At 50.2% G+C, this 125751-nt stretch overlaps 2 protein-coding genes across 4 annotated transcripts; both read right to left on the bottom strand.

Annotated features, from left to right (window-relative positions):
- Positions 1–4956: 4956 nt before the first annotated feature.
- LOC144481809 (uncharacterized) lies at positions 4957–9728 on the bottom strand. Its single transcript, XM_078200962.1, has 3 exons — positions 9674–9728; positions 7108–9592; positions 4957–5528 (listed from the first exon to the last, which is right to left on the bottom strand). Exons 1-2 carry the CDS (start codon positions 9726–9728, stop codon positions 7656–7658), a joined length of 1992 nt encoding a protein of 663 aa, XP_078057088.1. The 3' UTR covers positions 4957–5528; positions 7108–7655.
- LOC144481800 (integral membrane protein GPR137-like) lies at positions 9453–77839 on the bottom strand. Of its 3 annotated transcripts, none has more exons than XM_078200941.1 (9): positions 77795–77839; positions 61587–62245; positions 54603–55037; positions 45706–45755; positions 30703–30928; positions 22083–22229; positions 14551–14679; positions 11344–11465; positions 9453–9934 (listed from the first exon to the last, which is right to left on the bottom strand). In XM_078200941.1, the coding sequence occupies exons 3-9, from the start codon at positions 54975–54977 to the stop codon at positions 9763–9765; spliced, it is 1221 nt and encodes a 406-aa protein (XP_078057067.1). In that variant the 5' UTR covers positions 54978–55037; positions 61587–62245; positions 77795–77839; the 3' UTR covers positions 9453–9762. The 3 variants fall into 3 exon arrangements, with proteins under 3 accessions (XP_078057067.1, XP_078057065.1, XP_078057066.1); XM_078200939.1 differs by having other exon boundaries at positions 54603–55029; XM_078200940.1 differs by lacking the exon at positions 77795–77839 and adding an exon at positions 64841–64921 and having other exon boundaries at positions 54603–55029; positions 61587–62248.
- Positions 77840–125751: the final 47912 nt, after the last annotated feature.

Genomic DNA, 125751 nt, shown 5'->3' with positions numbered 1-125751 from the left:
CCTATCCCCGCAGCCCCACAAATTTACCCCACCAATCCACCTAACCTGCACATCTTTGGACACTAAGGGGCAGTTTAGCATGGCCAATCCACCTAACAAATGTTGAGGGAGCGAGGGCTGTTCTCTCTGGAGCGGAGGAGGCTGAGGGGAGACTTAATAGAGGTTTATAAAATGATGAAGTAAAATGGGAGTAGGGCCTGGGTGGGATTGTGGTCGGTGCGGACTCGATGGGCTGAATGGCCTCCTTCTGCACTGTAGGGTTTCTATGATTCTATGAGGGTTTCTATGAAGGGGATAGATAGAGTGAACGTTCAAAGACTATTTCCTCGGGTGGATGGAGCTATTACAAGGGGGCATAACTATAGGGTTCGTGGTGGGAGATATAGGAAGGATATCAGAGGTAGGTTCTTTACGCAGAGAGTGGTTGGGGTGTGGAATGGACTGCCTGCAGTGATAGTGGAGTCAGACACTTTGGGAACATTTAAGCGGTTATTGGATAGGCACATTGAGCACACCAGGATGATAGGGAGTGGGATAGCTTGATCTTGGTTTCAGATAAAGCTCGGCACAACATCGTGGGCCGAAGGGCCTGTTCTGTGCTGTACTGTTCTATGTTCTTAACCTGCACATCTTTGGACACAAAGGGGCAATTTAGCATGGCCAATCCATCTAGCCTGCACATCTTGCGAATTTGGTTAGAGTAGCCATTGTTTGTGACAATGCAGGGACTTGGAATCATAGAATCCCTACAGTGCACAAGGAGGCCATTCAGCCCATCGAGTCTGCACCGACAACAATCCCACCCAGGCCCTATCCCCGCAACCCCACATATTCACCCTGCTGATCCCTCTACCCTATGCATCCTGGGACACTAAGGGGCAATTTAGCATGGCCAATCCACCTAACCTGCACATCTTTGGACTGCGGGAGGAAACCGGAGCAAACTCACGCAGACACGTGGAGGAGAACATGCAGACTCCGCACAGAGAGTGACCCAAGCCGGGAATCGAACCCGGGTTCCTGGCGCTGGGAGGCAGTAGTGCTAACCACTGTGCCCAGATGGATTCATTTGACGGAGGAGAGGGTCGATTATTTACCAGTAATTGGCAATAGAGAGGGCACATAAGTGCCTTGACATCTAAATAAGGTGATATATTGCGGCCAAACCAAAAGGGTACGAGGTGAGTTACAGTAACCCAAATGGAAAATTTACAGAGATTTGAACCTATCATAGAATCATAGAGGTTTACAGCATGGAAACAGGCCCTTCGGCCCAACTTGTCCATACCGCCCTTTTTTTTAAAACACCGAAGCTAGTCCCAATTGCCCGCGTTTGGCCCATATCCCTCTGTACCCATCTTACCCATGTAACTGTCTAAATGCTTCTTAAAAGACAAAATTGTACCCGCCTCTACTACTACCTCTGGCAGCTTGTTCCAAACCTCACCACCGTGTGAGAAAAAATTGCCCCTCTGGACACCTTTGTATCTCTCCCCTCTCACCTTAAACCTATGCCCTCTCCTACCTTTGGGAAAAGATGTTGACTATCTAGCTGATGTATGCCCCTCATTATTTTATAGACCTGTATAAGATCACCCCTCAGCCTCCTACGCGCCAGAGAAAAAAGTCCCAGTCGGGGAGGAGTTTGTTAGGTGTGTTCAGGAGGGTTTCCTGACACAGCATGTGGATAAGCCGACAAGTGGAGAGGCTGTACTCGATCTGGTACTGGCTAATGAGCCTGGACAGGTGTCGGATCTCTCAGTGGGGGAGCATCTTGGGGATAGTGATCATAACTCTATCTCCTTTATGCTAGCATTGGAAAGAGATAGGATCAGGCAAGCTAGGAAAGTGTTTATCTGGAGTAAGGGGAAATATGAAGCCATCAGGCAGGAGATTAGAGGCGTAAATTGGAAGGAGGCATTCTCGAGGAAAAGTACTGAAGTAAGGTGGCAGATTTTCAAGGAATGTTTGTCTGGAGTTCTGCATGACAACGTTCCGATGAGACAGGGAGGTTTTGGTAGGTTACGGGAACCGTGGTGCACGAAAGCTGTGCTGAACCTAGTCAAAAAGGAAAGCGTACAAAAGGTTCAGAGAGCTAGGCGATGATAGGGATCTAGATGAGTATACGGCTTGGAGGAAGGGACTTGAGAAAGAAATTAGGAGAGCCAGAAGGGGTCACGAGAAGGCCTTGGCAGGTAAGATTAAGGAGAACCCTAAGGCGTTCTATAAATATGAGAAGAGTAAAAGGATGAGATGTGAAGGAACAGGACCTATAAAATGTGAAGGTGAGAAAGTCTATACAGAACCGGAAGAAATAGCAGAGGTGCTTAATGAATATTTTACCTCGGTATTCACGGTGGAAAAAGACCTGGGTGGTTGTACTACAGGATTGCGGCGGACTGAGAAGATTGAGTTTGTCGACATTAAGAAAGAGGATGTGTTGGAAATTTTGAATAGCATCAAGATAGATAAGTCGCCGGGTCCGGATGGGATGTACCCCAGGTTACTGTGGGAGGCGAGAAAGGAGATTGCAGAGCCTCTGGTGATGATCTTTGCGTCGTCGATGGAGACAGGAGAGGTTCCGGAGGATTGCGGATGTGGTTCCTACATTCAAGAAAGGGAATAGGGATAGCCCAGGAAATTACCGACTGGTGAGTCTAACCTCAGTGGCTGGTAAGCTGATGGAGAAGATCCTGAGGGACAAGATTTATGAACATTTAGAGAAGTTTAGTGTGCTCAAAAGTAGTCAGCACGGCTTTGTCAAAGGCAAATCGTGCCTTACGAGCCTGGTGGAGTTCTTTGAAAATGTGACTAAACACATTGACGAAGGAAAAGCGGTAGATATGGTTTACATGGACTTCAGCAAGGCGTTCGATAAGGTCCCCCATGCAAGACTTCTCGAGAAAGTGAGAGGGCATGGGATCCAAGGGGCTGCTGCCTTGTGGATCCAGAACTGGCTTGCCTGCAGAAGGCAGAGAGTGGTTGTAGACAGGTCTTTTTCTGAATGGAGGTCGGTCACCAGTGGAGTGCCCCAGGGATCTGTTCTGGGACTCTTGCTGTTTGTCATTTTCATAAATGACCTGGATGAGGAAGTGGAGGGATGGGTTGGTAAGTTTGCCGACGACACGAAGGTTGGTGGTGTTGTGGATAGTTTGGAGGGATGTCAGAAGCTGCAGTGTGACATAGATAGGATGCAAGACTGGGCGGAGAAGTGGCAGATGGACTTCAACCCGGATAAAGGTGTAGTGGTCCATTTTGGCAGGTCAAATGGGATGAAGGAGTATAATGTCAAGGGAAAGACTCTTAGCAGTGTAGAGGATCAGAAGGACCTTGGGGTCCGGGTCCATAGGACTCTTAAATCGGCCTCGCAGGTAGAGGAGGTGGTTAAGGAGGCGTATGGTGTGCTGGCCTTCATCAATCGAGGGATTGAGTTTAGGAGTCGGGAGATAATGATGCAGCTTTATAAGACCCTCGTCAGACCCCACTTGGAGTACTGTGCTCAGTTCTGGTCGCCTCATTACAGGAAGGATGTGGAAATGATTGAAAGGGTGCAGAGAAGATTTACAAGGATGTTGCCTGGATTGGTTGGCATTATGAGGATAGGTTGAGGGAGCTCGATCTTTTCTCCTTGGTGAGACGAAGGATGAGAGGTGACCTGATAGAGGTGTACAAGATGTTGAGAGGCATAGATTGGGTGGACTCTCAGAGGCTTTTTCCCAGGGCTGAAATGGCCGCTATGAGAGGACACAGGTTTAAGGTGCTGAGGAGTAGGTACAGAGGAGATGTCAGGGGTAAGTTTTTCACTCAGAGGGTGGTGGGTGAGTGGAATCGGCTGTTGTGTGGTGGTGGAGGCAAACTCGCTAGGGTCTTTGAAGAGACTTCTGGATGAGTACATGGGACTTAATAGGATTGAGGGTTATAGGTAAGCCTATATATAAGCCTAGGTAGGTAGGGACATGACCGGCGCAACTTGTGGGCCGAAGGGCCTGTTTGTGCTGTATTTTTTCTATGTTCTATCCAGCCTCTCCTTATAACTCAAACCATCAAGTCCCGGTAGCATCCTAGTAAGTCTCTTCTGCACTTTTTCTAGTTTAATAATATCCTTTCTATAATAGGGTGACCAGAACTGAACACAGTATTCCAAGTATGGCCTTACCAATGTCTTGTACAACTTCAACAAGATGTTCCAACTCCTGTATTCAATGTTCTGACCGATGAAACCAAGCATGCCGAATGCCTTCTTCACCACTCTGTCCACCTGTGACTCCACTTTCAAGGAGCTATGAACCTGTACCCCCAGATCTCTTTGTTCTATAACTCTCCCCAACGCCCTACCATTAACTGAGTAAGTCCTGCCCTGGTTCGATCTCCCAAAATGCATCACCTCGCATTTAGAACCATCGAAAATTACAGCTCAGAAACAGGCCTTTTGGCCCTTCTTGTCTGTGCCGAACCATTTTTTGCCTAGTCCCACTGACCTGCACTTGGACCATATCCCTCCACACCCCTCTCATCCATGAATCCGTCCAAGTTTTTCTTAAATGTTAAAAGTGACCCCGCATTTACCACTTCATCCGGCAGCTCATTCCACACTCCCACCACTCTCTGCGTGAAGAAGCCCCCCCTAATATTCCCTTTAAACTTTTCCCCTTTCACCCTTAACCCATGCCCTCTGGTTTTTTTCTCCCCTAGCCTCAGCGGAAAAAGCCTCGCTTTATCTATACCCATCAAAATCTTATACACCTCTATCAAATCTCCCCTCAATCTTCTACGCTCCAGGGAATAAAGTCCCAACCTATTCAAGCTCTCTCTGTCACTCAGCTTCTCAAGTCCCGGCAACATCCTTGTGGACCTTCTCTGCACTCCTTCATATCTAAATTTTATCTAAATTAAACTCCATCTGCCACTTGTCGGCCCAATTGATCAAGATCAGTGCAATGATCTGTCCTTGCAGGAAGCTTATAGAAGAAATCTTTATTAAAATACGTTCCAGGAGTTATAGTACAGTAACCATTACAAATTCCAAAAAAATGTGCTCCGAGTTAAGACGCTCTTCAATAAAAGGTTGTGTTACGCGTAGTCAGATATATTAAACATCGGAACGCAGAGCTATCAGTGCTTTACTCCAACTCACTGCGCCCGAGGGGAGTGCTAGGTCTTTACATCATCCACCGTCTCCAGCAAGACAGAGCTCCTTATCTCAGCATTGCCAATATCGGACTAGAGGTATAAAAACTACTGGGGGGGCGGGCGGTGGGGGGAGAAACGAGTAATATCTTAAAAATATAAAAGTTAGTAAATTAATCTATATTCATTCCTCTGGAGTGCCAGGGTACAAGATGGGCTGCAGATGGGCCACGAGGAGCTTTCAGAGCAGGCAAAAGGCACAGGTCGTGGGCAGAACGGAGATGCACTCCACGGAGAGTGCTGCAGCCGTACCAAGTTGTCGGATCTCAGTATGAGGGGGTAGGGAACATCGAGCAGCCGGCGCCCAACTCCTGATGGTTGGGTGGCACAGTGGGTTAGCGCTGCTGTTTGCACGTTCTCCCCCCGTGCCTGCGTGGGTTTCCTCCGGGTGCTCCGGTTTCCTCCCACAGTCCGAAAGATGTGCAGGTTAGGCGGATTGGCCGTGCTAAATTGCCCCTTGGTGTCGAAAGACGTGCTGGTTTAGGGTGCATTGGGCCGTGCTAAATTCTCCCTCAGTGTTACCCGAACGGGCGCCGGGGTGTGGCGACGAGGGGATTTTTACAGTAACTTCATTGCAGTGTTAAGGTCAGCCTACTTGTGACACTCATAAATAAACTTTACTTTACTTCAAATCAAGCCCCTCTTGCCCGGGTTTAGTTTTTTAACCTTTATTAGTGTCACAAGTAGGCTTACATTAACACCTCAATGAAGTTACTGTGAATATCCCCTAGTCGCCACACTCCGGCGCCTGTTCGGGTTACACTGAGGGAGAATTTAGCACCCTAACCAGCACGTCTTTCGGACTGTCGGAGGAAACTAGAGCACCCGGAGAAAACCCACGCAGACACGGGGAGAACGTGCAGACTTCACACAGACAGTGACCCAAGGCCCGAATTGAACCCGGGTCCCTGGCGCTGTGAGGCAGCAGTGCTAACCACTGTGCCGTCCGCGGCTACTGAGGGGGAAACAAAACAGTGCAAACTTCATACAGATTTGATCAAACATCAACACAAGCCGCCATTGTGGCGCCGTAATCAATGAGAGAAGGGTTGACTTAGAAATATATCTATGCAGTATTTAGGGGGCTCATAAACAATGTCATCACTTCTCCAGCTACCCGGTTATCTCCATAAATTGTGTGGCTGTATTTCACACACAAGGGCATTTGTTGGATCATAGAATCCTACAGTGCAGGAGGCAGCCATTTGGCCCATTGAGTCTGCACCAACCACAATCCCACCCAGGCACTATTCCCCCATAGCCCCATGCATCTACCCTAGCTAGTCCCCCTGACACTAAGGGGCAATTTGGCCTGGCCAATCCACCTAACCCACACATCTTTGAATACTAAGGGACAATTTAGCATGGCCAATCCATGCAACCTGCACATCTTTGGACACTAAGGAGTAATTTAGCCTGGCCAATCCACCTAACCCACACATCTTTGGACACGAAGGGGTAATTTAGCATGGCTAATCCACCTAACAGCATGTCTTTCGGGCTGTGGGAGGAAACCGGAGCACCCGGAGGAAACCCACGCAAACATGGGGAGAACGTGCAAGAATCCATAGAATCCCTACAGCGCAGAAGGAGGCCATTCGGCCCATCGAGTCTGCACCGACCACAATCCCACCCAGACTTGATCCTTGTAACCCTATGTATTTACCCTAGCTGATCCCCCTGACACTAGGGGACAATTTAGCATGGCCAATCCACCTAACCTGCACATCTTTGGACACCAAGGGAGAATTTAGCACAGCCAATCCACCTAACCAGCATGTCTTTGGACTGTGGGAGGAAACTGGAGCACCCGGAGGAAATCCACGCAGACATGAGGAGAACGTGCAGACTCCACACAGACAGTGACCCAAGCCGGGAATCGAACCCAGGTCCCCGGCGCTGTGAGGCAGCAGTGCTAACCCACTGTGCCACCCCATATCTGCTGCACTAATCTTACAGGTAGTTAACTCCACAGACCTCAGCCGCACTCGCCTCCATCCTCCTCCCCTTAGCCTAGACTTTAATTTCCCTGTAATTTAGATGCAAGGTACGTACATTTTGGTCCCGAGTATTTTTGATCTCTTACGATCAGCTGTTCACCAAAACTCGCAGCAAAATGGTTCAAGAGATGCAAAGTTAACCACTACCCTGGTTGAACTGAGGCCTGTGGATTAAGCTGTACCCCCCCCCCTCCCCCACAGGGGCAATCTCTAACCAATGGGATGTGAAAGTGGACACACGCAGCAACACAAAACCTCTTCTGCCGACCACCCCACCCAATATTCAGTCGCACTGACTTCAGCCGAACTGTGCCGTGCCGTACGACAGGGAGGGAAGGCTGCGTCTGCTTCCGCCCTCCGTGACTTTCACCTGTTAAGCCCCCGTACGCTAAACAGCCACTTCACTACGGGTGCACGGTTCACTGGCTTGAAGATGGAGACCGAGCCGGTGGGGTGGGGGTGAACCAGCTAACCCATCGTGCCTGACAACAGAAAACAGGCATGAGAGAGAGAGAGAGAGCGAGAGAGAAACAGGGAGAGAGAGAGAGAGCGAGAGAAAAACAGAGAGAGAGAGAGTGAGAGAGAAACAGGGAGAGAGAGAGAGCGAGAGAGAAACAGGGAGAGAGAGAGAGAGAAACAGGGAGAGAGAGAGAGAGAAACAGGGAGAGAGAGCGAGAGAGAAACAGGGAGAGAGAGCGAGAGAGAAACAGGGAGAGAGAGCGAGAGAGAAACAGGGAGAGAGAGCGAGAGAGAAACAGGGAGAGAGAGCGAGAGAGAAACAGGGAGAGAGAGCGAGAGAGAAACAGGGAGAGAGAGCGAGAGAAACAGAGAGCGAGAGAAACAAAGAGAGAGCGAGAGAGAAACAGAGAGAAGCGAGAAAGAAACAGAGAGAAGCGAGAAAGAAACAGAGAGAGAGAGCGAGAGAGAAACAGAGAGAGAGCGAGTGAGAAACAGAGAGCGAGAGAAACAGAGAGAGAGAGAAACAGAGAGCGAGAGAGAAACAGAGAGCGAGAGAGAAACAGAGAGAGAGAGAAACAGAGAGAGAGAGAAACAGAGAGAGAGAGAAACAGAGAGAGAAACAGAGAGAGAGAGAAACAGAGAGAGAAACAGAGAGAGAGAGAAACAGAGAGAGAGAGAAACAGAGAGAGAGAGAAACAGAGAGAGAGAGAAACAGAGAGAGAGAGAAACAGAGAGAGAGAGAAACAGAGAGAGAGAGAAACACAGAGAGAGAGAAACACAGAGAGAGAGAAACAGAGAGAGAGAGAAACAGAGAGAGAGAGAAACAGAGAGAGAGAGAAACAGAGAGAGAGAGAAACAGAGAGAGAGAGAAACAGAGAGAGAGAGAGAAACAGAGAGAGAGAAACAGAGAGAGAGAGAGAAACAGAGAGAGAGAGAGAAACAGGGACAGAGAGGGACAGAGAGGGACAGAGAGGGACAGAGAGGGACAGAGAGGGACAGAGGGACAGAGAGGGACAGAGAGGGACAGAGAGGGACAGAGAGGGACACAGAGGGACACAGAGGGACACAGAGGGACACAGAGGGACACAGAGGGACACAGAGGGACACAGAGAAACACAGAGAAACAGAGAAACACAGAGAAACACAGAGAAACACAGAGAAACACAGAGAAACACAGAAAGAGAAAGAGAGAAACAGAGAGGAGAGAAAGAGAGAGAGAAAGAGAGAGAAGGAGAGACAGAGAAAGAAACAGAGAGCGAGAGAGAAACAAAGAGAGAGAGAAAAACAGAGCGAGAAAGAAACAGAGAGACAGAGAAAAACAGTGAGAAAGAGAGAAAGAGAGAAACAGAGAGAAAGAGAAACAGAGAGAAAGAGAAACAGAGAGAAAGAGCAACAGAGAGAAAGAGAAACAGAGAAAGAGAAACAGAGAAAGAGAAACAGAGAAAGAGAAACAGAGAAAGAGAAACAGAGAAAGAGAAACAGAGAAAGAGAAACAGAGAAAGAGAAACAGAGAAAGAGAAACAGAAACAGAGAGAGAGAGAGAGTGAGAGAGAAACAGAGACAGAGAGCGAGAGAGAAACAGAGAGACAGAAAAACAGAGAAACGGAGAGAGAGACAGAGAGCGAGAGAGAGAGACAGAGAGCGAGAGAGAGAGAAAGAAACAGAGAGAGAGAGAGGAAGGGGGAGAGAGAGAGGGAGAGAGAGAGTTGACAGAAAGAGACAGACAGAAGGAGAGCAAGAGAGAGAGAGACCGAAAGAGATGGACAGAGATAGAGAGAGAGGGGCAGAGAGAGGTTGGAACCTCTGCAGCAGCAACAACCTCCTCAGTGCTGGATGTGATGTCCTTACTTTGACAACTGGCGGCCTCCGTTCAGTAGCAACGCAAAGATATTGTCGAGAGGGGGGTATGCAGGAGTTATTGGGTGCGCTCAGTACGGTGCCTGGGCCTCAGGCAGTCAGCTAAAGACACGGTAAAACAAACAGATACGTTTGGCTAGTTAACTTAGAGTCAATCAGCAGGGCCCTGCTTCCTCCGGGAGCCGATCCGTTTACAACAGTAATAAATAAGATAAAGCTGCTCATCGAATGGAGTGTCCCAATGGAATGCCTCGAAGCTTTACGTTTGCGGGGTGGAGTAGAAAGTGTGGTAATAGTTGGTGCCTTGCATGTGGTCCCTGGCAAAGAGTAAAGGTGCGGTGACCGCTTGGGGCACTCCCTCATACCAGCTCGGCTCAGCATTGCTCCTGTCGGTGCCGTACCAGCCATTACGCTGGAGGCTGCTGGATAAGCTGGAAACACAGAGAGAGAGAGAGAGAGAGGTCAATGCTGCCTTAACTCTATTATCAAGGTTAAAGGTGCACAGGAGAAGGGCGCTGCCTCATTAGCGAACTTAAGCACAAGTAAAGAAACCTTCCCCCTTCTCCCCGTGTCTGCGTGGGTTTCTTCCGGGGGCTCCGGTTTCCTCCCACATTCCAAATGATGTGCAGGTTAGGTGGATTGGCCATGCTAAATTGCCCGAGTGTCCAAAGATGTAGATTACGTGGATTGGCCATGCGAAATTGCCCCTGAGTGTCCAAAGATGTAGATTAGGTGGATTGGCCATGCTAAATTGCCCGAGTGTCCAAAGATGTAGATTAGGTGGATTGGCCATGCTAAATTGCCCCTTAGTATCCAAAGATATGCAGATTAGGTGGATTGGCCATGCTAAATTGTCCCTTAGTATCCAAAGATATGCAGATTAGGTGGATTGGCCATGCTAAATTGTCCCTTAGTGTCCAAAGATATGCAGATTAGGTGGATTGGCCATGCTCAATTGCCCCTTAGTGTCCAAAGATGTGCAGGTTAGGTGGATTGGCCATGCTAAATTGCCCGTTAGTGTCCAAAGATGTGCAGGTTGGGTGGATTGGCCATGCTAAATTGCCCCTTAGTGTCCAAAGATGTGCAGGTTAGGTGGATTGGCCATGTTAAATTGCCCCTTAGTGTCCAAAGATGTGTAGGTTAGGTGGATTGGCCATGTTAAATTGTCCCTTAGTGTTCAAAGATGTGCGGGTTAGGTGGATTGGCCATGCTAAATTGTCCCTTAGTGTTCAAAGATGTGCGGGTTAGGTGGATTGGCCATGCTAAATTGCCCCTTAGTGTTCAAAGATGTGCGGGTTAGGTGGATTGGCCATGCTAAATTGCCCCTTAGTGTAACCCGAACAGGTGCCGGAGTGTGGCACCTAGGGGATTTTCACAGTGACTTCATTACAGTGTTAATGTAAGCCTACTTGTGACACTAATAAATAAACTTTTACACTTTAAAAGTGAGCGGCTTGGAGGGGGAACCTGCAGGTGGTGATGCTTCCATGCATCTGCTGCCCTCGTCCTTCTAGATGGAAGTGGGCACCGTAAGTAATGTCACCACCACCAGGTTAAAGTCCCAACAGGTTTATCTGGAACCACGAGCTTTCGGAGCGCTGCCCCTTCATCAGGTGAGTGGAGACTGTGTCCAACTGATGAAGGGGCAGCGCTCCGAAAGCTCGTGGTTCTAAATAAACCTGTTGTGACTTTAATCTGGTAGTTGTGAGACTTCTTACTGTGCCCACCCCAGTCCAACGCCGGCATCTCCACATCAGAGATGGCAGCGGTTGCGGGTTTGGAAGGTGCTTTCGCCAAAGCGAAAGGCAGGAGGAACGTAGACAAAGGGAGAAGTGCGTACCTGCCGTGTTCACTTTGTGATCCCACAGCCCAGGCAGACTCATCCCCTTCAAACTGCCGAGGGTTGTCGAAGAAGTATGACCGGGAAGCAAAGCTCTGGCTGTTAATTATCGCAGTTCCAGCCTGCAGGGCAAAAGAGCAAAAACATATCAGAGCGGCAGGCACGTCTCTGCACTGCTCAAGTTTCAAATCAGTTCAGTCAGTTTAATACCCAAGCATCGCCGGTGATTCTTTACGCTCGACATTACACTTACGGGAACCTCTCCTGCACCACTTCCAGGCAAACTATACTGCTCGATTGTACCCACTGCCCACCTCTCTACCACTGCTCGCACCACTGGGATAGGCAACACTCTTCAGCGCAAGCTTCAAGCATATAGCTCAACTCAGGAGACAGGGCTGACACGGTGGCACAGTGGGTTAGCACTGCTGCCTCACAGCGCCAGGGACCCGGGTTCGATTCCCGGCTTGGGTCACTGTCTGCGTGGAGTTTGCACGTTCTCCCCGTGTCTGCGTGGGTTTCCTCCGGGTGCTCCGGTTTCCTCCCACAGTCCGAAAGGCGTGCTGGTTAGGGTGCTAAATTCTCCCTCAGTGTAACCCGAACAGGCGCCGGAGTGTGATGACTAGGGGGATTGCACAGTAACTTCATTGCAGTGTGAATGTAAGCCTTACTTGTGACTAATAAATAAACTTCAAAATGTTATCCCTTCGCGTACAAAGCGGAAGACCCAGCATCAGCTGAGCATACTTGCATTTTGTGCTAAGTCTGGAGAAGGATGTGTGCCTGTGGGACGGTGCTTAACTTGGAATAACAGAGAGAGCTAGCTGCTCGGAGCTGTGGGACGGCACAGTGGGTTAGCACTGCTGCCTCACAGCACCAGGGACCTGGGTTCAATTCCAGCCTTGGGTCACTGTCTGTGCGGAGTCTGCACGTTCTTCCCATGTCTGCGTGGGTTTCCTCCCACAATCTGAAAGACGTGCTGGTTAGGGTGCTAAATTTTCCCTCAGTGTTACCCGAACAGGCGCCGGAGTGTGGGCGACTAGGGGATTTTCACAGTAACTTCATTGCAGTGTTAATGTAAACCTATCTGTGACACCTATAAATAAACTCAAAGCCAAGATGGATCAACTGCTTACACACACACACACTTACCGTTTACCAGGTGCACCCCAGCGACAAATGAGGGGGTTAATTTTCCCGTTCTGCTTGCCACGGGTTTCGGAGCGGGCAAGGGGTGGACCATGGAAAGGTCCATTGGCCTCAGGCGGGATTTTCCGGTTTTAGGGACAAGTGCGGCCGGGATATCCCGCCCATGGTGTCAGGATGGCGCTGCTGCCTCACAGCGCCAGGAACCCGGGTTCGATTCCCGGCTTGGATCACTGTCTGTGCGGAGTCTGCACGTTCTCCCCCCGTGTCTGCGTGGGTTTCCTCCCACAATCCAAAGGTGTGCGGGTTAGGCGCATTGGCCGTGCTAAATTGCCCCTTCGTGTCAGGGGGGACTAGCTAAGGGTAAATGGTTGAAGTTATGTGGATAGGGCCTGGGTGGGATTGTGGTCGGTGCAGACTCGATGGGCCGAATGGCCTCCTTCTGCACTGTCGGGATTCTATGATTCCATTAAGAGTGTCGGTTTGTTCCTGTGTGCCTGCATTCGTGGGACATGGGTGTCGCTGGCTGGGCCCAGCATTTATTGCCCATCCCTAGTTGCCCTTGGAGGGCAGTTGAGAGTCAACCACATTGCTGTGGCTCTGGAATCACATGTAGGCCAGACCGGGGTAAGGACGGCAGATTTCCTTCCCTAAAGGACATCATGGTGGAATTTGAATTCAATAAAAAATATCTGAAATTAAGAATCTACTGATGACCATGAAACCATTGTCGATTGTCGGAAAATCTGGGTCACTGATGTCCTTTAGGGAAGGAAATCTGCCGTCCTTACCCGGTCTGGCCTACATGTGACTCCAGAGCCACAGCAATGTGGTTGACTCTCAACTGCCCTCCAAAGGCAACTAGGGATGGGCAATAAATGCTGGCCCAGCCAGCGACGCCCATGTCCCATGAATGAATAAAAGTTTTAAGTTTATTTATTAGTGTCACAAGTAGCCTGACGTTAACACTGCAATGAAGTTACTGTGAAAAACCAACAGCAGCATGGATCAGTCAGGCCGAATGGCCTCGTTTCCATAAATCCTAAGTAAATGCGGTCTTTTTCTGGTTGGGTGAGTGGGGATGGGTGAATTTCCTCGTGACCAGAGGACGTCAAATGGAAGATGGTGGCTCATTCCGGGATAGAACAAAGAACAAAGAAAATTACAGCGCAGGAACAGGCCCTTCGGCCCTCCAAGCCTGCTCCGACCCTGCTGCCCATCTGAACTAAAACCCCCTACCCTTTCGGGGACCGTATCCCTCTATTCCCATCCTATTCATGTGCTTGTCAAGACGCCCCTTAAAAGTCACGACCGTATCCGCTTCCACTACCTCCCCCGGCAGCGAGTTCCAGGCACCCACCACCCTCTGTGTAAAAAAACTTGCCTCGTGCATCTCCTTTAAACCTTGCCCCTCGCACCTTAAACCTGTGCCCCCTAGTAATTGACTCTTCCATCCTGGGGGAAAAAAGCTTCTGACTATCCACTCTGTCAATGCCCCTCATAATCTTGTGGACTTCTATAAGGTCCCCCTCAACCTCCGTCGTTCCAGTGAGAACAAACCACGTTTCTCCAACTTCTCCTCATAGCTAATGCCCTCCATACCAGGCAACATCCTGGTAAATCTTTTCTGGGATGTCCAGTAGTAAACACCTCGAAACCATAGAAACCCTACAGTGCAGAAAGAGACCATTTGACCCATCGAGTCTGCACCGACCACAATCCCACCCAGGCCCTACCCCCACATATTTGCCCGCTAATCCCTCTAACCTACGCATCCTGGGACACTAAGGGGCAATCTTAGCATGGCCGATCCACCCTAACCTGCACATCTTCGGACTGTGGGAGGAAACCGGAGCACCCGGAGGGAAACCCACGCAGACACGGGGAGAACGTGCAAACTCCACACAGACAGTGACCCAAGCCGGGAATCGAACCCGGGTCCCTGGAGCTGTGAGGCAGCAGAGCTAACCCACTGTGCTACCGTGCCGCCCCTACTGAGTAGATCACCGTCGGGGGAGGGACAGAGAGAAACAAACAGTGCAACATTCGCGGTCGGCTCACCAGGTCCTGGGCTGGTCTCCGAACACGGAAAAACAGCACCAGCAACGCTGTCGGCAGCAGCTCCCAGAAGAAAAGGATGCAACCGAACACAAGGTAACCTTTGTCCCCGAGATTCGACATCAGGTCAGCCTGCCAGAAAAAAAAAAGCAGAAAATAAATAATATATTGGTTTCTTTTTCCAAAGAAAACATCCTCCCTCGCACACAGAAATATGCATCGACGTACTGGCAATGTGCCACCAAGAGTGTGTGCCTCTGTGCAGGAAGGTGGCACTCCAACATTACAAAGCAACAGAGGAATTAGGAGCAGAAATTGGCAAATTCAGACCTTCGCGCCTGCTCCGCCATTCACTTAGATCAGGACTGATCTCTCCATGGTCTCAAATCCACCGCCCCACCTCTTCCCATATCCCTTCTTTTTTAAAAATCAGAAATACATCCATCTCCCTGGTCTCAAATCCAACCTGTTCCCCTTACCTGTTTAACCCATTTTTTAAAAAAATCAGAAATATATCTACCTCTACGAAACCATTTAATGATTCAGATTCCACGGTGGCACAGTGGGGTTAGCACTGCTGCCTCCCAGCGCCAGGGACCCGGGTTCAATTCCCGGCAGGGTGGCACAGTGGGTTAGCACTGCTGCCTCCCAGCGCCAGGGACCCGGGTTCAATTCCCGGCAGGGTGGCACAGTGGGTTAGCACTGCTGCCTCTCAGCGCCAGGGACCCGGGTTCAATTCCCGGCAGGGTGGCACAGTGGGTTAGCACTGTTGCCTCTCAGCGCCAGGGACCCGGGTTCAATTCCCGGCAGGGTGGCACAGTGGGTTAGCACTGCTGCCTCTCAGCGCCAGGGACCCGGGTTCCATTCCCAGCAGGGTGGCACAGTGGGTTAGCACTGCTGCCGCACAGCGCCAGGGACCCGGGTTCCATTCCCGGCTTGGGTCACTGTCTGTGCGGAGTCTGCACGTTTTCCCCCCGTGTCTGCGTGGGTTTCCTCCGGGTGCTCCGGTTTCCTCCCACAGTCCGAAAGACGTGCTGGTTAGGTGCTAAATTCTCCCTCAGTGTAACCCGAACAGGCGCCGGAGTGTGGAGACTAGGGGGATTTTCACAGTAACTTCATTGCAGTGTTAATGTAAGCCTACTTGTGACACTAATAAATAAACTTTTTAAAAATTCCTTAAAACTATGGGGCAGCGAGTTCCACAAATTCACCACCCTCTGTGAGAAGTAGTCCCTCCTCATCTCAGTTTTAAATCTACCGCCTCTCAGCCTGTACCCTGTGACCTCTTGTTCGGGATTGCCCCACAAGAGGAAACATTCGGTCTACATTTACTTTATCAATCCCTTTTATATCCCTCGATCAGATCCCCTCTCATTCTTCTAAACTCCAGCGAGTACAAGCCCAAACTGTTTAATCTCTCCTCATACGTCAACCCTTTCGTCCGCGGAATCAGTCTGGTGAACCTCCTCTGAACTGCCTCCAACACCACCACACCCTTCCTCAAATAAGGAGACCAAAACTGGACACAATACTCCAGATGTGGTCTCACCAACACCTTATACAACTGCAACAACATTTCTCTACTTTTAAAGTTTGCTGACGACACCACTGTAGTGGGTCGGATCTCAAACAATGATGAGACAGAGTACAGGAATGAGATAGAGAATCTGGTGAACTGGTGCAGCGACAATAATCTCTCCCTCAATGTCAACAAAATGAAGGAGATCGTCATCGACTTCAGGAAGTGTAAAGGAGAACATGCCCCTGTCTACATCAACGGGGACAAAGTAGAAATGGTCGAGAGCTTCAAGTTTTTGGGTGTCCAGATCTCCAACAATCTGTCCTGGTCCCCCCCCATGCCGACACTACAGCTAAGAAAGCCCCACCAACGCCTCTACTTTCTCAGAAGACTAAGGAAATTTGGTATGTCCACTACGACTCTCACCAACTTTTACAGATGCACCATAGAAAGCATTCTTTCTGGCTGTATCACAGCTTGGTCTGGGCTCCTGCTCTGCCCAAGACCGCAAGAAACTACAAAGGGATTTTCACAGCAACTTCATTGCAGTGTTAATGTAAGCCTTACTTGTGACTAATAAATAAACTTTAACTTTAAAAGGTCGTGAACAAAGCCCAGTCTATCACTCAAACCAGCCTCCCATCCATTGACTCTGTCTACACTTCCCGCTGGCTCGGGGAAAAGCAGCCAGCATAATTAAGGGCCCCATGCACCCCGGACATTCTCTCTTCCACCTTCTTCTGCCGGGAAAAAGATACAAAAGTCTGAGGTCACGTACCAACTGACTCAAGAACAGCTTCTTCCCTGCTGCTGTCAGATTTTTGAATGGACCTACCTCGCGTTAAGTTGATCTTTCTCTACACCCTAGCTATGACTGTAACACTACATTCTGCACTCTCTCCTTTCCTTCTCTATGAATGAATGGAATGTTGGCATTTATAGCTAAAGGAATAGAATATAAAGGTAAGGAAGTATTGTCGCAACTATACAAGGCATTGGTGAGGCTGCACCTGGAGTATTGCGCACAGTTTGGGTCCCCTTATTTGTGACATTGGAGGCAGTTCAGAGGAGGTTCACTAGATTGATTCCAGAGATGAGGGGTTTGTCGTGTGAAGAGAGATTGAACAGTTTAGGCCGACACTCTCTGGAATTTAGAAGAATGAGGGGAGATCAAATTGAGGTATACAAGATGATAAAAGATCTGGATCAAGTAGACGCGGAGCGGATGCTTCCTCTTGTGGGGCATTCTGGGACGAGAGGTCATAGTCTTAGGATAAGGGGCAGCAAATTTAAAACAGAGTTGGAGGAGGAACTACTTCTCCCAAAGGGGTTGTGAATCTGTGGAATTCGCTGCCCCAAAGTGCGGTGGGTGCTGGGACAGTGAGTAAATTTGAGGAGGAGTTAGACAGATTTTTAATTGGGAATGGGGTTGAAGGGTTATGGGGAGAAGGCAGGAGAATGGGGACGAGGGGCATATCAGCCATGATCGAATGGCGGAGTGGACTCAATGGGCCGAATGGCATCATTCTGCTCCTAATCTTACGAACGGTATGCTTTGTCTGTATAGCGCGCAAGAAACAATACTTTTCACTGTATACTAATACATGTGACAATAATACATCAAATCAAATTACATTTCAGCATATAGTCTCATTTGGTTTCACGCTTTGGACTTTTCAGCCGTGCAGGAATATTAATCATTTTCTCCCCAAAACAGTAGCGTATCGGCATTCTTCCCCCAGGGTCACAGGGTTGAGGGTCCAAGCCTCTCTCAAGAGTGGAGGGTGCGACCAAGGCCGAGACTGCAACACTCAAGGAAGTGCCACCTAACCGGAACAGATTCCACCCAACATTAATCCACTCCGGGAACTCGGGAATCAAAATCGGTTTTATTTACTTCTGTCGACCTGACCCAGGGGGGAAATCGGCCAAGAAATTCCAATAATTCACATCAGGATGTCACGTTGCAGCTTTATAAAACTTGGGTTAGGCCGCACTTGTAGAGCATTGCGTCCAATTCTGGTGGCCACATTACAGGAGGGATTTGGAGAGGGTGCAGAAGAGGTTTCAGAATGGATTTTAGCAAGGCGTTCGATAAGGTTCCCCCATGCAAGGCTTCTAGAAAAAATGAGAGGGCATGGGATCCAAGGGGTTGCTGCCCTGAGGATCTAGAACTGGCTTGCCCCAAAGGAGGCAGAGAGTGGGGAGAGATGGGTCTTTTTCTAAATGGAGGTCGGTCACCAGTGGAGTGCCCCAGGGATCTGTTCTGGGACCCTTGCTGTTTGTCATTTTCATAAATTACCTGGATGAGGAAGCGGAGGGATGGGTTGGTAAGTTTGCCGACGACACGAAGGTTGGTGGGGTTGTGGATAGTCTGGAGGGGTGTCAGAAGTTACAGAGGACATAGATAGGATGCAAGACTGGGCGCAGAAGTGGCAGATAGACTTCAACCCCGATAAATGCGTAGTGGTCCATTTTGGCAGGTCAAATGGGATGAAGGAGTACAATATTAAGGGAAAGACTCTTAGTACTGTAGAGGATCAGAAGGACCTTGGGGTCCGGGTCTAAAATCTGCCCCGCAGGTGGAGGTGGTGGTTAAGAAGGCGTATGGTGTGCTGGTCTTTATCAATCGAGGGATTGAGTTTAGGAGTCCGGGGATAATGATGCAGCTATATAAGACCCTCGTCAGACCCCACTTGGAGTACTGTGCTCAGTTCTGGTCGCCTCATTACAGGAAGGATGTGGAAATGATTGAAAGGGTGCAGAGGGGATTTACAAGGATGTTGCCTGGATTGAGTGGCATGCCTTATGAGGATAGGCTGAGGGAGCTCGGTCTTTTCTCCTTGGAGAGACGTAGGATGAGAGGAGACCTAATAGAGGTATACAAGATGTTGAGAGGCATAGATCGGGTGGACTCTCAGAGGCTTTTTCCCAGGGTGGAAATGGCTGCTACGAGAGGACACATGTTTAAGGTGCTGGGGGGTCGGTACAGGGGAGATGTTAGGGGGAAGTTTTTCACACAGAGGGTGGTGGGCGAGTGGAATCGGCTGCCGTCAGTGGTGGTGGAGGCAAACTCAATAGGGTCTTTTCAGAGACTCCTGGATGAGTACATGGGACTTAATAGGATGGAGGGTTATAGGTAGGCCTAAAAGGTAGGGATATGTTCAGCACAACTTGTGGGGCCGAAGGGCCTGTTTTGTGGTGTAGTTTTTCTATGTTTACCAGGATGCTGCCTGGATTAGAGAGTATGAGCTATGAGGAGAGGCTGGACAAACTAGGGTTGTTTTCTCTGGAGCGGCGGAGGCTGAGGGGAGACCGGATAGAAGTCTAGACAATGATGAGAGGCATAGACAGGGTTGACAGTCAGAATCTTTCTCCCAGAGATGAAATGTCTAACACTAGGGGGCGTGGACTTAATGTGAGAGAGGGACAGCTCAAAGGAGATGTGAGGGGCAAGTTGTTTTTTTTTACACAGAGAGTGGTAGGTGTCTGGAATGCGCTGTCAGGGGTGGAGGCAGATACGATAGGGATGTTTAAGGGGCTTTTAGTGATTAGCACTGCTGCCTCATGGCGCTGGGGACCTGGGTTCGATTCCTGGCTTGGGCCATTGTCTGTGTGGAGTCTGCACGTTCTCCCCTGTGTCTGCGTGGGTTTCCTCCGGGTGCTCCGGTTTCCTCCCACAGGCTGAAAGACGTGCGGGTTAGGTGCGAAATCCGGTTTCATAGAATAGAATCACGACAGTGCAGAAGGAGGCCATTCGGCCCACCGAGTCTGCACCGACCACAATCCCCTGACACGAAGGGGCAATTTAGCACGGCCAATCAACCTAACGCGCACATCTTTGGACTGTGGGAGGAAACCGGAGCACCCGGAGGAAACCCATGCAGACATGGGGAGAACGTGCAAACTCCAGACAGTGACCCGAGGCCGGAATTGAACCCGGGTCCCTGTGAGGCAGCCGTGCTAACTCACTCTGCCACCGTGCCGCCCATCTTTCCTCCAAAGATGCATTGGGCAGTGCTAAATTCTCCCTCAGTGTTACCTGAACTGGTGCCGGAGTGTGGCGACTAGGGGATTTTCACAGTAACTTCATTGCAGTGTTAATGTAAGCCTTACTTGTGACACTAATAAATAAATAAACTTTAAAAATAAGTACATGAATATGGAAGCAATAGAGGGTTAGGGACCAAGGGCAGGCGGAAGGGATCAGTTTCATTTGCTATCAGGTTCGGCACAACATCGTGGGCCAAAGGGTCAGTAAGTTCATCAATGCAGAAGGAGCAGAATCAGGTCATTCAGCCCATCGTGTCCGCTCCGCCATTCGATCATGCACCTCATCCCCATTTTCCTGCCTTCTCCCCGTAACCCTTCAACCCATTCCCAATTAAAAATCTGTCCAACTCCTCCTTAAATTTACTCCCAGCACCCACCGCACTTTGGGGCAGTGAATTCCACAGATTCACAACCCCTTTGGGAGAAGTCATTTCCCCTCAACTCTGTTTTAAATTTGCTGCCCCTTATCCTAAGACTATGACCTCTTGTCCTAGAATGTCCCACAAGAGGAAGCATCCGCTCCACGTCTACTTTATCCACACCTTTTATCATCTTGTTAACTTTTATTCATTCCTGGGACATGGGCGTCGCTGGCTGGGCCAGCATTTATTGCCCATCCCTAGTTGCCCCTTGGAGGGCAGTTGAGAGTCAACCACATTGCTGTGGCTCCGGAGTCACATGTAGGCCACACCGGGGTAAGGACGGCAGATTTCCTTCCCTGAAGGGCATTCGTGAACCAGATGGGTTTTTCCGACAATCGACAATGGTTTCATGGTCATCAGTAGATTCTTAATTCCATCTCAACCAATGACGAGACAGAGTACAGGAAAGAGATAGAGTCTCTGATGAACTGGTGCGGCAACAATAATCTCTCCCTCAATGTCAACAAAACGAAGGAGATTGTCATCGACTTCAGGAAGCGTAAAGGAGAACATGCCCCTGTCTACCTCAACGGGGACGAAGTAGAAATGGTTGAGAGCTTCAAGTTTTTAGATGTCCAGATCACCAACAACCTGTCCTGGTCCCCCCCCACGCCGACACTATAGTTAAGAAAGCCGCACCAACACCTCTACTTTCTCAGAAGACTAAGGAAATTTGGCATGTCCACTACAACTCTCACCAACTTTTACAGATGCACCATAGAAAGCATTCTTTCTGGCTGTATCACAGCTTGGTATGGGCTCCTGCTCTGCCCAAGACCGCAAGGAACTACAAAGGGTCGTGAATGCAGCCCAATCCATCACGCAAACCAGCCTCCCATCCACTGACTCCGTCTACACTTCCCGCTGCCTCGGGGAAAAGCAGCCGGCATAATTAAGGACCCCACGCACCCCGGACATTCTCTCTTCCACCAAGAAAAAAAAACAAAAGTCGGAGGTCACGTACCGACCGACTCAAGAACAGCTTCTTCCCTGCTGCTGTCAGACTTTTGAATGGACCTACCTCACATTAAGTTGATCTTTCTCTACACCCTAGCTGTGACTGTAACACTATATTCTGCACTCTCTCCTTTCCTTCTCTATGAACGGTATGCTTTGTCTGTATAGCGCGCAAGAAATAATACTTTTCACTGTATCCCAATACATGTGACAATAATAAATCAAATCAAATATTTTTTTATTGAATTCAAATTCCACCATCTGCCGTGGCGGGATTCGAACCCGGGTCCCCAGAACATTAGCTGAGTTTCTGGATTAATAGTCTAGCGATAATACCACTAGGCCATCGCCTCCCCAGTTGTAGACCTCAATGTGATCTCCCCTCATTCTTCTAAATTCCAGAGAGTATCGGCCTAAACTGTTCAATCTCTCTCCACACGACAAACCCCTCACCTCTGGAATCAATCTAGTGAACCTCCTCTGAACTGCCTCCAATGTCACTACATCTTCCCTCAAATAAGGGGACCAAAACTGTGCACAAAACGCCAGGCGCTGTACTGTTCTCTGTTCTATCCCACGGTTACCTGGTCAGAGACGTTGTACCAGCCGTAACCAAAACTGTCGTGGGAGTCTGGAAAACGCATCACAGCGACCAGGTTATAACAAGCTCGGCTTGCATACAGCAGAATTACCAACGCTCCCACAGCTGTGGTCTGATACACAGACGTACCCTGAAGGAAAATAACGCAAATGTCAATGCATTGAACAAGAATTATTTCAGCTCCACGCAGGACAGGGAACATATTAAGAACAGGAACAGGCCACACTCTGGTTGACACACCAGCCTCATTTCAAGTCATAGAGGTTTAACAGCATGGAAACAGGCCCTTCGGCCCAGTTTGTCCATGCCAGCCCAGTTTTTACCGCTAAGCTAGTCCCGGCACAATGGTTAGCACTGCTGCTTCACAGCTCCAGGGTCCCGGGTTCGATTCCCGGCTCGGGTCACTGTCTGTGTGGAGTTTGCACATTCTCCCCGTGTCTGCGTGGGTTTCCTCCGGTTGCTCCGGTTTCCTCCCACAGTCCAAAGATGTGCGGGTTAGGTTGATTGGCCAGGTTAAAATTGCCCCTGAGATGCGTAGGTTAGAGGGATTAGTGGGTAAATATGTGGGGGTAGGACCGGGGTGGGATTGTGGTCGGTGCAGACTCGATGGGCCGAATGGCCTCCTTCTGCACTGTAGGGTTTCTATGATTCTATGATTCACTGCTGCCTCACAGCACCAGGGATACAGGTTCGATTCCCGGCCTTGGGTCACTGTCTGTGTGGAGTCTGCACGTTCTACCCGTGTTTGCGTAGGTTTCCTCCGGGTGCTCCGGTTTCCTCCCACAGTCCGAAAGGCGTGCGGGTTAGGGTGCATTGGGCCGTGCTAAATTCTCCCTCCCTCGAACAGGCGCCGGAGTGTGGCGACTAGGGGATTTTCACAGTAACTTCATTACAACGTGAATGTAAGCCTACTTGTGACTAATAAATAAATAACAAATAAAACCAATTGCCCACGTTTGACCCATATCCCTCGATACCCATCTTATCCACGTAACTGTCTAAATGCTTTTTAAAAGACAAAATTGTACCCGCCTCTACTACTACCTCTGGCAGCTCGTTCCAGACACTCACCACCCTCTGTGAAAAAATTGCCCCTCTGGACACTTTTGTATCTCTCCCCTCTCATCTTAAACCTATCCCCTCTAGTTTTAGACTCTCCTACCTTTGGGAAAAGCTATTGACTATCTAGCTGATCTGTGCCCCTCATTATTTTATAGACCTCTATAAGATCATCCCTCAGCCTCCTACGCTCCAGAGAAAAAGTCCCAGTCTATCCAGCCTCTCCTTATAACTCAAACCATCAAGTCCTGGTAGCATCCTAGTAAATCTTTCCTGCACACTTTCTAGTTTAATAATATCCTTTCTATAATAGGGTGACCAGAACTGTACACAGTATTCCAAGTGTGGCCTTACCAATGTCTTGTACAACTTCAACAAGATGTCCCAACTCCTGTATTCAATGTTCTGACCGATGAAACCAAGCATGCCGAATGCCTTCTTCACCACTCTGTCCACCTGTGACTCTACTTTCAAGGAGCTATGAACATGTACCCCTAGATCTCTTTGCTCTGTAACTCTCCCCAACACCCTACCATTAACTGAGTAAGTCCTGCCCTGGCGCGTGCCATAATAATACAACATGGTCAATGCATTTAACCTGCACATCTTTGGAGTGTGGGAGGAAACCCACGCAGACACGGGGAGAACGTGCGGACTCCACAGAGATAGTGACCCAAGCCGGGAATCGAACCCGGGTCCCTGGCGCTGTGAGGCAGCAGTGCTAACCACTGTGCCACCGTGTTTCCCCATAATAATATAACATGGTCAATGCACCTAACCTGCACATCTTTGGAGTGTGGGAGGAAACCCACGCAGACACGGGGAGAACGTGCAGACTCCACAGTGACCCGAGGCCGGGAATCAAACCCAGGTCCCTGGCGTTGGCCCACAGGGGTTCATGCTCTCCCACCCAACATTATCGGCTGTGGCTCAGTGTGTGACATTTTCACCTGAATGTCAGAAGGTTTTTGTCCCACTCCACAGTGTGGCGATATTGTACCTTTTAAGAAATGCATTTGAGTCATGTTTCTGCGCAGGGTGTTTTAACACAGTTACAATAAAACAGAAAGAATTAACATAACTTTTACCAATTACAAGACTTGAACATGACACGGTATAATTCCTAACAGCTAGCTATCTCTGATGTTCCAAGTTAAACACCGTCCCACAGACACACACCCTGCTTCAGACTTTAGCACAGAAGGCAAGTATAGAACATAGAACATAGAACATTACAGCGCAGAACAGGCCCTTCGGCCCACGATGTTGCACCGACCAGTTAAAAAAAAACTGTGACCCTCCAACCTAAACCAATTTCTTTTCGTCCATGAACCTATCTACGGATCTCTTAAACGCCCCCAAACTAGGCGCATTTACTACTGATGCTGGCAGGGCATTCCAATCCCTCACCACCCTCTGGGTAAAGAACCTACCCCTGACATCGGTTCTATAACTACCCCCCCTCAATTTAAAGCCATGCCCCCTCGTGCTGGATTTCTCCATCAGAGGAAAAAGGCTATCACTATCCACCCTATCTAAACCTCTAATCATCTTATATGTTTCAATAAGATCCCCTCTTAGCCGCCGCCTTTCCAGCGAAAACAATCCCAAATCCCTCAGCCTCTCCTCATAGGATCTCCCCTCCATACCAGGCAACATCCTGGTAAACCTCCTCTGCACCCTCTCCAAAGCCTCCACATCCTTCCTGTAATGTGGGGACCAGAACTGCACACAGTACTCCAAGTGCGGCCGCACCAGAGTTGTGTACAGTTGCAACATAACGCTACGACTCCTAAATTCAATCCCCCTACCAATAAACGCCAAGACACCATATGCCTTCTTAACAACCTTATCTACTTGATTCCCAACTTTCAGGGATCTATGCACACATACACCTAGATCCCTCTGCTCCTCCACACTATTCAAAGTCCTCCCGTTAGCCCTATACTCAACACATCTGTTATTCCTACCAAAGTGAATTACCTCACACTTCTCCGCATTAAACTCCATCCGCCACCTCTCGGCCCAACTTTGCAACCTGTCTAAGTCTTCCTGCAGACTACGACACCCTTCCTCACTGTCTACCACACCACCGACTTTGGTGTCATCAGCAAATTTGCTAATCCACCCAACTATACCCTCATCCAGATCATTAATAAATATTACAAACAGCAGTGGCCCCAAAACAGATCCCTGAGGTACACCACTTGTAACCGCACTCCATGATGAATATTTACTATCAACCACCACCCTCTGTTTCCTATCCGCTAGCCAATTCCTGATCCAATTTCCTAGATCACCCCCAATCCCATACATCTGCATTTTCTGCAGAAGCCTACCATGGTGAACCTTATCAAACGCCTTACTAAAATCCATATATACCACGTCCACTGCCTTGCCCCCATCCACCTCCTTGGTCACTTTCTCAAAAAACTCAATAAGGTTAGTAAGGCACGACCTACCTGCCACAAAACCATGCTGACTATCACCTATCAATTCATTACTCTCCAAATAACTATAAATCCTATCCCTTATAATTTTTTCCAACATCTTGCCGACAACAGAAGTGAGACTCACCGGTCTATAATTCCCGGGGAAGTCTCTGTTCCCCTTCTTAAACAATGGGACAACATTCGCTAACCTCCAATCTTCTGGTACTATACCAGAGGCCAACGACGACCTGAAGATCAGAGCCAGAGGCGCTGCAATCACTTCTCTTGCCTCCCAGAGAATCCTTGGATAAATCCCATCCGGACCAGGGGATTTATCTATTTTCAGACCCTCCAGAATATCCTGCACATCCTCCTTATCAACTGTAATACTGTCTATTCTACTCCCTTGCAACCCAGTGTCCTCCTCAGCTATATTCATGTCCCCTTGCGTGAACACCGAAGAGAAATATTGGTTCAATGCTTCACCAATCTCCTCCGGTTCCACACATAACTTCCCTCTGCCATCTATAACTGGCCCTAAACTTGCCCTAACCAACCTTCTGTTCTTGACATACCTATAGAACGCCTTAGGATTCTCTTTAACCCTATCCGCCAAAGTCTTCTCATGTCCCCTTTTAGCCCTTCTAAGCTCGCTCTTCAACTCCCTCTTAGCCAATCTAAAGCTTTCTAGTGCACTACCCGAGTGCTCACGTCTCATCCGAACATAAGCCTCCTTTTTCTTTTTAACCAACAAAGAAACTTTTTTGGTGCACCACGGTTCCCTAGCCCTACCAATTCCTCCTTGCCTGACAGGGACATACCTATCACAGACTCGCAGTAGCTGCTCCTTGAAAAAACTCCACATGTCGGACGTTCCCAGTCCCTGTAATCTCCTAGTCCAACCTATGTTTCCTAATTCTCTCCTAATAGCCTCATAATTACCCTTCCCCCAGCTAAAACCACTGGCCCGAGGTTCATGCCTATCCCTTTCCATCACTAAGGTGAACGTAACCGAATTGTGGTCACTATCACCAAAATGCACACCAACTTCCAAGTCTAGCACCTGGTCTGGCTCATTTCCCAGCACCAGATCCAATATAGCCTCACCTCTAGTTGGCCTGTCTACATACTGAGTCAAAAAACCTTCCTGCACGCTTTGAACAAAAACTGACCCCTCTAACGAGCTAGAGCTATAACAATTCCAGTCAATATTAGTCAAGTTAAAATCCCCCATAACAATTGCCCTATTACTTTCACTCCTACGCAGGATTGACTCCGCAATCCTTTCCTCAACCTCTCTAGAACTTTTAGGAGGTCTATAAAAGACTCCCAACAGGGTGACCTCTCCTCTCCTATTTCTAATCTCCGCCCATACTACCTCAACAGATAAGTCCTCATCAAACCTCCTCTCTGACACTGTGATACAATCTCTGACCAATAATGCTACCCCTCCCCCTCTTCTACCTCCTTCCCTACTTCGACTAAAACATTTGAACCCCGGGACCTGCAGCATCCATTCCTGCCCCTGCTCTATCCATGTCTCTGAAATAGCCACAACATCGAAGTCCCAGGTACTGATCCACGCTGCAAGTTCACCCACTTTATTGCGAATACTCCTGGCATTGAAGTATACACATTTCAAACCCTGCTCCACCCCACCTCTGCAATGCCGTGCATTGCAGTCCCCATCCATGCATCCCTCACTTTCAGCCCCACTACTCAGGATCCCTCCCCCCCCCCGAATCAGTTTAAACCTCCCTGCATGGCCTTAGCAAATTTACCCCCCAGGATATTGGTCCCCTTCTGATTAAGGTGTAGACCATCCTTCTCATAGAGGTCACACCTTCCCCAGTACGAGCCCCAATTGCTTAAGTACCTGAACCCCTCCCTCCTGCACCATCCCCTCAGCCATGAATTCAAACCTTCCCTCTCCCTATTCCTCTCTAAACTATCCCGTGGTACAGGCAAGAGTCCAGAGATAACCACTCTGTCAGTCTTGGCCTTTAGTTTCCACCCCAACTCCATAAATCCCTGCCTAATATCCCCTTCCCCTATCCTCCCTATGTCGTGTGTCCCCACATGTACAATAACTTGTGGTTTATCTCCCTCCCCCCTAAGAGTCCTGAATACCCTGTCAGACACATCCCGGACCCCAGCCCCTGGTAGGCAACACACCAACCCTGAGTCCCTACCTTTAGTTCCGACCCTCCTATCTGTCCCCTTAATTGTGGAGTCCCCAATCACAAGGCCCAGTCTTTTACAGCCCCTAACCACCTGAGCTTTCTCACTCGGCTCACCCCCAGAGATCTGCTCTCTATGCTCAGTTGATTCCTCCTCAACTGTAGCCTCCAGCACCGAAAACCTATTATGGAGGGGAACCGCCCCAGGGGATTGTCTTCCCGATTGCTTCTTACCCCTCCTCCTGGCATTGACCCAAGCCTCATTTCTAGGAGTTACTATTTCTCTATAACTCCTATCAACTTCCACCTCCGCCTCCCGAATTATGCGGAGTTCCTCTACCTCCTGAGTATACTCAGGTGATGCTGCATTGTAACACCTACGGACAGAAATCCAGGCCAGCTGTTTGGGGAGAAGGATATCCCCAAAACAGCCAAACGTCAGAGATCTTGGGGTCCATATCCACAGATCTCTAAAGGTTGCCACTCAAGTGGATAGAGCTGTGAAGAAGGCCTATAGTGTGTTAGCTTTTATTGATGTGGAGATGCCGGCGTTGGACTGGGATAAACACAGTAAGAAGTTTAACAACACCAGGTTAAAGTCCAACAGGTTTATTTGGTAGCAAAAGCCACACAAGCTTTCGGAGCTCTAAGCCCCTTCTTCAGGTGAGGGGCTTAGAGCTCCGAAAGCTTGTGTGGCTTTTGCTACCAAATAAACCTGTTGGACTTTAACCTGGTGTTGTTAAACTTCTTACTGTGTTAGCTTTTATTAACAGGGGGTTGGAGTTTAAGAGCCGCGGGGTTATGCTGCAACTGTACAGGACCTTGGTGAGACCACATTTGGAATATTGTGTGCAGTTCTGGTCACCTCACTATAAGAAGGATGTGGAAGTGCTGGAAAGAGTGCAGAGGAGATTTACCAGGATGCTGCCTGGTTTGGAGGGTAGGTCTTATGAGGAAAGGTTGAGGGAGCTCGGGCTGTTCTCTCTGGAGCCGAGGAGGCTGAGGGGAGACTTAATAGAGGTTTATAAAATGATGAAGGGGAGATAGAGTGAACGTTCAAAGACTATTTCCTCGGGTGGATGGAGCTATTACAAGGGGGCATAACTATAGGGTTCGTGGTGGGAGATATAGAAAGGATATCAGAGGTAGGTTCTTTACGCAGAGAGTGGTTGGGGTGTGGAATGGACTGCCTGCAGTGATAGTGGAGTCAGACACTTTAGGAACATTTAAGCAGTTATTGGATAGGCACATGGAGCACACCAGGATGATAGGGAGTGGGATAGCTTGATCTTGGTTTCAGATCGTGGGCCGAAGGGCCTGTTCTGTGCTGTACTGTTCTATGTTCTAGGTAAACGTAACCTCGGGGCAGCTTCCAAAAGCAACTGCACAGAGAACGGAAACTCCAACTCCGGAGGGAGGGAAAAAACAATGTTGCTTCTCTCTCAGCTAACAGAGAAGCTAAGAAAAGCCAAACTAAAAACTGGACTTTTTTTTTGTGAAGCGTAGCTGTCCCTAGACACATGACATGCCCTGTCAATCACCCCCAATCAAGCTCCACACTGCGATCCTAACACACCCTTCTCCAGACATAGCACAGAAAGCAAGTATACTCAGGTGATGCTAGGTCTTCAGCCTTGTACACCAAGTGGATCATATAAAATGGCCAATTCACCTAACCTGCATATCTTTGGGGTGCGCGAGGAAACTGGAGCACCCGGAGGAAACCCACGCAGACACAGGGAGAACTTGCAGACTCCACAGTCACCCGAGGCCGGAAATCAAACCCAGGTCCACGGCCCACGTGGGCTCATGCTCACCTACCCAACATTGTTGGCTGTGTGGCATTTTCACCTGAATGTCATAGAATCCCGACAGTGCAGAAGGAGGCCATTCGGCCCGTCGAGTCTGCACCGACCACAATCGCACCCAGGCCCTATCCCCATAACACCGTGCATTTACCCCAGTTAGTCCCCCCTGACACTGAGGGACAATTTAGCACGGCCAATTCACCTAACCTGCACATCTTTGGACTACGGGAGGAAACCCACGCAGACACGGGGAGAACGTGCAAACTCCACACAGACAGTGACCCAAGCCGGGAATCGAACCTGTGGGACGGTGTTTAACTTGGAACATCAGAGATAGCGAGCTGTTAGCAGTCATACCATGTCACGTTTAAGTCTTGTAATTCATAGAATCATAGAAACCCTACAGTGAAGAAGGAGGCCATTCGGCCCATCGAGTCTGCACCGACCACAATCCCACCCAGGCCCTACCCCCACATATTTACCCGCTAAACCCTCTAACCTGCGCATCTCAGGATTCTAAGGGGCAATTTTTAACCTGGCCAATCAACCTAACCCGCACATCTTTGGACTGTGGGAGGAAACCGGAGCACCCGGAGGAAACCCACGCAGACACGAGGAGAATGTGCAAACTCCACACAGACAGTGACCCGAGCCGGGAATCGAACCCAGGACCCTGGAGCTGTGAATTGATAGAAGTTATCCGCTGTGAGGCAGCAGTGCTAACCACTGTGCCACCGTGTTGTCAGAACGTTTAAGTCCGACTCCAAATATGTGACCATACTTAAAACCACGTTAAAAACCACGGAACGCTGCATTAGTTCAGATTAAAAATCCACCATGATATCAATTATACTGCCTTGGGAGCTGCCCCTTTTACTTAGTCCTGATTTAATCTGAGTTTGTTTATTTGGTTTGATCTAAAAAGAGGGCAATAAAGGACACCAGTTTCAGACACCACGGCGCCGACAAATTGCCAAGGACGGCGGAAAAAAAAAACCTGCAGAGAAACACGATTGAAATACATTTCTTAAGACGCACGGTACTGTCACACAAAACCCACCCGAACCAACGCTTCGGGCAGCGCGGTGTGTCTGTGCGCCGCCCGTCTGCCCAGATTGCGTTACCTTGGATTCCAAGTAGATGCTGGTGGAAGGCGAAGTCTTGGCGATGATGTAGAGGCAGGCCGCCAGCGAGGTGGCGCAGACCACAAACAGCGAGTCGTTGATGATCACTCGCGCCAGGACCACGTTTTTGGTCTCCGCGCGCTGAACCTTGACAAGCAACGCACAGGTCAGGTTCACCGTCAGGAAGAGCAAGCCGGCAGCGAGGAAGACCACTCGGATGGGAAGCCTGAAATCACAAAATGCGTTTTTGCTTCTTTGACAAACTTAAAAAGCAGTGGGGGACAGAAAATGCTCCAGGTGACAGGGGGAACATCATAGAACAGTACAGCACAGAACAGGCCCTTCGGCCCACGATGTTGTGCCGAGCTTTATCTGAAACCAAGATCAAGCTATCCCACTCCCTATCATCCTGGTGTGCTCCATGTGCCTATCCAATAACCGCTTCAATGTTCCTAAAGTGTCTGACTCCACTATCACTGCAGGCAGTCCATTCCACACCCCAACCACTCTCTGCGTGAAGAACCTACCTCTGATATCCTTCCTGTATCTCCCACCACGAACCCTATAGTTATGCCCCCTTGTAATAGCTCCATCCACCCGAGGAAATAGTCTTTGAACGTTCACTCTATCTATCCCCTTCATCATTTTATGAACCTCTATTAAGTCTCCCCTCAGCCTCCTCCGCTCCAGAGAGAACAGCCCTAGCTCCCTCAACCTTTCCTCATAAGACCTACCCTCCAAACCAGGCAGCATCCTGGTAAATCTCCTCTGCACTCTTTCCAGCGCTTCCACATCCTTCTTATATTGAGGTGACCACAACTGCACACAATATTCCAAATGTGGTCTCACCAAGGTCCTGTACAGTTGCAGCATAACCCCACGGCTCTTAAACTCCAACCCCCTGTTAATAAAAGCTAACACACTATAGGCCTTCTTCACAGCTCTATCCACTTGAGTGGCAACAAAGAACAGTACAGCACAGGAAACAGGCCCTTCGGCCCTCCAAGCCTGTACCGCTCCTTGGTCCAACTAGACCAATCGTTTGTATCCCTCCATTCTCAGGCTGCTCATGTGACTATCCAGGTAAGACCCTTTAGAGATCTGTGGATATGGACCCCAAGATCTCTCTGTTCCTCCACAGTCTTCAGAACCGTGTTAACCTTTCAGATCTGTGATGTTCTATCAGACCCAGTGGCACAGTGGGTTAGCACTGCTGCCTCACAGCGTCAGGGATCCGGGTTCGATTCCCGGCTTGGGTCACTGTCTGTGTGGAGTCTGCACGTTCTCCCCCCGTGTCTGCGTGGGTTTCCTCCGGGTGCTCCGGGTTTCCTCCCACAGTCTGAAAGACGTGCGGGTTAGGGTGCATTGACCCGAACAGGCGCCAGAGTGTGGCGACCAGGGGAATTTCACAGTAGCTTCATTGCAGTGTTAATGTAAGCCTTAATTGTGACTAATAAAGAAAACTTTATAAGGTCTGTGACGTTCTATCAGATCCAACAGCACGGTGGCACGGTGGGTTAGCACTGCTGCCTCACAGCGCCAGGGCCCCGGGTTCGATTCGCGGCTTGGGTCACTGTCTGTGTGGAGTCTGCACATTCTCCCTGTGTTTGTGTGGGTTTCCTCCGGGTGCTCCGGTTTCCTCCCAGAGTCCAAAGATGTGCAGGTTAGGTGGATTGGCCATGCTAAATTGCCCCTTAGTGTCCAAAGATGCGTAGGTTAGGTGAATTGGCCATGTTAATTTGCCCCTTAGTGTCCAAAGATGTGCAGGTTGGGTGGATTGGCCATGCTAAATTGCCCCTTAGTGTCCAAAGATGTGCGGGTTAGGTGGATTGGCCATGCTAAATTCTTCCTTAGTATACCTGAACAGGTGCCGGAGTGTGGCGACTAGGGGACTTTCACAGTAGCTTCATTGCAGTGTTAATCTAAGTCGACTTGTGACGAATAAATAAACTTTAAAACTTGTGACACTAATAAATAAAATTAAAAAAAAGAAAGCTTGGAACTGCAACATTTAAAAAGGCAGGTACATGGATCGGGAAAGGTTTAGAGGAATGTGCAGGCAAATGGGACTAGTTCAGTTTAGGAAAGCGGGTCGGCCTGGACTGGATGGGCTGAAGGGCCTGTTCCTGTGCTGTATATCTCTATTTCCGTATGCTCTATTTCTCTCTCCAAAGATGCTGCCAGAGCTGCAGAGTTTTTCCAGCATTTTCTGTTTCTATCCCATCAAACGTTAACCTTGTGTAACCTTGCCATGGTAGGCAACACGGCCTTTTGTGTTGTTTGGCCAGAGAGAGAGACTGTCTCTCATCACTATCCAGTAACTGTACAATGCAGTGCAGATGTTTCCTGAAGGATAATAAACAGCATCAGCAGCGATGGACTCCATTTAGTATCACAGAATTTCATGGAATCTCCACAGTGCAGGAGGAGGCCATTCAGCCCATCACATCTGCACCGACTCTCTGACAGAGAACCTTACCCAGGCCCTATCCACGTAACCCCACATATTTGCCCCGCCAATTCCCCTAACCTGTCCATCATGGGACAGTAAGGGATAATATAGCATGGTCAATCCACCTAACCCGCACGTCTTTCGGACTGTGGGAGGAAACCGGAGCACCCAGAGGAAACCCACGCAGACACGGGGAGAACGTGCAGACTCCACACAGACAGTGACCCGAGCCGGGAATCGAACCCGGGTCCCTGGTGCCTGTGAGGCAGCAGCGCGAACCCCACTGTGTCACCGTGTCCGCCCGCAGATCGGAACTCAGCTTACTTGGGACACTGGGCCTCTCCCAAAAGACCAAAGTTGAGGGTTGGAGCGGCACGGTGGCACAGTGGGTTAGCGCTGCTGCCTCACAGCGCCAGGGACCCGGGTTCGATTCCCGGCTCGGGTCACTGTCTGTGCACGTTCTCCCCGTGTCTGCGCGGGTTTCCTCCGGGTGCTCCGGTTTCCTCCCACAGTCCGAAAGACGTGGTTAGGGGCCACGTGGTTAACACGGCCAGTAAATTCTCCCTCAGTGTAACCCGAACAGGCGCCGGAGTGTGTGGCGACTGGGGGATTTTCGCAGTAGCTTCATTGCAGTGTTAATGTAAGCCTTACTTGTGACACTAATAAATGAGCTTATCCTGGGTGGTGGGGAAGAGAATGCGACGAGAGAGCAGGGGGAAGGTTTCCACAGATACAACTAGCGGCTTGGGCTAATATTGGCATTATTAGGAGAATGTGGGTTGTAGTGATTAAGGTCCAGGAGACAATAAATCTCTTTAATCTCTGGCAGTTAAACGGGACCCTTGTGAGCCCCTGGGTGAGATTACAGTGCAAATAATCACACCCACCCGCCCGTACTCTGAGCTTAAAGCAATCAGTTCCCATCAATTCGCTTGTATTTTATCGCGTCCACACCCCCCCCCCCTCTCTCTCCTCCACCACCCCCCCACCCCGCCGCCACCCACCCAAGGTCAACAGAGCCTGTTATCCGGATAAACCATCGACAATTGCCGCAAGAAAATCACTTCTCCTGAGCGGTAATGCTGCCAACTCGGAAAGTTCCAGAGGATGGTGAATGAGGGATGTTTACAGGGCAGCGAACATGAGTGAACAGGAAGGCCACGATGACAAAAAAAAAAACACCACGACAAAAATGTCTGAGGACTTGCAGGAAGGAGAGAGAGAGAGTAAGTATCTTTTCAGAATAAGTCGTCTCACAAGATGGTTGTGGGTGGGCACAGCGGGTTAGCACTGCTGCCTCACGGCGCCAGGGACCCGGGTTCGATTCCCGGCTCGGGTCACTGTCTGTGTGGAGTCTGCGCGTTCTCCCCGTGTCTGCGTGGGTTTCCACCGGGTGCTCCGGTTTCCTCCCACAGTCCGAAAGACGTGCTGGTTAGGGTGCTAAATTCTCCCTCAGTGTAACCCGAACAGGCGCCGGAGTGTGGGCGACCAGGGGAATTTCACAGTAACTTCATTGCAGTGTTAATGTAAGCCTTACTTGTGACTAATACATAAATTTTTACCTTTAGTGTTACAGTCATAGCTAGGGTGTAGAGAAAGATCAGTTTAATACATTTGATTTGATTTATTATTGTCACATGTATTAACAGAGTGAAAAGTATTGTTTCTTGCGCGCTATACAGACAAAGCATACCGTTCATAGAGAAGGAAAGGAGAGAGTGCAGAATGTAGTGTTACAGTCACAGCTAGGGTGTAGAGAAAGATCAGTTTAATACATTTGATTTGATTTATTATTGTCACATGTATTAACATACAGTGAAAAGTATTGTTTCTTGCGCGGCTATACAGACAAAGCATACCGTTCATAGAGAAGGAAAGGAGAGGCTGCAGAATGTAGTGTTACAGTCACAGCTAGGGATTTGATTTGATTTATTACTGTCACATGTATTGGGATACAGTGAATCTTTTCAGAATAAGAAGTCTCACAACATGGTTGTGGGTGGCGCAGTGGGGTTAGCACTGCTGCCTCACAGCGCCAGGGACCCGGGTTCGATTCCCAGCTCGGGTCACTATCTGTGCGGAGTCTGCACGTTCTCCCCCCCGTGTCTGCGTGGGTTTCCTCCGGGTGCTCCGGTTTCCTCCCACGGTCCGAAAGACGTGTGGGTTAGGTTGATTGGCCGTGCTGAATTGCCCCTTCGCGTTAGGGGGACTAGCAGGGTAAATAGATGGTGTGAAGGGGATAGGTGGGATTGTGATCGGTGCGGACTCGATGGGCTAAATGGCCTCCCTCTGCACTGTAGGGATTCTATGAACACCGGGTTAAAGTCCAACAGGTTTATTTAGCGATGGCTGCTCCTTCATCAGGTGAACGCAGTCGCCACTCCGGAAGCTCGTGATCCCAAACAAACCTTTTTTTAAATTATAGAAACCCTACAGTGCAGAAGGAGGCCATTCGGCCCATCGAGTCTGCACCGACCACAATCCCACCCAGGACCTAACCCCACATATTTACCCACTAATCCCTCTAACCTACGCATCAGGACTCTAAGGGGCAATTTTTTTTTAAACCTGGCCAATCAACCTAACCCGCACATCTTTGGACTGTGGGAGGAAACCGGAGCACCCGGAGGAAACCCACGCAGACACGAGGAGAATGTGCAAACTCCACACAGACAGTGTCCCGAGCCGGGAATCGAACCCGGGACCTTGGAGCTGTGAAGCAGCAGTGCTAACCACTGTGCTACCGTACAGCCCTGTTGGACTTTAACCTGGCGTTGAGAGACTTCTTACTGTACCCCACCCCAGTCCAACGCCGGCACCCCCACATGATGGCCTTTTCGGAATGGAAGAGTGGATTAAAGGAAAAAAAACTCCGATTATAAATGTTGCTTGGCAAAATTATCTGGACTTGCAGAATCTCACTAGCTGTTCTGTCTGGAGACAATACACATCTCTTTAACCTGTGTTTAATGCTCCCTCCACCCACATTGTCTGTACCTTTAAGACCTGGCTGGCTTTAGGGATAAATGATGTGGAGATGCCGGCGTTGGACTGGGGTAAGCACAGTAAGAAGTCTCACAACACCAGGTTAAAGTCCAACAGGTTTATTTGGTCGCAAATACCATAAGCTTTCGGAGCACAGCTCCTTTGTCAGATGGACAAAGGAGCTGTGCTCCGAAGGCTTATGGTATTTGCTACCAAATAAACCTGTTGGACTTTAACCTGGTGTTGTGAGACTTCTTTAGGGGTAAACACAGTAAGAAGTTTAACAACACCAGGTTAAAGTCCAACAGGTTTATTTGGTAGCAAAAGCCACACAAGCTTTCGGAGCTCCAAGCCCCCTCTTCAGGTGAGTGGGAATTCTGTTCACAAACAGGGCATATAAAGACACAAACTCAATTTACATGAATAATGATTGGAATGCGAATACTCTTTAGGGATTCGCATTCTAATCAGTATTCTGTAACTTGATTTCTGTGTCTCTGTGCACTGTTTGAGAGCACATTTCCACTCCATCTGACGAAGGGGCAGCGCTCCGAAAGCTAACGGTATTTGCTGCCAAATAAACCTGTTGGACTTTAACCTGGTGTTGTGAGACTTCTTACTAAAATTATTATAGGAAGGGTAGGGTTGGGGGGGGGGAGGGGAGGAGATTAAAGGGGGGAATTTTCCCGTCTAGCCTGCCACGGGACAGACCGGAGGCAGACCACGCGAAGGTTTGTTGACCCTGTGCGGGACTTTCCGGTTTTGAGGGCGAGCGGGACTGGAAAATCCCGCTCAGGAAATGGATTGGCCGGAAGAGGAAAAGGTCTCGGGAGCGGAGAGATGGAGTGAGTCTGCGTTGCACCCCCGCCTCTCCCCCCGGTCCGCCGTCCCCCCAGTCACTACGGAATTGGCGCTCTCACTCTGACAGCTCATGAGGGAATTGTCACTGTCGGGTGAAGGAGGGAACTTTTCCAGAGGTCGGAACAGGCCCGCACGATCAAGCTTGGCGCCAGATGGCACCAGAGCGAGGCAACCTCTTCCAAGCTGTGCCCAGCCTACCTTCTAATTCTTTTACTCTCGTTCTATGCTTCAAAAACTTCATTCTAACCCCTTTGAAACTCTTTACTTACCTCGCATTAAGTTGATCTTTCTCGACACCCTAGCTGTGACTGGAACACTACATTCTGCACCCTCTCCTTTCCTTCTCTATAAACGGTATGCTTTGTCTGTATAGCGCGCAAGAAACAATACTTTTCACTGTATCCCAATACATGTGACAATAATAAATCAAATCGAATCGAATCAAGGGCATGCAAACTGCTTACGCATCCAAAACAAAGCCAGACAAAGCCAGGCCTTTATAAATCGGAGTATCGAGTATAAAAGTTGGAGTGTTATGGTAAGGTTATATAAGGCATTGGTGAGGCCGAATTTGTAGTATTGTGTACAGTTTTGGTCACCTAGTTACAGGAAGGATGTAAATAAGATTGAAAGAGTGCAGAGAAGGTTCACAAGGATGTTGCCGGGACTTGAGAAGCTGAGTTACAGAGAGAGATTGAATAGGTTGGGACTTTATTCCCTGGAGCGTAGAAGATTGAGGGGAGATTTGATAGAGGTGTATAAGATTTTGATGGGTATAGATAGAGTGAATGCAAGCAGGCTTTTTCCGCTGAGGCTAGGGGAGAAAAAAACCAGAGGGCATGGGTTAAGGGTGAAAGGAGAAAAGTTTAAAGGGAATATTAGGGGGGGCTTCTTCACGCAGAGAGTGGTGGGAGTGTGGAATGAGCTGCCGGATAAAGTAGTAAATGCGGGGTCACTTTTAACATTTAAGAAAAACTTGGACGGGCTCATGGATGAGAGGGGTGTGGAGGGATATGGTCCAAGTGCAGGTCAGTGGGACTAGGCATAAAATGGTTCGGCACAGACAAGAAGGGCCAAAAGGCCTGTTTCTGAGCTGTAATTTTCTATGGTTCTAAATCAGGGCAGCAGTGGTTAGCACTGCTGCCTCACAGCGCCAGGGACCCGGTTTCGATTCCTGGCTTAGGTCACTGTCTGTGTGGAGTTTGCACGTTCTCCTATTGAGGTGTTTTGTTGAGGAAGCTAACAGAACTGAGATTTCTATCTCTTCGCAATTATCTGAGTAGCACAGTTTCCTTCTGACCCCTTAAAGTTTATTTATTAGTGTCACAAGTAAGGCTTATATCAACACTGCAATGAAGTTACTGTGGAAATTCCCCTAGTCGCCACACTCCAGTGCCTGTTCGGGTCAATGCACCAGCACGTCTTTCGGATGTGTACTGTCTGTGTGGGTTTCCTCCAGGTGCTCTGGTTTCCTCCCTCTACGGTCTGAAAGACGCGCTGGTTAGGTTGGTTGGCCGTGCTGAGTTGCCCCTAGTTTCTGGGGGTGGTGGAATGAGCAGGGTAAATATTTGTGGTCACGGGGATAGGGTGGGATTGTTGTCAGCATGGGCTCGATGGCCCCCTTCTGTACTGTCGGGATACTATGATTCTATGTTTGGCAGAGAAGGCTAGAAGGCCTGAATTTGCCTACTTCTGCTCCTAATTCCGATGTTCCCATGTCTGCCTCAATTTTCCGCCGCTCGTCCAAGTCGCAGTCCTGCACGCAAAGTCAACTGGGGGAGGTATCGCAGCCAAGCGCAATGATCTCAACTTCCAGCCGGTGGACCGCAATTCGGAGCAGGAACCCTGGCCGATTTTACCCCCACGCCCCTGCCAAACCCTCCAGCCAAATCCTAGGGGGCGGCACAGTGGGTTAGCACTGCTGCCTCACAGCGCCAGGGACCCGGGTTCGATTCCCGGCTTGGGTCACTGTCTGTGAGGAGTCTGCACGTTCTCCCCCCCGTGTCAGCGTGGGTTTCCTCCGGGTGCTCCGGTTTCCTCCCACAGTCCGAAAGACGTGCTGGGTTAGGGGCGCATTGACCCGAACAGGCGCCGGAGTGTGGCGACTAGGGGGATTTTCACAGTAACTTCATCGCAGTGAAGAGATAGAAACCTCACTTCTGTTAGCTTTCTCAACAAAACACCTCAATAGGAGATACAAAGGTAGAGAATTAGGACTGGGGGTTATTTGGAGGGGGAGGGGGATCATGCACAAACTTCAGACTCAAGAGTGCAAACAGCAGGAAGTCAATCCAGGCAAAATGAAATAGAGAAACATAGAGGATAGGAGCAGGAGGTGGCCATTCGGCCCTTCGAGCCTGCACCCCCATTCATCACCATCATGGCTGATCGTCAACTCAATAACCTCATCCTGCTTTCTCCCCATAACCTTTGATCCCGTTCGCCCCAAGTGCTATATCCAGCCGCCTCTGGAATACATTCAATGTTTTGGCATCAACTCCTTCCTGTGGTAATGAATTCCACAGGCTCACCGGGTGAAGAAATGTCTCCTCACCCCCGTCCTAAATGGTCTACCCCGAGTCCTCAGACTGTGACCCCCTGGTTCTGGACTCCCCCCACCATCGGGAACATCCTCCCTGCGTCTACCCTGTCTAGTCCTGTTAGAATTTTATAAGTCTCTATGAGATCCCCCCCGTCATTGGTCTGAACTCCAGCGAAAACAATCCTAACCGAGTCAATCTCTCCTTGTACATCATAGAAATCATAGAAACCCTACAGTGCAGAAGGAGGACATTCGGCCCATCGAGTCTGCACCGACCACAATCCCACCCAGGCCCTACCCCCACATATTTACCCGCTAATCCCACCAACCTACGCATCTCAGGACTCGAAGGGGCAATTTTTAACCTGGCCAATCAACCTAACCCACACATCTTTGGAGTGTGGGAGGAAACCGGAGCACCCGGAGGAAACCCACGCAGACACGAGGAGAATGTGCAAACTCCACACAGACAGTGACCCGAGCCGGGAATCGAACCCGGGACCCTGGAGCTGTGAAGCAGCAGTGCTAACCACTGTGCTACCGTGCCGCCCAGTCCCCCAGGAATCAGCCTGGTAAACACTCGCTGCACTCCCCCACCCCGCCCCCCCCCCCCCCCCCCCCCCGCCCGAGAGCAAGCGAGTACAGATCGGTCACCGAGCCACAGCACTCCCCGTCGTCACTAACTGGCCACACTGGGGCAGTGAAGCTTCCTACAATAACACTCGAATTGGCTGAGGTCATGGAAAGACTGCTCCACAGTGACGCACCACCACCAGCTTTCCTGTGAGCCCTTGGAGCTGACTCGCCCTTTCAGCGTCTCCCACAATAAACGGCCGCTATCTGACAAAGCTGCAGCTGCAAGCAGGCAGCACATGGCACCAGAATTCAGCTGGGGCGTGCAGGAAGTTCGCTCACAGGCTGCAGGAGGGTGGCAAGGCCACACCTTTAAATAAAAACCGCAGCTTTGCAGAAGTGGCAGGTTCGCTGTCAACCTGAACACCGCAAGGGTAAAGCGAGATCTCACTGCACCTGCACAGGGACTTGGTAGGGCCACAACACAGAATCATAGAATCACAGAATCACTACAGTGCAGGAGGAGGCCATTCGGCCCATCAAATCAAAACCGTCTCTCCGACATATAGTCCCACTCAGGCCCTATAACCCCATTTACCCCATTAATCCCCCTAACCTTCACATCTTTGGGCAATTTAGCATGGCCAATCCACCTAACCTGCACATCTTTGGACACTAAGGGGCAATTTAGCATGGCCAATCCCCCTAACCTGCACATCTTTGGACACTAAGGGGCAATTTAGCATGGCCAATCCACCTAACCTGCACATCTTTGGACACTAAGGGGCAATTTAGCATGGCCAATCCACCTAACCTTCACATCTTTAGACACTAAGGGGCAATTTAGCAAGGCCAATCCACCTAACCTTCACATCTTTAGACTTCTAAGGGGCAATTTAACATGGCCAATCCACCTAACCCGCACATCTTTGGACACCAAGGGGCAATTTAGCATGGCCAATCCACCTAACCTACACATCTTTGGACACTAAGGGGCAATTTAGCATGGCCAATCCACCTAACCTTCACATCTTTGGACACTAAGGGGCAATTTAGCATGGCCAATCCACCTAACCTTCACATCTTTAGACACTAAGGGGCAATTTAACATGGCCAATCCACCTAACCCGCACATCTTTGGACACCAAGGGGCAATTTAGCATGGCCAATCCACCTAACCTGCACATCTTTAGACAGTAAGGGGCAATTTAGCATGGCCAATCCACCTAACCTGCACGTCTTTGGACACCAAGGGGCAATTTAGCATGGCCAATCCACCTAACCTGCACATCTTTGGGCACTAAGGGGCAACTTAGCATGGCCAATCCACCTAACCTGCACATCTTTAGACACTAAGGGCCAATTTAGCATGGCCAATCCACCTAACCTGCACATCTTTGGGCACTAAGGGGCAACTTAGCATGGCCAATCCACCAAACCTGCACATCTTTAGACACTAAGGGCCAATTTAGCATGGCCAATCCACCTAACCCGCAAATCTTTGGACACTAAGGGCAATTTAGCATGGCCAATCCACCTAACCTGCACATCTTTGGACACTAAGGGGCAATTTAGCATGGCCAATCCACCTAACCCTCACATCTTTGGACACTAAGGTGCTGCTGTTCCTTTGCCCACTCCTGCCCAGCATCCTCCACATTCCTCAGATCCACTTTCCACTGACAGCAGGAGGTCACACCAAGCATATTCTATACTTCCTCACACTCTTTCTCGGGGGCCCAGCCTCTTCACGGCACTCAACCAATATTCTGTTGCCCCTCTTTCAAGTAGCCCACCACCAATGCACAGCGGCAGCAGTCTGTACCATCTACAAGATGCACTGCAGCAACTCGAGGCTCCTCTGATAGCACCTTCCCAAACCCACCACCTACAAGGACAAGGGGAGGGGGCTGCAGATGCATGGGAACCCCACCGCCTGCATGCTCCCCCTCCAAAACACACAATGTCTTTGATCAGGGGGATGAAGTGGAAATGGTTGAAAGCGTCATGGTTTTAGGTGTCCAGATCACCAACAACCTGTCCTGGTCCTCCCTTGACGATTCTATAGTTAAGAAAGCCCCATCAACGCCTCTACTTTCTTAGAAGACTAAGGAAATTCGGCATGTCAGCTACGACTCTCACCAACTTTCACAGATGCACCATAGAAAGCATTCTTTCTGGTTGTATCACAGCTTGGTATGGGCTCCTGCTCTGCCCAAGACCACAAGAAACTATAAAGGGTCATGAGTGAAGCCCAGTCCATCACGCAAACCAGCCTCCCATCCATTGACTCCGTCTACAATTCCTGCTGCCTCGGGGAAAAGCAGCCAGCACAATCAAGGACCGCTGGACATACTCTCTCCTTCTTCCCTCGGGAAAAAGATACAAAGGTCTGAGATCATGTACCAACCGGCTCAAGAACAGCTTCTTCCCTGCTGCCATCAAACTTTTGAATGGACCTAACTCGCATTCAGTTGATCTTTCTCTACACCCTAGCTGTGACTGTAACACTACATTCTGCACTCTCTCCTTTCCTTCTCTATGAACGGTATGCTTTGTCTGTATAGCATGCAAGCCACAATACTTTTCACTGTATCCCAGTACATGTGACAACAATGAATCAAATCACGTCACCAGAATTGTTCCAATAAACTTGACCGAACTTTAGAAATAGAACTACCTCTTTCGACTGATCCTACCAGTCTAACACCCATTTATTTGCAGCTTCCTTGTCCTTTCACCGTCCCTGGGATGACCAGCTGCAGTCACTTTTCTGTACAGCCGCAGGAGGGAGGCTTCATTCCCCCAGTAAAACTGGATGCTTCACCCTCCACGCGACTGGCGGGTCCCACCGTGTCACTGAGCACCCACACACTGTTAAAGAACTAGGAGCAGGAGTAGGCCATCTGGCCCCTCGAGCCTGCTCCGCCATTCAATAAGATCATGGCTGATCTTTTCGTGGACTCAGCTCCACTTACCCGCCCGCTCACCACAACCCTTAATTCCTCCACTGTTCAAAAATCTATCTATCCTTGCCTTAAAAACATTCAATGAGGTAGCCTCAACTGCTTCACTGGGCAGGGAATTCCACACATTCACAACCCTTTGTGTGAAGAAGTTCCTCCTCAACTCAGTCCTAAATCTGCTCCCCCTTATTTTGAGGCCATGCCCCCTAGTTCTAGTTTCACCCGCCAGTGGAAACAACTTCCCTGCTTCTATCTGATCTATTCCCTTCATAATCTTATATGTTTCTATAAGATCTCCCCTCATTCTTCTGAATTCCAATGAGTATAGCCCCAGTCTACTCAGTCTCTCCTCATAAGCCAACCCTCTCAACTCCGGAATCAACCTAGAGAATCTCCTCTGCACCCCCTCCAGTGCCAGTATATCCTTTCTCAAGTAAGGAGACCTAAACTGTACACAGTAACTCCAGGTGTGGCCTCACCAGCACCGTATACACGAGAAGCGGTGTTTCTCCAATGTTGCGGTTTCCGCCCTGGTGTCACACCCAGACCACAGTTCCACACTCTTGGCACAGAATTAAATGCTGCACCCACGCCAGATGTTGAGCCAGGAATGGCACCACTCTGATCACCTCCGGTCCGTGCGCAATCAGGACCCTGACCTTCTGGTTGCTTGCCATTTTAACACACGATCCTGCTCCCCGTGCCCTCCTCCTTGGCCTGCTGCAATGTTCCAGTGAAGCTCAACGCAAACTGGAGGAACAGCATCTCATCTTCCGGCTGGGCACTCTACAGCCTTCCGGTCTCAACATCGAATTCAACAACTCCAGATGATTCGCTCGACCCCACCTCCACCCCCTTTGTTTTCATTTCATTTCATTTTCAACTCTTCTCCACCTTTTATTTCTTTGCTGTCTTTCTTTATTTTTCTTCCCCCCACTCTTTCCCCCTTCTTTATCCCCCTTTCCTTACCTTTTCTCAATATTATCTCTCTCCCAACCATCTCCCCGCACATCTTCATCCGTCACAGCTCACCCTCTGATTTCAGCTTCTCTGCCGTTTGCCCATTCACACCTTCTATTCTCTCTACGGGCTGCCATTAGCAGCCTTTCCCCTGGTTTCTGTGGCTACGACTCATCTTTCATTCCCTCCCCCTGCAGTATAAATATCTCCCACTTTCCATGCCTTTGACAAAGGGTCACGCGGACTCGAAACGTCAGCTCTTTTCTCTCCTCACAGATGCTGCCAGACCTGCCGAGATTTTCCTGCATTTTCTCTTTTAGATCAGACCACAAGACACAGGAGAAGTGATGCATTTTGGTAGAACTAACGTAGGGGGGGGCTATACGATAAATGGCAGAACCATAAAGGGTGTAGATACGCAGAGGGTGTGCAAGTCCACAGATCCTTGAAGGTGACGTGACAGGTGGAGAAGGTAGTGAATAAGGCACATGGCATGCTTGCCTTTATAGGACGGGGCATAGAGTATAAAAGTTGGGGTCTGATGTTGCAGCTGTATAGAACATTGGTTCGGCTGCATTTGGAATACTGCGCCCAGTTCTGGCCGCCACACTACCGGAAGGACGTGGAGGCTTTAGAGAGAGTGCAGAGGAGGTTTACCAGGATGTTGCCTGGTATGGAAGGGCTTAGTTATCATAGAATCATAGAAACCCTACAGTGCAGAAGGAGGCCATTCGGCCCATCGAGTCTGCACCGACCACAATCCCACACAGGCCCTACCCCCACATATTTTACCCGCTAATCCCTCTAACCTACGCATCCCGGGACTCTAAGGGGCAATTTTTTAACCTGGCCAATCAACCTAACCCGCACATCTTTGGACTGTGGGAGGAAACCGGAGCACCCGGAGAAAACCCACGCAGACACGAGGAGAATGTGCAAACTCCACACAGACAGTGACCCGAGTCGGGAATCGAACCTGGGACCCTGGAGCTGTGAAGCAGCAGTGCTAACCACTGTGCTACCGTGCCGAGATTGGGTAAACTGGGGTTGTTCTCACTGGAAAGACGGAGGATGAGGGGTGACCTAATAGAGGTGTATAAAACTATGAAAGGCAGAGATAGGGTGAATGGTGGGAAGCTTTTTCCCAGATCGGTGGTGACGTTCACGAGGGGTCATAGGTTCAAGGTGACGGCGGGGAGGTTTAACACGGATATCAGAAGGACGTATTTTACACAGAGGGTGGTGGGGGCCTGGAATGCGCTGCCAGGCAAGGTGGTGGAGGCGGACACACTGGGAACGTTTAAGACTTATCTAGATAGCCACACGAACGGAGTGGGAATGGAGGGATACAAAAGAATGGTCTAGTTTGGACCAGGGAGCGGCGCGGGCTTGGAGGGCCTGTTCCTGTGCTGTATTGTTCTTTGTTTGAGCAGAATGAGGCCACTCGTCCCATCGGGTCTGCTCCGCCATTCAATCATGGCTGATATTTTTCTCATCCCCATTCTCCTGCCTTTTCCCCGTAACCCCTGATCCCATCATTAATCGAGAACCTGGTTCTGGTTTCAGATTCCAGTGTCCGCAGTAATTTGCTTTTATTAACGGTACCACTCCACTATTTTTCACTTTTATATAATTTAGCTTGCTGCAGCAGAAGTTTCACTTACAGTTTTTTGGCCATCTCAGGGAAATACTTTGCTTTCGTCTTAAAAACTACCTGCAATAATTTAAAAAAAAGCATTTGGTTACTCGTGGCGTATAAATGTGGCAGAATTCACACATGGAATATACTGCTTAATCCTCACACAGGAACCGGAACACAGCAGGAAGGTGGAATCATAGAAACCCTACAATGCAGAAGGAGACCATTCGGCCCATCGAGTCTGCACCGACCACAATCCCACCCAGGCACTATCCACATGCATTTACTCCAACTAGTCCCCCTGACACTAAGGGGCAATTTAGCATGGCCAATCCACCTAACCTACACATCTTTGGACACTAAGGGGCAATTTAGCATGGCCAATCCACCTAACCTACACATCTTTGGACACTAAGGGGCAATTTAGCATGGCCAATCCACCTAACCCGCACATCTTTGGACTGTGGGAGGAAACCGGAGTAGAATCATAGAATCCCTACAGTGCAGAAGGAGGCCATTTGGTCCATCAAACCTGCACCGACCACAATACCACCCAGATCCTATCCCCGTAACACCCCAGATATTTACCCTGCTAATCCCCCTGACACTAAAGGTTTTAAAGGTTTTTTAAAAATTCATTCATTAGTGTCACAAGTAGGCTTACATGAAAATCCCACACTCCGGCGCCTGTACGGGTGCACTGAGGGAGAATTCAGCACGGCCAATGCAGCTAACTCGTGCCTTTCGGACTGTGGGAGGAAGCCGGAGTACCCGGAGGAAACCCACGCAGACACGGGGAGAAAGTGCAGACTCCGCACAGACAGTGACCCAAGCTGGGAATCGAACTCATGTCCCTGGCGCTTGAGGCTGCAGTGCTAACCCACTGTGCCACCCACCACTAAGGGGCAATTTAGCATGGCCAATCCACCCAACCTGCACATCTTTGTACTGGGGGTGGAAACTGGAGCACCGGAGGAAACCCACGCAGACACGGGGAGAACGTGCAGACTCCACACAGGTAAAGCCCTTCCCCCACACTGGAAACCAGGGTTCCAGTAAACTACCGCCTTCGACAGAAACGCATGATGTTGGCCCTTGCATTTAAGAAACAAAAGAGGATTATTACAAGGCGATTAGAGTACAGAGGATGAAGGGGTGGGGGGCGGGAACCAGGGTACACAATCTCTGAATACAGAGATGGTGGATCTTTGCAATTTTCTTTCCCAGTGGGATCATAGAATCCCAACAGTGCAGGAGGTGGCCATTCGCTCATCGAGCCTGCACTGATTCTCCGACAGAGCATCTTACCCAGGCCCATCCCGTCCACACAATTCCCTTAACCCCACGCCTTTATCCCACCAACCACCTGAACCTCCACATCCTGGGACACCAAGGGGACAATTTAGCATGGCCAATCCCGCGAATCTGCAGATCTTTGGACACTAAGAGACAATTTAGCATGGCCAATCCACCTAACCAACACATCTGTGGACACTAAGGGACAATTTAGCATGGCCAATCCACCTAACCCGCACATCTTTGGACACTAAGGGGGCAATTTAGCATGGCCAATCCACCTAACCTGCACATCTTTGGACACTAAGGGGCAATTTAGCATGGCCAATCCCCCTAACCTGTACATCTTCGGTCACTAAGGGGCAATTTAGCATGGCCAATCCACCTAATCTATACATCTTCGGTCACTAAGGGGCAATTTAGCATGGCCAATCCACCTAACCAACACATCTTTGGACATTAAGGGTCAATTTAGCATGGTCAATCCACCTAACCCACACATCTTTGGACACTAAGGGACAATTTAGCACGGCCGATCCACCTAACCAACACATCTTTGGACACTAAGGGACAATTTAGCATGGCCAATCCACCTAACCCACACATCTTTGGACACTAAGGGACAATTTAGCATGGCCAATCCACCTAACCTACACATCTTTGGACACTAAGGGACAATTTAGCATGGCCAATCCACCTAACCTACACATCTTTGGACACTAAGGGACAATTTAGCATGGCCAATCCGCCTAACCTGTACATCTTTGGACACTGAGGGACAATTTAGCATGGCCAATCCACCTAACCAACACATCTTTGGACACTAAGGGACAATTTAGCACGGCCAATCCACCTAACCTGCACATCTTTGGATGTGGAGTCCTGGTCTTTTGAGCATGTTCAAGACAGCGATCGATAGATTTCTACACGCTAAAAGCATCAAGCGATACGGGGATAGTGCAGGAAAATGGCATCGCTCTGGGGGGACCTGGGTTCGAATCCCACCACTGCAGACGGTGAAATTTGAACTCAATAAAAATCTGGCATCGAAAGTCTAATGATGACCATGTCGATTGTCGTAAAAACCCATCTGGTTCACGAATGTCCCCTTTGGGGAAGTGAAAGCAGGGCTGTGCCCATAAACGCTGGCCCAGCCAGCGACACCCACATCCCAGGAAGGAATGCGAGAAACATTATTTTGTAGAACTACATTCTATTTACGGAATATTATTCATGGAATATTCCGGGGTGGAACTAACTGCTCTGACCTTTAACACCACTGCACAGGAACAAGAAGGTTGCATCATGAGTGGTTTCCCCTGCGGCTCCAGTTTCCAACACGATCTGAACAGCTGGAATTCATAACTATTAAATCGCGTGGAACCAGTTATATTATGGACACGGTGTATTATTACCCTGTTGCCGTGACAACAGGATAACATGACTCCGGTGTTATCATCAACGTAATGCGTTCAAGAATAAAACATGGGGGAACCAAGGGAGATCTCAGGTTGTAAAGGCAACATACTCTGGGTGCTGGAAATCGGAGATTAAAAACAAAACAAAAAATGCTGGAAGCACAACAGGCCAGGCAGCGTCTGTGGAGAGAGGAACAGAGTTAACTCTTCGAGTCGCTGATCCTTTGTCGGAACCCAGGTCGAATTCCATTCTGATGTTGACGAAGTGGATGGTGGGGCCACCACAGAAAGCCAACAAAAAAAGGGACTGACATCCCATAGAATCATATGTTTTTAGGTGTCCAGGGCACCAACAACTCCGGTGCTCCGGTTTCCTCCCACAGTCCAAAGATGTGCAGGTTAGGTGGATTGGCCATGCTAAAATTGCCCCTTAGTGTCCAAAGATGTACAGGTTAGGCGGATTGGCCATGCTAAATTGCCCCTTAGTGTCCAAAGATGTACAGGTTAGGTGCATTGGCCATGCTAAATTGCCCCTTAGTGTCCAAAGATGTGCAGGTTAGGTGCATTGGCCATGCTAAATTGCCCCTTAGTGTCCCGGGATGCATAGGTTAGAGGGATTAGTGGGGTAAATATGTGGGTTCACGGGGATGGGGGCTGGGTGGGATTGTTGTCGGTGCAGGCTCGATGGGCCAAATGGCCTCTTTCTGCACTGTAAGGATTCTATGGTTCCCTGTCCGGGTTCTTCCATGCCGACACTAGAAAGCCCACCAACTTTCTCAGAAGACTAAAGGAAATTTGGCATGTCAGCTACGACTCTCACCAACTTTTACAGATGCACCATAGAAAGCATTCTTTCTGGTTGTATCACAGCTTGGTATGGGGCTCCTGCTCTGCCCAAGACCGCAAGGAACTACAAAAGGTCGTGAATGTGGCCCAATCCCAGCACTCAAACCGGCCTCCCATCCATTGACTCTGTCTACACTTCCCGCTGCCTCAGGGAAAAGCAGCCAGCATAATTAAGGACCCCACGCACCCCCGGACATTCTCTCTTCCACCTTCTTCCGTCGGGAAAAAGATACAAAAGTCTGAGGTCACGTACCGACCGACTCAAGAACAGCTTTTTCCCTGCTGCTGTCAGACTTTTGAATGGACCTACCTGGCATTAAGTTGATCTTTCTCTACACCCTAGCTGTGACTGTAACACTACATTCTGCACCCTCTCCTTTCCTTCTCTATGAACGGTATGCTTTGTCTGTATAGCGCGCAAGAAACAATACTTTTCACTGTGACAATAATAAATCAAATCAAATGCTGCCCCATAGCACGGTGGAGTCTGAATCGTTGAATGGTTTCAAGGAGATAGATATATTTCTAATAAAAAAGGGATAAGAGGACATGGGGAACAGGTGGGGAGGTGGATTTGAGACCAGGGAGAGATCAGCCATGATATGAGTGAATGGCGGAGCAGGCTCCAAGGACTGAATTTGCCGACTTCTGCTCCTAATTTCTATGTTCCTTGAATCATCGAATCCCTACAGTGCAGGAGGCGGCCATTTGGCCCATCAAGTCTGCACTGACCACAATCCCACCCAGGTATTGACCCTACTAGCCCCCCTGACATTCGGGGCAACTTAGCATGGCCAATCCACCTAACCTGCACATCTTTGGACACTAAGGGGCAACTTAGCATGGCCAATCCACCTAACCCACACATCTTTGGACACTAAGGGACAATTTAGCATGGCCAATCCACCTAACCTACACATCTTAGGACTGTGGGAGGAAACCGGAGCACCCGGAGTTGGAATGGAGGGATACAAAAGAGTGGTCTAGTTTGGACCAGGGAGCGGCGTGGGCTAATTGTTCTTTGTTTCTCGTTTCAAGGCTTCATTCTATGATCATCTTGCTGGTGCCAGTACAGAGCGAGACTGCGGATAGTTGGGAACCTGTCTCGGGGGCAGGGAATTCAGATGGTGTTCGTAAAGCAGAAGTGGAAATGAATAGGGTTGGGAAGCATTTTCTAATCAGGGCCAGTGTGATCTCCTGGACTCGTTTCGATTGCCGCAGGGGGTCGGAGAGGAATTTCCCAGATTTTTTTTTCCCCATATTGGCCCTGGGGTTTTCACTCTGGGTTTTCGCCTCTCCCTGGAGATCACATGGTCTGGAATGGGGGGGGTGGGGGTGAGTTAATAGGTTGTGATGAACAAAGCATCGTAGCTGTGAGGGACAGCTCGGTGGATAGGATATTAGGATGTAGATAGGCTGGAAAATTGGGCGGGGATCCTGGATTCAGGATTCAATCCTGGACCGGGGAGCGGCGCGGGCTTGAAGGGCCGAAGGGCCTGTTCCTGTACTGTATTGTTCTTTGTTCTTTGTTTGTTCACCCGGAGGAAACCCACGTAGACACAGGGGGGAACGTGCAAACTCGGGACAAACTCCCCCTCCTATCCCCCTCTTCAAGAACCCATGCTAGAGTGTTCACATTGAGAAGTCACCGTGTTGGAAGCCCACCGATTTCACCACCCAGTGCTGCCGGAAGGTATCCCGCAGAAACTATGGGATGGAACGTCCAGGAATGGGCAGCATCCCTGGAACCGCACCCCAGGGCAAGGACCAAGAAAAATACATCACTTTGAACGAAAGTAGTCCATTACCCTGCCTGTTCCCCTGCAGAGAAGTCCAGAAGGAGTGAAGCCAGACAGGATCACAGCTCACAACACACAGCAGTGCATCAACCCTCTTATTAACAATGCAGACGAGAGGGCTTTCCAAACACCCACAGCCAACCACACAAGAAATAAGGAATGTCAGCTCTGATTCATCTCCAACCACAAGAACGAATGTCGCAGTAAACACTACACTGCAAGTTCCCCCTCCGAGCCAGTCACCATCCTGACTTGGAAACATCTCGGCCGTTCCTTCACAGTCACTGGGTCAAAATCCTGGAATTCCCTCCCTCACGGCATTGTGGGTCAGCGCGTGGACTGCAGCGATTCAAGATGGCGGCTCCCCACCACCTTCTCAAGGGGCAACTAGGGATGGGCAATAAATGCTGGGCCCAGCCAGCGACGCCCATGTCGCAAGAAACTACAAAAGGGTCGTGAATGTAGCCCAGTCCATCACGCAAACCAGCCTCCCATCCATTAGCTCTGTCTACACGTCCCGCTGCCTCGGGGAAAAGCAGCCAGCATAATTAAGGCCCCACGCACATTCTCTCTTCCACCTTCCTGCAGGAGTAACAGGAATACAGAGTACTGGGCTAATGGTAAGATACTTGGTAGTGTGGATGAACAGAGGGATCTGGGTGTCCATGTGCATAGATCCCTGAAAGTTGGCACCCAGGTTGATAGGGTTGTTAAGAAGGCGTACGGTGTGTTAGCTTTTATTGGTAGAGGGATTGAGTTTCGGAGCCAGGAGGTCATGCTGCAACTGTACAAAACTCTGGTGCATTTGGAGTATTGCGTACAGTTCTGGTCGCCGTATTATAGGAAAGATGTGGAAGTGTTGGAAAGGGTGCAGAGGAGATTTACCAGGATGTTGCCTGGTATGGTGGGAAAATCGTATGAGGAAAGGCTGATGGGCTTGAGGTTGTTTTCGTTAGAGAGAAGAAGGTTAAGAGGTGACTTAATAGAGGCATACAAGATGATCAGAGGATTAGATAGGGTGGATAGTGAGAGCCTTTTTCCTCGGATGGTGTTGGCTAGCACGAGGGGACATAGCTTTAAATTGAGGGGTGAGAGATATAGGACAGATGTTAGAGGTAGGTTCTTCACTCAGAGAGTAGTAAGGGCGTGGAATGCCCTGCCTGCAGCAGTAGTGGACTCGTCAACATTAAGAGCATTCAAATGGTTATTGGATAAACATATGGATGATATTGGAATAGTGTAGATTAGAGGGGCTTTAGATTGGTTCCACTGGTCGGCGCAACATTGAGGGCCGAAGGGCCTGTACTGCGCTGTAATGTTCTATGTTCTATGTTCTTCCTTCGGGAAAAAGATACAAAAGTCTGAGGTCACGTACCAACCGACTCAAGAACAGCTTCTTCCCTGCTGCTGTCAGACTTTTGAATGGACCTACCTCACATTAAGTTGATCTTTCTCTACACCCGAGCTATGACTGTAACACTACATTCTGCACTCTCTCCTTTCCTTCTCCATGAACGGTATGCTGTCTGCATAGCGCGCAAGAAACAATACTTTTCACTGTATACTAATACATGTGACAATAATAAATCAAATCAAAAATCGAATTCACACTCATCTGCAACGTGGCATCTCCAATAATGTGGGATTGCCTCAATGCGAGATGATTAGGACTTAAACTCACGAGCTTTGGATAAGACAGGAGAGATCCCAGTTACTCATAAAATAGGTGATTCGAGAATCTCCAAAATAAAACATCCCAGCTCAAAAAAACAAAAGAGTAGGTGGCACAGTGGTTAGCACTGCTGCCTCACAGCGCCAGGGACCCAGGTTCGATTCCCGGCTCGGGTCACTGTCTGTGTGGATTCGGCACGTCCTCCCCCCGTGTCTGCGTGGGTTTCCTCCGGGTGCCCCGGTTTCCCCCCACAGTCCAAAAGATGTGCTGGTTAGGTGCATTGGCCATGCTAAATTCCCCGTTCATGTCAGGGGCTTGCTCGGGTAAATGCTTGGGGTTATGGGGATAGGGCCTGGGTGGGATTGCACATTCTCCTCGTGTCTGCGTGGGTTTCCTCCGGGTGCTCCGGTTTCCTCCCACAGTCCAAAGATGTGCGGGTTAGGTTGATTGGCCAGGTTAAGAATTGCCCCTTAGAATCCTGAGAGGCGCAGGTTAGAGGGTTTAGCGGGTAAATATGTGGGGGTAGGGCCTGGGTGGGATTGTGGTCGGTGCAGACTCGATGGGCCGAATGGCCTTCTCCTTTCCTATGTACTCTATGATCGGTATGCTTTGTCGGTATAGCACGCGAGAAAGAATACTTTTCACTGTGTCCCAAAACATGTGACAATAATAAATCAAATCACAGCGCCAGGGGCCCGGGTTCAATTCCCGCTCGGGTCACTGTCTGTGCGGAGTCTGCACGTTCTCCCCGTGTCTGTGTGGGTTTCCTCCGCTCCGGTTTCCCCTCAGTCCAAAAATGTGTGGGTTAGGTGGATTGGCCGTGTTAAATTGCTCCTTAGTGTTAGGGAGGTGTAGCTTGGGTAAATGCATGGGGATTGGGCTAGGTTGGGATTGTGTTTGGTGCAGGCTTGATGGGCCGAATGGCCTCCTTCTGCACTGTCGGGATTCTACGATGATTCTATGAAAAACACACACGCAACGTCAGCCTTGTTGGTGAAAGCTGACAGTCAGACCCTGAGGCAGGTCACATCGGTAATGACTTTCTGGACTAATAGTCTAGGTATTCGGGGCGGCACGGTGGGTTAGCACAGCTGCCTCACAGCGCCAGGGACCCGGGTTCGATCCCCGGCCTTGGGTCAACCCCCACTGATTGCCCCTAGGCCCCACCCACAATAGGCCCCATTCCCTTGGCACTGCCCGATGCCCGGTGGGCACTGCCAAGGTGTCCCCGAGCATGGGCACTTTGCCCCTGGGACAGTGCCAGGGGGCACAAGCTGGCATTACCAGCCAAATTGCTCCTTAGGAAACCCATGCAGACACGGGGAGAATGTGCAGACTCCACACAGACAGTGACCCGAGCCGGGAATCGAACCCAGGTCCCTGGCGCGCTGTGAGGCAGCAATGCTAACCACTGCGCCCTTAAACAAGGATGTTTCAACTCCAGGACCTCACTGTGAGCAAACGCAGGAGAAGGGGGAGAAAAGAATAGTTTTGTTAAAACATTTTTTTGGATGCCTTGGCTAATGGATGGCACGGCGACACAAAATGGTTAGCACCTGCTGCCTCACAACGCCAGGGTCCCGGGTTCGGACTATAGTGTCTGTGCGGAGTTTGCATGTTCTCCCCGTGCCTGCGTGGGTTTCCTCCGGGTGCTCCGGTTTCCTCCCACAGTCCGAAAGACGTGCAGGTTAGGGTGCTAAATTCTCCCTCAGTGTTACCCCGAACAGGCGCTGGAGTGTGGCGACTCGGGGATTTTCACAGTAACTTCATTGCGGTGTTAATGTTGTGACACTAATAAATAACACTTTAAAAAGACAACTCAGTTATCTGCCCGGGAAGGGCAATCTTCATTTTATAACAATCAAGCTGCGAGAGAGGTTGTGACACTCACCTGAGCAAAGTACGTGTTCATGAGGCAGAGGGTGAAGAATTGCAGACAGACCGGGAAACAGTACAGCAGCCAGAAAGAGAAGGGGTCGAGCGTGTTAGCTTTGATCGTGTCTCGGAAGTAAAAGGAGAACAGTGTCGTCCTGAGGCCAGCCCACAGGAGACACAGGAGCAGGAAGACTGTCTGGTAGCTGAACTTCTTGTGGCGGTAGTGCAGGACCAGCCACAGCTGGACGTAGACCAGGAGGAAGAGGGCTCCGTAAAGTGCAGTGTAAACGATCGTCAGCCCAAGAGTCACGGAGGGGGGCACAGCGGGCTGCAGGGGCTCAGGGCTCACGGTGCTCCGCCAGACCTCCATCGCTCGGCCGCCTCCCGCCATCGGGGCTGGGGCCCAGGCGACAAACCAGTCGCTGCAACGATCTCAGTGGAGCCTGGCGCACTGAGAGAGAGAGAGAGAAATGTAATCAAGTTTAACCATTAACTGCTTTCATTAATCACTCAGCTGCCAGATAACGCTCGAATGGAAGGGAGTGTCAAACACAGGCGCGTGCAGAGTATCCCGAATCCTTGCTATGTGCCCGGGGAATTTCCAAACTGACGATGGCTGGGACAATCCCGCCCAGGCCCTATCCCCGTAACCTCATGTATTTACTCTACTAAGCACGGGGCGGCATGGTGGGTTAGCGCTGCTGCCTCACAGCGCCAGGGACCCGGGTTCGATTCCCGGCTCGAGTCACTGTCTGTGTGGAGTCTGCACGTTCTCCCCGTGTCTGCGTGGGTTTCCTCCGGGTGCTCCGGTTTCCTCCCACAGTCTGGAAGACGTGCTGGTTAGGGTGCATTGACCCGAACAGGCGCCGGAGTGTGGCGACTAGGGGAATTTCACAGTAACTTCAATGCAGTGTTAATGTAAGCCTTACTTGTGACAAATAAATAAACTTCAATTCCCCTGACAGTAAGGGGCAATTTAGCACGGCCAATCCACCTAACCTGCACATCTTTGGACACTAAGTGTCAATTAAGCATGGCCAATCCACCTAACCTGCACATCTTTGGATGCCAAGGGACAATTTAGCATGGCCAATCCACCTAACCTGCACATCTTTGGACACTAAGGGACAATTTAGCATGGCCAATCCACCTAACCTGCACATCTTTGGACACTAAGGGGCAATTTAGCACGGCCAATCCACCTAACCTGCACATCTTTGGTCACTAAGGGGCAATTTAGCATGGCCAATCCACCTAACCTGCACATCTTTGGACACTAAGGGGCAATTTAGCATGGCCAATCCACTTAACCCGCACATCTTTCAGACTGCGGGAGGAAACCGGAGCACCCGGAGGAAACCCACGCAGACACGGGGAGAACATGCAGACTCCACACAGACAGTGACCCGAGCCGGGAATCGAACCCGGGCCCCTGGCGCTGTGAGGCAGCAGTGCTAACCCACTCTGCCACCGTGCTGGTTCAGCAACAGATCCAGACAGAATCAAGGCCCCCCTCAAATCATCGTGTAGCGAGCCTTTATTTGGGAATGTTTAGCCAGGAAAGTGTCAGGCTCAGCTGTGAGGCCCCCAATGGTCGGCTTTGCAAAGGTACCAAATGACGTCAGTGGAACGATGTCCGGTCGGGAGGGATTTGACAGCATCCCGTACCCCCCCCCCCCCCACCCCTATTTCAGCCTCTAACACTTTAGTGGGGAACCTGTAACTTCAAAGTGACATTTCGGAGGACACCCGGTTCTCATGTTGAGCGATTCTAACACGCGGTAAAGAAATGTCATAGAATAGAATTCCTGCAGTGCAGAAGGAGGCCATTCTGCCCATCGAGCCTGCACTGACCACAATCCCACCCAGGCCCTATCCCCATAACCCCACACATTTACCCTGCTAATCTCCCCCGAAACTAGGGTCATTTTAGCATGGCCAATCCACCTAACCCGCACATCTTTGGAGTGTGGGAGGAAACTGGGGCACCCGGAGGAAACCCACGCAGACACGGGGAGAATGTGCAGACTCCGCACAGACAGTGGCCCAAGCCGGGAATCGAACCCGGGTGCCCTGGCGCTGTGAGGCAGCGGTGCTAACCCACTGCGCCGTCATGTGGCAACGTGCATCTCCCCGCACAAGACTGAGCCTCGAGATGGAGCTGTCGGCCACGAGGCCCCATAGGACGGTTGTGCCAGATTCACCCTGCAGAAATATCCCTGCTGTCTAGCCAGAATCCTGAAAGTTCACTCCCTCCGCCCAAACCTGCAGCACTGTCTCCCCCTCACCCACAGCCCTTCTCTATCTGGTGGCAAATCCTGCCTTTAAATAGAACTCCCTCCCCCCCCCCCCCCCACCCCGAACCAACTCCTGGACCCTCGATATTTTACTCTCAAGCACAGCGGTTTGGCACCAGGCCCTTCCAGACCAGGGACCAGCTCAATGTCAAAGCAAAAGTCGTCTTAGAAAACGTGTGGCAGTGCCGTTTACTTTCCCCAACTCCTGGAGTCTGCTGCCTCGACAGCAAGACTGCAGAGTGAAAGTTTGATTTGATTTACTTTTTTGATTTGATTTGACAAAGCATACCGTTCATAGAGAAGGAAAGGAGAGGGTGCAGAATGTAGTGTTACAGTCACAGCTAGGGTGTAGAGAAAGATCAACTTAATACAAGGTAGGTTTTGATTTGATTTATTATTGTCACATGTATTGGGATACAGTGAAAAGTATTGTTTCTTGCATGCTATAGGCAAAGCATACCGTTCATAGAGAAGGAAAGGAGAGGGTGCAGAATGTAGTGTTACAGTCACAGCTAGGGTGTAGAGAAAGATCAACTTAATGCAAGGTAGGTCTATTCAAATGGCAGCAGGGAAGAAGCTGTTCTTGAGTCGGTCGGTACGTGACCTCAGACTTTTGTATCTTTTTCCCGAAGGAAGAAGGTGGAAGAGAGAATGTCCGGGGTGCGTGGGGTCCTTAATTATGCTGGCTGCTTTTCCCGAGGCAGTGGGAAGTGGAGACAGAGTCAATGGACACATGTTTTGGGATACAGTGAAAAATATTGTTTCTTGCGCGCTATACAGACAAAGCATACTGTTCATAGAGTACATAGGGGAGAAGGAATGCAGAATGTAGTGTTGCAGTCACAGCGAGGGTGTAGTGGGGACAGTTTCGCGTGTGCAGCAGGTTAACGGTGTGTGAGAACTGGGTCAAGACTGCAGAGAACCATCGGCAAATGCCACCCAGTCACCAACTTTTACAGATGCCCCATAGAAAGCATCCTTTCTGGTTGTATCACAGCTTGGTAAGGCTCCTGCTCTGCCCAAGACCGCAAGGAACTACAAAAGGTCGTGAATGTAGCCCAATCCATCACGCAAACCAGCCTCCCATCCATTGACTCTGTCTACACTTCCCGCTGCCTCGGGGAAAAGCAGCCAGCATAATTAAGGACCCCACGAATCCCGGACATTCTCTCTTCCACCTTCTTCCATTGGGGAAAAAGATACAAAAGTCTGAGATCACGTACCAACCGACTCAAGAACAGCTTCTTCCCTGCTGCCGTCAGACGTTTGAATGGACCTACCTCGCATTAAGTTGATCTTTCTCTACACCCTAGCTATGACTGTAACAGTACATTCTGCACTCTCTCCTTTCCTTCTCTATGAACGGTATGCTTTGTCTGTAAAGCAGGAAAGAAGGGGAGGTGATGGCCTCGTGCTATTATTGCGAGACTATTAATCCAGAAACTCAGCTAATGTTCTGGGGGACCCGGGTTCAAATCCTGCCACGGCAGAATTTGAATGCAATTAAAAAATCTGGAATTAAGAATCTACTGATGACCATGAAACCATTGTCGATTGTCGGAAAAACCCATCTGGTTGATTAATGTCCTTTAGGGAAGGAAATCTGCTGTTTTTACCCGGTCTGGCCTACATGTGACTCCAGAGCCACAGCAATGTGGTTGATTCTCAACTGCCCTCCAAGGGTAACTAGGGATGGGTAATTAATGCTGGCCCCACTCTCCCGTGTACCCACCGAAGGAAGCGTGGATGGAGAAAGAATGACTACAACAATAATTTAACCGCAATAGTGGCTGTAAAATGGCTGTTCTGTCTGAGAGTGAAGCATGCTGGGAATTTTGGTCAACTTATAGATTAAAAGCCGACGCAGGGCGTAAAGAGACTCCGGCCTGGGAGCTGCGACCTGAAGCTTCCTGTGTTGGATCTGTGTTCTATCTAAGGAAGGATGTGCCGGGCTTGGAAAGGGTCCAGAGGAGGTTCACAAGAATGATCTCTGGAATGAAGAGCTTGTCGTATGAGGAACGGTGGAGGGCTCTGGATCTGTACTCGTTGGAGTTTAGAAGGATGAGGTGGGGGGGGGATCTTATTGAAACTTACAGGGTACTGCGAGGCCTGGATAGAGTGGACGTGGAGAGGATGTTTCCACTAGTAGGAAAAACTAGAAGCAGAGGGCACAACCTCAGGCTGAAGGGACGATCCTTTAAAACAGAGATGAGGAGGAATTTCTTCAGCCAGAGAGTGGTGAATCTGTGGAACTCTTTGCCGCAGAAGGCTGTGGAGGCCGGGTCATTGAGTGTCTTTAAGACAGAGATAGATACGTTCTTGATTAATAAGGGGATCAGGGGTTATGGGGAAAAGGCAGGAGAATGGGGATGAGAAAAATATCAGCCATGATTGAATGGCGGAGCAGACTCGATGGGCCGAGTGGCCTAATTCTGCTCCTATGTCTTATGGTCAGATCAGGGAAGTTGTTTACATTAGCCGAGACAGCGTGGCTTCGATTTATGGTTGCTTCGCCTGGACATGTCAGATGAGTTAAGGTGTCGTTCAAAAGTAGTTTCACTGGATGTTCGAGCCATGTGATCGGTTTCTGGTGACACAGTTGGCTGGATGACAGGGAATCTTCCGGAAGCAAGTGGAGAATTGTGGATGAAAGACATGCGAGTTCTTTGTTTGGCAGTGATAACTCCAAGAGAACAACCATTGCAACAAGACTTGTGCCCTGAAGGGTGCTTCAGAGGAGGAGATAGATTCTACACAGAGGATATTTCTTGGTCAAGGTTTTCCTAAACTCGGTAGTATCTATTTCCAGTTAAATAGTTAAAGTTGATGTTCAGTTAAAGGGTAGTTTAAGAGTTAAAGTTCAGTGAAGAGTTTATGGGTTGCAACTGTTCATGATTGAGTTGGTGTTAGAAGTATTAAATAAAGGAATTGTCGAGTTACTGCCCTTGTTCGTCTCACTAAACTGGAATGCTTGGAAGGCTTTTAAATTAAAGCTGTATAATGGAAGGAAAACAGAATTTCAAATTTCTAAAGTAAGCACCAAGACGCTCGACAGTGGATAACCAGCCTCCCATCCATTGACTCCGTCTACACTGCCCGCTGCCTCGGCAAAGCAGCCAGCATAATTAAGGACCCCACGCACCCGGGACATTCTCTCTTCCACCTTCTTCCGTCGGGAAAAAGAGACAAAAGTCCGAGGTCACGTACCAACCGACTCAAGAACAGCTTCTTCCCTGCTGCCATAGAACCATAGAAAATTACAGCTCAGAAACAGGCCTTTTGGCCCTTCTTGTCTGTGCCGAACCATTTTTTGCCCAGTCCCACTGACCTGCACTTGGACCATATCCCTCCACACCCCTCTCATCCATGAACCCGTCCAAGCTTTTCTTAAATGTTAAAAGTGACCCTGCATTTACCACTTTATCCGGCAGCTCATTCCACACTCCCACCACTCTCTGCGTGAAGCAGCCCCCCCTAATATTCCCTTTAAACTTTTCTCCTTTCACCCTTAACCCATGTCCTCTGGTCTTTTTCTCCCCTAGCCTGAGTTTAGGAGTCCGGGGATAATGATGCAGCTATATAAGACCCTTGTCAGGCCCCACTTGGAGTACTGTGCTCAGTTCTGGTCGCCTCATTTCAGGAAGATGTGGAAAAGATTGAAAGGGTGCAGAGGAGATTTACACGGATGTTGCCTGGATTGAGTGGCATGCCTTATGAAGATAGGCTGAGGGAGCTCGGTCTTTTCTCCGTGGAGAGACGTAGGATGAGAGGAGACCTAATAGAGGTATATAAGATGTTGAGAAGCATAGATCGGGTGGACTCTCAGAGGCTTTTTCCCAGGGTGGAAATGGCTGCTACGAGAGGACACAGGTTCAAGGTGCTGGGGGGTAGGTACAGGGGAAGTGTTAGGGGGAAGTTTTTCCACACAGAGGGTGGTGGGCAAGTGGAATCGGCTGCCGTCAGTGGTGGTGGAGGCAAACTCAATAGGGTCTTTTAAGAGACTCCTGGGTGAGTACATGGGACTTAATATGATGGAGGGTTATAGGTAGGCCTAGAAGGTAGGGATATGTTCGGCACAACTCGTGGGGCCGAAGGGCCTGTTTTGTGCTGTAGTTTTTCTATGTTTCTAGCCTCAGTGGAAAAAGCCTGCTTGCATTCACTCTATCTATACCCATCAAAATCTTATACACCTCTATCAAATCTCCCCTCATTCTTCTACGCTCCAGGGGATAAAGTCCCAACCTATTCAATCTCTCTCTGCCATCAGACTTTTGAATGGACTTACCTCGCATTAAGTTGATCTTTCTCTACACCCTAGCTGTGACTGTAACACTACATTCTGCACTCTCTCCTTTCCTCCTCTATGAACGGTATGCGTTGTCCGTATAGCGCGCAAGAAACAATACTTTTCACTATATTAATACACGTGACAACAATAAATCAAATCAAAACCCTAGCTGTGACTGTAACAATACATTCTGCACCCTCTCCTTTCCTTCTCTATGAACGGTATGCTTTGTCTGTATAGCGCGCAAGAAACAATACTTTTCACTGTATCCCAATACATGTGACAATAATAAATCAAATCAAAATAACACCATTTGAGAAACCAACTCTGGAAAAGGTAAAATTTTCTCTCTACATAATAATCTCAAAGCGAACACTGGGGCTGATTTTGGTCGACCGCGACCTCCATAACTTACACTGTCCACACAGGAGTCGCCTGGAATGGCTGACGATGCGCTGAAACCCTCCCGACGTCCTCATAAATAGACTGCTATTCCTTTGTCTTTAAAAGCCGGGGATTCAGTGCAGGATGTTCCTTGATTGAGAGGAACCCAAGCCTATGGTCGGAGGCTCGTCGGTGACAAAAAGTCTCGGGTTTGCGGATGAGAGAGAGCGAAGAAAAAAAAACTGAAGGCAAAGGTAAAGGTGTGTCCCCCCTCCCGGTCCGAGCTTCTTTTCCCCCAGACTCCGCCTGGAAGAAGCCGCTCAGTTAAAGCGGTCACGCGGAACTGAACCCAGTCGATAATTAATCGGGCCGTTCGTCTCCTCGACAGTTTAAATCGGTCTCCAGTTTCTGCCCCGCCCGCCCCCCCGGTATAAGAATGATGATGCTGCTCCCTGGGTGGACTGCTCCGGTCTCAACAGTGCGTGAGCTGCCCCCATCCCCGCTGCTGAGTAACAGTCATTAACCCAGGGTCGCAATCCGCCTCTTCCTCTCGAATGCACGCTGGGAGGGGCAGGGGGGAGTGAAAGGTTTCCAGGAGTCTCTCAGGGCCACCTGCGCGCCAGGTAGGTTAACACGGCTTTGGGTCAGTCTTTCGCAGTTCAGCTGTCAGACAGAACTGTCCTCTTTGACCTGCTGAGGAGAAAGAGAGGTTTATATCTCAACGCAAGCACCACAAGGCAAATACTGTGCTCTCATGTATTGGGCCCAATACACTGCAGGGAAAAGCACAATTAACCACACACATCTTCTGAGGAAACATCATTCAGGCTCGGAACATTAACTCAAGGCTGGGCTACCAGCAACACAATTCTAAGATAGAGTATTTCTGTTACTCGTTACGGCATTACTAACCCCGTGCTGTCCCTGTCCTGGGAGTGTTTGATGGGGGACAGTGTAGAGGGAGCTTTACTCTGTATCTAACCCCGTGCTGTACCTGTCCTGGGAGTGTTTGATGGGGGCAGTGTAGAGGGAGCTTTACTCTGTATCTAACCCCATGCTGTACTTGTCCTGGGAGTGTTTGCTGGGGACAGTGTAGAGGGAGCTTTACTCTGTATCTAACCCCGTGCTGTACCTGTCCTGGGAGTGTTTGATGGGGGGACGGTGTAGAGGGAGCTTTACTCTGTATCTAACCCCGTGCTGTACCTGCCCTGGGAGTGTTTGATGGGGAGGGGGGGGACAGTGTAGAGGGAGCTTTACTCTGTATCTAACCCCGTGCTGTACTTGTCCTGGGAGTATTTGATGGGGAACAACGTAGAGGGAGCTTTACTCTGTATCAAACCCAGTGCTGTACCTGTCCTGGGAGTGCTTGATGGGGGGACAGTGTAGAGGGAGCTTTACTCTGTATCTAACCCCGTGCTGTACCTGTCCTGGGAGTGTTTGATGGGGACAGTGTAGAGGGAGCTTTACTCTGTATCTAACCCCGTGCTGTACCTGTCCTGGGAGTGTTTGATGTGGACAGTGTAGAGGGAGCTTTACTCTGTATCTAACCCCGTGCTGTACCTGTCCTGGGAGTGTTTGATGGGGGACAGTGTAGAGGGAGCTTTACTCTGTATCTAACCCTGTCCTGGGGGTGTTTGATGGGGGACAGTGTAGAGGGAGCTTTACTCTGTATCTAACCCTGTGCTGTACCTGTCCTGGGAGTGTTTGATGTGGACAGTGTAGAGGGAGCTTTACTCTGTATCTAACCCCGTGCTGTACCTGTCCTGGGAGTGTTTGACGGGGGACAGTGTAGAGGGAGCTTTACTCTGTATCTAACCCCATGCTGTACCTGTCCTGGGAGTGTTTGATGGGGACAGTGTAGAGGGCGCTTTACTTTGTATCTAACCCCGTGCTGTACCTGTCCTGGGAGTGTTTGATGGGGGACAGTGTAGAGGGAGCTTTACTCTGTATCTAACCCCGTGCTGTATCTGTCCTGGGAGTGTTTGATGGGGACAGTGTAGAGGGAGCTTTACTCTGTATCTAACCCCATGCTGTACCTGTCCTGGGAGTGTTTGATGGGGGACAGTGTAGAGGGAGCTTTACTCTGTATCTAACCCCGTGCTGTGCCTGTCCTGGGAGTGTTTGATGGGGGACAGTGTAGAGGGAGCTTTACTCTGTATCTAACCCCATGCTGTACCAGTCCTGGGAGTGTTTGATGGGGGACAGTGTAGAGGGAGCTTTACTCTGTATCTAACCCCGTGCTGTGCCTGTCCTGGGAGTGTTTGATGGGGGACAGTGTAGAGGGAGCTTTACTCTGTATCTAACCCCGTGCTGTACCTGTCCTGGGAGTGTTTGATGTGGACAGTGTAGAGGGAGCTTTACTCTGTATCTAACCCCGTGCTGTACCTGTCCTGGGAGTGTTTGATGGGGTTCCTGCTCGACTGAACTAAGAAATATTCCATTTCTTCCCTGATGGGGCAAAATGAAGTCAAATAGATTTTAAAAGCGTGTGCAGGGGTGATCCCAAAGACATGACCTCATTATGTATGGCTTGAGATAAAGTTCTGCTGATACGTTTAGGGACTAACAATGTTATCTAAACTGACAAGATCTTCTTGTCCTGATTTCCACTCACTGATTATTCCTCAGTTCAAAGTGCTGTGGCTTTTGGAAAACAATGCTGGAACTGGACCGAGGGGAATGGACATTCCCAGGGAGGGCAACCAGACAATCTGCACCCCTTGGGGCTGAATGGCCTCATCCTTTTCCTATGAATTCCACCAGGAATTGAATCCTTGGCAAAGTCAGGATGGCACCATCCCTTTCTGTCTCCCCAGCAGAGAATTTGATTTGATTTACTGTCACATGTATGAACATACAGTGAAGAGTATTGTTTCTTGCGCGCTTCACAGACAAAGCATGCCGTTCATAGAGAAGGAAAGGAGAGTGTGCAGAATGTAGTGTTACAGTCATAGCTCGGGTGTAGAGAAAGATACACTTCATATAGACTCAGAATCCCTACAGTGCAGAAGGAGGCCATTCGGTCCATCGAGTCTGCACCGACCACAAAATCACCCAGGCCCTATTCCCGTAACCCCACACATTTACCCTGCCAATCTCCTGACACAGTAAGAAGTTTAACAACACCAGGTTAAAGTCCAACAGGTTTATTTGGTAGCAAAAGCCACACAAGCTTTCGAGGCTCTAAGCCCCTTCTTCAGGTGAGTGGGAATTCTGTTCACAAGCAGAACTTATAAAGACACAGACTCAATTTACATGAATAATGGTTGGAATGCGAATACTTACAACTAATCCAGTCTTTAAGAAACAAAACAATGGGAGTGGAGAGAGCATCAAGACAGGCTAAAAAGATGTGTATTGTCTCCAGACAAGACAGCCAGTGAAACTCTGCAGGTCCACGCAACTGTGGGAGTTACAAATAGTGTGACATAAACCCAATATCCCGGTTGAGGCCGTCCTTGTGTGTGTGGAACTTGGCTATCAGTTTCTGCTCAGCGACTCTGCGCTGTCGTGTGTCGCGAAGGCCGCCTTGGAGAACGCTTACCCGAATATCAGAGGCCGAATGCCCGTGACCGCTGAAGTGCTCCCCAACAGGAAGAGAACAGTCTTGCCTGGTGATTGTCGAGCGGTGTTCATTCATCCGTTGTCGCAGCGTCTGCATAGTTTCCCCAATGTACCATGCCTCGGGACATCCTTTCTTGCAGCGTATCAGGTAGACAACGTTGGCCGAGTTGCAAGAGTATGTACCGTGTACCTGGTGGATGGTGTTCTCACGTGAGATGATGGCATCTGTGTCGATGATCCGGCACGTCTTGCAGAGGTTGCTGTGGCAGGGTTGTGTGGTGTCTTGGTCACTGTTCTCCTGAAGGCTGGGTAGTTTGCTGCGGACAATGGTCTGTTTGAGGTTGTGCGGTTGTTTGAAGGCAAGAAGTGGGGGTGCGGGGATGGCCTTGGCGAGATGTTCATCTTCATCAATGACATGTTGAAGGCTCCGGAGGAGATGCCGTAGCTTCTCCGCTCCGGGGAAGTACTGGACAACGAAGGGTACTCTGTCCACTGTGTCCCGTGTTTGTCTTCTGAGGAGGTTGGTGCGGTTTTTCGCTGTGGCGCGTTGGAACTGTTGATCAATGAGTCTAGCGCCATATCCTGTTCTTATGAGGGCATCTTTCAGCGTCTGGAGGTGTCTGTTGCGATCCTCCTCATCCGAGCAGATCCTGTGTATTCAGAGGGTTTGTCCGTAGGGGATGGCTTCTTTAACGTGTTTAGGGTGGAAGCTGGAGAAGTGGAGCATCGTGAGGTTATCCGTGGGCTTGCGGTACAGTGCGGTACAATCTCCTGACACTCAGGGGCAATTTAGCACGGCCAATCAACCTAAGCCGCACATCTTTCAGACTGTGGGAGGAAACCGGAGCACCCGGAGGAAACCCACGCAGACACGGGGAGAACGTGCCTACTCCACACAGACAGTGACCCAAGCCGGGAACCGAACCCGGGTCCCTGGCGCTGTGAGGCAGCAGCGCTAACCCACTGTGCCCTCTTTATGTATAAGCTAGGCCCATTCAAAAGTCTGACAGCAGCAGGGAAGAAGCTGTTCTCGAGTCGGTTGGTACGTGACTTCAGACTTTTGTATCTTTTGCCCAACGGAACAAAGTGGAAATGAGAATGTCCGGGGTGCGTGGGGTTCTTAATTATGCTGGCTGCTTTTCCCCGAGGCAGCGGGAAATGTAGGCAGAGTGAATGGATGGGAGGCTGGTTTGCGCGATGGACTGGGCTTCATTCACAACCTCTTTGGAGTTTCTTGCGGTCTTGGAGAGGGTATGTTTGGTATTGGGGGTGAGAAGACAAGTGTTACATCCAGCCAGGCGATATGACCACTGTTCTGTGAGGGAGTGAGTGCTTGTGGATACAAAGAACAGTACAGCACAGGAACAGGCCCTTTGGCCCACCAAGCCTGTGCCGATCATGCTGCCTGCCTAAACTAAAACCGTATACACTTAGAGTCCGTATCCTCCCATTCCCATCCTATTCATGTATTCATCTAGTTGCCCCTTAAATGCCGCTATCGTACCCGCTCCCACCACCTCCCCGGGCAGCGCGTTCCAGACATTCACCACCCTCTGTGTAAAAAAACTTGCCTCGCACATCTCCTCTAAACTTTTCCCCACGCACCTTAAACCTGTGCCCCCTAGTACTTGACTTTTCCACCCTGGGAAAAAGCTTCTGACTATCCACTCTGTCCATGCCACTCAAGGTGGCACAGTGGGTTAGCACTGCTGCCTCACAGCGCCAGGGACCCGGGTTCCATTCCTGGCTTGGGTCACTGTCTGTGCGGAGTCTGCATGTTCTCCCCGTGTCTGCGTGGGTTTCCTCCGGGTGCTCCGGTTTCCTCCCAGAGTCCAAAAATGTGCAGGTTAGGGGGATTGAACGTGCTAAATTACCCCTTAGGTGTCCAAAGATGTGCAGGTTAGGTGGATTGGCCATGCTAAATTACCCCTTAGGTGTCCAAAGATGTGCGGGTTAGGTGGATTGGCCATGTTAAATTGCCCCTTCGTGTCCTGGGATGCGTAGGTTAGAGGGATTAGTGGGGTAAATATGTGGGATTACCGGGTAAAGGGGGAGATCCGCTGGCCTGCGGAATGGGAGGATACGGACTCTCAGTGCATACAGTTTTAGTTTAGGCAGGCAGCATGATCGGGGCAGGCTTGGTGGGCCGAAGGGCCTGGGGTAATTGTCAGTGCAGACTCGATGGGCCGAATAGCCTCCTCCTGCCCTGTAGGGATTTTATGTTAACCCTGTAAAACTCTTATCAGGCCGCCCCCTCAACTCCATCGTACCAGTGAGAACAAATCAAGTTTATCCAACCTCTCCTCATAGCTAACGCCCTCCATACCAGGCAACATCCTGGTCAACCTCTTCTGTACCCTCTCCAAAGCCTCCACATCCTTCGGGTAGTGTGGTGACCAGAATTGAACACTATATTCCAAGTGCGGCCTAACTAAAGTTCTGTGCAGCTGCAGTGTGACCTGCCAACTCTTGTTTGGATCAGGCTCCACTGCAGCACTCATTCTTCAGCCCCTCTGTCCAACTGAACACCGAGAGTGGCTGTTTCGACATAAAACAGCAAAGTCATTCCCCAATCTGTGACGGGCTCTCGGTGCGGGCCGAAGGAACGCGAAGAAGATTAGATTCCTGGGAGGCAGCACCGGGTAAAAGGGGGGGATCCGCTGGCCTGCGAGGCTTTGCATAATGGCAAGATATTTCAGCGGGAGGGACAGGCTGAACATTGCAGCCAACGGCAGCGCCACAGCTCCCTGAACAAAAGAGTATCCCGCTCTGTAACAAGAGCCCTTACTGTTTGCGATACAAGAATGGATGTACTGTAACCTCCGCACCACCCTCCTGCTCACTAAAAGCAACCAAAAATACAAAGCCGCTCCAGAAAAGGAATGCCAGAGGCAAAAAGAACTACGGCTGGAAATGACTAAAAGCAAACGTAGCACAAATCTGTGCCACTCATTTAATTTTCATTGCTCTAAAACCGGAATCCCTGCTCCAAAAGGCTGCATCTCTCACACTGGCAGTGCCAAGTAGCTTACTGAGAATGCATCGCCCCCCCTCCCCGCCCCGCCACCGTTAGATAACTAAATGTACAACCATCACGTACAACATGTTGAGGGTGGACAGCAGATTTCCTTCCTTAGGATTAAAAAAAAGGTCATTGGTAAACCTGGGCAGGAGTGGCGGTTAGCACTGCTGCCTCACAGCGCCAGGGACCCGGGGCAGCACAGTGGGTTAGCACTGATGCCTCACAGCGCCAGGGACCCGGGGCGGCACGGTGGCACAGTGGGTTAGCACTGCTGCCTCACAGCGACAGGGACCCGGGTTCGATTCCCGGCTCGGGTCACTGTCTGTGCGGAGTCTGCACGTTCTCCCAATCCGTGTCTGCATGGGTTTCCTCCGGGTGCTCCGGTTTCCTGCCACATTCCCAAAGATGTGCGGGTTTGGTGGATTGGCCGTGCTAAATTGCCCCTTAGTGTCCAAAGATGTGCAGGTTAGGTGGATTGGCCATGCTAAATTGTCCCTTAGTGTTCAAAGATGTGTAGGTTAGGTGGATTGGCCATGCTAAATTGCCCCTTAGTGTTCAAAGATGTGTAGGTTAGGTGCATTGGCCATGCTAAATTGCCCCTTAGTGTCCAAAGATGTGTAGGTTAGGTGGATTGGCCATGCTAAATTGCCCCTTAGTGTTCAAAGATGTGTAGGTTAGGTGGATTGGCCATGCTAAATTGTCCCTTAGTGTCCAAAGATGTGTAGGTTAGGTGGATTGGCCATGCTAAATTGTCCCTTAGTGTCCAAAGATGTGTAGGTTAGGTGGATTGGCCATGCTAAATTGCCCCTTAGTGTTCAAAGATGTGTAGGTTAGGTGGATTGGCCATGCTAAATTGTCCCTTAGTGTTCAAAGATGTGTAGGTTAGGTGGATTGGCCATGCTAAATTGTCCCTTAGTGTTCAAAGATGTGTAGGTTAGGTGGATTGGCCACGCTAAATTGTCCCTTAGTGTTCAAAGATGTGTAGGTTAGGTGGATTGGCCATGCTAAATTGTTCCTTGGTGTCCAAAAGTGTGCGGTTTAGGTGGATTGGCCATGCTAAATTGCCCATTAGTGTCCAAAGATGTGCAGGTGAGGTGGATTGGCCATGCTAAATTGCCCATTAGTGTCCAAAGATGTGCAGGTTAGATGGATTGGCCATGCTAAATTGTCCCTTAATGGCTAAAGATGTGTGGGTGAGGTAGATTGGCCATGCTAAATTGACCCTTAGTGTCCAAAGATGTGCAGGTTAGATGGATTGGCCATGCTAAATTGGCCCTTAGTGTCCAAAGATGTGCGGGTTAGGTGGATTGGCCGTGCTAAATTGTCCGAGTGTCCAAAGATGTGCAGGTTCGGTGGATTGGCCATGCTAAATGCGTGGGGTTACAGGGATAGGGGGTTGGTCCTGGGTAAGATACTCTTGCAGGGAGTTGGTGCAGACTCGGTGGGCCGAAAGGCCTCTTTCTGCACCTGAGGGATTCTATGTCACAGGAGATGGGAGTGGGTGGTTTTAGCATTGCCAAAGATAAGTTGTTACTCACTCGCCACACTGTCAAATATGACACAGAGGCTGCAAACAGTCGGGTTCAAAGGCACTAAGTCCTAGAGACCAGGAACATCTGAGTTTGGGCAGCAGAAAGGTACCACTGGCTAAGGTACTCCTTTGCTCGGAAAGGGAAAAGAAAACTAATTGTGAAAATCAGTCGGGCTCTGATCATTAGCTGACATCTCTCCTGCACTTGTGGTTGTTGGCTTCACATTCGAGCTGCAGTGGCCACCACATGCTGACTAATCTGCCCGTACTGACTAACCAGCAAACATCGTAGTTCGGGAGACGGTGGCACAGCGGTAATGTCACTGGTGTAGCAATCTAGAGGCCCAGGCTCATGCCCCAGGGACATTGGTTCAAATCCCACCACAGCAGCTGGTGGAATGTAAACTTAGGGGAAGGAAATATACAGTAAATGGCAGAACCCTTAAGAGTATTGATCGGTAGAGGGATCTGGGCGTACAGGTACACAGGTCACAAAATGGCAACGCAGGTGGAGAAGGTAGTCAAGAAGGCATACGGCATGCTTGCCTTCATCGGCCGGGGCATTGAGTTTAAAAATTGGCAAGTCATGTTGCAACTTTACAGAACCTTAGTTAGGCCGCACTTGGAATATAGTGTTCCATTCTGGTCGCCACACTACCAGAAGGATGTGGGGGCTTTGGAGAGGGTACAGAAAAGATTTACCAGGATGTTGCCTGGTATGGAGGGCATTAGCTATGGGGAGAGGTTGGAGAAACTCGGTTTGTTCCCACTGGAACGACGGAGGTCGAGGGGAGACCTGATAGAAGTCTACAAGATTATGAGGGGCTTGGACAGAGTGGATAGTCAGAGCTTTTTCCCCAGGGTGGAAGAGTCAATTACTAGGGGGGGCACAGGTTTAAGGTGCGAGGGGCAAGGTTTAAAGGAGATGTACGAGGCAAGTTTTTTTTACACAGAGGGTGGTGGGTGCCTGGAACTCGCTGCCGGGGGAGGTAGTGGAAGCGGATACGATAGTGACTTTTAAGGGGCGTCTTGACAAATATATGAATAGGATGGGAATGGAGGGATATGGTCCCCGGAAGGGTAGGGGTTTTTAGTTCAGTCGGGGCAGCATGGTCGGTGCAGGCTTGGAGGGCTGAAGGGCCTGTTCCTGTGCTGTAATTTTCCTTGTTCTTTGAGTGGCGCAGTGATATTGTGGCTTAGCTAATTAATCCAGGGACCCAGTACAAGATCTGTGCAACTCAGGTTCGAATCCTGGCACGGCAGATGGTGAAATTTGAATTCAATCAAAATCTGCAATTAAGAATCTACTGATGACCATGAAACCATTGTCGATTGTCGGAAAAACCCATCTGGTTCACTAATGTCCTTTCGGGAAGGAAATCTGCTGTCCTTACCCGGTCTGGCCTACAGGTGACTCCAGAGCCACAGCAATGTGGTTGACCCTTCGATGGTCTCTGAGATGGAGGGCAATACATGTCCTTAAAAATAATGGGTGGCATGGTGGCACAGTGGGTTAGCACAGCTGCCTCCCAGTGCCAGGGACCCGGGTTCGATTCCCGGCTTGGGTCACCGTCGGTGGAGAGGCTGCACATTCTCCCCGTGTCTGCGTGGGTTTCCTCCGGGTGCTCCAGTTTCCTCCCACAGCACAAAGATGTGTAGGTTAGGTGGATTGGCCGTGCTAAATTGCCCCTTAGTGTCAGGGGGACTAGCTAGGGTAAATACATGGGGTTATGGGTATGGGGCCTGGGTGGGATTGTGGTTGGTGCAGACTCGATGGACTGAATGGCCTCCTTCTGCACTGTAGGATTCTATGATCCATTAAATCATACTTCAAAGAGTCAGCACCTTCAGAAGGAGAGTCGAGTGAGGAGGATAAACAAAAACGCAACAGTTAGGGGAACTGTGCCAGGGCCTGCATTCCTGGGCGCAGCAGGAAAGGCAGACAGAGCCAGGCGACACAGATAAACATGGCGCTGAGAGAGAGAGACAACACAGATAGACAAGGTGCAGAGAGAGAGAGAGACAACACAGATAGACAAGGTGCAGAGAGAGAGAGATACAACACAGATAGACAAGGTGCAGAGAGAGAGAGAGACAACACAGATAGACAAGGTGCAGAGAGAGAGAGACAACACAGATAGACAAGGCGCAGAGAGAGAGAGAGACAACACAGATAGACAAGGTGCAGAGAGAGAGAGACAACACAGATAGACAAGGCGCAGAGAGAGAGAGAGACAACACAGATAGACAAGGTGCAGAGAGAGAGACAACACAGATAGACAAGGCGCAGAGAGAGAGAGAGACAACACAGATAGACAAGGCGCAGAGAGAGAGAGAGACAACACAGATAGACAAGGTGCAGAGAGAGAGAGAGACAACACAGATAGACAAGGTGCAGAGAGAGAGAGACAACACAGATAGACAAGGTGCAGAGAGAGAGAGACAACACAGATAGACAAGGTGCAGAGAGACAACACAGATAGACAAGGTGCAGAGAGAGAGACAACACAGATAGACAAGGCGCAGAGAGAGAGAGAGACAACACAGATAGACAAGGTGCAGAGAGAGATACAACACAGATTGACAAGGTGCAGAGAGAGAGACAACACAGATAGACAAGGCGCAGAGAGAGAGAGACAACACAGATAGACAAGGTGCAGAGAGAGAGAGAGACAACACAGATAGACAAGGCGCAGAGAGAGAGAGAGACAACACAGATAGACAAGGTGCAGAGGGAGAGAGAGACAACACAGATAGACATGGCGCAGAGAGAGAGAGAGACAACACAGATAGACAAGGTGCAGAGAGAGAGAGAGACAACACAGATAGACAAGGCGCAGAGAGAGAGAGACAACACAGATAGACAAGGTGCAGAGAGAGAGAGACAACGCAGATAGACAAGGTGCAGAGAGAGAGAGACAACACAGATAGACAAGGCGCAGAGAGAGAGAGAGAGAGACAACACAGATAGACAAGGCGCAGAGAGAGAGAGAGAGACAACACAGATAGACAAGGTACAGAGAGAGAGGGACAACACAGATAGACAAGGTGCAGAGAGAGAGACAACACAGATAGACAAGGTGCAGAGAGAGAGAGACAACACAGATAGACAAGGTGTAGAGAGAGAGAGAGACAACACAGATAGACAAGGCGCAGAGAGAGAGAGACAACACAGATAGACAAGGCGCAGAGAGAGAGAAACACAGATAGACAAGGTGCAGAGAGAGAGAGAGAGACAACACAGATAGACAAGGTGTAGTCAGAGAGAGAGAGAGACAAACACAAGCAGGACGAGAGGGACACGTAGAGATACACAGATAAAGCCAGGGAAACAAGGACATGTAAACAAAATGAAAAAAGTAAAGTTAAAGTTTATTTATTAGTCACAAGTAGGTTCACACTCCGGCACCTGTTCGGGTTACACTGAGGGAGAATTTAGCACCTAACCAGCACGTCTTTCTTTGGACTGTGGGAGGAAACCGGAGCACCCGGAGGAAACCCACGCAGACACGGGGAGAACGTGCAGACTCTGCACAGACAGTGACCCAAGCCGGGAATCGAACCCGGGTCCCTGGCGCTGTGAGGCAGCAGTGCTAACCCACTGTGTATTTACTGCCCAGAAGAAGGACAGAGGGAGGGAGAGATGGAGGCAGACACAGACAGCGATAGAGAAAGTGAAAGAGGGGGAGATATAGAGAGACAGAGACATTGGGAACTGGGAGGAGGAGAGAACTTCATGAGAATATAGGCAGCCTAATGGAAAAGGGGAGACACGGAGCAGATGAAATTTGATGCAGAGAAGCATGAAGTGGGAGATTTGGTGGGCAGAATTATAGAATCAAAGAATCCCGACAGTGCAGAAGGAGGCCATTCAGCCCATCGAGTCTGCACCGAACACAATCCCACCCAGACCCTATCCCTGTAACCCCACATATTTAGTCCATTCTGACAATAACGCAACATTTAGCACGGCCAATCCACCGAACCAGCACGTCTTTGGACTGTGGGAGGAAACCGGAGCACCTGGAGGAAACCCACGCAGACACGGGGAGAACGTGCAAACTCCACACAGACAGTGACCCGAGCCGGGAATCGAACCCGGGTCCCTGGCGCTGTGAGGCAGTAGTGCTAACTCTAATTTGCAGTGCTAAGTGCTAATTCTTCCCACCAACCAGCCTCCCATCCATTGACTCTGTCTACACTTCCCGCTGCCTCGGGGAAAAGCAGCCAGCATAATCAAGGACCTCACGCACCCGGACATTCTCTCTTCCACCTTCTTCCGTCGGGAAAAAGATACAAAAGTCTGAGGTCACGTACCAAGCGACTCAAAAACAGCTTCTTCCCTGCTGCTGTCAGACTTTTGAATCGACCTACCTCGCATTTTCTCAGAAGACTAAGGAAATTTGGCATGTCAGCTACGACTCTCACCAACTTTTACGGATGCACCATAGAAAGCATTCTTTCTGGTTCTATCACAGCTTGGTATGGGCTCCTGCTCTGCCCAAGACCGCAAGGAACTACAAACAGTTGTGAATGTAGCCCAATTCATCACGCAAATCAGCCTCCCATCCATTGACTCTGTCTACACTTCCCGCTGCCTCGGGAAAAGCAGCCAGCATAATCAAGGACCCCACGCACCCCGGACATTCTCTCTTCCACCTTCTTCCGTCGGGAAAAAGATACAAAAGTCTGAAGTCACGTACCAACCGACTCAAGAACAGCTTCTTCCGGCTGCTGTCAGACTTTTGAATGGACCTACCTCGCATTAAGTTGATCTTTCTCTACACCCGAGCTATGACTCTAACACTACATTCTGCACCCTCTCCTTTCCTTCTCTATGAACGGTATGCTTTGTCTGTATAGCGCGCAAGAAACAATACTTTTCACTGTATGTTAATACATGTGACAATAATAAATGAAATCAAATTCAAATCTAACCACTGTGCGTCCCACAAGGAGAGGCAATCATAAAATAAAAGGTATAATTCTAACGAGGGCTACGGGATCAGAGGAGCATTGGTGATCAATGGGCCCCATTCACTGAAGATACCAAGGGAGGTCGAGGAAGTATTTAAAACGGAATACAAAATCCCAAACTTTATTAATAGAGGCACAGAGTACAAAAATAAGTTGGGTTTAGACTCGAAAAACCTCTGGCTTGACCTGAAACTGAGTACATTCAATTCTGGCCGCCACACCTTGGGAACGTGAAGGCCTTTAGAGCGAGTGCGCGTGAGAGGATTAGAGAACAGATTTACAAGAATGCTTCCAGGGATGTCAGTAACACAGAAACGTTGGAGAATCACCTCGCAGAGGTGACGTTTGAGAGATTTGATAGAGGTGTTCAGAATCACGAGGGCCCCGCACAAAGTATTACAGAATCACACAGTGCAGGAGAGGCCCTTCGGCCCATCGAGTCTGCACCGACGCACGAGATCCACCTAACCCATCTACCTGACCCCATTTACCAGCACTTGGCCCATAGCCCTGGATGTTATGACGTGCCAAGTGCTCATCCGGGTACTTTTTAAAGGATGTGAGGCATCCCGCCTCCACCACCCTCCCAGGCAGCGCATTCCAGACCCTCTGGGGGAAAAAAGTTTTTTCCTCAAATCCCCCCCTCAACCTCCTGGCCCTCACCTCGACTCCCCTCGTAACTGACCCTTCAACTAAGGGGAACAGCTGCTCCCTATCCATGCTCCTCATAATCTTGAACACCTCAATCAGGTCGCCCCCTCAGTCTTCTCTGCTCCAGAGAAAACAACCCAAGCCTATCCAACCTCTCTTCATAACTTAAATGTTCCATCCCAGGCAGCGTTCCGGCGAATCTCCTCCGCACTCCCTCCAGTGCGATCACGTCCTTCCTATAATGTGGTGACCAGAACTGCACACAGTGCTCCAGCTGTGGCCTCACCAAAGTTCTATACAACTCCATCATGACCTCTCTGTTTTTGTAACCTATACCCCGGTGTACCGCAAGGATCTGTTTTGGGGCCACTGCTGTTTGTCATTTTTATTAATGACCTGGATGAGGGCGTGGAAGGATGGATTAGTAAATTTGCGGATGACACTAAAGTCGGTGGAGTTGTAGACAGTGCGGAGGGAAGTGGCAGGTTACAGAGGGACATAGATAAGCTGCAGAGCTGGGCTGAGAGGTGGCAAATGGAGTTTAATGCGGAAAAGTGTGAGGTGATTCACTTTGGAAGGAGTAACAGGAATACAGAGTACTGGGCTAATGGCAAGATACTTGGTAGTGTAGATGAACAGAGGGATCTGGGTGTCCATGTGCATAGATCCCTGAAAGTTGGCACCCAGGTTGATAGGGTTGTTAAGAAGGCGTCCGGTGTGTTAGCTTTTATTGGTAGAGGGATTGAGTTTCGGAGCCAGGAGGTCATGCTGCAACTGTACAAAACTCTGGTGCGGCCGCATTTGGAGTATTGCGTACAGTTCTGGTCGCCGTATTATAGGAAAGATGTGGAAGTGTTGGAAAGGGTGCAGAGGAGATTTACCAGGATGTTGCCTGGTATGGTGGGAAAATCGTATGAGGAAAGGCTGAGGGGCTTGAGGTTGTTTTCGTTAGAGAGAAGAAGGTTAAGAGGTGACTTAATAGAGGCACACAAGATGGTCAGAGGAGGTGGATAGTGAGAGCCTTTTTCCTCGGATGGTGATGGCGAGCATGAGGGGACATAGCTTTAAATTGAGGGGTGAGAGATATAGGACAGATGTTAGAGGTACGTTCTTTACTCAGAGAGTAGTAAGGGCGTGGAATGCCCTGCCTGCAGCAGTGGTGGACTCGTCAACATTAAGAGCATTCAAATGGTTATTGGATAAACATATGGATGATATTGGAATAGTGTAGATTAGAGGGGCTTTAGATTGGTTCCACTGGTCAGCGCAACATCGAGGGCCGAAGGGCCTGTACTGCGCTGTAATGTTCTAAGTAAATCTGGACCCCTCACCCCAACCTCTGATCCTGACCCCAACCCCTGCCTCTTCACCCATCTCACTGCTCTCTGACCCCCGCCGCCTCCCCCCCTGGGGCACAGAGAGCAACTGCTCCTGGGGGGGGTCAGTGCCCATGGTCGGCTGCCAGGCCAGGGGTGGGGGGGTCAGTGCCCGTGGTCTGCTGCCGGGCCAGGGGGTCAGTGCCAGGGACTGGGGGGGGGTTGGGGTCAGTGCCGGGGATGGGAGGGGGTCAGTACTGGGGATTGGGGGGGGGGGTCACTGCCCCGGGGGCGGGGGGGGTCAGTGCCCGGGGGGGGTCAGTGCCGGGGGGGGGGGGGTCAGTGTCCAGGGGGGGGGGGGGGGGGGTCAGTGCCCCGGGGGGGGGGGGGGGGGGGTCAGTGCCCGGGGGGGGTCGTCAGTGCCGGGGGGGGGGGGGGGGGTGTCAGTGCCAGGGGGGGGGGGGGCAGTGCCGGGGGGGGGCGGGGGCAGTGCCGGGGGGGGGCGGGGGCAGTGCCGGGGGGTGGGGGGGCTGTGCCGGGGGGTGGGGGGGCAGTGCCGGGGGGGGGGGGGCAGTGCCGTGGGGGGGGGGGGGGGCAGTGCCGTGGGGGGGGGGGGGGGCAGTGCCCCGGGGGGGGGGGGGGGGTGGGTCAGTGCCCCGGGGGGGGGGGGGGTCAGTGCCGGGGGGGGGGGGGGGTCAGTGCGCCGGGGGGGGGTCAGTGCCCCGGGGGGGGGGGGGGGGTCAGTGCCCCGGGGGGGGGGGTCAGTGCCCCGGGGGGGGGGGGGGGTCAGTGCCCCGGGGGGGGGGGGGGGGGTCAGTGCCCCGGGGGGGCGGTCAGTGCCGGGGGGGGGGGGGGGGGGTCAGTGCCCCGGGGGGGGGGGGGGGGGGGGGTCAGTGCCCCGGGGGGGCGGTCAATGCCGGGGGGGGGGGTCAGTGCCCCGGGGGGGCGGTCAGTGCCGGGGGGGGGGGGGGTCAGTGCCCCGGGGGGGGGGTCAGTGCCCCGGGGGGGCGGTCAGTGCCGGGGGGGGGGGGGGGTCAGTGCCCCGGGGGGGGGGGGGGGGCGGTCAGTGCCGGGGGGGGGGGGGGCGGTCAGTGCCCCGGGGGGGGGGGGGGGTCAGTGCCCCGGGGGGGGGGGGGGGGGGTTGGGGGTCGGGGTCTCGGTCCCGGGTCTTCACTCACCCGCTCCGCAGCCGCCGCTTCACCGACACCGGCAGGGACTGAGGCTGTACCCGCGCCTGCGCAACAGGTTGAGGAAAGCGCGCCTGCGCACAACTGAAAGGAGATCGCGCCTGCGCACAGCCTGAAAAGAAACGGCGCATGGGCATATCCTGAAAGGAGATCGCGCCTGCGCACAACATAAAAAGGAGATCGCGCCTGCGCGCCACCGTGACGGCTGCCGGCACCAGAGCATGCACTTCAATCATCAGGTTGGGGCTGGGGGGGCGCGCATGCGCTGCAACGGCGGGTGGCATCAAACCCACTGCTCGTTTGGAAAAAATCCGTTTTTATTTGCTTTTAAATCTCCAGAATCATTTGTCTCAGAACAGCAAAACCGGCAGCGAGTGAAACCAGCCGTGGGGATCGTGTTCGAATAGCTTGAAGAAAAATAATAGTGCGCATGCTTGCCGCTCATGTCGCAAAGGAGTCTGGTCATTGTAGCTCCCGCAAAGGATTCTGGTCAGTGCAGTTCTCGCAAAGGATTCTGGTCAGTGCTGTTCTCGCAAAGGATTCTGGTAAATGTAGTTCCCGCAGAGGATTCTGGATATTGTAGTTCATAGAAACCCTACCCTACAGTGCAGAAGGGGCCCATCGAGTCTGCACCGACCACAATCCCACACAGGCCCTACCCCCATAACCCCATGCATTTACCTTAGCTACTCCCCCTGTCACTAAGGGGCAATTTAGCATGGCCGACCAACCTAATCTACACATCTTTGGATACTCATAGAAGAAATCATAGAAACCCTACAGCACAGAAAGAGGCCATTCGGCCCATCGAGTCTGCACCGACCACAATCCCACCCAGGCCCTACCCCCATATCCCTACATATTTTACCCACTAATCCCTCTAACCTACGCATCCCAGGACTCTAAGGGGCAATTTTTTTAACCTGGCCAATCAACCTAACCCGCACATCTTTGGACTGCAGAAGTCTCTCAACCACCAGGTTAAAGTCCAACAGGTCTATTTGGAATCACGAGCTTTCGGAGCGCCGCTCCTTCATTAGGTGAGTGGAGCGTCGGGTTTCACAAACACGGCATATAGAACCATAGAAAATTACAGCTCAGAAACAGGCCTTTTGGCCCTTCTTGTCTGTGCCGAACCATTTTTTGCCCAGTCCCACTGACCTGCACTTGGACCATATCCCTCCACACCTCTCTCATCCATGAACCCGTCCAAGTTTTTCTTAAATGTTAAAAGTGACCCCGCATTTACCACTTTATCCGGCAGCTCATTCCACACTCCCACCACTCTCTGCGTGAAGAAGCCCCCCCTAATATTCCCTTTAAACTTTTCTCCTTTCACCCTTAACCCATGCCCTCTGGTTTTTTTCTCCCCTAGCCTCAGCGGAAAAAGCCTGCTTGCATTCACTCTATCTATACCCATCAAAATCTTATACACCTCTATCAAATCTCCCCTCAATCTTCTATGCTCCAGGGAATAAAGTCCCAACCTATTCAATCTCTCTCTGTAACTCAGCTTCTCAAGTCCCGGCAACATCCTTGTGAACCTTCTCTGCACTCTTTCAACCTTATTTACATCCTTCCTGTAATTAGGTGACCAAAACTGCACACAATACTCTAAATTCGGCCTCACCAATGCCTTATATAACCTCACCATAACATTCCAACTCTTATACTCAATACTTTGATTTATAAAGGCCAATGTACCAAAAGCACTCTTTACGACCCTATCTACCTGTGACGCCACTTTTAGGGAATTATGTATCTGTATTCCCAGATCCCTCTGTTCTACTGCACTCTTCAGAGTCCTACCATTTACCTTGTAGTATATAGACACAGACACAATTGCAAGATAATGGTTGGAATGTGAGTCTTTACAGCTAATCAAGTCTTAAAGGTACAGACAATGTGAGTGGAGAGAGCGTTAAGCACAGGTTAAAGAGATGTGTATTGTCTCCAGACAGGACAGTGAGTGAGATTTTGCAAGCCCAGGCAAGTCGTGGGGGTTACAGATAGTGTGACATGAACCCAAGATCCCGGTTGAGGCCGTCCTCATGTGTGCGGAACTTGGCTATCAGTCTCTGCTCAGCGACTCTGCGCTGTCGTGAAGGCCGCCTTGGAGAACGCTTACCCGAATATCAGAGGCCGAATGCCCGTGGCCGCTGAAGTGTTCCCCAACAGGAAGAGAACACTCTTGCCTGGTGATTGTCGAGCGGTGTTCATTCATCCGTTGTCGCAGCGTCTGCATGGTTTCCCCAATGTACCATGCCTTGGGACATCCTTTCCTGCAGCGTATCAGGTAGACAACGTTGGCCGAGTTGCAAGAGTATGTACCGTGTACCTGGTGGATGGTGTTCTCACGTGAGATGATGGCATCCGTGTCGATGATCCGGCACGTCTTGCAGAGGTTGCTGTGGCAGGGTTGTGTGGTGTCGTGGTCACTGTTCTCCTGAAGGCTGGGTAGTTTGCTGCGGACAGTGGTCTGTTTGAGGTTGTGCGGTTGTTTGAAGGCAAGAAGTGGGGGTGTGGGGATGGCCTTGGCGAGATGTTTGTCTTCATTAATGACATGTTGAAGGCTCCGGAGGAGATGCCGTAGCTTCTCCGCTCCGGGGAAGTACTGGACGACGAAGGGTACTCTGTCCACTGTGTCCCGTGTTTGTCTTCTGAGGAGGTCGGTGCGGTTTTTCGCTGTGGCGCGTTGGAACTGTCGATCGATGAGTCTAGCGCCATATTCCTGTTCTTATGAGGGCATCTTTCAGCGTCTGGAGGTGTCTGTTGCGATCCTCCTCATCCGAGCAGATCCTGTGTATTCGGAGGGCTTGTCCGTAGGGGATGGCTTCTTTTACGTGTTTAGGGTGGAAGCTGGAGAAGTGGAGCATCGTGAGGTTATCCGTGGGCTTGCGGTACAGTGAGGTGCTGAGGTGACCGTCCTTGATGGAGATGCGTGTGTCCAAGTACAGCGTGTGTTCACTGTACCGCAAGCCCACGGATAACCTCACGATGCTCCACTTCTCCAGCTTCCACCCTAAACACGTTAAAGAAGCCATCCCCTACGGACAAACCCTCCGAATACACAGGATCTGCTCGGATGAGGAGGATCGCAACAGACACCTCCAGACGCTGAAAGATGCCCTCATAAGAACAGGATATGGCGCTCGACTCATCGATCGACAGTTCCGACGTGCCACAGTGAAAAACCGCACCGACCTCCTCAGAAGACAAACACGGGACACAGTGGACAGAGTACCCTTCGTCGTCCAGTACTTCCCCGGAGCGGAGAAGCTACGACATCTCCTCCGGAGCCTTCAACATGTCATTAATGAAGACAAACATCTCGCCAAGGCCATCCCCACACCCCCACTTCTTGCCTTCAAACAACCGCACAACCTCAAACAGACCATTGTCCGCAGCAAACTACCCAGCCTTCAGGAGAACAGTGACCAAGACACCACACAACCCTGCCACAGCAACCTCTGCAAGACATGCCGGATCATCGACACGGATGCCATCATCTCACGTGAGAACACCATCCACCAGGTACACGGTACATACTCTTGCGACTCGGCCAACGTTGTCTACCTGATACGCTGCAGGAAAGGATGTCCCGAGGCATGGTACATTGGGGAAACCATGCAGACGCTGCGACAACGGATGAATGAACACCGCTCGACAATCACCAGGCAAGACTGTTCTCTTCCTGTGGGGGAGCACTTCAGCGGTCACGGGCATTCGGCCTCTGATATTCGGGTAAGCGTTCTCCAAGGTGGCCTTCACGACAACGCAGAGTCGCTGAGCAGAGACTGATAGCCAGGTTCCGCACACATGAGGACGGCCTCAACCGGGATCTTGGGTTCATGTCACACTATCTGTAACCCCCACGACTTGCCTGGGCTTGCAAAATCTCACTAACTGTCCCGGCTGGAGACTCTTTAACCTGTGCTTAACCCTCTCTCCACTCACATTGTCTGTGCCTTTAAGACTTGATTACCTGTAAAGACTCGCATTCCAACCATTATCTTGTAAATTGAGTTTGTGTCTGTATATGCCCTGTTTGTGAACACAACTCTTCACTTACCTGATGAAGGAGCGGCGCTCCGCAAGCTCGTGCTGCCAAATAAACCTGTTGGACTTTAACCTGGTGTTGTGAGACTCCTTACTGTGCCCACCCCAGTCCAACGCCGGCATCTCCACATCATTGTTGTTCCCGCAGAGGATTCTGGTCATTGTAGTCCCCGCAGAGGATTCTGGTCAATGTAGTTCCTGCAGAGGATTCTGGTCATTGTAGTTCCCACAGAGGATTCTGGTCATTGTAGTTCCCGCAGAGGATTCTGGTCATTGTAGTTCCCGCAGAGGATTCTGGTCATTGTAGTTCCCGCAGAGGATTCTGGTCATTGTAGTTCCCACAGAGGATTCTGGTCATTGTAGTTCCCACAGAGGATTCTGGTCATTGTAGTTCCCACAGAGGATTCTGGTCATTGTAGTTCCCGCAGAGGATTCTGGTCATTGTAGTTCCCGCAGAGGATTCTGGTCATTGTAGTTCCCGCAGAGGATTCTGGTCATTGTAGTTCCCACAGAGGATTCTGGTCATTGTAGTTCCCACAGAGGATTCTGGTCAATGTAGTTCCCGCAGAGGATTCTGGTCATTGTAGTTCCCGCAGAGGATTCTGGTCATTGTAGTTCCCTCATTCCTGCAGCAGGGATTGAGGGATCCTCAGGATATTGAACGGAGATTGGGGCCTGGGGCTACTGCAGCCCATTCCTTCTCTCCAGCTGCTGCCTTGCAGAAGCCCCCTGGGCACACACTGTCAGCAGAAGTTTCAATTAGCTGGACCACCCCCAGGGAAGTCAGAACCTGGAAGATAAGGAAATGGGAGGAGAATCAACCCTTGCCGCCTGCTCCACAATTCACAACTCAGCATCGAACAGGTCCAGCACAATCCCCGTATCCCTTAATCAGGGTGGCACAGTGGGTTAGCACTGCTGCCTCACAGCGCCAGGGACCCGGGTTCGATTCCCGGCTTGGGTCACTGTCTGTGCGGAGTTTGCACGTTCTCCCCCCGTGTCTGCGTGGGTTTCCTCCGGGTGCTCCGGTTTCCTCTCACAGTCCAAAGATGTGCGGGTTAGGTGAATTGGCCTTGCTAAATTGCCCCTTAGTGTCAGGGGGGACTAGCTAGGGTAAATGCATGGGGTTATGGGGATAGGGCCTGGGTGGGATTGTGCTCAGTGCAGACTCGAAGGGCCAAATGGCCTCGTCCTGCCCTGTAGGGATTCTGTGAATCTGGTTAGCACTGCTGCCTCACAACGTCAAAGACCTGGGTTCAATTCCCAGCTTGGGACACAGTCTGTGCGGAGGTACACATCTTTGGACACCAAGGGGCAATTTAGCACGGCCAATCCACCTAACCCGCACATCTTTGGACACTAAGGGGCAATTTAACATGGCCAATCCACCTAACCTACACATCTTTGGACACTAAGGGGCAATTTAGCATGGCCAATCCACCTAACCTACACATCTTTGGACACTAAGGGGCAATTTAGCACGGCCAATCCACCTAACCTACACATCTTTGGACACTAAGGGGCAATTTAGCACGGCCAATCCACCTAACCCACACATCTTTGGACACTAAGGGGCAATTTAGCACGGCCAATCCACCTAACCTGCACATCTTTGGACACTAAGGGGCAATTTAGCACGGCCAATCCACCTAACCCGCACATCTTTGGACACTAAGGGGCAATTTAGCACGGCCAATCCACCTAACCTGCACATCTTTGGACACTAAGGGGCAATTTAGCACGGCCAATCCACCTAACCAGCACATCTTTGGACACTAAGGGGCAATTTAGCATGGCCAATCCACCTAACCCGCACATTTTTGGACTGTGGGAGGAAACCGGAGCATCCGGAGGAAACCCACGCAGACACGGGGGAGAACTCCACCTGAGGCCGGGAATCGAACCCGCGTCCCTGGCGCTGTGAGGCAGTAACTGATGTGGTGGTCTTATTCAACAGTCAGCAATGATTTGAGAATCATTGGTCCCCTTCGGGCAATGAGCCGCGTTGGGGCAATTTCTGCTGCAGTCGGTGCCCTTGTCCACTGGGTGGGGCAAATGAGCTGTGCAGCAAATTTGCAGCCTTTGCTGCCCTCTGGTGGTGGGGGCGAAGCTCTGCTGCGTGGAGACACATAGGAAAGAGTTGCATTTATATAGCGCCGCCAGACATGATGTTTCAGTCATTTTAGAGTCGCCATTGTAATTTTCTGTCTTGGGACAGAAGGGAGAATTTCAGTCACGATATTTTACATCCAGTAGAGAAGGCTTCGATTTGACATCTCGTCCCGAGACACGGCACCTCTGACAGTGCAGCACTCCCTCAGTACTGCACCTAGACTTTGGTACACTAGGCCTGGAATGGGGCTTGAACCCAGGACTTTGTAATTTAGAGGGGAACATGCTGACAGCTTAGTCAGAGGTGACAGTGTGGAGGGTGTTCTACTCTGTATCTAACCCCGTGCTGTACCTGTCCTGGGAGTGTTTGATGGGGGACAGTGTAGAGGGAGCTTTACTCTGTATCTAACCCCGTGCTGTACCTGTCCTGGGAGTGTTTGATGGGGACAGTGTAGAGGGAGCTTTACTCTGTATCTAACCCCGTGCTGTCCCTGTCCTGGGAGTGTTTGATGGGGGACAGTGTAGAGGGAGCTTTACTCTGTATCTAACCCCGTGCTGTACCTGTCCTGGGAGTGTTTGATGGGGGAGAGTGTAGAGGGAGCTTTACTCTGTCTCTAACCCCGTGCTGTACCTGTCCTGGGAGTGTTTGATGGGGGTCAGTGTAGAGGGAGCTTTACTCTGTATCTAACCCCGTGCTGTACCTGTCCTGGGAGTGTTTGATGGGGGACAGTGTAGAGGGAGCTTTACTCTGTATCTAACCCTGTGCTGTACCTGTCCTGGGAGTGTTTGATGGGGGACAGTGCAGAGGGAGCTTTACTCTGTATCTAACCCCGTGCTGTACCTGTCCTGGGAGTGTTTGATGGGGGACAGTGTAGAGGGAGCTTTACTCTGTATCTAACCCCGTGCTGTACCCGTTCCGAAAGGGTTCCTCTGTATGCTACAGATGATGTCTTTCTAGAGTGAATTAAGCAGTTTGTTCCATGCACTGCAGAGCAAATCCCATCCTCACACTTATTCCGTTATCTCCCATTAGTGATGAATCGAACTGATCCCTTCACCAATTTACCCTGAACTGAGAAAGATCTATTTGGGTGAAAACATTTCAACTTCCGTTCCGAAGGCCAATTTTTGCCGTCTGTTCAAAGTTCCCTCCCCAGGTGGCGGGGGTGGGGGGGCGGGCGGGGGGTGGGGGGGGGGGGGGGGGGGGGGGGGTGGTTGGTGAGACATGAATAATTCGGTGCTGGTTCAGCTCTCGCCCTGAGTGAGAAACATTTCCACCTTTGTCATGGTTTCCTATGGCCCATCTGCAATGGAGGCGTCACGGTGGCACAGTGGGTTAGTGCTGCTGCCTCACAGCGCCAGGGACCCGGGTTCGATTCCCGGCTCGGGTCACTGTCTGTGTGGAGTTTGCGCATTCTCCTCGTGTCTGCGTGGGTTTCCTCTGGGTGCTCCGGTTTCCTCCCACAGTCCAAGGATGTGCGGGTTAGGTGGATTGGCCGTGCTAAATTGTCCCTTAGTGTCAGGGGGACTAGCTAGGGTAAATACATGTGGTTTTGGGGATAGGGCCTGGCTGGGTTTGTGCAGACTCGATGGGCCGAATGGCCTCCTTCTGCACTGTTGGATTCTATGATTCTCTTCCTGGGCTTCACTGGCTCCATTCTTGGTGATATGCTAGCAATTAATATTCATTACAATAATATTCATTATGTATTTATATTCAATTAGTATTCATTATACATTGGCAATCCAGCTTCGCATCCATTGACTTTGTCTCTCTGTCCCTGTCTCTCTCTCCCTGCCCAATGTCTCTTTGTCGTCTGTCTCTCTCTCTCTCTCTGCGCCTTGTCTATCTGTGTTGTCTCTCTCTCTCTCTCTGCGCCTTGTCTATCTGTGTTGTCTCTCTCTCTCTCTCTCTCTGCGCCTTGTCTATCTGTGTTGTCTCTCTCTCTCTCTCTGCGCCTTGTCTATCTGTGTTGTCTCTCTCTCTCTCTCTGCGCCTTGTCTATCTGTGTTGTCTCTCTCTCTCTGCGCCTTGTCTATCTGTGTTGTCTCTCTCTCTCTCTCTGCGCCTTGTCTATCTGTGTTGTCTCTCTCTCTCTGCACCTTGTCTATCTGTGTTGTCTCTCTCTCTCTCTGCACCTTGTCTATCTGTGTTCTCTCTCTCTCTGCGCCTTGTCTATCTGTGTTGTCTCTCTCTCTCTCTGCACCTTGTCTATCTGTGTTGTCTCTCTCTCTGCACCTTGTCTATCTGTGTTGTCTCTCTCTCTGCACCTTGTCTATCTGTGTTGTCTCTCTCTCTCTCTGCACCTTGTCTATCTGTGTTCTCTCTCTCTCTGCACCTTGTCTATCTGTGTTCTCTCTCTCTCTGCGCCTTGTCTATCTGTGTTGTCTCTCTCTCTCTCTGCACCTTGTCTATCTGTGTTGTCTCTCTCTCTGCACCTTGTCTATCTGTGTTGTCTCTCTCTCTCTGCACCTTGTCTATCTGTGTTGTCTCTCTCTCTCTCTGCACCTTGTCTATCTGTGTTCTCTCTCTCTCTGCGCCTTGTCTATCTGTGTTGTCTCTCTCTCTCTCTGCACCTTGTCTATCTGTGTTGTCTCTCTCTCTCTCTGCACCTTGTCTATCTGTGTTGTCTCTCTCTCTCTCTGCACCTTGTCTATCTGTGTTGTCTCTCTCTCTCTGCACCTTGTCTATCTGTGTTGTCTCTCTCTCTCTCTGCGCCTTGTCTATCTGTGTTGTCTCTCTCTCTCTGCACCTTGTCTATCTGTGTTGTCTGCACCTTGTCTATCTGTGTTGTCTCTCTCTCTCTGCACCTTGTCTATCTGTGTTGTCTCTCTCTCTGCGCCTTGTCTATCTGTGTTGTCTCTCTCTCTCTCTGCGCCTTGTCTATCTGTGTTGTCTCTCTCTCTCTCTGCACCTTGTCTATCTGTGTTGTCTCTCTCTCTGCACCTTGTCTATCTGTGTTGTCTCTCTCTCTGCACCTTGTCTATCTGTGTTGTCTCTCTCTCTCTCTGCGCCTTGTCTATCTGTGTTGTCTCTCTCTCTCTGCACCTTGTCTATCTGTGTTGTCTCTCTCTCTCTCTGCGCCTTGTCTATCTGTGTTGTCTCTCTCTCTGCACCTTGTCTATCTGTGTTGTCTCTCTCTCTCTCTGCACCTTGCCTATCTGTGTTCTCTCTCTCTCTGCGCCTTGTCTATCTGTGTTGTCTCTCTCTCTCTCTGCACCTTGTCTATCTGTGTTGTCTCTCTCTCTCTCTGCACCTTGTCTATCTGTGTTGTCTCTCTCTCTCTCTGCACCTTGTCTATCTGTGTTGTCTCTCTCTCTCTCTCTGCACCTTGTCTAGCTGTGTTGTCTCTCTCTCTCTGCACCTTGTCTATCTGTGTTGTCTCTCTCTCTCTCTGCGCCTTGTCTATCTGTGTTGTCTCTCTCTCTCTCTGCGCCTTGTCTATCTGTGTTGTCTCTCTCTCTCTCTCTGCACCTTGTCTAGCTGTGTTGTCTCTCTCTCTCTGCACCTTGTCTATCTGTGTTGTCTCTCTCTCTCTGCACCTTGTCTATCTGTGTTGTCTCTCTCTCTCTGCGCCTTGTCTATCTGTGTTGTCTCTCTCTCTCTCTGTACCTTGTCTATCTGTGTTGTCTCTCTCTCTCTCTGCGCCTTGTCTATCTGTGTTGTCTCTCTCTCTCTCTGCGCCTTGTCTATCTGTGTTGTCTCTCTCTCTCTCTCTGCACCTTGTCTAGCTGTGTTGTCTCTCTCTCTCTGCACCTTGTCTATCTGTGTTGTCTCTCTCTCTCTGCACCTTGTCTATCTGTGTTGTCTCTCTCTCTCTGCGCCTTGTCTATCTGTGTTGTCTCTCTCTCTCTGCACCTTGTCTATCTGTGTTGTCTGCACCTTGTCTATCTGTGTTGTCTCTCTCTCTCTGCACCTTGTCTATCTGTGTTGTCTCTCTCTCTCTGCGCCTTGTCTATCTGTGTTGTCTCTCTCTCTCTGCACCTTGTCTATCTGTGTTGTCTCTCTCTCTCTGCACCTTGTCTATCTGTGTTGTCTCTCTCTCTGCGCCTTGTCTATCTGTGTTGCCTCTCTCTCTCTCTGCACCTTGTCTATCTGTGTTGTCTCTCTCTCTCTCTGCACCTTGTCTATCTGTGTTGTCTCTCTCTCTGCGCCTTGTCTATCTGTGTTGTCTCTCTCTCTCTCTGCACCTTGTCTATCTGTGTTGTCTCTCTCTCTGTACCTTGTCTATCTGTGTTGTCTCTCTCTCTCTCTGCACCTTGTCTATCTGTGTTGTCTCTCTCTCTCTCTGCACCTTGTCTATCTGTGTTGTCTCTCTCTCTCTCTCTGCACCTTGTCTATCTGTGTTGTCTCTCTCTCTCTCTCTGCACCTTGTCTATCTGTGTTGTCTCTCTCTCTCTCTCTCTGCACCTTGTCTATCTGTGTTGTCTCTCTCTCTCTCTCTGCACCTTGTCTATCTGTGTTGTCTCTCTCTCTCTCTGCACCTTGTCTATCTGTGTTGTCTCTCTCCCTCTGCACCTTGTCTATCTGTGTTGTCTCTCTCTCTGCGCCTTGTCTATCTGTGTTGTCTCTCTCCCTCTGCACCTTGTCTATCTGTGTTGTCTCTCTCTCTCTGTACCTTGTCTATCTGTGTTGTCTCTCTCTCTGCACCTTGTCTATCTGTGTTGTCTCTCTCTCTCTCTGCGCCTTGTCTATCTGTGTTGTCTCTCTCTCGCTCTGCACCTTGTCTCTCTGTGTTGTCTCTCTCTCTCTCTGCACCTTGTCTCTCTGTGTTGTCTCTCTCTCTCTGCACCTTGTCTATCTGTGTTGTCTCTCTCCCTCTGCACCTTGTCTATCTGTGTTGTCTCTCTCCCTCTGCACCTTGTCTATCTGTGTTGTCTCTCTCTCTCTCTGCACCTTGTCTATCTGTGTTGTCTCTCTCTCTCTCTGCACCTTGTCTATCTGTGTTGTCTCTCTCTCTCTCTGCGCCTTGTCTATCTGTGTTGTCTCTCTCTCTCTCTGCACCTTGTCTATCTGTGTTGTCTCTCTCTCTCTCTGCACCTTGTCTATCTGTGTTGTCTCTCTCTCTCTCTGCACCTTGTCTCTCTGTGTTGTCTCTCTCTCTCTGCACCTTGTCTATCTGTGTTGTCTCTCTCCCTCTGCACCTTGTCTATCTGTGTTGTCTCTCTCCCTCTGCACCTTGTCTATCTGTGTTGTCTCTCTCTCTCTGCGCCTTGTCTATCTGTGTTGTCTCTCTCTCTCTCTGCACCTTGTCTATCTGTGTTGTCTCTCTCTCTCTCTGCACCTTGTCTATCTGTGTTGTCTCTCTCTCTCTCTGCACCTTGTCTATCTGTGTTGTCTCTCTCTCTCTCTGCGCCTTGTCTATCTGTGTTGTCTCTCTCTCCCTCTGCACCTTGTCTATCTGTGTTGTCTCTCTCTCTCTCTGCGCCTTGTCTATCTGTGTTGTCTCTCTCTCTCTCTGCGCCTTGTCTATCTGTGTTGTCTCTCTCTCTCTCTGCGCCTTGTCTATCTGTGTTGTCTCTCTCTCTCTGCACCTTGTCTATCTGTGTTGTCTCTCTCTCTCTGCACCTTGTCTCTCTGTGTTGTCTCTCTCTCTCTCTGCGCCTTGTCTATCTGTGTTGTCTCTCTCTCTCTCTGCGCCTTGTCTATCTGTGTTGTCTCTCTCTCTCTCTCTCTCTGCACCTTGTCTATCTGTGTTGTCTCTCTCTCTGCACCTTGTCTATCTGTGTTGTCTCTCTCTCTCTCTGCGCCTTGTCTATCTGTGTTGTCTCTCTCTCTCTCTCTGCACCTTGTCTATCTGTGTTGTCTCTCTCTCTCTCTGCACCTTGTCTATCTGTGTTGTCTCTCTCTCTCTCTCTGCACCTTGTCTATCTGTGTTGTCTCTCTCTCTCTCTGCACCTTGTCTCTCTGTGTTGTCTCTCTCTCTCTCTGCGCCTTGTCTATCTGTGTTGTCTCTCTCTCTCTCTGCGCCTTGTCTATCTGTGTTGTCTCTCTCTCTCTCTCTCTCTGCACCTTGTCTATCTGTGTTGTCTCTCTCTCTGCACCTTGTCTATCTGTGTTGTCTCTCTCTCTCTCTGCGCCTTGTCTATCTGTGTTGTCTCTCTCTCTCTCTCTGCGCCTTGTCTATCTGTGTTGTCTCTCTCTCTCTCTGCACCTTGTCTATCTGTGTTGTCTCTCTCTCTCTCTGCACCTTGTCTATCTGTGTTGTCTCTCTCTCTCTGCACCTTGTCTCTCTGTGTTGTCTCTCTCTCTCTCTGCACCTTGTCTATCTGTGTTGTCTCTCTCTCTCTCTCTGCACCTTGTCTATCTGTGTTGTCTCTCTCTCTCTGCGCCTTGTCTATCTGTGTTGTCTCTCTCTCTCTCTGCACCTTGTCTATCTGTGTTGTCTCTCTCTCTCTCTGCGCCTTGTCTATCTGTGTTGTCTCTCTCTCTCTCTGCGCCTTGTCTATCTGTGTTGTCTCTCTCTCTCTCTGCGCCTTGTCTATCTGTGTTGTCTCTCTCTCTCTCTGCACCTTGTCTATCTGTGTTGTCTCTCTCTCTCTCTGCGCCTTGTCTATCTGTGTTGTCTCTCTCTCTCTCTGCACCTTGTCTATCTGTGTTGTCTCTCTCTCTCTCTGCGCCTTGTCTATCTGTGTTGTCTCTCTCTCTCTGCGCCTTGTCTATCTGTGTTGTCTCTCTCTCTCTGCACCTTGTCTATCTGTGTTGTCTCTCTCTCTGCACCTTGTCTCTCTGTGTTGTCTCTCTCTCTCTCTGCGCCTTGTCTATCTGTGTTGTCTCTCTCTCTACACCTTGTCTATCTGTGTTGTCTCTCTCTCTCTCTGCGCCTTGTCTATCTGTGTTGTCTCTCTCTCTCTGCACCTTGTCTATCTGTGTTGTCTCTCTCTCTCTGCACCTTGTCTCTCTGTGTTGTCTCTCTCTCTCTCTGCACCTTGTCTATCTGTGTTGTCTCTCTCTCTCTCTCTGCACCTTGTCTATCTGTGTTGTCTCTCTCTCTCTGCGCCTTGTCTATCTGTGTTGTCTCTCTCTCTCTCTGCACCTTGTCTATCTGTGTTGTCTCTCTCTCTCTGCACCTTGTCTATCTGTGTTGTCTCTCTCTCTCTGCACCTTGTCTATCTGTGTTGTCTCTCTCTCCCTCTGCACCTTGTCTATCTGTGTTGTCTCTCTCTCTCTGCACCTTGTCTATCTGTGTTGTCTCTCTCTCTCTCTGCGCCTTGTCTATCTGTGTTGTCTCTCTCTCTCTCTCTGCGCCTTGTCTATCTGTGTTGTCTCTCTCTCTCTCTGCGCCTTGTCTATCTGTGTTGTCTCTCTCTCTCTCTGCACCTTGTCTATCTGTGTTGTCTCTCTCTCTCTCTCTGCACCTTGTCTATCTGTGTTGTCTCTCTCTCTCTCTGCACCTTGTCTATCTGTGTTGTCTCTCTCTCTCTGCGCCTTGTCTATCTGTGTTGTCTCTCTCTCTCTCTCTCTGCACCTTGTCTATCTGTGTTGTCTCTCTCTCCCTCTGCACCTTGTCTATCTGTGTTGTCTCTCTCTCTCTGCACCTTGTCTATCTGTGTTGTCTCTCTCTCTCTCTGCGCCTTGTCTATCTGTGTTGTCTCACTCTCTGCACCTTATTTATCTGTGTTGTCTCTCTCTCTCTCTCTCTCTGCACCTTGTCTATCTGTGTTGTCTCTCTCTCTGCACCTTGTCTATCTGTGTTGTCTCTCTCTCTCTCTGCGCCTTGTCTATCTGTGTTGTCTCTCTCTCTGCACCTTGTCTATCTGTGTTGTCTCTCTCTCTGCACCTTGTCTATCTGTGTTGTCTCTCTCTCTCTGCACCTTGTCTATCTGTGTTGTCTCTCTCTCTCTCTGCGCCTTGTCTATCTGTGTTGTCTCTCTCTCTCTGCACCTTGTCTATCTGTGTTGTCTCTCTCTCTCTCTGCACCTTGTCTATCTGTGTTGTCTCTCTCTCCCTCTGCACCTTGTCTATCTGTGTTGTCTCTCTCTCTCTGCACCTTGTCTATCTGTGTTGTCTCTCTCTCTCTCTGCGCCTTGTCTATCTGTGTTGTCTCACTCTCTGCACCTTATTTATCTGTGTTGTCTCTCTCTCTCTCTCTCTCTGCACCTTGTCTATCTGTGTTGTCTCTCTCTCTGCACCTTGTCTATCTGTGTTGTCTCTCTCTCTCTCTGCACCTTGTCTATCTGTGTTGTCTCTCTCTCTGCACCTTGTCTATCTGTGTTGTTTCTCTCTCTGCACCTTGTCTATCTGTGTTGTCTCTCTCTCTCTGCACCTTGTCTATCTTTGTTGTCTCTCTCTCTCTCTCTCTCTCTCTGCACCTTAACCTTTAACCACTCAGCTAGTCCCAATTGCCCGCATTTGGCCCATATCCCTCTATACCCATCTTACCCATGTAACTGTCTAAATGCTTTTCAAAGTACAAAATTGTACCCGCCTCTACTGTTACCTCTGGCAGCTTGTTCCAGACACTCACCACCCTCTGTGTGAAAAAATTGCCCTTTTGTATCTCTCCCCTCTCACCTTAAACCTATGCCCTCTCGTTTTAGACTCCCCTACCTCTGGGAAAAGATATTGACTCTCTAGCTGATCTGTGCCCCTCATTATTTTATAGACCTCTATAAGATCACCCCTGAGCCTCCTACGCTCCAGAGAAAAAAGTCCCAGTCTATCCAGCCTCTCCTTATAACTCAATCCGTCAAATCCCCGTAGCATCCTAGTAAATCTTTTCTCCACTCTTTCTAGTTTAACAATATCCTTTCTATAATAGGGTGACCAGAAGGTGATAGACTGAGCAAGTCCAGTCATAGAATCATAGAATCCTACAATGCAAAAGGAGGCCACTCGGCCCATCGAGTCTGCACTGACCACAATCCCACCCAGATTCTATCTCCCATAATCCCATGCATTTACCCTAGCTCGTCCCCCTGACACGAAGGGGCAATTTAGCACGGCCAATCCACCCTAACCTACACATCTTTTGGACCGTGGGAGGAATCCGGAGCACCCGGAGGAAACTCACGCAGACACGGGGGGGGGGGGGCGGAGAAACTCCGCACAGACGGTGACCCGAGCCGGGAATCGATCCCGGGTCCCTGGCGCTGCGAGGCAGCAGCGCTGACCCAGTCAAAATCGGAGAGAGACCAGCCGGGATCTGATTGAACGACGGGGCAGGCCCGAGGGGACCGGGCCTGACCTTTGCTCCCATCTCCCTCCCTGGCACCCGTCCCTTTAATTCGTCCCTGGAGATCGGAATGAGGGGGCGTCCCAAGGGAATGGATTGTGGCCAATTCCCTGGTAATTAAATAAAGATGGATAATCTGTGGAAAATTAACTTTTCAGTGTTTTGGCTCTATTTCAAACATCCTGGCCCCGTCTGACTTGACTCATTAAAAGATAATGTGTGTCTCTTAAATCTTTCAGATCTGTCTGACAGTCGCCACCAACGTCATTTTGCTTCATGCGTTTTGTGATATTCGGAGAACTTGCCTCAGTGCCTTCAAACAAGGAATGTCAGGAAGGGTATCAACTCCTCAAGACATCCCCAAAGAGCCTCACTGACAACAACAACAAGTGAGAAGGACATTCAGTGGAGCGTATTCCTCAAAGTTTAATTTATTTATTGGTGTCACAAGTAAGGCTTACATTAACGCTGTTGTGAATTACTGTGAAAATCCCCTACACTCTGCCGCCTGTTCGGGTACACGGGGGGGGGAGAATGTCGCATGGCCAGTGCACCCCAACCAGCACGTCTTTCGGACTGTGTGGGAGGAAACCGGAGCACCCGGAGGAAACCCACGCAGACACGGGGGGAGAACGTGCAGACTCTGCACAGACAGTGAGCCAAGCCGGGAATCGAACCTGGGGTCCTGGGCGCTGTGAGGCAGCAGTGCTAACCCACTGTGCGAACCCGGGTCCCTGGGCGCTGTGAGGCAGCAGTGCGAACACACTGTGCGAACCCGGATCCCTGGGCGCTGTGAGGCAGCAGTGCTAACCCACTGTGTGAACCCGGGTCCCTGGGCGCTGTGAGGCAGCAGTGCTAACCCACTGTGTGAACCCGGGTCCCTGGCACTGTGAGACAGCAGTGCTAACCCACTGTGTGAACCCGGATCCCTGGCACTGTGAGGCAGCAGTGCTAACCCACTGTGTGAACCCGGATCCCTGGGCACTGTGAGGCAGCAGCGCTAACCCACTGTGTGAACCCGGGTCCCTGGGCGCTGTGAGGCAGCAGTGCTAACCCACTGTGTGAACCCGGATCCCTGGGCGCTGTGAGGCAGCAGTGCTAACCCACTGTGTGAACCCGGATCCCTGGCACTGTGAGGCAGCAGTGCTAACCCACTGTGTGAACCCGGGTCCCTGGGCGCTGTGAGGCAGCAGCGCGAACCCACTGTGTGAACCCGGGTCCCTGGGCGCTGTGAGGCAGCAGTGCTAACCCACTGTGTGAACCCGGATCCCTGGGCACTGTGAGGCAGCAGTGCTAACCCACTGTGTGAACCCGGATCCCTGGCGCTGTGAGGCAGCAGTGCGAACCCACTGTGTGAACCCGGGTCCCTGGGCGCTGTGAGACAGCAGCGCGAACCCACTGTGTGAACCCGGGTCCCTGGCACTGTGAGGCAGCAGTGCTAACCCACTGTGTGAACCCGGGTCCCTGGCACTGTGAGGCAGCAGTGCTAACCCACTGTGCGAACCCGGGTCCCTGGCACTGTGAGGCAGCAGCGCGAACCCGGGTCCCTGGCACTGTGAGGCAGCAGTGCTAACCCACTGTGTGAACCCGGGTCCCTGGGCACTGTGAGACAGCAGTGCTAACCCACTGTGCGAACCCGGGTCCCTGGCACTGTGAGGCAGCAGCGCGAACCCGGGTCCCTGGCACTGTGAGGCAGCAGTGCTAACCCACTGTGTGAACCCGGGTCCCTGGGCACTGTGAGACAGCAGTGCTAACCTACTGTGTGAACCCGGGTCCCTGGGCACTGTGAGACAGCAGTGCTAACCCACTGTGCGAACCCGGATCCCTGGGCGCTGTGAGACAGCAGCGCGAACCCACTGTGTGAACCCGGATCCCTGGGCGCTGTGAGGCAGCAGTGCTAACCCACTGTGTGAACCCAGATCCCTGGGCGCTGTGAGGCAGCAGTGCTAACCCACTGTGCGAACCCGGGTCCCTGGGCACTGTGAGGCAGCAGTGCTAACCCACTGTGCGAACCCGGGTCCCTGGGCGCTGTGAGGCAGCAGTGCTAACCCACTGTGTGAACCCGGGTCCCTGGGCGCTGTGAGGCAGCAGTGCGAACCCACTGTGCGAACCCGGGTCCCTGGGCGCTGTGAGACAGCAGTGCTAACCCACTGTGCGAACCCGGGTCCCTGGGCACTGTGAGGCAGCAGTGCGAACCCACTGTGTGAACCCGGATCCCTGGGCACTGTGAGACAGCAGTGCTAACCCACTGTGCGAACCCGGGTCCCTGGGCACTGTGAGGCAGCAGTGCTAACCCACTGTGTGAACCCGGGTCCCTGGCACTGTGAGCGAGCAGTGCTAACCCACTGTGTGAACCCGGGTCCCTGGCACTGTGAGGCAGCAGCGCGAACCCGGGTCCCTGGCACTGTGAGGCAGCAGTGCTAACCCACTGTGTGAACCCGGGTCCCTGGCACTGTGAGCGAGCAGTGCTAACCCACTGTGTGAACCCGGATCCCTGGGCGCTGTGAGGCAGCAGTGCTAACCCAAAGTGCCGCCCGGTGGATCTTAGGTTTAACGAAAGCGAGGCTGAGAGAAGGCACGGGTGGCACAGTGGGGTTAGCACTGCTGCCTCACAGCCGCCAGGGACCCGGGTTCGATTCCCGGCTCGGGTCACTGTCTGTGTGGAGTCTGCACGTTCTCCCCGTGTCTGCGTGGGTTTCCTCCGGGCGCTCCGGTTTCCTCCCACAGTCCGAAAGATGTGCGGGTTAGGGTGCATTGGGCCGTGCTAAATTGCCCCTTAGTGTCAAGGGGACTTGCTAGGGTAAATATGTGAGGTTACGGGAATAGGGCTTGGGTGGGATTGTGTTCGGTGCAGACTCGATGGGCCGAATGGCCTCCTTCTGCACTGTAGGAATTCTGATCTGTTCTAAATTCACTTCCCGTGCCTGCGTGGGTTTCCTCCGGGTGCTCCGGTTTCCTCCCACTGTCTGAAAGACGTGCTGGTTAGGGTGCTAAATTCTCCCTCAGTGTAACCCGAACAGGCGCCGGAGTGTGGCGACGAGGGGATTTTCACAGTAACTTCATTGCAGTGTTAATGTAAGCCGACTTGCGACACTAATAAATAAACTTTAAAAAAAGATAAACTTTTAAACAAACTGACGTTATTACATCTCCGCAGTCCTCCCCTCATTGCATGTCCTGCAGTTACCTGAATCCTGGGCAGATTCGAAATATACGGGATGGAACTTCCGTTGGAATCCACATTGGAGTGACTCGGAAACCTGGCGAGTTTGATGCTCTGTCACTACGAAGCTAAAAGAAAAAAAAATTCTTATCGAGAGCTTCCAACTCACTGAGGGGAGGGAGGAGGTGCTTCAGATCCAATCCACACCCAACAACCTGCTCTGAAAACTCTGCTCAACATGTTGTCAGCCGCGATAAGTTCCACTGCTGGGACTGCATTCTCAAACAAAAACAGAAGATGCTGGAAAATCTCAGCAAGTCTGACAGCACCTGTGGAGAGAGAATAGAGCCAACGTTTTGAGTCTGGATGACCCTTCATCAGAGTTTATTGGCCACGGCCATGTAAAGTTGTTGAAGAAATGTAGTCAGTTGTAAGTAGCAGTCATCAAGGGCTCGGAACCATTCTGCTTCTAACGATGGAAGCTGATGGTTAAATATTGGCCGGGGACACTGGGGAGAACCTGGAGTGTAGGAGGCTGAGGGGTGACCTTATAGAGGTCTATAAAATAATGAGGGGCACAGATCAGCCAGATAGTCAATATCTTTTCCCAAAGGTAGGGGAGTCTAAAACTAGAGGGCATAGGTTTAAGGTGAGAGGGGAGAGATACAAAAGGGTCCAGAGGGGCAATTTTTTCACACAGAGGGTGGTGAGTGTCTGGAACAAGCTGCCAGAGGTAGTAGTAGAGGCGGGTACAATTTAAAAAAAAAAAGTATTTAGACAGTTACATGGGTAAGATGGGTATGGATGGATATGGGCCAGATGCCCACCAACGCCTCTACTTTCTCAGAAGACTAAGAAATTTGGCATGTCCGCTACGACTCTCACCAACTTCTACAAATGCACCATAGAAAGCATTCTTCCTGGTTGTATCACAGCTTGGTATGTGGCTCCTGCTCTGCCCAAGACCGCAAGGAACTACAAAAGGTCATGAATGTAGCCCAATCCCATCACGCAAACCAGCCTCCCATCCATTGACTCTGTCTCCTCCTGCTGCCTCGGGAAAAGCAGCCGAGGACCCCCACGCACCCCGGACATTCTCTCTTCCACCTACTTCCATCGGGAAAAAGATACAAAAGTCTGAGGTCACGTACCGACCGACTCAAGAACAGCTTCTTCCCTGCTGCTGTCAGACTTTTGAATGGACCTACCTCGCATGAAGTTGATCTTTCTCTACACCCTAGCTATGACTGTAACACTACATTCTGCACCCTCTCCTTTCCTTCTCTATGAACGGTATGCTTTTGTACAGCGCACAAGAAACAATACTTTTCACTGTATGTTAATACATGTGACAATAATAAATCAAATCAAATCAAATATGCGGGTAATTGCGACGAGCTTAGTGGTAAAAACTGGGCAACATGGACAAGTTGGGCCAAAGGGCCTGATCCATGCTGTAAACCTCAATGACTCTATATAACATAATTTGCCAACTTTTCATAGAAATCATAAAAACCCTACAGTGCAGAAAGAGGCCATTTGGCCCATCGAGTCTGCACTGACCACAATCCCACCCAGGCCCTACCCCCATATCCCTACACATTTACCCACTAATCCCTCTAACCTACACATCTCAGGACACTAAGGGGCAATTTTTAGCATGGCCAATCAACCTAACCCGCACATCTTTGGACTGTGGGAGGAAACCGGAGCACCCGGAGGAAACCCACGCAGACACGAGGAGAATGTGCAAACTCCACACAGACAGTGACCCGAGCCGGGAATCGAACCTAGGTCCCTGGAGCTGTGAAGCAGCAGTGCTAACCCACTGTGCTACCGTGCCATTTTACATTCGATGCCCCATCCGATGAGGGCGTATACTTTCTTCACCATCTTTTCCACCTGTGCTGCCACTTTTAAGGATCTGTGGATCCGTAACTCCCAGATCTCTCTGTGTGTGTCTACGTTCCTGATGGTTTTGCCATTTATTTTATGGCTCCCACCTGAACTGGATCTGACCAAAATGCGTCACCTCGGATTAAATCCCATCTGCCATTTCTCTGCCCAATTTTCCAGCCTATCGATATCCTGCTGTATGACAATCTTCATCGCCATCCGCAACTCCAGCAATCTTCACCGTAAATCTGGAGGTGATTGGAGATAACTTAAGTATGACAGACGTCAAAAGAGTTGTTTTGTGTTTACTTTAGCCTGTGTGGGGGGGTGGGGGAGGGTGCGGGGGGGAGAGAACATTATATTACAGTTGCTGTCTGGCATCTCACAGTAGATATAAATATATATAGATATTCACAGTGCGATCTGGTAACACTTTGCTGACTGTTATTTTCATCAAGATTCTTGACAAGTGTTTAAGAAAGAAATCCAATTTATATCTTGCGGCTGAGTGAATCCAATTATTTCCACGGACTCTGTAAAGAGAGTATTCTTACACCATTCACAGTCTCTAGGCAACATTCTCCTCCCCACAGCATCTCAGACACCATCGGGGACACAGGTCTCTGAGCTTTTATTTGGGTGGGGAGCTAATACCACCCCATCGGAGTGATGGGCGGGAGCGCCGTGGATCTAGGAATCCCGCACCCCGGGAGGTGGGCCATTCAGCCCCTTTAGGCCTGTAACTGTCTCGATGAATTGCGTTCAGTTCTGGTCGCCACTTTACAGGAAGGATGCGATTTGATTTGGTTTGATTTTGATTGGTGCCAGGAGTTTGCACGTTATTCCCCCCGTGTCTGCGTGGGTTTCCACCGGGTGCTCCGGTTTCCTCCCACACTCCAAAGGTATGCGGGTTAGGTGGATTGGCCATGCTAAATTGCCCCTTAGTTTCCAAAGATGTGTGGGTTAGGTGGATTGGCCATGCTCAATTGCCCCTTTGTGTCCAAAGATGTGCGGGTTAGGTGGATTGGCCATGCTAAATTGCCCCTTAGTTTCCAAAGATGTGTGGGTTAGGTGGATTGGCCAAGCTAAATTACCCCTTAATGTCCAAAGATGTGAAGGTTAGGTGGATTGGCCATGCTAAATTGCCCCTTAATGTCCAAAGATGTGCAGGTTAGGTGGATTGGCCATGCTAAATTGCCCCTTAATGTCCAAAGATGTGCAGGTTGGGGGGATTGGCCATGCTAAATTGCCCCTTAATGTCCAAAGATGTGCAGGTTAGGTGGATTGGCCATGCTAAATTGCCCCTTAATGTCCAAAGATGTGCAGGTTAGGTGGATTGGCCATGCTAAACGTGTGGTGGTTATGGGAATAGGGTGGGGGAGAGGGACCGGGTAAGATACTCTATCAGAGAGTTGGCGCTGACTCGATGGGCCAAATGGCCTCATCCGCAATGTTGGGATTCTAGGATTTTATGAGCTCGGGGGGTGATGGGTGTGAGTTTGGAAAATAGTTCCGACGAAGGGCCACTCAGACCTAAAACATTGGCTCTATTCTCTTTGCACAGATGCTGTCGGATCTGCTGAGATTCACTCTTTTATTTGACTTGGTTTGATTTGATTTGTTTTATCATTGTCACATGTATTAACAGACAGTGAAAAGTATTGTTTCTTGCGCGCCATACAGACAATGCATACCGCTCATAGAGAAGGAAGGGAGAGAGTGCAGAATGTAGTGTTACAGTCATAGCTAGGGTGTAGAGAAAGATCAACTTAATGCGAGGTAGGTCCATTCAGAAGCCTGACAGCAGCAGGGAAGAAGCTGTTCTTGAGTCAATCGGTACGTGACCTCAGACTTTTGTATCTTTTTCCCGATGGAAGAAGGTGGAAGAGAGAATGTCCGGGGTGCGGGGGGGGGTCCTTGATTCTGCCGGCTGCTTTCCCCCGAGGTCGCGGCCAAATACTCAGGTTCTTATTTTTAATGTTCCAGAATAAAGTTATTGTTCCCTCGACATTGCTTTTCTAGCAATTGTCCTGATGCGGGCAGGTTGAAAAGCTTCGACAAAATGTCTTTTTTCAGCAGTAATTGAGGAATTAACAGTTTTAAAGTCTGTTTCATTCGTGTCACAAGTAAGGCTTACATTAACACTGCAATGAAGTTACTGTGAAAATCTCCCAGTCGCCACACTTTATTGCCCATCCCTAGTTGCCCCTTGAGGAGGTGATGGTGAGCTGCCTTCTTGAATCGCTGCAGTCCACGTGTTGTGGGTTGACCCACAATGCCGTTAGGGAGGGAATTCCAGGATTTTGACCCAGCGACTGCGAAGGAACGGCCGATATATTTCCAAGTCAGGATGGTGAGTGGCTTGGAGGGGGAACTTGCAGGTGGTGGTGTTCCCCATGTGTCTGCTGCCCTTGTCCTTCTAGATGGAAGTGGACGTGGGTTTGGAAGGTGATTTCTCAGGATCTTTGGTGAGTTGCTGCAGTGCATCTTGTAGATGGTACACACTGCTGCTACTGAGCGTCGGTGGTAGAAAGTTACTGTGAGAATCCCCTTGTCGCCCACACCCCGGTGCCTGTTCGGGTTACACTGAGAGAGAATTTAGCACCTAACCAGCACGTCTTTCGGACTGTGGGAGGAAACCGGAGCACCCGGAGGAAACCCATGTGGGAATGTGCAGAGGAATGTAGGAATTGGGAGCAAACGTAGACCAATTCAGCCCCTCAAGTCTGCTCTGCCATTCAATCAGTGGCGATGGCCTAGTGGTATTATCGTAGAAATCTCCAGAAACCCAGCTAATGTTCTGGGGCACCTGGGTTCGAATCCCCGCCACGGTAGATGGTGGAATTTGAATTCAATAAAAAATATCTGGAATTAAGAACCCACTGATGATTATCGATTGTCGGAAAAACCCATCTGGTTCACTAATGTCCTTGGTTCGGCACGGTGGCACAGTGGGTTAGCACTGCTGCCTCACAGCTCCAGGGACCCGGGTTCGATTCCCGGCCTGAGTCATTGTCTGTGTGGAGTCTGCACGTTCTCCCCGTGCCTGCGTGGGTTTCCTCCGGGTGCTCCGGTTTCCTCCCACAGTCCAAAGATGTGCAGGTTAGGTGGATCGGCCGTGTTAAATTGCCCCTTAGTGTCCAAAGATGTGCAGGTTAGGTGGATTGGCCATGCTAAATTAACCCTTAGTGTCCCGGGATGTGATAGGTTAGAGGGATCAGCAGGGTAACTAAGCGGGGGTAGGGCTTGGGTGGGATTGGAGTCGGTGCAGACTCGATGGGCCGAATGACCTCCTCCTGCACTGTAGGGATCCTATGATTCTATGATTCAATGACCCAAGCCGGGAATCGAACCCGGGTCCCTGGCGCTGTGAGGCAGCAGTGCTAACCCACTGTGCCAACGTTTTATGTTCATAAGTTCATAAGATATAGGAGCAGAATTAGGCCATTCATCCCATCGAGTCTGCTCCACCATCGATCATGGCTGATATGCTCCTCATCCCCATTTTCCTGCCTTCTCCCCGTAACCCTTCAACCCCCATTCCCAATTAAAAATCTGTCTAACTCCTCCTTAAATTTACTCACTGTCCCAGCACCCACCGCACTTTGGGGCAGCGAATTCCACAGATTCACAACCCCTTTGGGAGAAGTAGTTTCTCCTCCAACTCTGTTTTAAATTTGCTGCCCCTTATCCTAAGACTATGACCTCTCGTCCTAGAATGCCCCACAAGAGGAAGCATCCGCTCCACGTCTACTTTATCCACACCTTTTATCATCTTGTAGACCTCAATCTGACCTCCCCTCATTCTTCTAAATTCCAGAGAGAGTCGGCCTAAACTGTTCAATCTCTCTTCACACGACAAACCCCTCATCTCTGGAGTTTTTAACAAAAATCTCACAACCTCACAGTCACTTTTTAAATTCTAGATTTATTTTCCGAATTTAAAAACTTAGGCTGCTTTGTTGAGATTATTGATCCTGGCTTCTATTTGACTTGATTTGATTTGATTTGATTTATTATTGTCACATGTATTAACGTACAGTGAAAAGTATTGTTTCTTGCGCGCTATACAGACAAAGCATACCGTTCATAGAGAAGGAAACAAGCGCAGAATGTAGTGTTACAGTTATAGCTCGGGTTTTGATTTGATTTGATTTGTTGTTGTTACATGTATTAACATACAGTGAAAAGTATTGTTTCTTGCGCGCTATACAGACAAAGCATACCGTTCATAGAGAAGGAAAGGAGAGGGTGCAGAATGTAGTGTTACAGTCATAGCTAGAGTGTAGAGAAAAATCAACTGAATGAGACGCAAAAACCCAGTCTGCAGGTGCAACAGGTGATCAAGAAGGCAAATGGGATGTTGGCCTATATCGCAAGGGGGATAGAATATAAAAGCAGAGATGTCTTGCTGCATCTGTACATGGCATTGGTGAGGCCGCAGCTGGAATACTGTGTGCAGTATTGGTCCCCTTATTTGCGGAAGGATATATTGGCCTTGGAGGGGGTGCAGAGAAGGTTCACCAGGTTGATACCAGAGATGAGGGGTGTTGATTATGAGGAGAGACTGAGCAGATTGGGTTTGTACTCGTTGGAATTTAGAAGGCTGAGGGGGGATCTTATAGAGACCTATAAGATAATGAAGGGGCTGGATAGGGTAGAGATGGAGAGATTCTTTCCACTTAGAAACGAAACTAGAACTAGAGGGCACAGCCTCAAAATAAAGGGGGGTCAGTTTAGGACAGAGTTGAGGAGGAACCTCTTTTCTCAGAGGGTGGTGAATCTCTGGAATTCTCTGCCCACTGAAGTGGTGGAGGCTTCCTCGTTGAATATGTTTAAATCACGGATAGTTGGATTCCTGATCGGTAAGGGAATTAGGGGTTATAGGGATCAGGCGGGTAAGTGGAACTGATCCACTTCAGATCAGCCATGATCTTATTGAATGGCGGGGCAGGCTTGAGGGGCTAGATGGCCTACTCCTGCTCCTATTTCTTATAGAACATAGAACATAGAACAGTACAGCACAGAACAGGCCCTTCGGCCCACGTTGTTGTGCCGAGCTTTGTCTGAAACCCAGATCAAGCTATTTCCTCCCTATCATCCCGAAGTACTCCATGTGCCTATCCAATAGCTTCTTAAATGTTCCTAAAGTTTCTGACTCCACTATCACTGCAGGCAGTCCATTCCACACCCCAACCACTCTCTGAGTAAAAAACCTACCTCGGACATCCTTCCTATATCTCCCACCATTATGTTCTTATGAATGCAAGGTAGGCCCATTCAAAAGTCTGATGGCAGCAGGGAAGAAGCTGTTCTTGAGTCGGTTGTTACGTGACCTCAGACTTTTGTATTTTTTCCCCGAAGGAAGAAGGTGGAAGAGAGAATGTCCGGGGTGCGTGGGGTCCTTGATTATGCTGGCTGCTTTTCCCCGAGGCAGCGGGAAGTGTAGACGGAGTCAATGGATGGGAGGCTGGTTTGTGTGATGGATTGGGCTACATTCACGACCTTTTGTAGTTCCTTGCGGTCTTGGGCAGAGCGGGAGCCCATACCAAGCTGTGATACAACCAGAAAGAATGCTTTCTATGGTGCATCTGTAAAAGTCGGTGAGAGTTGTAGCTGACATGCCGAATTTGCTTAGTCCAGTAACGCAACAGCGAGGTGCATGACCACTGGTGCTTAAATATATGCTCCCTCCGGCTGTTCATCTGAAGCATTTCTAAAGTAAATTCTAAGTGTGCGAACACGGTTCTTATCTACATTGCTCATCTAGATGCAGAAACTAATTAGCAGATAAGTGGTGAGTTCGCAAGGGACGGGGAATGTAATTAAGATTTGACAGAGGTTTAGGATCGGTTATGCAAATGAGCAGATTAAGAGAAGATTAAATGTAATACTGACAATGCAAAGTAGCGTACATTAGAGGCACAGGCAAAGGCACGGAGTTAATAAAGGGAAATGTTGAAAGGAACCTGGCAATGACAGAAGAATCACCACCGTTACTGTTGATATAAATGTGGCAAGTGATTAAAAAGATGACAGGAAGTCAAAGCTTGCGGTACAATAATCCTACCTTCAACGTGTGTCTAGATATACCCCTCACAGCAATATTACCCCTCTGATTCACCCCGTTTTTGATTTGATTTGATTTATTATTGTCACATGTATTGGGATACAGTGAAAAGTATTGTTTCTTGCGCGCTATACAGACAAAGCATACCGTTCGTAGAGAAGGAAAGGAGAGGGTGCAGAATGTAGTGTTACAGTCATAGCCAGGGTGTAGAGAAAGATCAACTTAATATATTGATTTGATTTATTATTGTCACATGTATTAGTACACGGTAAAAAGCATTGTTTCTTACGCTATACAATGCATACCGTTCATAGAGAAGGAAAGGAGAGAGTGCAGAATGTAGTGTTACAGTCACAGCTAGGGTGTAGAGAAAGATCAACTTAACATGAGATAGGTTTTGATTTGATTTGATTTATTATTGTCACATGTATTGGGATACAGTGAAAAGTATTGTTTCTTGCGCGCTATACAGACAAAGCATACCGTTCATAAGAACATAAGAACATAAGAAATAGGAGCAGGAGTAGGCCATCTAGCCCCTCGAGCCTGCCCCGCCATTCAATAAGATCATGGCTGATCTGACGTGGATCAGTACCACTTACCCGCCTGATCCCCATAACCCTTAATTCCCTTACCGATCAGGAATCCATCCATCCGCGCTTTAAACATATTCAGCGAGGTAGCCTCCACCACCTCAGTGGGCAGAGAATTCCAGAGATTCACCACCCTCTGGGAGAAGAAGTTCCTCCTCAACTCTGTCTTAAACCGACCCCCCTTTATTTTGAGGCTGTGTCCTCTAGTTTTAACTTCCTTACTAAGTGGAAAGAATCTCTCCGCCTCCACCCTATCCAGCCCCCGCATTATCTTATAAGTCTCCATAAGATCCCCCCTCATCCTTCTAAACTCCAACGAGTACAAACCCAATCTCCTCAGCCTCTCCTCATAATCCAAACCCCTCATCTCCGGTATCAACCTGGTGAACCTTCTCTGCACTCCCTCCAATGCCAATATATCCTTCCTCATATAAGGGGACCAATACTGCACACAGTATTCCAGCTGCGGCCTCACCAATGCCCTGTACAGGTGCATCAAGACACCCCTGCTTTTATATTCTATCCCCCTCGCAATATAGGCCAACATCCCATTTGCCTTCTTGATCACCTGTTGTACCTGCAGACTGGGCTTTTGCGTCTCATGCACAAGGACCCCCAGGTCCCTTTGCACGGTAGCATGTTTTAATTTGTTTCCATTGAGATAGTAATCCAATTTGTTATTATTTCCTCCAAAGTGTATAACCTCGCATTTATCAACGTTATACTCCATTTGCCATATCCTCGCCCACTCACTCAGCCTGTCCAAGTCTCTCTGCAGATCTTCTCCGTCCTCCACACGATTCACTTTTCATAGAGAAGGAAAGGAGAGGGTGCAGAATGTAGTGTTACAGTCACAGCTAGGGTGTAGAGAAAGATCAACTTAATGCGAGGTAGGTCCATTCAAAAGTCTGACAGCAGCAGGGAAGAAGCTGTTCTTGAGTCGGTCGGTACGTGACCTCAGACTTTTGTATCTTTTTCCCGACGGAAGAAGGTGGAAGAGAGAATGTCCGGGGGTGCGTGGGGTTCCTTAATTATGCCGGCTGCTTTTCCCCGAGGCAGCGGGAAGTGTAGACAGGGTCAATGGATGGGAGGCTGGTTTGCGTGATGGGATTGGGCTACATTCACGACCCTTTTGTAGTTCCTTGCGGTCTTGGGCAGAGCAGGAGCCCCATACCAAGCTGTGATACAACCAGAAAGAATGCTTTCTATGGTGCATCTGTAAAGGTTGGTGAGAGTCGTAGCGGACATGCTGAACTTCCTCAGCCTCCTGGATGGCTGGATGGCAGTGCAGCCTTCCCTCGGTGCTGTCTGCCTGGATTATGAACCACTGGAGATTTTCTCCCAGGAACTGGGCTGAAGGCACCTCCGATCAAAGTTATAACTTGGGGCCGGGTGCAGGAAGGTGGAATGAAAGTTCGAAGTTTAAAATTTATTTATTAGTGTCACAAATAGGCTTACATTAACAACGCAATTGAGTTTTTTCTTTATTCATTTGTGGGACATGGGCGTCGCTGGCTGGGCCCAGCATTTATTGCCCATCCCTAGTTGCTCCTTGGGAAGGTGGTGGTGAGCCGCCATCTTGAATCGCTGCAGTCCACGCGCTGTGGGTTGACCCACAATGCCGTTCGGGAGGGAATTCCAGGATTTTGACCCCAGCGACTCCGAAGGAACGGCCGATATATTTCCCAGTCGGGATGGTGAGTGGCTTGGAGGGGGAACTTGCAGGTGGTGGTGTTCCCCATGTGTCTGCTGCCCTTGTCCTTCTAGATGGAAGTGGTTGTGGGTTTGGAAGGTGCTGTCTAAGGATCTTTGGTGAGTTGCTGCAGTGCATCTTGTAGATGGTACACACTGCTGCTACTGAGCGTCGGGGGTAGAAAGTTACTGTGAAAATCCCCCAGTCACCACACTCCGGCGCCTGTTCGGGTTACACTGAGGGGGAATTTAGCACCTAACCAGCATGTCTTTCAGACTGTGGGAGGAAACCGGAGCACCCGGAGGAAACCCACGCAGACACGGGGAGAACGTGCAAACTCCGCACAGACAGTGACCCGAGCCGAGAATCGAACCCGGGTCCCTGACGCTGTGAAGCAGCAGCGCTAACCCACTGTGCCCACCGTGATTAGCGGCGGAGCATGGGCGGGATTTTACAGTTTCGGGACGAGTGAGGCCATAAAATCCCGCCCCAGGTATTTACCCCGCCAATCGTCCTGACACTAAGGGGCAATTTAGCGTGGCCAATCCACCTAACCTGCACATCTTTGGACACTAAGGAGCAATTTAGCATGGCCAATCCACCTAACCTACACATCCCAGGATACTAAGTGGCAATTTAGCATGGCCAATCCACCTAACCTGCACATCTTTGGACACTAAGTGGCAATTTAGCACGGCCAATCCACCTAACCTGCACATCTTTGGACACTAAGGGGCAATTTAGCATGGCCAATCCACCTAACCTGCACATCTTTGGACACTAAGTGGCAATTTAGCACGGCCAATCCACCTAACCTGCACATCTTTGGACACTAAGGGGCAATTTAGCATGGCCAATCCACCTAACCTGCACATCTTTGGACTCTGGGAGGAAACTGGAGCACCCGGAGGAAACCCAGACAGACATGGGCGGGTGTTGAAGTGGAAACTTTCCTGCTTCTTGACTGTGATAGAAAGACTCAACAAAATTTGTTTCGACGAAATAACTTTGTCTTTATTTACGAAAGACTGCATGCAGTTTTTGGCTGAAACTTGAGTTCAGAGAGCAGTTGGTACAACTTGCTAATTCCTCCTCAAGTCCGCGCTTACACAAAGAATCAGTTCAGTATTTATACATAATCATTATCAGGTAGCGTGACCAGAGCTTATTCAGGAATTCGATTAGTACTAGAATCATAAGCAACGTCGTTAATCATGTCATAACTTGCTGACCTCCTTGAACTCTTTGTCTCATCATTCATGCCCTTATCTTGTCCTTTGGTGTAACAGAAGAAGGTCGGTGGCTCCGTCAGCCCTGACCTTATCTTGTTTTATTTACTCAGACAGTCTTAAAGTTATGCAGAGTCAGCCTGGCTTATTTTGTACCAAATAGCTGACCAATTTTCCCATCATGCTATTCCTTCGTTCGTACAACTTCACAGGGGGAACGTGCAGACTCCGCACAAACAGTGACTCAAACCGGGAATCGAACCTGGCTCCCTGGCGCTGTGAGGCAGCAGTGCTAACCCACTGTGCCACCCCATGCCACCCCTTTCTTTTACAGTCTTGGACCTGCTGACTTGTGTTCATGTTTGAACCGCTCCGGCGCCTGTTCGGGTCACACTGAGGGAGAATTTAGCACCCTAACCAGCACGTCTTTCGGACTGTGGGAGGAAACCGGAGCGACCCGGAGGAAACCCACGCAGACACGGGGGGGGGGGGGAGAACGTGCAGACTCCGCACAGACAGTGACCCGAGCCGGGAATCGAACCCGGGTCCCTGGCGCTGTGAGGCAACGGTGCTAACCCACTGTGCCGGGAATCGAACCCGGACTCTGGCGCTGTGAGGCAGCAGTGCTAACCCACTGTGCTGGGAATCGAACCCGGGACCCCTGGCGCTGTGAGGCAGCGGTGCTAACCCACTGTGCCGGGAATCGAACCCGGGACCCTGGCGCTGTGAGGCAGCGGTGCTAACCCACTGTGCCGGGAATCGAACCCGGGACCCTGGCGCTGTGAGGCAGCGGTGCTAACCCACTGTGCCGGGAATCGAACCCGGGACCCTGGCGCTGTGAGGCAGCGGTGCTAACCCACTGTGCCGGGAATCGAACCCGGGACCCTGGCGCTGTGAGGCAGCGGTGCTAACCCACTGTGCCACCGTGCCGCCCCCAGTTCTTGATGCGATGGGGACAGGGCTTTATATTGCAATTATTGCTGTTCCTTTTAAGCCAACGGCATATAATAATTTTTGAAAGTATACTCAACTTTCAAATGTAAAACTCCCTCAACTGACTGCCTCACACTGAGTGTGAACAACTCTGTCCAGCGATATAAATCCCTCTTGGTTCCCCGCTACTCTGATGCTGAGAGATTTGTGACTAATTGGATACTGAAACTGCGTGGAAGCTATTGATTCCTCTTCAGCTATAAGCCGAGAGCATAATATTTAACACAAAACAAAACAGTTAAATCAACGAACAGGCTTATTTTATTCAGGTTTATTTTAATTAATTCTTTGTTTGACTTTTTATGCCGGGGCATCGCTGGAGGAATCCTGTGTGCGATGTGCAAACTTACATTAAAATTTCAGATACTGCCGATGGGATGTGTGTGTGTTTGTCTGTGTGAGTCGGGTGCGTTTGGTATGCAGTTGTTAACATGTCTCCTGTTTTACCATTTCGATTCTGAGTGCCTGGGCGGACTTGAATCTGGGAGTGTTTCAGATTGGACTCATAGACCCGTTCTCAGGGCCCCCCCTCCCCATACGCACTCTGTCTGAAAAAAATATCAGCGATTCCGTATCGCGCTGCACAAGCCTGTGGACGGGGCTTATCGCGCCCGAAATCCTGCAGCTCCAATCGGAGCCTCCAACTGCGCGTGCGCAGAAGAAAGATTATAGAATGCCGCTCCCCTGCCACATCTCTCCCGGGTCGGATAGTGCCTCCCCCTGGCCCACACAGACATTGCCTTACCCACCTCCCCCCCCCACAACATTGCTGACCCCCTGATCCCCCCCCACCCACCCACCACCCAGACCGATCGTGGGCCCCTCCCCCCACCCCATTGATCTCAGGCAGAGTGGCAGCGGACCCCCCCCTTCCCCCACCCCACCGATCTCAGGCAGAGTGGCAGCGGACCCCCCCCTTCCCCCTCACTGATCTCAGGCAGAGTGGCAGCGGAGTCCCCCCTTCCCCCCTCACTGATCTCAAGCAGAGTGGCAGCGGACCCCCCTTTCCCTCTACTGATCTCAGGCAGAGTGGCAGCGGACCCCCCCTTCCCACCTCACTGATCTCAGGCAGAGTGGCTGCAGAGCCCCCCTTCACCCCTCACTGATCTCCCGCAGAGTGGCAGCGGACCCCCCTTTCCCTCCACTGATCACGGGCAGAGTGGCAGCGGACCCCCCCCTTCCCCCACCCCACTGATCTCAGGCAGAGTGGCTGCAGAGCCCCCCTTCACCCCTCACTGATCTCAGGCAGAGTGGCAGCGGAACCCCCCCTTCCCCCTCACTGATCTCAGGCAGAGTGGCAGCAGACCCCCCCTTCCTCCTCACTGATCACACGCAGAGTGGCAGCGGACCCTCCTTCCCCCACCCCACTGATCTCAGCCAGAGTGGCAGTGGACCCCCCTTCCCCCCTCACTGATCTCAGGCTGAGTGGCAGCGGACCCCCCCTTCCCCCCTCACTGATCTCAGGCAAAGTGGCAGCGGACCCCCCCCTTCCCCCTCACTGATCTCAGGCAGAGTGGCAGCGGACCCCCCCCTTCCCCTTCACTGATCTCAGGCAGAGTGGCAGCGGACCCCCCCCCTTTCCCCCACCCCACTGATCTCAGGCAGAGTGGCAGCGGACCCCCCCCCTTCCCCCCTCACTGATCTCAAGCAGAGTGGCAGCGGACCCCCCCCTTCCCCCCTCACTGATCTCAAGCAGAGTGGCAGCGGACCCCCCTTCCCCCTCACTGATCTCAGGCAGAGTGGCAGCGGACCCCCCCCTTCCCCCACCCCACTGATCTCAGGCAGAGTGGCAGCGGACCCCCCCTTCCCCCTCATTGATCTCAGACAGAGAGGCAGCGGACCCCCCCCTTCCCCCTCACTGATCTCAGGCAGAGTGGCAGCGGACCCCCCCCTTCTCCCCTCACTGATCTCAAGCAGAGTGGCAGCGGACCCCCCTTCCCCCTCACTGATCTCAGGCAGAGTGGCAGCGGAACCCCCCCTTCCCCCCTCACTGATCTCAGGCAGAGTGGCAGCGGAACCCCCCCTTCCCCCTCACTGATCTCAGCCAGAGTGGCAGCAGGTCCCCCCCCCTTCCCCCACCCCACTGATCTCAGGCAGAGTGGCAGCAGGTCCCCCCTTCCCCCCTCACTGATCTCAGGCAGAGTGGCAGCGGACCCCCCTTCCCCCTCACTGATCTCAAGCAGAGAGGCGTCGGACGCTCGGCACTTACCTCCTCACTGACTGGACCGCCCGAATCGGACTTTTGTGGAGCATGTCTGTTTTGCGCCGATTCCAGATGGACGCACGTGATGGGAAAGAGGGAAGTGCCAGTAAAATTAGGCGTGCAGCCCATTAAGTTAATTTAAATGCAGGCAAATGCATTTAAATGGCCGTCGTGCCCGTTTCGGGCCTGGTCCCGATCACGGCCATTTTCGGGCCTAGGTTAAAGGGGGAACCGACGCGGAGGCGGGCGCTACTCACCTCACGCCCGACTTTACCAAGTTTTCACACCAGAAAGCGGGCACAATGCAATGGTATAATCGGACCCCGTGTGTGTGTGTGTGTACATCTGAAAGTGTTTATTAATCTCTGTCTGCGTGTCAGAGTTTATCCTTGTCAATGAGCGTGGGTGGGGATGTGTGATTAGGGCCCCGGGCAGGTCCTCATTCTCAATTGGAGTCTGGGCATTGTGGTCCGGGCTGGCATTCACTGCCCGTGTATAACTGCCCCTGAGGTGAGCGGCTTCCTTCAGGGTCTCTTACCCAGTTGAGAGTCAACCACATTGGCTGTGGCTCTGGAGTCACATGTAGGCCAGACCGGGGTAAGGACGGCAGATTTCCTTCCCTAAAGGGACATTAGTGAACCAGGTGGGTTTTTCCGACAATCGGCAATGGCATCATGGTCATTAGAACAATAGAATGCCGACAGTGCAGAGAGAGGCCGTTCGGCCCATCGAGTCCGCACCAACTCTCCAAAAGAACATCGTCCCCTCCACCCTATCCCCATAACCCTGCACATTTAGCATGGCCAATCCACCTAACCTGCACATCTTTGGACACTAAGGAGCAATTTAGCATGGCCAATCCACCTAACCCGCACATCTTTGGACACTAAGGGGCAATTTAGCATGATCAATCCACCTAACCTGCACATCTTTGGACATTAAGAGGCAATTTACCATGGCCAATCTACCTAACCTATACATCTTTGAACATTAAGAGGCAATTTAGCATGGCCAATCCACCTAACCCACACATCTTTGGACACTAAGGGGCAATTTAGCATGGTCAATCCACCTACCCTGCACATCTTTGGACACTAAGGGGCAATTTAGCATGGTCAATCCACCTAACCTATACATCTTTAGACACTAAGGGGCAATTTAGCATGGCCAATCCACCTAACCCACACATCTTTGGACACTAAGGAGCAATTTAGCATGGCCAATCCACCTAACCTGCACATCTTTGGACACTAAGGGGCAATTTAGCATGGTCAATCCACCTAACCTATACATCTTTAGACACTAAGGGGCAATTTAGCATGGCCAATCCACCTAACCCACACATCTTTGGACACTAAGGAGCAATTTAGCATGGCCAATCCACCTAACCTGCACATCTTTGGACACTAAGGGGCAATTTGGCATGGCCAATCCACCTAACCTGCACATCTTTGGACACTAAGGGGCAATTTAGCATGGCCAATCCACCTAACCTGCACATCTTTGGACACTAAAGGGCAATTTAGCATGGCCAATCCACCTAACCTGCACATCTTTGGACTGTGGGAGGAAAACGGAGCATCCGGAGGAAACCCACGCAGACACGGGGGGAGAACGTGCCAATTCCACACTGACAGTGACCCAAGCTGAGAATCGATCCCGGGTCCCTGGCGCTGTGAGGCAGCAGTGCTAACCCACTGTGCCGCCGTTCTGCCCCGCATGTTGCTGCCAGACCTGCTGATTTTCACAGAATTTTCTGTTCATATTTCAGATTTATATTAACACCTAAATACAAAATTTTCCCAGATGACCCCGAACCTGCTGTGTGCTGTGCCAGTTCTAACGCTCTCACAAGGGTACAACTGGGGTTCAGAGGGATTGGATTGGATGTTGGATTAGACTTTTCCACCAGAAAGCCCCACCAACGCCTCTACTTTCTCAGAAGACTAAGGAAATTCGGCATGTCCGCTACGACTCTCACCAACATTTACAGATGCACCATAGAAAGCATTCTTTCTGGTTGTATCACAGCTTGGTATGGGGCTCCTGCTCTGCCCAAGGCCGCAAGGAACTACAAAAGGTCGTGAATGTAGCCCAATCCATCACGCAACCCAGCCTCCCATCCATTGACTCTGTCTACACTTCCCACTGCCTCGGCAAAGCAGCCAGCATAATTAAGGACCCCCACGCACCCCGGGTATTCTCTCTTCCACCTTCTTCCGTCGGGTAAAAGATACAAAAGTGTGAGGTCACGTACCAACCGACTCAAGAACAGCTTCTTCCCTGCTGCTGTCAGACTTTTGAATGGACCTACCTTGCATTCAGTTGATCTTTCTCTACACCCTAAGCTATGACTGTAACACTACATTCTGCACTCTCTCCTTTCCTTCTCTATGAACGGTATGTTTTGTCTGTATAGCGCGCAAGAAACAATACTTTTCACTGTATCCCAATACATGTGACAATAATAAATCAAATCAAATCAAACCTTGTGCCACACCCAGATTTACCAAAGGACAAGCAGAAGACGAGCACTCACACTTTCACTATTCGACCCTAGGTAATAAACTTTGAGCTTAATGTGGCACAGATGTGGCACGGTGGGCACAGTGGGTTAGCACTTCTGCCTCACAACGCCAGGGACCCGGGTTCAATTCCCGGCTTGGGTCACTGTCTGTGTGGAGTCTGCACGTTCTCCCCCCGTGTCTGCGTGGGTTTCCTCCGGGTGCTCCGGTTTCCTCCCACAGTCCAAAAGACTGCTGGTTAGGGTGCATGCTAAATTGCCCGTTAGTGTCCAAAGATGTGCAGGTTAGGTGGATTGGCCATGCTAAATTGCTCCTTAGTGTCCAAAGATGTGCGGGTTAGGTGCATTGGCCATGCTAAATTCTCCCTCAGTGTCCAAAGATGTGCAGGTTAGGTGGATTGGCCATGCTAAATTCTCCCTCAGTGTCCAAAGATGTGCAGGTTAGGTGGATTGGCCATGCTAAATTCTCCCTCAGTGTCCAAAGATGTGCAGGTTAGGTGGATTGGCCATGCTAAATTCTCCCTCAGTGTCCAAAGATGTGCAGGTTAGGTGGATTGGCCATGCTAAATTCTCCCTCAGTGTCCAAAGATGTGCAGGTTAGGTGCATTGGCCATGCTAAATTCTCCCTCAGTGTCCAAAGATGTGCAGGTTAGGTGGATTGGCCATGCTAAATTCTCCCTCAGTGTCCAAAGATGTGCGGGTTAGGTGGATTGGCCATGCTAAATTCTCCCTCAGTGTCCAAAGATGTGCGGGTTAGGTGCATTGGCCATGCTAAATTCTCCCTCAGTGTAACCCGAACAGACCCCGGAGTGCGGCGACTGGGGGATTTTCACAGCAACTTCATTGCGATGTTAACTTAAAAAAATTAATCCATGGGACATGGGCGTCGCTGGCTGGGCCCAGCATTTATTGCCCATCCCTAGTTGTCCCTTGAGAAGGTGGTGGTGAGCTGCCATCTTGAATCGCTGCAGTCCACGCGCTGTGGGTTGTCCCACAATCCCGTTAGGGAGGGAGTTCCAGGATTTTGACCCAGTAGGAACGGCCGAGAGATTTCCAAGTCAGGATGGCGAGTGTCTCGGAAGGGGAACTTGCAGGTGGTGATTTTCACAGTAACTTCATCGCAGTGTTAATGGAAGCCTACCTGTGACAATAATGAATAAAATAAACAATGTCTTTGCGAATTGCCTTTGTCCTGTCAAATGATAATGTATTTGTCGCTCCCCCTTCCCAGCATTCCCCCCAACCTCAGCCCCCTGCACCCAAAAAAAAACATGTCCTTGACTGAAAGTACATTGGGCGCAAAGCCACATCTCTGGGACTGAAGTATGTTAACCTCCAGCACCGAACATAAAGTCTATGATGTAGTTATTGAACCAACCTTATCATATGGATCAAAGAGCTGTACACAGCTCCAAGCCAAGCGTGCAGGAGGATCTGAATGCAGTGAGGCAACAAAACATGTACAGTGGGAATTAACCCTATCGAGTGCCTTGATCGCCTTGCGTGCTGGGAACAGGCGAAATAAGTCTGAAGTTTATTTATAGGATTATTAACCGATGGGATGTTGTTTGGGGAGGCTTAGAACATAAAGAACAAAGAACAGTACAGCACAGGAAAAGTGTGAGGTTATGCACTTTGGAAGGAGGAATGGAGGCATAGACTATTTTCTAAATGGGGAAATGCTTCGGAAATCAGAAACGCAAAGGCAGTCCTTGTTCAAGATTCTCCTAAGGTTAACGTGCGGGTTCAGTCGGCAGTTAGGAAGGCAAATGCAATGTTAACATTCATGTCGAGAGGGCTAGAATACAAGATGTGGAGTTGCCGGCGTTGGACTGGGGAGGGCACAGTAAGTAGTCTCAAAACACCAGGTTAAAGTCCAACAGGTTTATTTGGTAGCACGAGCTTTCGGAGCGCTGCCCCTTCATCAGGGCACTCACCTGATGAAGGGACAGCGCTCCGAAAGCTCATGCTACCAAATAAACCTGTTGGACTTTAACCTGGTGTTGTCAGACTTCTTACTGTAGAATACAAGAGCAGGGATGTACTTTTGAGGCTGTATAAGGCTCTGGTCAGACCCCATTTGGAGTATTGTGAGCAGTTTTGGGCCCCGTATCTAAGGAAGGATGTGCTGGCCTTGGAAAGGGTCCAGAGGAGGTTCACAAGAATGATCCCTGGAATGAAGAGCTTGTCGTATGAGGAACGGTTGAGGACTCTGGGTCTGTACTCGTTGGAGTTTAGAAGGATGAGGGGGGATCTTATTGAAACTTACAGGATACTGCGAGGCCTGGATAGAGTGGACGTGGAGAGGATGTTTCCACTAGTAGGAAAAACTAGAACCAGGGGGCACAACCTCAGGCTAAAGGGACGATCCTTTAAAACAGAGATGAGGAGGAATTTCTTCAGCCAGAGAGTGGTGAATCTGTGGAACTCTTTGCCGCAGAAGGCTGTGGAGGCCGGGTCACTGAGTGTCTTTAAGACAGAGATAGATAGGTTCTTGATTAATAAGGGGGTCAGGGGTTATGGGGAGAAGGCAGGAGAATGGGGATGAGAAAAATATCAGCCATGATTGAATGGCGGAGCAGACTCGATGGGCCGAGTGGCCTCATTCTGCTCCTATGTCTTATGGTCTTATGGACTCAAGAAAGAGCTTCTTCCCTGCTGCTGCCAGACTTTTGAATGGACTTACCTTGCATTAATTGTATCGTTCTCTACACCCTAGCTATGACTATAACACTACATTCTGCACTCTCTCCTTTCCTTCTCTATGAACGGTATGCTTTGTCTGTACAGCGCGCAAGAAACAACACCTTTCACTGCATACTAATACATGTGACTATAATAAATCAAATCAAATCAAATCAAGTGTTCTGGGAATCCCCGCCACAGCAGGGATTCTATGATTCTATGATAAGTTTTTTTAAAGTTTATTTATTAGTGTCACAAGGGAGGTGATGGCCTAGTGGTATAATCGCTGGACTATTAATCCAGAAACTCAGCTAATGTTCTGGGGGACCGGGTTCAAATCCCACCACGGCAGATGGTGGAATTTGAATTCAATAAAAAATATCTGGAATTAAGAATCTACTGATGACCCATTGTCGGAAAAACAAATCTGGTTCATGAAAGTCCTTTAGGGAAGGAAATCTGCCGTCCTTACCCGGTCTGGCCTACATGTGACACCAGAGCCACAGCAATGTGGTTGACTCTTAACTGCCCTCCAAGGGGCAACTAGGGATGGGCAATAAATGCTGGGCCCAGCCAGCGACGCCCATGTCCCGTTAATGAATAAATAAACAGAATCTGAGGGATTTAGGAGTGTGTTCACTGCCAGGATGTTCTTCTTGTGGAGGAGACTAACTCGAGGGGACACAGTTTAAAAATAATGGCTACCCATACAAGACAGAGATGAGAAGATTTTTTTTTCTCTGTGGGCAGTGGAGACCGGGTCATAGAATCATAGAATCTCTCCAGTGCAGAAGGAGGCCATTCGGCCCATCGAGTCTGCATTTACCACAATCCTACCCAGGCCCTATCCCTGTAACCCCACACATTTACCCTGGCTAGTCCCCCTGGTACTAAGGGGCAATTTAGCATGGCCAATCCACCTAAGGAAGGTAGAGTTGAGATCACTACTGTAATCTCATGGTTACAATTGTGAGGTAATGCATTTTGGAAGGTCTAATACACTTAGGAAATATACAGCAAATGGCAGAACCCTGAAGAGTATTGATAGGCAGCGGGATCTGGGTGTACAGGTACACAGGTCACTGAAAGTGGCAACACAGGTGGAGAAGGTAGTCAAGAAGGCATACGGCATGCTTGCCTTCATCGGCCGGGGCATTGAGTTTAAAAATAGGCAAGTCATGTTGCAGCTTTATAGAACCTTAGTTAGGCCGCACTTGGACTATAGTGTTCAATTCTGGTCGCCACACTACCAGAAGGATGTGGAGGCTTTGGAGAGGGTACGGAAAAGATTTACCAGGATGTTGCCTGGTATGGAGGGCATTAGCTATGAGGAGAGGTTGGTGAAACTTGGTTTGTTCTCACTGGAGCGACGGTGGTTGGGGGGCGACCTGATAGAAGTCTACAAGATTATGAGGGGCATGGACAGAGTGGATAGTCAGAAGCTTTTTCCCCAGGGTGGAAGAGTCAATTACTAGGGGGCATGGGTTTAAGGTGCGAGGGGCAAGGTTTAAAGGAGATGTACGAGGCAAGTTTACACAGAGGGTGATGGGTGCCTGGAACTCGCTGCCGGGGGAGGTAGTGGAAGCAGATACGATAGTGACTTTTAAGGGGTGTCTTGACAAGTACATGAATAGGATGGGAACGGAGGGATATGATCGCCGGAAGGGTCGGGGGTTTTAGTTCAGTCGGGCAGCATGGTCGGTGCAGGCTTGGAGGGCCGAAGGGCCTGTTCCTCTGCTGTAATTTTCTTTGTCCTTTTCTTTGTTCTTTGTCTAGTTCGGTAGATCTTATTAAGGTTCCTGAGAACTAACACCAAACATTAAAGAGGAGTACCTCGCCTTATAATCTGTAAAAGGTCTGTGTGACGTGGTGTGACCTGCTCTTCAGCAACCCCGAGTGGTTAAATACAAAATAAATCCCTGACACTCTCTCTAAAATCAACACCTAACAATTTATTTCTCTAAATAACGGTGAGCAAATTAACTAAACTATTAACAAACCGAATAAACCCCTGCTAACTATCAATTATTCCCCAATAAAACAAGATTCTAATGTATGCTGTTTCAATAAATACAACCCCACTCATTAACAAAAATAGAATTTTGTCACTCTCTAAATTACAACCAGGTTTTGTCTCTTCCGGAATATTCTGGGCCTTCTCTGTTGATTCTTCGGTCTTGAACTTCTATGTTTCTTTGTTATCTAGAGGGTGCTTTCTCTAAGACATAGATGGGGAGTTAGCACTGCTACCTCACAACGCCAGGGATCCAGGTTCGGTTCCCGGCTTGGGTCACTGTCTGTGCGGAGTCTGCACGTTCTCCCCGTGTCTGTGTGGGTTTCCTCCGGGTGCTCCGGTTTCCTCCCACAGTCCAAAAATGTGCTGGTTAGGTACATTGGCCGTGCTAAATTCTCCCTCGGTGTAACCCGAACAGACACTGAAATGTGGTGACGAGGAGATTTGCACGGTAACTTCATTGCAGTGTTAATGTAAGCCAATTTGTGATACTAAGAAACAAAAGTTTTTAGGTGTCCAGATCACCAACAACCTGTCCTGGTCCCCCCCATGCCGACACTATAGTTAAGAAAGCCCCACCAACGCCTCTACTTTCTCAGGAGGCTAAGGAAATTTGGCATGTCAGCTACGACTCTCACCAACTTTTACAGATGCACCATAGAAAGCATTCTTTCTGGTTGTATCACAGCTTGGTATGGGGCTCCTGCTCTGCCCAAGACCGCAAGGAACTACAAAAGGGTCGTAAATGTAGCCCAATCCATCACGCAAACCAGCCTCCCATCCATTGACTCCGCCTACACTTCCCGCTGCCTCGGGGAAAAGCAGCCAGCATAATTAAGGACCCCACGGCCGATGTACCCTAACCAGCACGCCTTTCGGACTGTGGGAGGAAACCAGAGCACCCGGAGGAAACCCCCACGCAGACACGGGGGGAGAACGCGCAAACTCCGCACAGACAGTGACCCCAAGCCGGGAATCGAACCCGGTCGTAGAACAAAAGAACAAAGAAAATTACAGTGGGTTTGAATCCCGGCTCGGTCACTGTCTGTGTGGAGTCTGCACATTCTCCCTGTGTCTGCGTGGGTTTCCTCCGGGTGCTCCGGTTTCCTCCCACAGTCCAAAAATGTGCGGGCTAGGTTGATTGGCCATTCTAAAAATTGCCCCTTAGTGTCCCGGGATGCAAAGGTTAGAGGGATTAGTGGGTAAATATGTAGGGATATGGGGATAGGGCATGGGTGGGATTGTGGTCGGTGCAGACTCGATGGGCCGAATGGCCTCTTTCTGCACTGTAGAATTCTTTGATTCTATGAACATATTCACAGGAACAGGCCCTTCGGCCCTCCAAGCCTGCGCCGACCGTGCTGCCTCTGTCTGAACAAAAACCGGGTCCCCGGAAACATCAGCTGAGTTACTGGATGAATGATCTTGCGATAATACCCTTGCTCGAACAGCGATGGTAAAAAAGAGTATGCACAAAAACTGTTACAAGCTGATTGCAGGAAGAGCAGCCAAGTGTAAATTATAGAATCGTTCGATTGAAAAAGCAGCGGAGGTAAAAAGGACAGAAAAGCCTTCTTCCTCACTGTGTCTGTTTCCGGACATTGCCTTTCCAGGTTTCAGGATGTCCAACACGTAGATTACAGGTAACGAATTTGAAGTCTAGTCGCTGATGCAACGCAGAGTGCATGGCAACCGCTGCATTGTGCACCAGTCTCACAGAGAGCAAGTTGGAAATAACCAGACGGTCTGTTTTGAACTCATATTAGCTGAGGGATATTGTTCAAGACACCAAGTACAGCTCGCCTGCTTGCCTTGGTTTCCTTATGTCTGACTGAGAGGGCCATCAGGCTGATATCACAGCCAGGAAGCACAATGGACGTTATTACGGTACTATTTCTATGGATCTGGGGGACGGCACGGCAGCACAGGGGGTTAGCACTGCTGCCTCACAGCGCCAGGGACCCGGGTTCGATTCCCGGCACAGTGGGTTAGCACTGCTGCCTCACAGCGCCAGGGACCCAGGTTCGATTCCCGGCACAGTGGGGTAGCACTGCTGCCTCACAGCACCAGGGTCCCGGGTCCGACTCCCGGCACAGTAGGTTAGCACTGCTGCCTCACAGCGCCAGGGTCCCAGGTTCGATTCCCGGCACAGTGGGTTAGCACTGCTGCCTCACAGCGCCAGGGTCCCAGGTTCGATTCCCGGCACAGTGGGTTAGCACTGCTGCCTCACAGCGCCAGGGTCCCAGGTTCGACTCCCGGCACAGTGGGTTAGCACTGCTGCCTCACAGCGCCAGGGTCCCAGGTTCGACTCCCGGCACAGTGGGTTAGCACTGCTGCCTCACAGCGCCAGGGTCCCAGGTTCGACTCCCCGCACAGTGGGTTAGCACTGCTGCCCCACAGCGCCAGGGACCCGGGTCCGACTCCCGGCACAGTGGGTTAGCACTGCTGCCTCACAGCGCCAGGGACCTGGGTTCGATTCCCGGCTTAAAGTTAAAGTCTATTTATTAGTGTCACAAGTAAGGCTACCATTAACACTGCAATGAAGTTACTGTCAAATTCCCCTCGTCGCCACACTCTGGCGCCTGTTCGGGTCACTGCACCTTGGCTCACTGTCTGTGCGGAGTTTGCACGTTCGACCCTGTGTCTGCCTGAGTTTCCTCCGGGTGCTCCGGTTTCCCCTCAAAGCGCCGGGGACCCGTGTTCCAAAGAACAAAGAACAAAGAACAATACAGCACAGGAACAGGCCCTTCGGCCCTCCAAGCCCGCGCCGCTCATGTGCCCAACTAGACCATTCTTTTGTATCCCTCTATTCCCAGTCTGTTCATGTGGCTATCGAGATAAGTCTTAATCGATCCCAGTGTGTCCACCTCAATCACCTTGCCCGGCAGCGCATTCCAGGCCCCCACCACCCTCTGTGTAAAATACGTCCTCCTGACATCTGTGTTGAACCTTGCCCCCCTCACCTTGAACCCGTGACCCCTTGTGTTCATCACCTCCAACCTGGGAAAAAGCTTCCCACTGTTCACCCTATCTATGTCCTTCATAATTTTATACACCTCTATTAGGTCGCCCCTCATCCTCCATCTTTCCAGGGAGAACAACCCCAGATTACTCAATCTCTCCTCATAGCTAAGACCCTCCATACCAGGCAACATCCTGGTAAACCTTCTCTGTACTCTCTCCAAAGCCTCCACGTCCTTCTGGTAGTGTGGCAACCAGAACTGGACACAGTACTCCAAATGTGGCCGAACCAACGTTCTATACAACTGCAACATCATATGCCAACTTTTATATTCTATGCCCCGTCCAATAAAGGCAAGCATGCCATATGCCTTCTTCACCACCCTCTCCACCTGTGTTGCCACCTTCAAGGATCTGTGGACTTGTACACCCAGGTCCCTCTGTGTGTCTACACTCCTGATGGTTCTGCTAAGGGCCCATGGTATTCGAGGCAAGGTACTAACATGGATTGACGATTGGCTGTCAGACAGAAGGCAGAGAGTTGGGATAAAAGGTTCTTTCTCAGAATGGCAACCGGTGACAAGTGGTGTCCCGCAGGGTTCAGTGTTGGGGCCACAGCTGTTCTCTTTATATATTAACGATCTAGATGACGGGACTGGGAGCATTCTGGCCAAGTTTGCCGATGATACAAAGATAGGTGGAGGGGCAGGTAGTATTGAGGAGGTGGGGAGGCTGCAGAAAGATTTAGACAGTTTAGGAGAGTGGTCCAAGAAGTGGCTGATGAAATTCAACGTGGGCAAGTGCGAGGTCGTACACTTTGGAAAAAAGAATAGAGGCATGGACTATTTTCTAAACGGTGACAAAATTCATAATGCTAAAGTGCAAAGGGACTTGGGAGTCCTCGTCCAGGATTCTCTAAAGGTAAACTTGCAGGTTGAGTCCGTAATTAAGAAAGCAAATGTAATGTTGTCATTTATCTCAAGAGGCTTGGAATACAAAAGCAGGGATGTACTTCTGAGGCTTTATAAAGCACTGGTTAGGCCCCATTTGGAGTACTGTGAGCAATTTTGGGCCCCACACCTCAGGAAGGACATACTGGCACTGGAGCGGGTCCAGCGGAGATTCACACGGATGATCCCAGGAATGGTAGGCCTGACATACGATGAACGTCTGAGGATCGTGGGATTATATTCATTGGAGTTTAGGAGGTTGAGGGGAGATCTGATAGAAACTTACAAGATAATGAACGGCTTAGATAGGATGGACGTAGGGAAGTTGTTTCCATTAACAGGGGAGACTAGGACGCGGGGGCACAGCCTTAGAATAAAAGGGAGTCACTTTAGAACAGAGATGAGGAGAAATTTCTTCAGCCAGAGAGTGGTGGGTCTGTGGAATTCATTGCCACAGAGGGCTGTGGAGGCCGAGACGTTGAGCGTCTTCAAGACAGAAATTGATAAATTCTTGATTTCTCGAGGAATTAAGGGCTATGGGGAGAGAGCGGGTAAATGGAGTTGAAATCAACCATGATTGAATGGTGGAGTGGATTCGATGGGCCGAATGGCCTTACTTCCGCTCCTATGTCTTATGGTCTTATGGTCTTATTTATTGTATAGCTCCCCCTTACATTAGATCTACCGAAATGCATCACTTCGCATTTATCTGGATTAAATTCCATCTGCCATTTCTCCGCCCCAATGTTCCAGCCTATCTATATCCTGCTGTATTCTCTGACAATGTTCGTCACTATCCATTCCCAGCTCAGGTCACTGCCTGTGTGGTGTCTGCATGTTCTCCCCCCTGTGTCTGCGTGGGTTTCCTCCGGGTGCTCCGGTTTCCTCCCACAGTCCAAAGACGTGCGGGTTAGGTGGATTGGCCATGCTAAATTGACCCTAGTGTCAAGGGGATTAGCTAGGGTAAATATGTGGGGTTACGGGGATAGGACCTGGGTGGGATTGTGGTCGGTGCAGGTTCGATGGGCCAAATGGCCTCCTTCTGTACTGTAGGGATTCTATTATTCTATGAAAGACGTGCTGGTTTAGGTGCTAAATGCTCCCTCAGTGTAACCCGAACAGGTGCCGGAGTGTGGCGACTAGGGGATTTTCACAGTAACTTCATTGCGGTGTTAATGTAAGCCTTACTTGTGACACTAATAAATTAACTTTAAACTGTTCCTCCCACAGTCCGAAAGATGTGCTGGTTAGGGTGCTAAATTCTCCCTCAGTGTAACCCAAACAGGCGCCGGAGTGTGGCGACTAGGGTTTTTTCACAGTAACTTCATTGCGGTGTTAATGCGAGCCTACTTGTCACGAATAAATAAGCTTTAAACTGTTCCTCCCACAGTCTGAAAGACGTGCTGGTTAGGGTGCATTGGCCGTGCTAAATTCTCCCTCGGTGTTACCCGAACAGGCGCCGGAGTGTGGCGACCAGGGGATTTTCACAGTAACTTCATTGCGATGTTAATATAAGCCCACTTGTGACACTAATCAATAAACTGTTATAAGAAGAGGCTGAAAGTTATAAGGAGAGGCTGGATAGACTGGGACTTTTTTCTCTGGAGCGTAGGAGGCTGAGGGGTGATCTTATAGAGGTCTATAAAATAATGAGGGTCACAGTTCAGCTAGATAGTCAACATCTTTTCCCAAAAGTAGGGGAGTCTAAAACTAGAGGGCATAGGTTTAAGGTGAGAGGGGAGAGATACAAAAGTGTCCAGAGGGGCAATTTTTTCACACAGAGGGTGGTGAGTGTCTGGAACGAGCTGCCAGAGGTAGTAGTAGAGGCGGGTACAATTTTGTATTTTAAAAAGCATTTAGATAGTTACATGGGTAAGATGGGGAGAGAGGGATATGGGCCAAATGCAGGCAATTGGGACTAGCTTAGGGGTTTTAAAAAAAAAAGGGCGGCATGGACAAGTTGGGCCGAAGGGCCTGTTTCCATGCTGTAAACCTCTATGACTCTAACTTTAAACTTTTCCTCCCACAGTCTGAAAGACGTGTTGGTTAGGGTGCATTGGCCGTGCTAAATTCTCCCTCAGTGTAACCCGAACAGGCGCCGGAGTGTGACGACTCGGGGATTTTCATTGCAGTGTTAATGTAAGCCGATTTGTGACACTAATAAATAAAATTAAAATCTGACAGTGGATGTAACTGCCGTACTGCACTGGCTTCCTATTTGTGTGGATCTACCATCAGTTGTGTGACATACTCGGTCCACAGCCCCTGATGTCGGAGACGGAGCAGTCCCAGATATGTTACCTATTGCCCCTTAGTGTCCAAAGATGTGCAGTTGAGGTGGATTGGCCATGCTAAATTGCCCCTCAGTGTCCAAAGATGTGCAGGTTAGGTGGATTGGCCATGCTAAATTGCCCCTTAGTGTCCAAAGATGTGCAGGTTAGGTGGATTGGCCATGCTAAATTGCCCCTTAGTGTCCAAAGATGTGCAGGTTAGGTGGATTGGCCATGCTAAATTGCCCCTCAGTGCCCAAAGATGTGTAGGTTAGGTGGATTGGCCATGCTAAATTGCCCCTTAGTGTCCAAAGATGTGCAGGTTAGGTGGATTGGCCATGCTAAATTGCCCCTTAGTGTCCAAAGATGTGCAGGTTAGGTGGATTGGCCATGCTAAATTGCCCCTTAGTGTCCAAAGATGTGTAGGTTAGGTGGATTGGCCATGCTAAATTGCCCCTTAGTGTCCAAAGATGTGCAGGTTAGGTGGATTGGCCATGCTAAATTGCCCCTTAGTGTCCAAAGATGTGCAGGTTAGGTGGATTGGCCATGCTAAATTGCCCCTTAGTGTCCAAAGATGTGTAGGTTAGGTGGATTGGCCGTGCTAAATTGCCCCTTAGTGTCCCAAAGATGTGCAGGTTAGGTGGATTGGCCATGCTAAATTGCCCCTTAGTGTCCCAAAGATGTGCGGGTTAGGTGCATTCTCCCCGTGTCTGCGTGGGTTTCCTCCGGGTGCTCCGGTTTCCTCCCACAGTCTGAAAGACGTGCTGGTTGGGTGCTAAATTCTCCCTGGGTGAACCCGAACAGGCACCGTAGTGTGGCAACTGGGGGATTTTCACAGTGACTTCATTGCGGTGTTAATGTAAGCCTACTTGTGACACTAATAAGTAAACTTTTTAACTGTAACTTTAGATTTGTAGTGACTGCGGAGGTTTGCTTTTTATCAATATCCAGGCTTTGGTATTCAAAGGGGATAGTTGTAGTTTGTTAGGTTGAGTTTATGATTAAGATTTGATTTGATTTGATTTATTATTGTCACATGTATTAGTAGACAGTGAAAAGTATTGTTTCTTGCGCGCTATACAGGCAAAGCATACCATTCATAGAGAAGGAAACGAGAGGGTGCAGAATGTAGTGTTACAGTCATAGCTAGGGTGTAGAGAAAGATCAACTTAATGTGAGGTAGGTCCATTCAAAAGTCTGACAGCAGCAGGGAAGAAGCTGTTCTTAAAGTAAAATGGAAAGTAAAGGTTATTTATTAGAGTCACAAATAGGCTTACATTAACACTGCAGTGAAGTTACTGTGAAAATCCCCTAGTCGCCACACTCTGGCGCCTGCTCGGGTTACACTGAGGGAGAA

The sequence above is a fragment of the Mustelus asterias genome, chromosome 33 (genome assembly GCF_964213995.1).
Source record: "Mustelus asterias chromosome 33, sMusAst1.hap1.1, whole genome shotgun sequence".
Classification (NCBI taxonomy): domain Eukaryota; kingdom Metazoa; phylum Chordata; class Chondrichthyes; order Carcharhiniformes; family Triakidae; genus Mustelus; species Mustelus asterias.
This window is presented reverse-complemented; position numbering and strand designations above follow the sequence as displayed.

What these genes read in the sequence shown, in the direction of transcription:
- LOC144481809 (XM_078200962.1), bottom strand. Translation starts at nt 9,728, where the DNA reads ATGAGCAGCTTTATCTTATTTATTACTGTTGTAAACGGATCGGCTCCC. An exon ending in CGGATCGGCTCCCGGAGGAA is followed by an intron (nt 9,593 to 9,673) that starts GCAGGGCCCTGC and finishes TGACTGCCTGAG; the next exon opens with GCCCAGGCACCGTACTGAGC.
- LOC144481800 (XM_078200941.1), bottom strand. Translation starts at nt 54,977, where the DNA reads ATGGCGGGAGGCGGCCGAGCGATGGAGGTCTGGCGGAGCACCGTGAGC. An exon ending in TGAACACGTACTTTGCTCAG is followed by an intron (nt 45,756 to 54,602) that starts GTGAGTGTCACA and finishes AAATTATTGCAG; the next exon opens with GTAGTTTTTAAGACGAAAGC. An exon ending in CCTGAGATGGCCAAAAAACT is followed by an intron (nt 30,929 to 45,705) that starts GTAAGTGAAACT and finishes TTGTGATTTCAG; the next exon opens with GCTTCCCATCCGAGTGGTCT.